The sequence below is a fragment of the Martes martes genome, assembly GCF_963455335.1.
Source record: "Martes martes genome assembly, chromosome: 5".
Classification (NCBI taxonomy): domain Eukaryota; kingdom Metazoa; phylum Chordata; class Mammalia; order Carnivora; family Mustelidae; genus Martes; species Martes martes.
This window is the reverse complement of record NC_137892.1, coordinates 125327326-125471504: the sequence shown is the minus strand read 5'-3', so window position 1 is coordinate 125471504 and position 144179 is coordinate 125327326. Positions and strand designations below refer to the sequence as shown.

Below are 144179 nucleotides of genomic sequence, written 5' to 3'. Positions count from 1 at the left end.
GTGGAGACACTGATTCGATCAGCGCATCGTCTGGGCTCCGTGTCCTGAACAATTTTTCTCCTTCTGGGCATTCAGGTGGTGAAGGGTCAGGTTGATGAGCCCACATGCTCTGATAAGCACGTTCCGACTGTCCCTGCAGGGATGATGCCAAAGGAGTGGCAGGCCCCATTCAGCCCTCAGCGGGCTTGGAGGAACAGGTTGCTCCAATCCCCAGTCAAGTTTATTAGGAGGTGCCCCACCCGCCCCACCCATGAATTCCAAACAAGGGCTCTGCTCTCACTGTCCTCCACAACTAGGTCATGGGCCCAGCTGGGGAACGGATTCTAGAACCCCAGGGTAGCAGAGCTGGTGACAGCTCAGGAACGCTCTGGTGAAACTCCTTACCTCTCAGCTGGGGTTCAGAACGGAGGCCCAGAGAGAAAAGGGGCTGGTCCAAGGTCACTGTGTGGGCTCAAGGTGGGAGTTTGGGCCATTTGGCCCACGATCTCCTTCTGTTTTTCACGGTGGCTCAAGCAATTCAGAAAACAAAGCATCTGCCAGAGAAGCCAGAGCTCTGGGGCAGCAGGGAACACGAAGAAGCCCCCGGAAGACCGGCATGTGGCAGCCCGGGAGGCCTGTCCCCTGACGGGACCTGGCAGGTTATCTGGTGCTGCAGCCAGGGGCTTGCCTAACCCAGAGCCACGCCTCCTTCAGATGCTCACCCAGACGAGAAGTGAGCTCTTCTCCTTCAGTCTGCCTGTGTCCCTGAAGCTGGATTTCCTGAACAGATATGTCCCCTGGAGAAGGGACCCATTAGTCTGCAGCAGGAGCTGTGAGAGTGAGTTGCAAGGAGAGACAACCCTAAGTTTTGGAGCTAAGGCTCCAAATGCTAAGGCATTTCCTCCTTGTGAGGCAATTTTATCAAAATGGCAAGCATGGTTCTCTGAGAACATATACTTCTGGAATTGAATAATCCGTCTATAGATTATGTCTGGGAATCTTACCTATACTGAGTCATTCGCTTTTTTTTTTTTTTTAAGATTTTATTTATTTATTTGACAGAGAGAGACACAGCAAGAGAGGAACACAAGCAGGGGAAGTAGGTGAGGGAGAAGCAGCCCTCCCACCAAGCAGGGAGCCCGACCCGGGGCTTGATCCCAGGACCTGGGATCATGACCTGAGCTGAAGGCAGACATTTAATGACCCAGGCACACCCTGAGTCATTCACTTTTGTTGAGATTTGAGTTCGGGGTCAGGGGACTTGGCTGTTTTGGATTTGGTTGCCAGGGGTGGGTCCCTTCCAGATATAGTCTTTGGAAAGACCCAGTTACCCACAAACAAACAACTCCCTAAACAAAGTAATACATGACCCCTGAAACAAATAATACATTATATGTTAATTTAAAAAATAAGCTAAAAAATTAAAATTAAAAAAAAGTAATACGTGGTTGTGGGTAGGAACCACACACAGAATTGCAAAGTAAATGTTGGTTCCTAAAGTCACCTTCAGGAGCAGCCGATGGAGGAAAGATTTTGTCTCAAAGGACAAAGATAGCAGAGGCAGCCCTATGAATCACTCTTGAAACTGTGTATTCCTTCATGCATCAAGGTGCAAAACCTTCAGACATTCATGATAAAATGTTTTAAAACAAATTCTTGAAGTTTGATGGGAAAAAGAGATGTGTGTTTTCTAGAGTATCGAGGAATGTTCTCAACAGCAAAAACCAGAAAACTTTACCCTCCTGCGGCGGCTAGCCTGGGCAAATGCTCATCCCCCCTATTGTCAACTCTCCCTATCAGGGGAGGCTCTGACCATAAAGGGGTCTGGTAAACAGAAAGCACTCAATGCATGTTTGTTTTACAAATAAGGATAAGAAAGATAATTTTTGTGGACATTGGAAGAAAAAAGACCATCCTGGTCAGAGCTTTGGAGAGTGGTAAGGGAAATGGAAAAGGCTGGATCTATGTCACTTTGAGAAAGGCTGAGAGAGGCTAACGGTGCGACTAACACACACTGCGTGCCTTCTGTACTTAATATGGGTGTATGGGTGATGCAGAAAAAAGGGACATGGGGTCCGCCCTCAGGAAGTCCCCAGCCCATGGACGGGAGCAGACTCGCGCCTGCGTTACCACAACTCACCATGGTAGGTGCTATGGCAGATGCAGGTGCAGGGTCCTGTGGGCACCGGAGCCGAAACGCCAGTGAGGCGTGGTGGTTAGGTGACTTCGGAGACTGTAGAGCAGGGGAGACCTGGGATCAAATCCGGCCTCCTCCACTTACCAGGTGGGTGACCTGGACAAGTTCCTCAACGTTCTGAGCTTCCGTTTTTATCACTTATAAATGTTGACAGCAGTGCAGTTGCTGCGTCCCACCACTGTTCCAGAATGGGACAATAGAATGCCTCCTCCGGCGCATGGCCTCACACATAGGAAGTGCTTCCATTAGGGAAGGCTGGTCTGGGGAATCAGGGGAGCTTCTACGCAAGACTTGGCCAAGAAGGCTGAGTAGAAAGTGGTGGTCATTTCAGGAGGAGAGACTTTGGACAGAAGCAAGAAGAGGTGAATTCATTGTGTGCTCAGGAAAAAAACAGGGGTTTGCAGAAGAGAGCCAAGACAGCAGCTGGAGATGACAAGAAGTATCAAAAAAGGCAGTGATTGGCAGTATTCAGTACTCTGAGCACGTGTATGCAAAGATGTATAGAAAAACAATTCATCACAGAATTGTTCGTAACAAAAATGAATGCGTGTGTGAATGGATGAATATACAAATACATACATATATAGAAACAATCTCAGCAACCCTAAAAAGAAGACTGGTTGAATACATTATGATAAATCCTTATAACGGAACACTGGACATTTTTTAATGCCTTGTGTCTATATGCACTTACAATGGAGAAGAGAAGAAATGGGGCAGGGGGTGCAGAAGCCATGAAGGAAAGTCCAGGGAAGGACAAGGGAACAGTAAGATCAATCCGGGGAAAGGGATACATTTAGGGAGGGGGAAGGAAGGAAGGAAGGGCGGGCAGGTGGCAAAGGGAGAGAGGGAGGCAGACATGTGGGGAAGCAGTGAGAGAAGGAGATGATGGTGGTCAGCAATCCTGAGTTCTGAGAAAATGTCAGTGGCTCAAATTATCAGCAAAGAGGGCAGGAGGTGGTTTCCTGATCAGGAGAGAGGGAGCAGGCCAGGGGTGAGCTCAGGTTGGGGGCTGGAGGTTAGGGAACCCGATTTCTGACTGCACCCAGGAGAGATGGGAGGCAACGGCCCCTCATTGCCCCCAGTGAAGGCGTCCCAGCTGCCAGACCCGAGCCTCCCATTCCTGGACTCCGAATCCCAGGTTTCCAGGCTTCCTTGTGCCAACACCCTGTGCTCTCTGCAGTCACAACTCTTTGTTTTCTGTTGTGTCCCTGGGGACCTGAAGGTGAGGAAGGGCAGAGGGTGGGTGGCCTGTGGCTACAGCTACTAACAATGCTGCTTCCGGGTATTTTGTCCCTGGTGGAATAGGAATTTTTTTTTTGCTAAGGGAGGGAGAAGGGCCATAGCTCTCTAGAGTGTACTAGTCGGGGCTGAAGGTTCTCAGAGCCAAAGTCTGTCCTCACACCCTGGGTCTACCGGGGTTTGTCGGAGCGTGGGTCTTAATTTTTCCATCTGAAACTCTAACCAGCATCTCATTAGTATTGATGACTTCATGATTGCTGAAATCAGCCACAGCAGGCGGTACATGGAATGTGGAAAGAGAGAAGAAAGAGGAAAAAGAGAAGGTAGGGGAGAAATGAGAACAGAGGGAAGATGATTCTTTAAATCTCAGAAGGTGAGGAAGGGTAGCTGATAAAGTGGGACCCGTACCTGCAGCCAGACGGGAAGGCCTAAGATGCTGGACGAAGACTTGGGGCTATTTGCTTTAGGCCACTGAGAAGCCCAAGGAGCTAGAGGTTTGCGTGCAGGGACACATCCAAGTCCTCTCATTCTTGGAGGCTGGCTCAAGAGAGGGAATGCCAGGTACATGGTTCAAACTCCACTCTAACCAAAAATCAGGAGGAGCACCCACCCCCACTTGGGGGGGTAGGGCAGGGTAGCCCCCCCACGCTGGGCTAAGCCAAGGTCTATGCCGGACAACATGTAGTCAAGAAGAGATCAACAGACAGTCATCCAGTTCCCAATGACCGACATGCTGGACCTTCTCTGCTGGCTGGAGATTCAGAAGGCCAACTGCGACAAGACGGCCAGACCCTAGAGGCGCAGTTACTAAAAATACCAGAGCTCAAAGGAGTCTTCAAGATCCTCCAAAAAGAATTTATGACTTCCTCCCCTCTGTCTCTATAGCTCCTTTCACAGACAGTATGCTTTGCTGTCATTTATGGTCACGCATCTATCAAAAACCTCTATTTTATCCGCTGTTGCATGGCCAAAGCATGATGTCTCGCTCAGTGTCCATTCAGTGAATGCCTGTGAGTGTTTGCCGAGCCTGCGTCTTTCCTCCCTCATTTTACCAATGAGAAAAAAGATGAATCCAAGCAATGGGAGAGACATTCCAAGCTTTTAGCTTGTTCAGGCTGTTGACATGCTGGGTGAAGGCTTAGCTCCAGCCTCTAGCAATCAGGCCAAAACGATCAGCAATCAGGCTTTCCATAGTGTGTGATAAAATGGAGAGGAATCAGTCCCAGCACACGGCGTGTCCTGTCTAGGCACAGCCTGGCAGGTACAGTTTGAAAACTGCCTTGTAAAGCAAAAGAGATTTACAAGAGTATCTGGCTAAGGAAACCAAGCCCCCAAAAGATGCTCTAACCCTAAAGGTAAAGTATGTGAGATCCATTTTTCATTAAGAAGGGGTTCCATCTCCTGCCCACTGAACCTTCTCAGATGTGTTGAGAAATCACCTTAAATGGATGAGTTGTGTATTGGGGACCATGAAGAGTCAATCTTTGGATTCATTCTTTGTATAACAGCTTTTGCCCATAGACAGAAAGAGAGAGGATGAGATGCTCTGACATAGGACTGAAGTATTTCCTCAGAACACTAGTCCCCATGTGTTCTTGGAAAGAAAAACTTGGCTTTGGGTGACCAAGAAGGATGGATAAATGCTGCATGGGTCTAAACCTGCCCTGGAGGAATGATCACATACATTAGTGCATTAAAGGCACTGAGAAACCCTGCAGTGAGGAATTAGGCAGAACTCTGTTCAACTCAGTATTGCACAAAATTATGTCACCAGGGAACACTTTCTCCAGGTCATCCTTAGGACAATAGCTCTCCAACTTTCTTTGTTCATAGTACACTTCCAAATTTGGATTTGTGGGGAGCCTGGGCGGCTCAGTTGTTTGGGCATCCCACTCTTAGTTTTAGCTCAGATCATGATCTCAGGGTCGTGAGACTGAGCCGGGTGTTGGGCTCCACACTGGGTGTGGAGTCAGCTTGGGATTTTCTCTCTCCCTCTTCCTCTGCCTCTGCCCCCTTCTGACCCCCTTCTTTAAAAAATATCTGTAATTTAGGGCATCATCCTTGAAATCACTAATATGGGCAGCGTGTATGGGCACATCTAATGTTTAATAACAAGGTCTCTCTATGGGACAGTCACATGGCCTATTTCACTCTGCCCCTCTGTCCTGAGCTGAAGGTTGAGTTGAACTTGGCTCTGCCCCGATCAAGCTTTCTTATAAATTCCCCAAATCAAGTTGCCACATCTTCCAGAAAAGTCTTCCTTGGAATGCCTTGGCATCACACCACACCTCGCCGCAGCCAGCTGACCCCACTCTGCAGATACCACATCATCCACTTAGCTCAGAGTCCTCCCCAGCAGGCATCATTGCAATGGTGTGATGTGCAGCTGAAGCAAAAATAAATTTTACACACATCCAAGTTTGGCAGCACATTTGTAAATGCTTTAAACCACACAAGGCGAGAGCACTGGCCCCGGAACTGGTATTCCAAGAAGAAGGAGTGTGGAGAAGAGGCACTCACATGAGGTTATCTCAGGCCAGCTCTTGCCCCTCGAGAAGCCTGCAGGGGTGCATGGTGGAGAGGGGCAGGGCTGCTGGACTCCCAGAAGGCAGTGTCCAAAGTCCCTGAAACACAGCGATGGGAAGTAGCATGTAAATCCCATTTTCCTGTTTCCAATGATTTAAACAACAAATTCATTGGAAGTGTTTCAGTATTCATTTATTTAATTACACACTTGTGATTTGTTATTTTTTAAAGCAACCTACCAGGAAAATATAGGAACCCTTAATTTATTCTTATTAGGAAAATCATGATGTATAAAAGGGCATCAGACAAAAGCAAAAACACCTGCATTCTCTTCCTGGTTCTGCTACTGGATGAGCAAGTAGCTGCCCCTCTCCGAGGTTCAATGTCCTTAGCAGCCAAAAGATGGGTTAGATTTGGAAACTTCTAGAACACTCTCCAGACTAACACTATTCTGATTTCTGATACATGCAAAAATTCCATTCTGATTTCTAAAAAGCACACAAATTGGTTTTAAAATTAACACATTAGTGAAATTGCTAACTTTAAATAATAAGTTTATTGCTAAATTGATAAAATTAGCTTAAAAAGAAACGAAGGGTCATGACCCAAATAACTATTAAATGATTATTTACCATTACCATTTATTTAAAACAACATGCCAGGCATTGTTCTAAGTTCTCTGCATGTTATTATCTGTTTAGTCTTACAGCATTCCTCCCCATGAGCTGATGTCATTATCATCTTGCTTAACAGATATTAAAATATTAATCTGTTACAGAGATTAGGTGGCTTGGCAGGACAACGCTGATAATAAGTAGAAGGGCTGGAGTTTGAATCCAGCAACCTGACTGTAATCAATCACGATGCTGTTGATTTCTCAAAGCATCAAGCTTAGAAGTATGGTAACAGAAGCGGGTGTGTGTATCTTTTTATCAAATGAAATGTGTGTGAAATGTAAAGGTAGGAAAGGACACACAGACTCCTGAAGGGAAAAGAATTCTAAAAGGGGCTGGGATGGTAACAAAATGAACACTCTGGCCGGAACACAGACTAGAACCTCTTTCGCGCACGCCCGGAGACCTGACATGTGGACCCAGGATTGCTAAATTGCCGCGGCAAGATTCCGAAGCCTGGTTCAGGAGGGAGCGAGGCGTGCAGGGCGAGCCCCAGAGGGAGGAAGCTGGCAAGGGTCCAAGGGAAGGTGGTGGGAGCCTGACAGTGGAAACTTCGAATGCTTGAATCTTCCAGCTACTTGGAAGCCGAGAGGTCATCCCATCAAACCTCCCACCCCAAACAGGCATTCCCGTTCCAACCCTCTGGTGAGTGTTTACCCAACCTTGCCCTAGTCTTCCCAGAGAAGCCCGCTCTGCTCACCGGAAAGCCTTTTCTATTGCTGGACACACGAAGATATCAGAAAGCTCTGCTCCTTTTAATGAGACAGAGATGTCTCATGGTGATTTCTACCCTAGGCCCTGGGGCTGTTTCTGGGACACCCAAAACTGACATGGAACCTCTCCTTTTCTATGATATGACTCAGAAATTAGGAGACTTGCTGAGTCTTTGACCACCAAGCTAAAGAGCCGGGTTCCTGCAGACATTCCTCACAGGGCCAGCCTCGCCCATCACTCCCTCACCACCATCCTGTGGGCCTTGTTGGACTGGCTACAGCTTCCTCACCTCTATGGTGACCTCTGTGGAACCCAGCCCAGGACCTGCCACATAGGAGTAGGCACAACGTGACGGGTTATTTGAGTTGAACTGAACAAGGAAGCCGTAAGAGGAAAATAGGGCAAAAAAAAAAAAAAAAGTGAGTCTGGGGCCTCGACAGCATCACATAGACAGCACCCGGGTCCGTCTCTAGATCTAGGGCCATTTTCCAGAGCCTCCCTGGAAGGAGCCATCTTCCCCTCACACTGTGGTTGGGGTAGAAAGGCACTGATCTCTGCCCAAGACTTGAAAGGGGCATTTTGGGGATCAGCATTAGGACCCCAGTGCCTCAGCCTAGGGCCCGGCCCGCAGTAGCGACTAGAGAAACACCAAATAAACCAACGAGCAACAGTAGCTTATTCTGCTCCTTCTGCCTGCCGAGTTCTTCTGTGCATGACACACATCATCTCGTTCACACCCTCTAGAGTGGTGTTGATATTATGAACATACCCATTTTACAGACAAGGGAACCACAAATCCGAGAGGTCGGGAAGCATGCCCAGAGTAACTCAACCAGTAAGTGGGAAAGCCACGTTCAAACCCAGATGTGCCTATCGCCAAAGTCTGCCCGTAACTGCACCATACCGCCTCCTACAGGCGAAAAGGAAAGAGAACAAGGAGGCAGGTTGAAAGACCACAGCCAGGAAAAAGAAAGAGCATGGGGAACAGCTCTGTCCACCTCTCTGTAGAAGAAGCGTCAGGACCCACGTGAGAGAAGGGCCCTTCCAGACCAGTCACATCCAGGTTTTCTAACCTGGATATCAGGGTTGAAAAATTCCAGATCCTGGGGCACCTGGGTGGCTCAGCGGGTTAAAGCCACTGCCTTCGGCTCAGGTCATGATCCCAGAGTCCTGGGATCAGGCCCCGCATTGGGCTCTCTGCTCATCGGGGAGCCTGCTTCCTCCTCTCTCTCTGCCTGCCTCTCTGCCTACTTGTGATTTCTGTCTGTCAAATAAATAAAAAAAAATAAAAAATCCAAAAAAAAAAAAAAGAAAGAAAAATTCCAGATCCTGCTGTCCCTGCTTGGCATACAGACAGAGTTTTGGGGTTGAGTTTTCAGAGCTCCTTGCATTCCCAGGCACGTGAAGTCGTGCATCTTTTTTTCTAACTACAGTTGGCAAGCACAGTTTGCCCCCAACCACGTTGAGAGACCGAGTCACAAACCGTGAGGCCAGGCCAGCCCCCAAAGAGCACCAGGATGTACCCTGGCCCCCTGGTATTTCCCTCTCTACCCCAGACATTCTCCCAGGCCCCGCCAGCTTGCACTGCATCCCTCAAACACAAACAATGTCTTGCTTTCGCCCCAATTCAGGCCACAAGGGTTTTACAAGGTGTGTGTCCTGTGCCCAGCTTTGTGCTTGACACCTGCCCTCAAAGAAACCACGGCTGAAACCCCCTCTCCCAGCTGTATGTACACTGATGAATGACGCTGGGTCATGCACAGACAAAGGCCACTTTGCTCAGAGCAAGGAGCTGAGAGACCTGTGTTCCCCAGCCTGTCCCCTTCCATCCGTCCAGACAGATCTTATATATGCAGCAGGCCAAACCTCGTCCCTTTCTTTATTCTTCTGCATGAAGCTTCCATGGCTCTCCACTGTGCTTAGAATATGGACACAAATCCCATGAAGCCCAGCAGGTCTCCTACCTGTACCCCGCCCCAGCTTCCCCCGCATCCCCGCTCCTACGTGGGTGAAATTTTCAGAACCTCAGGGTACATGCTGCTCTGTCTGCCCAGACAAGCTCTCTCCTGCTTCTTCTGAATCTCATGCCCTCAAGGCAGGCATCACTCAATGCCAGCTTATGTCCCTCATAGAAGGCCTCAAAAGCACCTCTGTTCTCTCACTGCACACCTTTAACTGTTTGTTTAAAGTCGATTCCCCTGATAGTGTCCAAGCTCCATGAAGCCACAGACCAGTCTACCGTGCTCACCAGAGCTCTAACAATCATGGAGGCAACATCTGGTTGTACGCAGGCCCTCTCGCCCAGCCGCAGGCTCTCGTTGGCGTCCGCCTCGGGCAACTCCCTCCGAGCACGAGGCCTCAGTTTCACCAGCTGAAAGGCAGACAGATGACTGAGGTACCCCCGGGCCTTTCACTGTGCTAATATCCGGGTTCCACTTGACAGCATTTACTTGTAGCCTCAGCCCGAAGCACCATCCTTCTAGAGCACCAGGGAGGAAGACTCTGGGAATGTAACTGCCTCCTGTGGTGTGGGCTGTGTTTACAAAACAAACCCAAGAAATCATCATAAATCATTCCAAGTGGAGCTGCCTGGGTTGAAGCAACAAGACAAAAATACTTCTGGGCACCGGTCCTCCGGGCCCCCACCCAGCTGAAGAGAAGCAGGGCCAGACGGGCTGTGCCCGCTGAAGAGTCAGTGGCTGGCTTTGGCTCTCCACACCGGGCCCCTCCGTGGGGACTTCTCTCCTGCCTTGCAGACTTTTAATCCCTGCCGCTACCTGCAGTGCCCTAGTGCCTTTCGAAGGGGCGATGACCCCGGAAGACCAGGGACTGGGTTCTAGGTCAGCCCCTCTTGAGATGTGTGTAACCCTCTGTAACTTCTTCTTTTCATTCTTATCTGTCAAAGAGGGGATAGGACATCTGCTCTAAGGACCTTAGAAAAACACGGAGGAGAAATATGTTTGAAATCTTCAGGGGCCACACGAAGGCAGGCTTACTTTTGGCCACTGTTTCTGGCTGCCTCTCTGACTAAAACGTGGCTACCGAGAAGCCCAGCATTTTCTCTCTCACTGGGGAATGGAAGTCCTGGTCCTCAGGTCAAAGAATCTCAGGCAACCTAGTAGCAGGTGGTTCGGTCTCCCTGGACTGGCACAGCTTGCCCTAAAGGTAAACCTAATTCAAGCCTTACACAGTGTCCCCAAGTTGGGGTCAGGGGCCTGAGCTCGACACCAGATCCGGTCCCAGGAGGTCTTGCTGGATGCAAGAACACTCGGGGCCCTGTGGCCCCAGGGGCTTCGAAACCCTGATGTAGCTGAGGGGTTCGAGCGTGTGCCTTTCCAGACAGGCCTTGGTTGAGTTTCTCTCTGCTGCTTCTGGTTACCCACACTTTAGTTCACTCTTCAAGGAAAGAGTTGGCTGACCGGTGTATTGAAGGTCATGAGGCATGTAACGCATTTAGTTTTGGGAACGTGTCACGTGGTAGGCATTTAAAAAAATATGTTATTGTTATTGTTGTTGTTGTCATTTATATTCCAGGGCACGCACAAACACACACACACACACACACATGCACACACTGGTCTTCTCTGAATTCCCTGAGTGCTTTTTCCACTTCCTGTCCTGTCTACCCTTGCCTTGTCCTTCCTGTTTTCCCCTAACAACACTGCTAGACAAAGATTTCTAAATTTACCTTATAATTTACCTAATTTTACTGAATATTGCTCAGTAAATACCCCTGGAAACAGAAGTTCTGGACAAACAAGTCTCTTGGTCAACAGGAGTACCAACTTCATGCACCATTATGGAGCTCCCTGGGCATCTGGGCAAGATGGCACAGGAAATCGAGTCTCGGACTGCTTGGAGTTGAGATTTCTAGACCTGGGTTGGCCATGGGTGAGAATTGCCAAAGGATTTAACATTCCTGACATCTTCGTCTTCCTACCGATAAAATGGTAGGATTTGTTTGTTGATAAACCTTATCTTCTAGTTAGATAAAACTCTGTTTCTGTAAGAAACCTTCTGCAGAAAGTCAATACATACAGTATGTAACAGAATAACAGCTCTGGATATAGGAGGGGGCCAGATAGCCCTTCTAGCCTTCCCACAGTCTTGCCCCTGCCCTCTCCTCCCCCACGGGGCACCCAGAAAGCTTCGTAGAGTCCGGTTCCCATAACTCTGTTCCTCTGTCTCCTCAGTGGTTGAATGGGGATATTACCCCCCCACCCACCCCCCAACAAACACACAGGGTTGGTTGTTGTAACTAAATGAGTTAACACAGATAAAGCCCTCAGCATAATTCCTGGACTAAAATACTCAGTAACCGCTACACATCACTATTACCACTACCTCCACTTGATGGCTAAGGGGCCTCCTATGCAGAAACATTAGGAATTTGTGATCACACAGACAACATCATAAAAATGTGCCCATGTATACAAATTATAAATCACCCCCCCATTATGCCCCTCCATTACGTCCCCTCCACTGTCTTGATGGACACAGGAGGGGATACGATATTATTTCACAAGATGGGTAAATTCTGTTTCTATGGAAAGCATGTTCTATAAAACAATACTTCAATATTTTTTTCACTCCTTGATTTTTCGGATGCACAGAGCTCCCATTCTGTATGCCAGAGTTGGTACTAGGAATAAAAATAGAAAGGACTTGGGGCGCCTGGGTGGCTCAGTGGGTTAAAGCCTCTGCCTTCGGCTCGGGTCATGATCCCAGGGTCCTGGGATCGAGCCCCGCATCATCGGGTTCTCTGCTCAGCAGGGAGCCTGCTTCCTCCTCTCTCTCTCTCTGCCTCTCTGCCTACTTGTGATCTCTGTCTGTCAAATAAATTAATAAAACCTTTTAAAAAAAATAGAAAGGACAAGTAAAGAAAAAGAGAACTCAAATTAACAACGCAGCCAGTCTGTGTTGAATGCCTAGTGGCCCATGCCGTCACTGGTCCGACAAATATTTATTGTGCGATTACTATGAGCCGGGCAGCATGCTGAGGACATGGCGACAATGAAGAAAAGCTGGGCCCCGGTCCTGTGGACCTGCATTCTAAGGGGATCAATAGGGATTTCGTGGAAAGGGGGATTCCCCTCGAGCTGAGGGTGCGGGAGGTGGAGTGGGGAGACGAAGGGCCACCAGAGTGCAGAGAGTGAGAGAAGACTGACTTCGGCAGGGTTCGATTCCTGAGCGGAACAAGGGTGTAATCCCAGGTGAGGTGAGGCTAAAGGGAACAACATGTACAGAATTATTTATCCAAGGGCTTTCCAAGAACACTACTGTTTGCTTCTATTAATTCGCTTCTAGGAGGACACACACTGCTTTTTTTGGGAACCAACTTCTTATGTTCTAAATAAGCCCTTTTATAAACAGTTGCTGAAGGGACATTTGACATAAGCAACATGATTTTAAATGATCCTAGCATTAATCTTCTCTTCCTGAGTAATAGGCCAGAGTCTTGTTTCACAGAACTTTTCATTCTGGGAAGTCAGCTTGAAAAAAATCTTAATTTCCTATAAGGGCCACTGAGCATGACTTTCAACGCAGTGCCCAGGAAAGAGCTGAAGATGTGGGGAAGACCCGGGTTTGGACCCTAATAGAACTTCCTCCCTCTCCACCCATTTCCTCTTTGGTAAAATATGGAGCCTGATACTCACCACAAAATGGGACTGTCAGGTGAGACAACAGATGGGAAACTGACCTGGAGACCTTAAAGCACACAGAAGCCATTTGTATTTATTTTAATAACTTTCTTTCTTTCTTTGTTTTCCTTGCTCCAGAGAGTAATGAAAGTGGATCATTTTTATGGCCCCTGTTTGTTTTGTTTAAGAAGGAAGGATCGATATGTAACAATGGCATTGCCATTCTCTGGGGCTCACGTGTCACCAAAGAATCTCCAATCCAATCTGTCACAGAAGCCTGTTCAAGCAAAAAGAGCCTCCTCGGGCTGATCTTAACAGCCTAAGGTCCAAGGTGAGAAGGCCTTACTTGCTTAAAGTAAGTCCCCACTTACTTAAAGTGGTCCCCACTTGCTTAAAGACAGCCACATTTCTTTTGAAAAAAAAAAGGGGGGGGGCGCTTGGGTGGCTCAGTCTGCCTTTGGTTCAGGTCATAATCCCAGGGTCCTGGGATTGAGCCCCACTTCGGGCTCCCTGCTTGGTGGGAAGCCTGCTTCTTCCTCTCCCACTCCCAGGCTGGTGTTCCCTCTCTTGCTGTGTCTTTTTCTGTCAAATAAATAAAATCTTAAAAAAAAAAAAAAAAAAAAGAGGATAGTCACGCTGAGCCAGAGTCCACTTTCCAGGACCCTACTGTCTGCCCCAAAAGTCCTGGAACTTCAAAGCCTAGAAAAGCCTCTGTCCTCCCTCTCATCGTCCCTTCCTCCATCCCACCGGAATCCATCCGAATCCATCCGAATCCACCACTTACCACCGGTGTGTCCTCAGATCAGTTAAGATCTCTGCACACATGGGTTTTTTAATCCATGAAAAGGACACGATGAAACGATCTGCCCCATAGGACTGTTTTCAGGATTTCAGGTGATTATCCTCCCTAAAGGCTTCACACAATTCAAGGCAATTCTCGACATTCAGAAAGGGTCCATTATGGTAGTTATTACTCATATTTCCTTTCTTCCCTCCTTCCTCTGTCTTTTCTCTCGCCCTTCACCCCTCCTTCCCCTTCTTGCTTCCTTCTTCTCTGTTCTGCTGTCTTCCCCTCATTCCCTGCCCTTGCCCTCATGTGCCCCCAGCTCCCCTCACCCCGATGCTGTCCCAGCCATGAGTCATGGGAGTTCGCTCCCGCACTGGCTCCCGAAAGCCTCTGGCCAGCAGGCTGGCAGACTGGCAGGCAGGGAGAGGCAGACCAGGCCCAGAGCAGAAGGCGCCGCTGCCAGGGCCAGGATGTGCCAGATGGAGCCAGGCTGGTTCTTGACTTCAGGCTACTTCTAGGACTTGAACATGCATTTATGGAGCCAGTGGTCATTATTTTGGGGAACCATAAGAGACCCAGTCTCTGAGGACGAGGAGAGGATAAATGTGGTATTACCCATCTTTGCTTAAAAGGGAGAAAGATTGATTCTGGTCATGTTAAGACTTTTTTTTAATATCTAGGAAACTCTCCACTGATTCCTCACTCCATCTCAAGTGTGAGGGCCAGGGGCTGAACCCTCGGGTTCTTCCTGTCTCCTCTCATCCCTTGTTTCTTTCCCAGTTTGAATTTGGGCTCCGACCCTGACCTGACACCCACTACCCTTTTCTCTCTCCTCTGCTGGACTGCCAGGTCCTGGAGGACAGTCCTCTGCCCCATCACACCCAACTGTCTTGGCCCTTTGCCCTGGGGGTTAGGACCATGCCATTTGGATTCAGACAGACCTGGGACTCAATACCATCTTTGCCATCTTCGTTCTTGTGCCTTGCACAGGTTGGTCAATTTCTCCACGCTCATTTGCCCCAGTGCTCATCCAACAAATACTCACTGAGCCCCTGTGTCCCAGGCACGGTTGCCAGGTGTTGGATGTAGAGCAGGGAAAGAGGCAGGCAGCCTTTGCCCTCCTGTGGCTTTGAGCGGGGGAGGAAGAGAACAAGTGAAATCACAAAGGAACAGTAACAAAATAATACACTGCAATGAGGACCATAAAGGAGACGCTGAGGAACGGAGTTAAACAATGCTGGAGGCGGGGACCAGAGACCATGTCTAGGGTACAATGGACACAATGGCCTGGAGCGGCGTTTCTCAACCTCAGCGCCTTGACTTTTGAGGTTCGATACCTGGGGTGGGGGGCCATCGTGCGCACTGCATAATGTTTAATAGCGCTCCCCTCCTCTACCAAATGGATGCTAGCAGCCACCCCCTCCTGCACTGTGGCAAGCACGAACCCCTCCAAGACATGGCAGGTGTGCTCCGGAGAGGCCAGCGGGGCCCAAGACACCACCCTCAGTTGCATGTGGGTCACACAGATTTGTGTTTGAGTCCCCCTGCAGCCACTGACTTGCCCTGGTGACTCCAAATCGGTCATCACACCCTGCGAACTTCTTTCCTCCTGTGTGAGATGGGGGGGTTCCTGGAAGGAATCCCATCCAGCAGCCTTGTCACGGGGATAAAGGAGATAACCACCGGGCCCTAGTAAGCCCTCAGCAAGGCAGTGAGAACTGCTGAGGCCATTGTCATTACACAGCTGTCCGCCCAACCGGCCTCTGGCCCCTTGGGGACAGAACTGGCTCAGGATCTTGTCTAGGTCCCCAGCCCATGGCCCAGAAGCCAGGACTCCCCACCAACCTCGTGCTCTCCTGTGGCATAAATGGGAGCAGTTCCCGCCCCCGCGCCCCAGACAGGACAGAGGAGACCCTCGGGGCAAGTCAATGACTGTGATTTTGATCCCAGGGAGGGCCAGTGCTCCCCGACTTGCTATCTGCTCAGACTGAGGTTCTTTTCGTGAGGGAGGAGGACGCGCCTCCCTGCCCGACTCAGCAAAGTCCGTGCTCTCTGGAAAGCTCGTTCCCTCACGGGGAGGGGCCGATGAAAGATAATATTGCCTTTGGTCTTCCTCTTCTCCCTTAAACAATTGAAGGGGCCTTTCCTTTTCCCGTTTGGCTGGTTTGAAGCCCCTAATTTGCTTTTGCGTGTCAGCTCGCACCTCCGCGCTGGCTTTACGGCTCAGCCGGCGGAACAAGGCGCACTTGTTTTCAGCTTTCCCTGTCAATCGGGGGGCGCGGGAGGGCATCTCGCAGTCTCCCCTGCTCTTCCAGAGCACTTCACGGGACGAGGTTTGCGTTCCCTCCCAGAACTGGATCTGAGGGAGTAAGAGCATCGGACTCCCTCCAGCTCCCTATTCGGTTTTCTCGGGGCATGTGTGATCTTGGACACTGGGTGCAAATTCCACTCCTGTCCCCAGGTCACCGCCCCAAAACCGTTTACAGATCTACGAGTCTGGGATTCGTTTATCTTTATGGAGCCCCGAGTCATTCCTCCCTGGGACAGATGAAAGCAAATCAAGAAGGGCGTCTGCCTAGCAGCTTCCTCTCCTTCGGGATTATGTCAAACACCGTCCAGAGACCTCGCTCATGTGGGGGGCGGGGGTGGTCTGGCAAACCCTGCTCAAGCCCCCCACTGCTTCTAGATCCTTCATTGAAGCCATTTTGGCAAGAGCAATAGGGTCTGATTTTTAAAACGGTATTTCCCCCAACACTCCAATGTTCAAGATTCTCTGCTGGGGCCGTGGAGGTTACAGGAACGAGGACGGTGCCCCCTTCCCTGGAACATTGGCACAAAGGTGCTCGGTGAATATTTGTTGAATGATGACATGGCCTTGATGCGGACATGAGAGGACAAACGTCTATGGGACACCGATCATGTAACCGGAACCTACTGACCGACGGGGTGCAAAAGTGAACACGACACAATTCCTCAGACCCACCCAGTCTTGGTGGAGACAGGACTGTCCGCAGGAAACATGGAATCATTCGGGCAGCGCGCAGAGAATGCTAGGGGCCCACAGAGGGGTGGGCTCAGCCCAGTCTGGCAGTCCGGAGGCCTTCTGAAAAGAGATGAGGCCCATGCTGAACCATGAGAAGCAAGACAAGGTTAGCAGAAAGGATATTCCAGACAAGGACCAGAGGCATGAAAGGCATGAGATCTGGGGGCGCTTCAGCCCCCAGGCATGACTAGAATGTGAAGGAAAAGGCAGGAAGTGGCAGAGGATGAGACAGTGGGCAGAGGGCCGGGAAAGGAAGGGCCTGTGTGGCAGACACGCAGAGCAACGGCCCAGACCCTGCTGCCAGCCGCCCAGGGCCCGCTTCAGCTGCCCGGCTGCCGGAGCCCCCGACCCCACCCAGCAACGGTGGGGGGATCCCCAAGACCTGGCCATTGGGCCCCACTGTGGGGGAGACGCTGAAGGGCGATGCTCACTCCCAGCTCCCTACCACACTCTCTGGGATTTTGACTTCTGCCTCTGCCCAGCCCTGAGGCTGCCCTTTTCCTTACCCAGGTATTGATCCCGTATAAACATCTCACACCCCAAACTCCGTCCCCATGTCTGCTTCAGGCGACCTCAGCTTGCTCCAAAAGAAGGGGTTTATCTGACTGCTCAATGCAGCCGACTTAGGGTTCTGGGCTCACCCTCTCTTTTCCCGGGACGGGCTCCACCAGACAGAGGACCACTGTCTAGTCTGAGCTCGAGGTCATGCAGGAAGCTCGGTGTGGCCAACTCTGGGCCTGCTGGGAAGACTTTGGTGGCCCCGTCCTGCAGGCATGGGAGAACAGCCACAAGCCCATAACTCCCCATGCAAGCAGCACGGCTTACCAGTTGTAATCAGTAATGCTAGTATTTTGATCTTTGTCTACCTGACACTCAGTTCTGAACGTGGGCTGGAAAGAAGGGTGTTATTTTCCAAGGCCTCTCAAATACCCCAACACTCACAAGCCAACCCTTGAAATCTTCTTAATGTATCAATTTCTCAGAACTCAAAGAATACCAGTGATTGCTGTGGGAGAAATAAAGGTCAGATAAACGTGTGTTGCTCTATCAGAAAGATACAATCTCACCATAGGAATTACGGCTGTATAATTCAGTGGGGGTTCTACCTGCGCTCAGCGGGGATGATGGACAGAAGCCTCAATTTAATTACGGCTTCAACATTCAATAATGTTGCCTTAGTGGTGAGCCACAGCATGTTTACCTAAGGGAGAAGCCGGTGACCTTAACCTCGGAGGATTTTGCACTAGGAATTCAGCAGAATATTTTGAGCCTGAAAACTACAGGACATTCCAATAAAAGATGAAAGCCTCTTTTCCTCTAATGTAAGAAAAAAAAATCAGATGAATATCTTTCTTGGATCACCTGCTGGAGGTTAAATCGGTAAGGTGTCCACTTAACAAGCATAAGGTTAGAAGTCCATAAATCTTCCTGACTCACTACGATCAGGGACTTGCTGAATGATCTGACTCCAGATATTTTAACTCTCTTGGCTCATTTCCATATCTATAAAATGGCTGTGATAGCTGACATGCTATCCTCATGAGGGGCTTATGATCGAGTATGGTGTTTAATTATAAATCATACTAAGGATATCATTTATTGGATGCTGTGGGCAAAACAATGCTAAGCACCTTTCATGGATTTTCACATGAAGTTGTTGCTATTGTTCCCACTTAACAGATGAGGAAACTGAGGTCCAGAGAGCTGAAGTAATTTTCCTGGGTACTCACAGCTCGTAAAAGCAGAGCTAGACCTTGAACCCAGATCGCAGAACCCAGATCTGATGCCAAAGCCCATGCTTTTACCACCCTGCTGTCTGCCTTCTGTGCTGAAAACAGCGTGAGGGAATAGAAAAATATTGAGTATCATATCTGTCCCTCGCCCTGCCTCAGGTGAATCATTAACCCTCTCTGGGAAGATAGAATAATGGCTCCCAAAGACGTCCACATCCTAATTCCTGGAATTTGTGAATACGCTCTGATACATGACAAGGAGAAATTCAGGTGGCAGATGGAATTCAAGCTGCTGATCAGCTGAGTGTAACATGGGGAGAGCATCCTGGATTATCCAGCGGGGCCAAAGGTAATCCCAAGGGTCCCTGAGAGCGGAAGGCACAGGCGCAGGAGGTCAGGTGCTGTGATGGGAGAAGGGTTCATCCCATGCTGCTGACTTTGAAGCTGGAAAGGGGCCACGAGCCAAGGAATGCAGGCAGCCCTTGGAAAGGAATGTAGCCCTGCTGGCATCTTGAGTTTAGTCCAGTGAGGCCCGTGTTGGACTTCTAACCTACAGAGCTGTAAGATAATAAATCTGTGTTGTTTCAAGCCAGTAAGTCTGTAGCAATGTGTTACTGCAGCAGCAGAAACCAATGCACCCAGCACCTGCTTGTAAATGGAAGGGTTGGGCTTGAAGCTGCTGGCTCAGGCTTTTCTACCTCTGACATCCTCTGAGTCTGGTTCTGTCCAGTTCTTTCTAAAGCATGGAAAGAAGCATGAGAATAGCCTCTGGAACTTAATAGGCAACCAGCCCGGGGCCAAAGTCTCAGCTCGTGCCCACCCTCCCCATTGTCCTCTGCCTCCCTCCCTCCCCACTCCCCTCACCAGCAGAGGCCCTCCTCCAGGCTCCTCAGGCTGACAGGCAGCTCAGTGGGTCTGGAGCCAACAGTAGAACAGAACAGCAACCCTTCCATCCGCAGATCCTTTAGTTCCTGCAAAGCTGCCTCCTTCGTGCTGCCTAATGGACATCGGCCCAAAGTGGCTATTTATTTTAGAATATAATGAGTGGGGGACACCTGGGTAGCTCAGTCCTTAAGTGTCTGCCTTTGGCTCTGGTCATGATCCCAGGGTCCTGGGAATGAGCCCAGCATTGTGCTCCCTGCTTGGTGGGGAGACTGCTTCTCCCTCTCCCTCTGCCCCTCCACAAGCACTCATGGGCTCGTGCTCTCTCGCTCTCTCTCTCTCTCAATAAATAAATAAAATCTTTTAAAAATTAGAATATAGGGAGTGGGAAGAAACATGAAGAGCTGAGTGTGAGCAGCCAGGATTTTCTCCGGCCTCCCTTTCCACCCCCTGCAGCTGCTCCACGTTCTGGACGCTTTCCAAGGCTTCTTGAAACCACACCCTGCCAAACAACATGTGAGCCTCTTGGTGGTCCCCTATCACATTTTCAGGAGCCATTAAAGACTTAAGTGGGAAGGAGTCAGCCAGGTGCTCGGGCTGCTGGTGATAGGTGAGAGGTCATTACCTAGGGGCAAGGTCTCAAGGTATTTTGGGGAAGGAGGAGTCTTAAGATGGACAGCTGGAGGAGGATTGGGAGGGGGGGCCGGGTAACCGAAGGCTCTGAGCGGAGAGGGAAGGTGACTTGAGGCCCGTGTCCCTCCAGTCTGGGCCTCCTACAGAGAGCCTGCCTGGGGGCGCCTGCAGGGTCTTGGATGTCTCTGCAGGAAGAGACCTGTGGCCTTTGTCACCAAATCTGACCATTCATAGGAGCACAGGATGACAGATTTGCAGGCTGGAGAGTCTGCCTTAGACCACCTTCTCTATTTTTGTCAGAAGCATAGGCCCTCCATGCCACTCCTTACAGTCATGGTTTCTTTAAATGGCTCCACTTTTCCTTCAAGAAATTTATTTTTAGGGGTGCCTGGGTGGCTCAGTGGGTTAAAGCCTCTGCCTTCAGCTCGGGTGGTGATCCCAGGGTCCTGCGATCGAGCCCTGAGTCGGGCTCTCTGCTCAGCAGGGAGCCTGCTTCCCCTTCTCGCTCTCTGCCTGTCTCTCTGCCTACTCGTGATCTCTGTCCGTCAAATATATAAATAAAATCTTTTAAAAAAAAAAGAAAGAAATTTATTTTTAAAGGACATTTTTAAAAATCACCATCTATGGTAGAAACTGCTAGTGCCCACCCCGGTCTCCCTCCCTTTCCAGACACCTGGGAAGAGGATAATGCTGACGTCTCCTGTCCCCTCCATGAACACTGCCTTTAGTCGAATGGAGGAGCCTCGTGATGGTCTCAGCCAAGGATTTTGGAGGTAGTGGTGTGTGTTTATTAAAGACACAAAACCATTCGATTTCTTTTGTAGAGTTTTGTATACTCTTTCAATGTATCCATAAATATACCGATTTTAGAAATATCTAGAACTATCTGGAAACATCTGTAGTATTACCTCTGGGGAGGCACCCAGGAGAGAGGGGGAAGAGGAGGCAGCAATTAAAAAAAAAACTTTAAATTTACCTTTATTAAGTTTTTACAGTGAAAACAAAATTGGGTAGGACTTATGTAAGTAAAAGTTAATTTTAAGATGCAGCGAAATTTAAAAAGGAAATACAACAGGGAAGTTCTATTGGAACTCCATCTCAAAGCATCTGAAATGCCAGGCTAAAGGTTTGTGATAGATGCTGCAGTCAGCAAGATGCTGCAGTCAGCGAGAAGCTGAAGAAGGCGTGTGCATCATTGTGACCAGCGGATCTGGGCCACAGGGATGCCTCCTCCTGGGGGGAATTGGCGTAAAGACTGCATGAGTGAGCCTACATAGAGTTTGCCCCCGAGAGCACCTGACCCAGTGAGGGCTTTCAGCTCACTGATCCCTGCCGCAAGGCAGTAAATCAAGCTTCGTGGGACAGGGAAGAAGGCAGAACTGCACACATAGGGCACGGTGGGCTGGCTGTGAAGTGGGAAGCACCCACCGTGCCCCCCGGCTCCAGACCCCATTAGCTGGTACTTAGGAGAAGGATCCCAGCCAAGTCCTCCCTGCCCGTCAGATCCAGAGCTCTGGGAAGGGAGTTTAGGAGCAGGGGAGACCTGGCCGTCCCAAGGACGATGCCAAGGAAGTAAGAGAAAGTGGCCTCTGAGTTAGGGAGGAAGCTGTCCATTCTGTCCTTCCTGAAAGCCACCCCTTGTCGAGCCCCGTGAGGGCAATCCCAGTAGCAACCAGCCATGACTCCTTTGGCGGATGTCCAGAGGAAAGGTAAGTAGAAGGCACGACTAAGTTCACGCCTTGGCGGCACGTGCCAGGTGCCGTGGGAGGGGCTGGGCTTTGGAACCACTGTTCCCGTTCTTTCTCCAACCCCCTGGAGATTCCTGCCACGGTCATTTAGCCGAGAAATATTTATCAAGCTTCCTCTATGTTGATGAGTTAAGTACTATTCTGAATTCTGTTTGACAGATGAGAAAAAAGTGACTTGGAAAGGTTAAGTAATTGGCCCAAGTTAGATACTGGAAACATTAGAACTTGAACTCAGGTCTGCCTGATGCCAAACCCTCCTTCTTTGCTTCTACTCTGAACTGAGTTTTAATCTGAAACTACCATATATTTCTAGATATCAGGTACTATGCTATCATCTTTATTGGGAATTAATGACGTAATGTTGGCCGGCCCATAGCAAATGGTCAGCAGATATTAGTGCATCATTTTCCCCAGTATCTTAGGATGGGGGAGAAGGGAAGTGCATTTTCTTATAACCAAACTCAGTCACCACCTCACTGTGTGCCACTGAGCAAGCCATTTAGCACCCGAGTCTCAGTTTTCCCTTCCAGAGAGAAACAACGCGGAACAAAATCAGTCTGCCAAACTCCAGGGACTTCCGTGATCATGGTTTTTGCCAGACATGAGCACCACCGTGACTAGTTTTGACTCAATGTTGCTTTTTATACATTTAAAAAGGAAATTCTCTATCACTCCGTAAATGCCAAAACAGAGCCTCTTGTGTTAAAATGCATGAGAAACGCGGAATTATTACAATTTTTATCATTCTCACATGCCAGACCCCTGAAAGCACGCCCAGCCTAGCTCCAGGAATCACTGGCTTCCAGCTCTGGCATCCCACCTGTGAAAGACCTTGATCCCTTGCAGCATTGCTAACGCCCAGGGAAGCCTCCCTAATCCCCTACCTTAGGCGAGTTCGCTCTGCACCACCCCAGCGAGGCGTTTATTGTGCTTTCCCTGCTAACACACAGTGGTCGAGTTCTGCAGTGCCAGACAGCCTGGGATCCAGGGGCAGTGCCCGCAAACCTTACTTAGTGTTAGCGCCCTTCGCCAAGATCAGTTTCTTCAGCTACAAAATGAGGGTAATCTTTTTTTCAGCGAATGGAATTTGAAAAAAAAAAATGATTAAAGTAATTTGGGTGAGAAAGGGAGAGGCGACTCCGGGGGTAGTCCGGAAGGGTGGAAATCAGGGGAAAGAATTTGTCAATCAGAGGAGATAGGAGCATGATTACATTATGCAATAATTCGCATTACTCAGTGTAAGACACGTTATTCAGTATAATTATGATGGTCGTAACTGATCCTTATTGAGTGGTTACTATTGCGTTAAGTGCTTTTGAAGCATGATTTCAATTAATCTTCACCAGCACTATTATTCCCACTCTACAGATGAAGAAATTTAGGTTCAGTGAGCCGAAGTGTCTGGTCCAAAGAACCAACGAGAACGTGACAGAGCAGGGACTGAGCTCAAGTCTATCTGACTCCAGGGCCCGTGCTCTCAACCCCAATGGCAGGGGGTTTCTGAACTGGGCATTGTGGGCACAACGTCTCCAGGCTTGGAGCTGACCACCCACTCCCTTCCACAGGTTCTCTTGCTCGTCCTACGGACAATCGAATGTGATTCTGGATAAGACATTGCAACCCGTACCTTATCTCTTGCAACGGTCAACTTCCTTTTGAGCCAACCCCTTCCTGTCTTTTCCTTTCCCATCCTTCCTGCATGTTTCACCAGGTTAAAATGCCTGAGCTCTGCCTTCATCATGGAAGCCAGCACCCCGCCCTCTGCCAAGGAGTGCCAGTGGCTCGGGGTGACCGATGGCGCAAAGCGCCAGTGAATGTGGTGACTTCTAAAGGGAGTTCCACTGTGGGGTCTCAAGAAGAGAGGGGAGGCACACAGCTTCTCCGAGGCAACTCAGCAGAGAAGAACCAGGAAGGGGCGATCGTCCCAGAGCATTTGGAATGAAGAGACCATTGGACTCAACGGGGACATAACACCAAGGTGGCAGGATTTTGCTGGTTAGTTTGAGAGGGGAGATATTAGAATATGTTCCAACCCAGATGAAAATAATCCAGGAGCTAGTGAACAGTGCACCTAGTAATGCAGAAGGGGAAGGCCATACGCAGACAAGCAGAAACTTTCGGTACAATCATGTATACATGCATGAAGGCGACATCTGGCTTCTGCGTGGGGACCCTTCCTCCCCATCACAGGAGGAGGTAGAGCAGGGGGGCTCCAGGCCCTGCATTAGGAGCCTGAGGGGGCTCTTGTTGGACTCAGGCCAGTAGTGGGAGTGGAGGTGCCGGGCTGCTGCCGGAGAAGTGTGCAGGGGTGCAGTCATGAGAGAACACAACCACAGGCACAGACAATGGGCTCTCCACTGCCGAGAGGGCAGGCCCGCTTTGTCTTTACTATACAAGTATTCCCTGCATAAATTGTCAAACTTGGGACACTTCCTGACAGAACAGCTTTGGACACAGATTCCAGAGGCCCTGGCTTGCTCCTGGTCACGCCACTAAGTAGCATCTCCAGCCTCAGTCTCCCCATTGGGACTAAGGAAATGAGCAGCCTGTCTTATGGCACTGGTGGGGGATCTGAGCAGAGACAGTGGACAAGACTGGTGTACATAGGCAAAGGACACATAAAGTGTACATGTCAACAAACCCACGAAGAATTAAGATTAAAAGCATCACCTCTCCCTAGCATGGAAACGATCTCTTTTCCCTTCTTTCCTTCCACACATCCTGGGTTCCATCAATGCTGATCCCCTATTCATGTCTGTTTTGTCTTCCTCGCCCCTCTGGATGCCATCTCCTCCCTCCCCGTCAATGCTAATTACAGATGGTTGGTTTCTAAATTGTCCTCTCAGATCCAACAGCCTGGCCGCTGATTTGGCATGACCCGGAGTAGCCACCAGCATAGACGCACCTGCCACTTCTTGGCTTGTCTATGCGGTCCGGGTCCTCATCACCTCCCTGTCTCTTCCCCAGAGATCTCTGGTCCTCCACAACAGGCAAAAGCGGAATGGGTCAACATCTCCATTGTTAGACCTCTCTTCTCACAACCTGCCAGAGGCAGCCACGTGAGGGTGACCACAGCTCTGAGGACCGCTGTCCTGCCCTCAGCCAGCCTAGCTGCCTGCTGCCATGGTCTCATGAAAGGGAAAGGATAGATGGGCCAGCAGCTGGAGGGGCAGGTCAAGGGGATAAGGGTTCTCATGGAAACATTCCTTGTCAAAAGCCAAGACAGGGGCACCTGTGTAGCTCAGTTGGTTAAGCAACTGCCTTCAGCTCAGGTCACGATCCCAGAGTCCCGGGATCAAGTCCCGCATGGGGCTCCCAGCTCCAAGGGGAGTCTGCTTCTCCCTCTGACCGTCCCAGAGTCCTGGGATCAAGTCCCACATGGGGCTCCCAGCTCCACGGGGAGTCTGCTTCTCTCTCTGACCTTCTCGCCTCTCATGCTCTCTCTCACTGTCTCTCTCTCAAATAAATTAATTAAAAAAAAAAAAAGCCAAGACATTGGCATGATGGAGACTCCCCCCCCCCCTTTTTTTAGCCTAGAATGAAGGGAAACGGACCATTCCCTAACTCCACAGATGGTTGTCCTGGGCAGGAACCATGGGCAACCTCAAGGGCATCAGGTTTTTAGCTTCATCCAAGGGACGCTGGGCCAGGGCGCACCTGTCCCAGGTGGTTAGTGATTATGAATAAATAAATACGTTAACCTGGAGGAGCTTAACTCTAGGCTTTGAGACTTAATTTCTTGTGCCTTCCGCTATGAATGATGCCCATCTCCCCATTGCTGGAAGCTATGACTGCCAATCTTCCGCAAAGCTAAATTCTAGGTATTTAAAATTAATTAATTGATTAGTTCATGAAGCATAAAGCTAAATTCTAGGCATTTTAAATTAATTAATTAATTAGCTCATGAAGCATAAATAAATGTGAGCCTCGTTTAGGAAAATTAATACACATGAAAGAACAGCACTGGGGCGAAAATTCACATCACAAATGGTTGACTCCTTAAAGGGACATCTCTATTCCTGTTGTGAATATAATTTGAATGACAAAAATTCAGTTTAGCCACAGCTTTTCTGGAATACACATAATAGAACATAAACCAAGGGCAGCTCGAAGGCTGAGTGTCATAAACCCTCTCTACAGGAAGATGGCAGGCACGGTAGCAATCCCCAGACCTTTACGTGCATCTAAATCTCCCGGAGATTTCATTAGTGTGCAGTTTTGGGGAGCTTCCTCTAGATCTACCTGATCTTCATTGGGGGGGGATGAGGTCCAAGAATGTGCATACTTAGCCAGATCCCCAGTGATGGGAAGCAGGCAATCCGAGCCACACAGTCAGAGGCCTGGGCTAGGTCTTAAGGGGGCCATCTTCCTACGCCTGAACCAAGTTTCCCCAGAGCTTATAAGTTTGGAGGTTCAGACCCTCGCACCCGCTCAGTCGGAGGCCATCAATTCTGATGCCCTTTATCACCCAAGAGTTGGACCCCAAGCTCCTGTGACTGAGAACCTCATACACGAGCACCCCAGATATCTAAGGTACAAGTTCCTACAGGCAAAAGCTCCGGGTTGAAATGCTCTGCAGTTATACAGAAGGGGGAGCAGAAGGGAGAAGGGGGAAAGGACTTGCCCAACAGCACGTGCAGCCCAGAAGGGCAGGTGGGCAGAGGCCCTGTCTTCTGATCCCTTAAGCTCCTGTGACTGAGAACCTCATACACGAGCACCCCAGATATCTAAGGTACAAGTTCCTACAGGCAAAAGCTCCGGGTTGAAATGCTCTGCAGTTATACAGAAGGGGGAGCAGAAGGGAGAAGGGGGAAAGGACTTGCCCAACAGCACGTGCAGCCCAGAAGGGCAGGTGGGCAGAGGCCCTGTCTTCTGATCCCTCCACCAGGGGCTGCTAAGTCTCTGTGTCTCCACTAAATGGCCTCCTTTGAGAGGGAGCACAAGAAACAACCAGGGGCGCTTGTTACCTCCTGACTTCAGGCTCTGCCTTTCTTCTCTGCACTAACCACAGTTGGTATCAATGCATCATTTCTCCATGTTCTCCACAACTAGGCACCGGACTCCGTGAGACAGGGGCCTATTTTACACACTGGACTTTCTAGCGCCTTGCATAGTGCTTAGCACAGACTACAAAATCAATAAATATTAACTGGATAGATAGACAGACAAAAGTTACAATTGTCTCTCCTACATAGTGGAAAATAGCAATATTGAAAAGGAGAGGGGTTTGCCCACAGCTCGGAACAAGTCTATGCCACGCGGCCAATGAAGGCAGAGGAGACGTTCCCTCCCTCAGGCTTCAGTATCCAGGAATGGACCACACAGGCTCTGGCGGGCCTTCCAAGTCATAACAGCCTATATATTTTAAAATTTTATTTGATAAGTCTAGGGTATGGATAGAAGAGAAAATGAGTGAATATCACCCTTCCCCTTCTCCAAAGGGGTCGGGGTCCGGAAGCCACCCAGCTTTATGGTTTCACATCGCCCTCTAGTGGCCAGGATATGTCCCTCGAAATGTGTGATGGTCCTCGAAAAACAGCTTAAATGAATTTATAGGTAGGCCTGGCCTGAGCATAATTATATATACATTAAATCCATTAGATCATCATGGTTCCATTCAACAACTAATCACCTTGCCTAATACGTGCCTGAGGCAGCGTCAGGTAAAAAGGGAGCACGTGGGATGTATCCCCTGAACGCTTCTGTCTTAGGGGGATGGGGGCATTCAGTAATCTCTGGGCCCTCTTCGGGAAGGCTTCTCTGAAGCTTAGATGGGAAAGGGGAGAAAGAATTAGCAAGGCAAAAGTGAGGAGTGGGTAGGAGGGGAGGAAAAGGCAGAGAATCCTAGGCAAGGAGTTCTGTGAGCTTGAGGTGGAGGTCAGATGGCCGGGGTGGAGAGGGCCACAGGATGAGGCTGAAGAAGTAGGCTGGCATTATTGCTCTCATGACTGGGACATTAATGTGGGAACTGAGGCCCAGAGATGTGACACGAGTTGCTTGTGATGACACGGCTTCCGAGTAGTGACGGAGACAACGAGGGTGGCCAGGGCAGATGCCACAGGGTACTAGGAGCTGTGGGGTCTGTGGTGACCTGAGAATGAGAGAGGGAGCCCACAGCTTCTCCAGCCCGACAGGCACTCAGGTGACAGCTGCTGGAAGGTACTTTTAAGGTCACCTAGGCCTCCTGTCCATCTGACAGGTGAGAAAACCCCCAGAGAATGGCGGCTCGTGTAGAGGGAACAGCAAAGCACTGGCTCCCACATCCTGTATACTGAGGCCTGGAGAACTCACTGTTGTGGAGTTGCTCCAGCCTGGAGGCCTAGCCTCGAACGAAGCTCCGGTTCTTTGGAAGGACTCCACGTCTCCTCAGCAAACTCCCCTCTCAGCTTCTGAGTACGTCAGTCCTAGGACCCACCTGCCACCACCTTAGGGGCTGGGGGCTTCAGAGTCCACATGGACAAGCTACCATTGCCCGCCCCTGCCCTCCAACTGCCCCGGCCCAGACCCACCAGCTGAGGCCACACTCAATGTCTGCCATGTCCCTTGGCAGGCTCTACCCTCTGTTCCTTTGGGGCCTGCCCGCAGACCCTTCTCCCTCAGACCACTCTCCTCCCCTCTCACCGCCTGGCTGACGGTTACGCATTGTCTGGGTCTTAGCCTGGATGCCATCTTCTCCAGGAGGCCCTCGGCCAGACTCCCCCATCAGAGCCCTGATCACACTGCACTCCCCGGCAGACCTGAGCACCCAGATGTCAGATATATCTCCTTTTCTTCCGTGTCCCCAGCAGCTAGCTCAATGCCTGGCACTTAAAAGGTGCCCAGAACCATTCCATAAATAAATAAATGAAGGCAGGTAGGTTACTCTAGCCCGAGTCACCTGCGGGTCACCGCCCAGTTGCTGCCTTTCTCATCCCCGTCAGTCCATCAGCCTCTGTGCTCTGATGTCTAAAGGCGCCTGCTTTCTGCTACCATCTGGTGTGAGAGAGAGAAAACCGCTCTGTCCCAACCCAGGTAACAACTCATCAACATTATTACCAGTGGCAGCCGCTGGTGTCCCCTGGCCTCCCCGGGGAAAGCAGAGCCAGAAGCAGTAAGGAGCTGTGTGCATGCCAGACTTCTCAGGCCTTCCATCTGCCACCAACACTTGTTATCCTGGGGAAGCACTTGCAAGCTGGATTTTCTTTCTTACCACTTCCCAGCATTCTGAGGTTTGCCTCTCTCTGGGTGAACCCGCGAACCAGAACAGACCGCAGGGCCAAACAACCTGTCCAAGGTGGCCCCGCAATGCAGCAGCTTCTCCCCCAGCTTGCATGCAAAAGGGATCCTGGTGGCTCTGTTCAGTCAAGGGCACCTGTCCATCGAAGGCCTCCTACGTGGCAGGCTGTGGCGCATGCTTCAGTGGAAAATAGTCAGGCTTTGTCCCTGCTCTCTGCAGAGCTACCCCTTAAGCAGGAAGGGCAGAATTAAGCAGCTTATTACATTATTCGAGGACAGAGGAGAGGCGGACCAGGGAGGAAATGGGCAAAGCGCCAGAAGAACACAACCTGAGTGGTCGCAGCTCCCCTGGGAGGTCAGGCGGCCGCCCCGAGACTGGGACCTTCCGACTGAGAGCTAAAGGATGAGTAGGTGTTCATTAGACAATAAAAGGGGAGTGCGTGCATGTGTGGTGTGTGCATGCACAACCACGTGGGTGCACACAAACACGTGCGAGCAATAGCCATCGGTGTAGTGCGTGTGCGTGTGCGCACATGTACGTGTGAACACATACACATACACATACACCACATATGCTGTGCACCCTTGGTTGTCCTTCCCATCGTACTAGGTTGTCTTGATGAAGCAGATTTCAGGGCTGCTCTGCATAGGAACAGTGGGTCTCGGAGCACGTTTGGCTGGCAGATCATGTCAGTAACAGTAACAACAGCTGGCCCATGTTAATGGCGTGGCGGCCTTTGTACCAGACACTTCCTGTGTGTTCTCTCATCTGCTCCAGCAACACCAGGAGGCAGGTGCGGCTGCTGTCCCATTTTGCAGAAGAGGAAACAGAGGCTCAGGAAGACAAAGGGTTTTTCCCAAGGTCACCCAGCAAGTTAGTTCTGAAGCTGTGATCTGAACACAGGTCTGTCTGACTTCAAAACATGCACTCCAATTCACTGAACTCTCTTTCCTGTCGCAAAGGCAAAGGCGACAGTGGAGGCCCATACGCAGGTCCCCCCGCCCTTCACTGCTGCAGCAATGACACCCTCCCAGCAGTGAATCGAAAAAGTCTTCCGTGAAGCCCTGCCTCAGTTCGATCGCAGAGTCACCCTGGGACCTTGGTCAAGTCCCTCCACCCTCCTAGCTCCCGAGGGCCTCCCGAGCTCTGCCATTCCGTGGTGATGGCTTGGCTCCACCACCCACACAAGGCAGGCAGGTTACATAAGCTCTCAAAAGCTGTTTCCTCAGGGTGCCTGGGTGGCTCAGTGGGTTAAAGCCTCTGCCTTTGGTTCAGGTCATGATTCCAGGGTCCTGGGATCGAGCCCCACATCGGGCTCTCTGTTCGGTGGGGAGCCTGCTTCCTCCTCTCTCTCTGCCTGCCTCTCCGCCTGCTTGTGATCTCTCTCTCTCCGTCAAATAAATAAATAAAATAAAATCTTAAAAAAAAAAAAAAAAGCTGTTTCCTCATCTCTTAAGTGGAGCTCGCAGTGGTGCTCTCCAGACAGCACTGTCCTCGGAATGAACGGCTCACGCATACGGAATTGTCAGCCCACTGACAGCCTCCTCGTGCCTGCTCAGCAAACAGCCGCTGTGCCTGACGCCAAGAATCCAACGGACCAGGGTTCAAATGTCCGCTTCTGCCTTCTCATGGCCATGTGACCTTGGCAAGAGCTGCTTTACTGTCCAACTTTCCTTGCTCGTAAAACAGGAATAAAAATAGTACCTACTTCATAGGTTTGTTTGAGGAGTAAATGAGATGATGCCCTGAGCACAAAGGGGTCGCCCTGCAATGCTAGCTCATCGTATTATTTGCCTATGTTGCGCAATATGAGAAATAAGGATTATTCGGGGTCTAATTACATTCCGGTTCAGTGTTTTAGAAGAAAATGCAAGGCAGCATCTGGTTTGACCAGGTTGACTAGCAGTTGGTTTGTAAAAAAAATTTTTTTCTAAAACCAGACCTGACTCATAGGTCAATGGAAAGTTCGTTTTCCTTTGGCCCTGAGGCCAAGAGGCTCAGTGAAGTGTATTCTGGTGCTAGTTCACAGTTTTGTTAGGTTCAAGGCCGTGAGCATGACTAAGTAATTCACTCTTGCCAGAAACTGTAATCATGGTCATATTATAAATATTGATCCTGCAAGACACCAAACCTGCCAAAGGTTCAGGGGCCGCAGGTATCACTCACCAGTTCATTGGGGTTCATTCATTCATCCAGCTCAGAGCTGTTGACCATGCACTCGCTGCCAGTCACCAGGGGCTCAGCACGCTGGTGGCTGAGGGGACAGGAACCCGTGGGAGGCTTGGCTGATTGGAGAGAAGTCCAAATCAGAGCCCTTGGGAAGGGTAGCTGTTCCTGGGTTGTGCGGAGTCTGGAGAGAAAAGCCTGCACGGGCCGGTGTGGCTTGTCTGAGCTGGAACAGGCCCTCGGGGGTCAACTCAGACCACACAGGCACTCGACAGGTGGGGAGGCAGAAGGAAGGGGGAACGAAGCCACGGGGATCACAAAGCTGCAATAGACCCCTGGTTTCCAGACTCCTAGCGCACCTCCTCCCCCCTCGAGCGGCTCCCTCATTCCCAAAGAAGTCGCAAGCTGTCAGGTCCTCCTCACACAGAATGGTGAGAGTTCTTGAGACAATTTAGCCCAAAAAGCACCCCAAACATTGACAGTAAGAAGGAAAAAGCAATCTCACTAACAACAGTATGTACCATTTCCTGGGGGACTATCCAGTGCTGGGCAGTTTGTGAAGAATTTGAGGTGCCTGTCCTTTACTACTCAAAACCACCTCATTGGGATGGTCCTTATTATGCCATTTTATGGAGGAGGACACTGAGGCTCAGAGAGGATTTTCCCTTGGTAACGCAGAGAGAAGTCACAAAACCATAATTGAGTTTAACTCTGTCTGACTCCAAACCCAGGCCCCAGGATGCCATGTCCCTCTGTAGGATACAGGGTGCAGGGAACAAGCCCTGTCCGATCCCCTTCTGAGCTCATCCAGGCTGTTGATGGTGTGGTGTCTGCTTCTGAGAGGGAGGAAGGAAGAGGAGTGGGTGAGCAGTAGGGAGGCTTGAAATCCAACCCGAGGACTGAGCACCCACTAAGATCCAGGACCATGGCAAGCTCAGGGTGATAGAGATGGAACGAGGGAGTGCTCACTGTCTGGTGAGGAGCTGGATGGACAGCCAAACAGACTGTTCCGGCGCCTGTCCCAGGCTCAGTGAGGCGCCAGACGCTATGAGGTAACTTGTGTCATGTGACATGGAGCAAACCATTTCCTGTCCCTCTACAAGGGGGACACCAGAGAGCAATTAGACCCAGAGCCTCTGGAGCCAGACTGCCCAGAGTTAAATCCTAGCTCTGCTCTGACTCCATGCATGATCCCATGCGGGATTAGCATTTATTGGGTGTCACTTGCCTATTCTGTAAAATCGAGATAATAATACCTATTTTATAGTGTCATTATGAGGACTAAATGGGTCACTACTTAGAAAGCACTCAGATACCTGACACAGGGTAAGAACTATATACATTTTGCTAGACTTTTTAAAAAATTATTCAAACTTGAGTTAATAGTACCTGATTGTTTAAATGAAGATACTTGCAATAAAATAATAGAATGCCTGACAAATGGTTTTAACAAGGCTTTATTAGTGACTTCTATAATGAAAACCTTTTGAAGGGCAAGATGTCTCCAGGAACTCAAGATCTTTTCATCCTTCCTCCCAATATCCTCTGCATATCACTGATGCTTCCCCTCATGTCCGAAGATGGCTGCAGCAGCTCCAAGCATCACATCCTCACAAGCTCACACCCAGAAACAAAAAGGAAGGAACATGGGGATCTCTCTTTTTTTTTTTTTTTTTTTTAATTTTTTTATTTTAATAAACATATAATGTATTTTTATCCCCAGGGGTACAGGTCTGTGAATCGTCTGGTTTACACATTTCACAGCACTCATCATAGCACATACCCTCCCCAATGTCCATTTCCCCACCACCCTCTCCCATCCCCCTTCCCCCCCGCAACCCTCAGTCTGTTTCTTGAGATTGAGTCTTTTATGGTTTGTCTCCCTCCCAATCCCATCTTTTCATTTTTTCTTTTCCTACCTCCCCCCAAACCCCCCCACCTTGCATCTCCACTTCCTCATATCAAAGAGATCATATGATAGTTGTCTTTCTCCGATTGACTTATTTCGCTAAGCATGATACCCTCTAGTTCCATCCACGTCGTCGCAAATGGCAAGATTTCATGTCTTTTGATGGCTGCATAGTATTCCATTGTGTATATATACCACATCTTCTTTATCCATTCATCTGTTGATGGACATCTAGGCGCTTTCCACAGTTTGGCTATTGTGGACATTGCTGCTATAAACATTCGGGTGCACGTGCCCCTTCGGAGCACCACGTTTGTATCTTTAGGATATATACCCAGGAGTGCAATTGCTGGGTCGTAGGGTAGCTCTATTTTCAGTTTTTTGAGGAACCTCCACACTGTTTTCCAGAGTGGTTGCACCAGCTTGCATTCCCACCAACAGTGTAGGAGGGTTCCCCTCTCTCCGCATCCTCGCCAGCATCTGTCATTTCTTGACTTGTTAATTTTAGCCATTCTGACTGGTGTCATGGGGATCTCTCTTGAACCTATTGCTTTCTTATGAAAAAAGGACATATTTCCTAGAAACCTCCCAAAAGACTTGCCTTAGCTGACACTAGCCAGAATAAGATTATGTGATTGTCCTTGTCATTGTAGAAGGCTGGAAAAGCACGGTTCTACTATTTTCAGTCACTACGTACAACTGGGCTCCATGGCAGAGAGGATGGGAGGCAGAAGAGAGCTGTTGGATGAGCAACCAACCTGCCTTGCAGAATATCTTGAGAAGGAAACTAGAGAAAAGGTACACAAATGGTACGAAACATACCTACGCACACTGAAGATATTGTTCTCATAAATAATAATAACAGCAGTGCTAACCCCTGTGGCTTGGAGGCAGAGTCTCCAGAAAAGCAGGATGCCAATAATTCTAGGTAGTCCTGTTCCTTCCCTATGGACGTGGTAGGCAAGGGAAAAATGAAAGGAAGCCAACTGCCTCATGACCCTGACCACTAACACTGACATTATATGACCTCACCATAACCCAGACCCGGGGAACAATCGGTCACCAACTTCCCCTCTCAGTTTGTAGGTTATAAATAAAGCCTGTAGGGGAAAAAAAAATAAAGTTAGTTTATGAAACAGTGGTAGAATCCCTCTGAGAGGAGAAAACTTTTGTTTAGAAAACACTTTGATGGGCCATTTTGTAATGAAAAGTCAGCCCTCCAGCCATGGTCTGGATCAGGGATCAGCTAACTTTTTCTATAAATCGCCAGAAAGTGAACAGTTTAGGCTTTGTAGGCAATATAACATTTTTGCAATGTTATACTCTGAGTAGTGTGAAGGCAGCCATGGGCAATATGTCAACAAATATGTGGGACTGTGTTCCAATAAAACTTTATTTATACAAACAGGTGGAGGGCCAGATTTGGCCCACAGGTCACAGTTTGCCAACCCCTGCTCTACATGGCAAGTTACATAAGACAACAACCTTGGCTAAATGTCTTAAGCTCCAGTGCAGACGAATCTACACAGGTAGAGAAGTGAAGCAGGCTGGGTGGGGTCTGGACCAATGTGGACAACAGCTGACTCATGCGAAGGGGGCAGTTGCGAAAACCAGTATTGTCAGATCTTCCCACTTTTCAAGTGAAGCAGAAATGCAGCTATTTTTATCTTCTCATTTTTAAGTGTCAGCTATCAATTCAAATTTTAAATCTGACGCAGACCAAACCCAGCCCATCTGGAGACCAGCACAGCTTGGGGGCAAGGAGTTTGTGACCTCTGGCCTAGAAGAGCAACGTGCTCTGACAACCAAGTACACATGACACCTGTGAGTGACACAATCCAGGAAACTTAGCACAAAGCCAGTGTGACCTATCACAAATGGAATGCACTGCAGCTACCATCCTGCCTGGGTGGCCGGGCGTATGTCAGAGGCCTCACACAGAAAAGACAGCAATCAGCTGGCCTGTGCTGTATTTCCCTTCCTACGTCGCTAATATTTTCCTTCCCATGCACAGAGAGGGCATCACCAGTGCTCTGTGACATCAGGTGTTCTGGAACATTCTTCATCCAGACCTCCATTAAGTTCCTCAGAGAAGCAATGAGGTCGTGTGTAGAAAGGTACTGTGCAAACCATAAAACTACTTATGTGTCACCTTGACCGGTTTCTGAGTTCCATAGCTCCAAATACTAACTCAAAAGTTCTCATAAGGAGTGTATTTTTTAGAGAGATGTCAAGGTAGCCCTGCCCCAGGACAGACGCAAAACAGAAGGACTCAACAAGATTCCTTGCTGGGACTAAGGCCCTTTTAATCTTTGTCTGACCCGCCTCTGAGGAAGCCCAGGCACCACCCAAAGGCCCCAGGCTGCAGACAATTCAGCGTGTGACACCCTGTCCTTGGCCGTGTCTGAGCTTCTGTCCTCACCTAGTCACTGACTTCTTTGTTCTTCCCACCAGTTCCTGTAAATCTGAGGCGCCCTGAGTTCCTCTCCTGCCCAGCTCACCTCTCCCATCATCCGGCCTTCTGCCCTTGGCCGCCTGGAACCTCAGATTTAAAAGATACACTGACCTGCCTTTGCTGGCAAACCTTATGTGGGGGCAGAGAGGGGAGGGCGAGACAGAAATGTAAGAAAAAAAAAATGCAAACGTCTTCGCCCAGACATCGTTCAGACCAATGACCACCGAACCCAATTCAGTTCAAATCGGGCACGTGCCGGGCCAGCAGGTGTCCAGGGCTTTCCTGTCCGATGCTTTCCCCACAGCCGTGACTCTTCAGAGACGCCTCCGGGACCCAGAGAGGAGAATTAATTCTAGGAGATGCCGCAGGTCAGGGGTGACTTCAACAAAGCAACTCCATCTGAAGTCTTTTGTATATTATAGTCCCTCATTCCACTATGATCCAAAAACTGATCCCGTTGCTTAAAAAAAAAAAAAAAAAAAAAAAAAAAGTTTGGAAACTTCTATGCAGGCCACGGTGCCTAAAACAGAAGGAAGAAGGCAAGTCCTTACGCCGAAGAAGCCAAGAGGCTAGCTTACGGTAAGCAACAGCTTCTGGCAAAGGGAAATTCAGGAAAACCTGGGCCAAATTTTTGTTCAGAGTAAAAATAGCTTTGTTGTGTCTCGTGTGGGAAAAAGGTTCACACAATTCAAACCATCTACTTGATGGTTTGATAATGAAGAGTAACAGTGAGGAAATTAGTATTACTTTGTGACCACTTAGCTGTGAGGATCTGTTTATATTTGCCTAGTGGCCGTGCGGGGGACCATTTCTCATGGTGCAGCGGCAAGTAGACTGTCAAGTGTTTCTTGAAGCCTCCACGAGGGCCAGCTCATCCCTGCAGAGTGGCTGACCATCCTGGGGCCATGCCAGGGACTGCATGGGGCAAAAACTCTTGGTGTGTCCTGGCTCCTGGGATCTTCACCTTGGTGCTCAAGGTCAGCTGTCTTCTGTGTAGTCTGCATATTTCTCCCAGGGAACCGGGACAAGCCTGGGGCCTCCGCTGGCGGGGCCGTGTGACGTGGAGCCCCGGGGTGAGGCCAGCATGAGTAAAGAGATGTGTTCTGTCTGCCGAGCCCAAGTCCACCAGCCTCCCTGCCTGGCTGCTGACTCAGTTGTCAGCTCAACTGAGCTGTCGATGGCTAATTTGGGAGGGAGTTTGCAGGTGCGAACACTGACCAGCTCTGAAAGAACAGAAAAAGGAATTAATCATATATTAGAATCCTGTATCCTCAGATTCTCAGGAGCTTAGAACCTCACGCCTTGGAGCAAACAGAGAGGCAGCAATATTGTGTAATGCTTAGTTAGGTTCATGGGTTCTGGGGGCAGACAGACCTGAACTCAGGATCCCCCCAAGACTTTGGCTAAAAAGAAATCTGCTGGAGGGCATGGGGCAGCTCATAGAGGGAAGACAAGAGAAGCTTCAGGACAAACTCAGAGTGAGCAGCAGAAGTTATCTGACAATCTGGTCAGAAAATGAGCTGCAATCAACACGTCCCAAGGATTTCTTCTGCTCCCAGATGATAAGCCCCGGATTCCAAGCCCTGGAAGAAATACCCATTGGACCTTCCTTTGCCTCACCAGTGTGACTTGAAGAAAAGCCCAGGTGCAGGAGGGACAGGGGAAGACATCTGATTTACCCCCAGCAAGACCATAAACACTGAACGTGACGGAACTCCGAAAGGGAAACCGGGGGCTCTTGGCATGTGGGAAAGCTGCCTGGGACCATAAACAACACCATCTACAACTGTGCACCTGCCACAGGCAGCTCAGAGGACTGGCAGAGACATCTACATCTTGCCTGGCTCGGAGCAAACCTTTTATTAACCCTTAGTGGCTTCCATTGTCACTTGTGCTCCTGTGTGGCACTAGAACCCCTCTACGGCATGCCTGACCCCTGAGGCCTCCTCCCCTTGGGAATCGTGGTTTGCGGTTCCTTGAACGTACGGGCCATTTGGTTGGGGAACTTAACAGAGATTTTACGGACCGTGATTCGTATAGCCCAGGCTGCTGAGCCCCCAGCAGTATCTGGGATGGGACAGACCATGACTCAGAAAGAGCATTTGACGCAGACTTCATTCTCCCCATCATTCGAGACTCTGGCTTCCAAAGACAGGGTGGCCTCACCTGAGACATATTCTGCCTTCAAAATCAATTATGCAGAAAAGGGAGGGTACATGGAAAGTCATTCTACAGTTGTCTGGCCTGTCAAAGCCACCCTGCCCCGAAGGACACAGGGACGGGTAGCAGATCTCAAGCTTGTCTGGGAGCTCACTTCATTCCACTCTGCTATTTGATGGGAGGACCGAGACTGTAACTCGGTAACACACATCGTCAGCTTGGACACCTCTGGCTTCCTCCCTCGAAGGCAGCCAGCTCATCATTTTCTCACTCCACAATCGTATACTGAGACCCCCTGGGAGTCATTTACTACATGAAGAGTAAAAAAAATCCCAGTTATTATTGATGGAGTGCCTCTGATGGGCACAATGCTTTATCCACATTGTCTCAGTTCATCACCGTGACGGCCCTGAGGAGCACAGCACTCTATTCTTTTTGTAATAACGATCTGTGCTGCTTGAGCAGCTGGACCGCTTTTCAGTGCATTGCAATAATTCTGCTTCCATCCTCCGTGCCCTTGATGTTCCTTTGCCCTCAGAAAAAGCTATTAAAGGAAACCGAATGGCTAGAGCTGGGCAGAGGGGGCAGGATGCTCCTATCTGAGGCAGTCCAGTCTCCAGCTCTCGGTTCCATCAACTCTGGCTCCAGAGGCAGCCATTTCCAATGACGACCGGAAGTCAGAGTCAATGACAGCTCCAGGGGAGGAAGGAAAGGGAAAACAGAGATGGGGAGGGGTCCGCACGGCTCCCCCGAATCCAGTGTTCTCCCTCGGACCTGAAGAGACCACGTGGCCCCTTCGATGTCCCCCGCAGGGGCAGGGATGCCCAGGCCAGGACAGTTTCTGGGGACTCCTCCCACCGATGACTGTCCCGGCTAGACCAGCTGTTTGGCTGTGTTTACGCTGTCACCCAGCCAAAGCAACTTGGTGACACGCCCAAACTCCAACTCAGCAAACACACCAGGTCTGTAGCCCGCGCCAAAACTTTAAATTGTAATTTGAACCAAACAGCCAGTCAGTTTAAAAGTGCTCCAAGCAGAGAACCAATGAAAACTTGAAAACAAAGAAAACTGAAAAGAAAAGGTAAATGCATGTATTTATTTGTTCATTCATTCATTATTTAAACTTTGCCTTTTTCCGGAGAGGATCCTTAAGATGTCAAGAGACAAATCATATGTATTTTTTTAAAACAGTATTACATGTGTTCTACAAATTCTAATGATATCACAAAAATTCAACTTAGGTTGACATCCAAAATGTAACGTGTTTTTGCACGTGTGGGCACACATGCCCACCTGTGCCTATCACTGCCCAGCAGAGTGTGAAATGCATGCATCTCTTTCTTTTTCGTTCCCAACCGTATTAAGATGTCACAACCCCATATTTACCACCTGAATCATGCATTCATTCTTTCAAAATCACTTGTTGAAATCCAACTACGTGCTACCTGCTGAACCCGGTGTTTCAGACACAGTGGCCAAAAGGCTACCTACAGTCTCTGCACACACAAGGCTTACATTTAAGACAGTTGGAGCCCAGCAGTGTGTGCTCCATGCAGAAACTGGGGCGTTCACATCCACGGACCCTCAGAGCTGGAAGGGCACTGAGAGGTCATCTCGACCAGAGTTTTCCACAGGGCAGCCTTCTATCTACCAACCTCATGCGTTTTGCCATGATGCCAATACTGCCTTGATCTATTTCTCTAAATGTTCTCGTCTACATCAACCCTTTTATTTTAAGGGGAAAACTCCACATCACTGCCATAAATGGAAAACCCAGATCCCTTGTCGTTAACAAAAAATAAGGAGATAAATAAAAGGTAACCATAAAAACAAATAAGAGGAAAACAGCACAGTACGATTAAATTCTCATCCAGATAGTTATGAGCAGTCCAAGGAAGACTCTGAGCCCGAAGTCTGCTCTCAGTTTGTAAAAAAAAAAAAACAAAATCAGGAGGTGTTGAAAGGTGTTAAAGACACATGAACACTCCTGAGACATTCTCCTTTCCCTAATCAGGAGGATGAAAGGAGAATTAGATTATGCACAGGTTTCTACTATGTGACTTAATGGTTTATAATGTTGTGATAATTAGTCACAGTGTTTAGGGAATCGTGATCTAATTCAGGTTTCTCATTTTCCAGAGGAAGGTGGGGCCCAGAGACAGGTGGCAACTTGACCAAGGGCAAACTGCAACTGAGTGGTAGAGTGGACACCCAACCCCAAGTCCCTGTCTTCTGCCCAGACCAGTATGCTCCACCACAAGGGGCTGCAGACCACCAAACCAACATTAAACAAATCCCTCTGTTTGCAATTCACGGTGACCGAAGACCTGGCTTGATCCACCTTATTTTGGGACCGGAAGAAACCAGAGTTCATCTCAAACTGGCCACCGTGGCAATCCCTCTCATTAGCAAAACTGGAAAGTTTTCTTTTTTTTCTTTTTTTCTGTTTTGTGACTCCTCTCATTTTCCATGGGTTCTGGAGGTCCTTGTAGTAGAAATAGCCACTAAGATCCCAAGTAAAACCTAGAAAGTGTGTAGAGGCTTCTGAACATCCCAGTGTTCAGAGAGTGTCCCTAGTTAACCTGCTTTGAAAAAGAATTGAATGGGGAGAGAATAGTCAGCCCCACTCCCTATGGACTCTTTGTCTTATACAACCCTCCATGGGCTCATCCTGTCCTCAGGCCCCTCACCACATGTCGATTATAACATTTTAAATCGGGCATAGGAGATAAAGGGAGAAAAATTCCTCTCTGCCCCACTGAGAAGGCCACCTACAATTTGCCTGCCCTCAGTCCACCTCCAAGAACAGCTTTCAGCAACAGTCCCCGGGAAATAATTGGATATCGAAGTACACAGAAGCCATCAGCCTCTCAAGGAGGGTGCATTCCAGCATCCTTGCTCATGCGGCTTCTCTGGGAAGGTGAAGCCAGGGCTTCAAAGTTCCTCTTGCAGGGCAGGAGGGATGGTAAGGGAGAAATGACGGTTCATGAAATCTGGCCACTTTTTCCTCTTTCCTTTGAAGCAGGTGTAGGAACATGTTAAGCCTCCGTGGGTGGACTGAAATCCATGTTTTATAGTGACAGCTCTTAAGCTCAGCTTTTTCCTGCCTTCCCTGAGGGCAGGATTCCTGCTTCAACCCCACCCCCACCCCCAGGACAGGCTGGAGCCATCTATAGTGTCGGAGCAGCATAACCCTGGGGCCTTGGGGCTGGTGCCGTGAGAGCACCCAAAAGCAAAGAGAAGTGAGCCTCGTTCCTAATGTGGATAGGGCTGGACTTCCTATGATGCAGCCGGCGCTTCCTGAAATAGAACAGGATTTGAGCAAACGGTTTTCACTAGGCGGGCAGGAAAAGCTGAGTGTGGTTCCATGTTTCATTAGTGGTGACTCAGACTCTCGCTCCTGGGCACGCACTCATCCTGCTTGGGTCTGACATTTTTCCAGTTATCATGCTCAGCCGTTGGATTCCCTCTTTGCCAATGCTCAATGTCCTGCCAGTGCATTTGATTTCCTGGGGAGGCCACGCCTCTGTCCTTATTCTTATGTCATTTACACTCAGCACTCAGTTCCAGTCTCTCTTTCGAAATTGATTAGGTCTTTGTCAGCCACCTGTGTTCATTTCCAGAACCCCTCCCATCTGGCTCTGCCTGCATCTGGGAGAGACAGTGACTTATGTTTATCTCAACCAGAAGCAGAACTTCTTCTGGAACCGTTTTTCAAATTTGGGGCATATGCCCAGTGACTACCGGAATTAATTGGAGAAAAGTGGATCAAGGGTGCCGATTCAGCAAAGATGACCTCAGGCATGCTGCACCATCTAGAATCCATACCAGACTCTCCATCCCCGTCTCTAATGTCACCTCATTCAGGCAACGTTTAATGAGTCCTGACTGCGAACCAGATGCTGTGCTGGGGCTCCAGGCTTAGGAGGGCCCAGTCCTCGGTGCCACAGTTGCACTCCAACATGGAAAGGACTTCAGAGAGTTCTTATCAAAGCAAGCCAGGGGTGACAGAGAGAGGCCACAGGATCTGGCAACCCCTGCTTCTCCAGTTCAGATCACAGTGCTCTTGTCCTCACTCTGCATTGGCATCCCTGTACCTCCTTCTGTGCCTCTGTCCTTCTCTTCCCTTGCCTGTCCTTCTCTTCACTTGGCCAGCTCCTTACCATCAATCAGCCTCAATTATACACCCTCCTCAAAGCCCTATCCCATTACATTTTACCCCGGGTGCATTTTTCACCATCTGACATGACCTTGTTTATTGATCTGTACACTGCATATTGTCTGTTTCCCCCCAAATAAAATGCATTCTCCACCAGAGCATGAACTATAGCTTCAATGTCTAGAACAGACTTGGCATGGGTTAGACATGGCAACAGTAAATGTTTGATCACTGAACGAGTGAGTATTCTATGAGGAGAAATCAGGAAAGGCTTCGGGAGGATGTGACTTTGGGAGGTTGCCAGGTGAACAGTTATGCAGGTGAACGGTTCCCAAAGAGCTGGGTTTTGAACCCAGGAATCTTCCAAGCCCATGCCTGACCTTCCATGAAAGGATAGGCAAGACAGGGTGTTCCAGAGTCTTTGGTCTTCCCATTTTCAAGCATATCATCCACTTTGCTCTCTGTGGAGAACGTTGGCTTTTGCCACCTGCCTTCTGAGGTCTTCCCTGAGGATGCCAGGCCTGGCCATGGCCTTGAGTGAGTCACCCTGCTCCAGTGTAATCCCACTGGGTCTCATGCCTCTGAAAACCTGATCTCTATCTTCTAACATGTCTCAAGGAAGCAGGAGTATATGCCAAGTTTGGAAAAGGTGCTGTAAGATTGGTGCTAAGGAGTTTCTATGAAAAACACATGCCTGACCTATCACTGCTGCTCAGCCCCGCCAGTGGCCTTACAGGACTGTGGGGGTAAAGTCCCAGGTCCTTGTCAGGGCCACGTCTGCTCATCTTCAAGTGTCAGCTCAGCGGCCACATCAACCTTCTGTTTTATGTCAGATCTCCCTCTGTTAGGTGCTCACAGGGACATGTGTCTCTCCTTCACAGCTCATCACAGCTCTCTTGAATGTGAGCTCCGCGAGGGCAAGGACCTGTCTATTTTTCTCCATATCGAAGTCTCATGTTCCGGCACGACCTGCGCGCCCTGACTGCTCAGCAAATATCGGCTGAACTAATGAACTCGGCATCAGGAGGCAGATACCGCATGGGTGCGAGTGGGTGAATTATTTCTCTCTCATTTTCTTACTTACGGAATGGATTATATCAGTTCTATGTCCTTTTCAAAGCGCTGGAATAAGACGAAGAGCTTTGTAAGTCACTGAGGGCCCTATAGACCATTTTTATTAAGGCTCTACTGACAAAGCACGTCCCCAGGATTTGGAGCTCTTCCAGAAATGTCAAGATCGAAAGTAAGAGCCCAGCCACTTGTGAATGGAGCCGTGACCTTGTCTCCGAGGTAGCCTCCTTGTTGAAACGGAGGTGGCCACGGAGACATGCTTGAAGCTAGCCAGGAATCAGGGCGTCTCTTCAAGACACCATGCCAGAACAGGACAGATCTCTGTGATTCGACTAAGGGCTTGGTTGTTAGAACAGACTAACTGTGAGCATGTGGGGCAAAAGGGAAAAAAGAGAATAAAGAATATGTGGTCCGTGTATCTCCCATGCAGGCAGAGGAAGGGAAGGTCCTGATAGGCAACCAGCTCCAAGGACACAAATATCTCAAGTGGGAAAATGAACTTGACCCACTTCCCTGGGAAACGAACCTGACCAGCTCCAACCATCTTCAATTCTTGCTAAAGTTTTTCAGCCTTAACTTCATCTTCTAGCTGAGCCAAACCCAGGCTGCTACTAACCTGGGGGAGAGGACCCCCAGTTTTAGATTCAGAAAACCTGGACTCGAGTCCCAGGAAACAAAAATGCTGCCAAATATTGAAGTCCTGCTGTATGTCAAGCCCTGAGCTAAACACGTGGCTGTTTCATTTACTCTTGCCAGAGACCCTCTTAAAGCAGTAGTTTTACAGATCATTTTAATCAGCCTCATTTTACAGAGGAGGAAAGCAAGACTGGCTCCCTGTCCGAGGTCACACAGCTTCATTTTAAGCTCTGCGAGGGTGTTTCCCAATCCACTTCGTGCGAACAAACATCTCACAACAGGGTGGGGTCTTGAGAATCAAGTGGGCTCACGCAGGGGTCGTGCAAGGTCCCGGGCCCCTTGGGCTTAGAGCAACAACAGCCCCCTCAAGCTGGTTGGGAATGCAGAAGTTGGGGTCCCCTTCCAGACCTATGGAGTCGGAATCTGCATCTTAAGATTCCCAGGCAATGTGTCCACACTTTAGAGTTTTGGGAAGCACTAATGTGTGAGGTCACTAGCCACCGCTCTGAAGTGTTGAGCTCCTAGTAGACTCGTTATTGCCCTCTCAGCGTGGTTAGTGAGAGGCTGTTCCTCCATGCTGAGATGACTTCTAGGCTAGTCCTTCTCGAACATAAGAACTGAACACAAATCAAATGGGGATGTGGATTCTGAGTCCAACCATCTGGGGTGGGCCCCAGAGTCTGTGTTTCTCGCATGCTCTCCGGTGAGGCAGCAGGGTTCAGCCACACTCCCAATAACAAGGAACCTGACAAATCAAATACCTGAATCAGCCAAGCAGAAAGCCACACGTTGCCGGGTCCTGTCCACCTCCCCAAACCCTTTTCCTTCTCCCCAGCTCATTTCCACAACACTAGCCTTTTCTTGTTTCTCACACACACCAAGCCTTTTCCTGCCTCAGGGTCTTGGCACCTGCTCTCCCCTTTACCTGGAATGCCCTTCCTCCAGCTCTTTCCCTGGCTGGCTGCTTCTCCTCATTCATACCTCACCTCAAATTTCACCTCCTCAGCAAGGCCATCCCTGACTGACCTGTCTAACCTGGTATACACACTCCACCCCAAAACTATCTATCATACTTTTTTTTTCCTAGCCCTTATCAACAGAAAATATTTTCTTTTTTTATTTGCTTTTTTTTTTCCTGACTCTCCTATCAAAAAGGAAATTTTATGAAAGCTGGGACATTGTTGACAACCCCCAGCCAATAATAGGTACTTGATACATGGCTCTGGAATGAGTAGACAAATGATCTAACATACCACATGGAACCCATAATTTGCCCCTGTGGCTGCAACAGGAAAAGGAGAGCTTGAGCCCTGTGTGAGGCCAGAAGAGGAACAATCACATCCTCCTGGATGAAGAGGTACATGGAGTAATCAGGGCAGCCTTCCTGAAGGAGGTGGTGTTTAAACTTCACCTCGAAGCATGGGAAGAATTTGGGTGATGAGAAGTGGAGCGGCCTCCCCAGGGGGAAAGAACAACTGGGCAGAGGCTGACTGAGTGGGAGGCCTTAGGGAACACAACACAGAGCTGCGGGTGGAGACTCAGTCCCTGCCCTGTCCCTGCCCAGCCCAGGGCTTCAGGCAGAGGCAGCCCTCACTGTAGGTGTGACAGAGTCTGGCAGGGCTCCCTCAGCTGAATAGCTGAGGTCACCGCCTTCTCCCAAGCCAGCCTAGCCACACCCTTGGCCAAGAGGACTCGGCCTAGCTCTCCAAAACAAGACAAAATTTTAGGAGAAGGCAGGTGGGCCTGAGGGTCAGGCTTTGCCCCCTCTAGTCCCCTCTCCTCCTTTCCGCACCCCGTGGGCACCCAGAGGCCTGCCTGGCTCCGAGAGTCAGAGTTAGAGAGTTGTGATTATTGCACAAACTTCCATGGTAATCTGTCTCAGGTCCAAGTTTCGGTTTATCCCTAACCTCGGTACAAGAAGGAGCCACAGTTCTATTGGTCAGCCTCATCCACGGTTCTAGCCCCAGAGCCAAGGGCAGGGAGCCTGGCCCATGAAAGCTCCTCAACAAGACTCGTTCTTCATTCACCAAGACTGATCAAGGTCCTACAAGAAGCCAAGTGTTGCAGGGTACATCGAGACCGCAGGAGTGACACGTGGCAGCGAAGGTCTCTATGCTCCTCCCAGAGGCAGGATTATATTTGAAAGTAACATATCCTAGAGACTGGATCCGGCCAGTCTCACTGTGTGATCTGAGCAAGCCCCTTAAATTTTGGGGCTGCCTACAAAGTAGAAAGGAATAGACTAGATCGCCTAGTTCAGAGTTCTAAACTAAATTTCGAGGGTTCTCAGGGTCTGCGGTGCCTCTTGGCTCAGTAAACCATGATGTGTTTCTCTTAGCCTAAGTTGTTTTTTTCTTCCTTTTTTATTGTCTTCTGTTTGGGGTTCCATTTAAAAGTTCATGTGTGAAAGAAAAAGATGGTTGGAAGACACCGCCCTTGGCCACGGTGTGGGCCAGAGTGGAAGGAGGCAGAAACTAGACATGCCTCTGAGTTGGGGACAGAAGAAGCAGGCCAGCTGTAGGCAGTGGAAGGCCCCTCTGGGACGGAGAAGCCACGTCTGAGGAAGGACAGTCTCGGGGCTCTAGCCAGAGAGAGGGGGCAGCCTAATGGAGATCCAGCAAAATGAGGCAGAGACAGGCACTCTCCAGGTCCCGGGCACACAGAACTGTCTGCCTGGGAGATGGCGGTGGCCACCAAATTTTCCGGCAGTTCTGAGAGACAAGACTTAGACCAGAACTGAAGTCCAAGGTGGAGATCCGGCTGGTTTCTGAAAAGGGAACCACGACCCACGCAAAAGCCAGAGTCAAACTGCAGCTGACGTTTCAAGCTCCATGTCCAGAAGTCTTCGAGTCTCCCACGGAGGCTTGTCCGCGGTCACGTGGGCAGCAAGGGTGGCCTCAGAAACACAGGCCCCTTTACCAGATTCTCTGTGCAATGCTCTTTGTACCTCCTAATCCGTATGCGGCAAACTGAACTAGATTCCAAATCCAGACAGGATTTTCTAAACCTACAAGAGACAATACATTGTTTCTGGAGTGCTTGGTGAAAGGGAGGAAACAATTTTTTTTTTCTTGTTTCTCACTCGTGATCTCTGGAATTAGCACCAGCCCACTTGGAGGGACCCGAATGGCTTTTTCTTTCGCTCACTCTGCACCCCCGGGGCAGCCTTAACGGCAATCTGAAAGTTCTGTTTACATAACACCAAAGCAACAAGTCAGTTCAGGCCAAAACTAACAAATAAAAGAATTACTATTATTAACAGTAGGTTTGTGAGAGCACTTTGCTCACTTTATACACTGACCTTTTTGCTCCTAATGATATCAGGGGAGGGGGGCACGTGGTTCTGCCCCCACCTCCGCTCCCTCTACCACATGACCCCGTGTTCTTCGGAGCACTTGACTTTCTCCTGGATGATGGTCTTGTTGTTCATCCATCTGTAATGTCTTCACTACTAGAGTATAAGCTCCCCAAGACAGGGAACATGTGTCTTATTTGGGGTTTTATCTCCAGAATCTAAAACCTGATAGGTGCTCAGGAAATAGCTATCAGATGACTGATGAAGCAGATCTGTACGTTCTGGGTAATGACAATGATGTCTTTTGAGTGGGAAAAAAAAAAGCTGCAAACATCTGAGAGCCCTATCACCAGGGTGATAATAGAAATTTATCTCGGAAATGGACATTCAGTGATTGCTTATATTTCTGTAGTTTGAATTGAGAAGCAGTGAGGTAACATCTCACCACGATCAAATATACAAAGATAGGGGCTCCTGGGTGGCTCAGTCGTTAAACATCTGCCTTTGGCTCAGGTCATGATCCCAAGGTCCTGGGGTCTAGCCCTGTACTGGGCTCCCTGCTCAGCAGGAAGCCTGCTTCTCTCTCTCCCACTCCCACTGCTTGTGTTCCCTCTCATTGTCTCTCTCTGTTAAATAAACAAATAAAATCTTTAAATATATATATATTTATATATATAATTTTGTATCTTTGTGTGTGTGTGTATGTGTGTGTGTATATATATGTATGTATGTGTATATATATACATATAAACAAAATAGCAAAGTCCTAAGGGTACATCCATTTGTTGTTTTCACAGATGTGGTTGAACTTGCCCTCCATGATAGTTCTGCCTCTTTCTTCAGGTAACAATTTGTTACCAAATTTTGTATCTTGGTAACAAATTGTTACCTGAAGAAAGAGGCAGAACTATCATGGAGGGCAAGTTCAACCACATCCGTGAAAACAACAAATGGATGTACCCTTAGGACTTTGCTATTTTGTTTTGGGAGAAATTATCCTACATGTGCAATCACAGACAGGTGAAATGACATATTTATAAAGTTATTTGTAGCAGCGTTGTTGAGAATAGCAAAATGTTGAATGTCATCAAAATTGCCGCCATTACAGGACCAGTTTCATAAACTATGACCCCCATCTCACGATGGAAAACGTTGCATCTGTAAAATTGAATGAGGTTGCGCTTCGGATACTCATATGGAAAGTTTTCCAAGATAAGCACCTGAGTGAAAAAAGCAAAATACAAAGGAGAGCATATAGTGTGTTATAATATTTTTTTTTAAATAGGGAGTAAGTATGTCATGGAATGGTTCACATATGCACAAAATATTCCTGGAAGAATACACAAGAAACAATAAAATGCATTGCCTGTGGGTAAGGGAAATGGAGACAGGGAGGGAGAGAAGTTTATATGCCTACCATTCCCTATTTAATTTTTGATTTGGGAACCATGACAATGCGTTATCTGTTCATATAGGTTGCCAAAAGATATTTTTTAAATAAAAATGAGCTCTTTCCACATGTGTGGACCTTACGGAAGATCATTTCAGGAGGAAGGAGCAGCCTAAGTGTTGTGTCTGAAAAAAGAATTGTGCCAGGAAAAGATGTTGGTCCTAGGTCAACCCTAACACTGACATTGACATCGACATTGATGCTGATGTGAACTTTAGGGAAGTCGCTCCTTCCCAGGACCTCAGTGCCCCCATTTGTAGGATATTGAGAGTGGACTAGGGGAATTTTTTCTTTTTAGATTTTTTTTAAAAGATTTTATTTATCCATTTGAGAGAGAAAGAGTGGTGAGAGAGAGCACAAATTGGGGTGGGGCCAGGGATTGGCAAAGGGAGAGGGAGCAGCAGACTCCCCACTGAGCAGGGAGCCCATGTCCCAGGACCCCGAGATCATGACCTGAACAGAAGGCAGATGCTTAACTGACTGAGCCTAGGTGCCACGCAGGTGCCCCTGCTAGGGGACTTTTTAAAGGTCTTTGACTGTTCTGATGTTCTGGCATCTAATCTATGACTATACTTAATTTGAATTAAACCACATGTTCTGTAAAATAGATCCTGTTAAGGCATTGTGAACTCTGCATTTTGTTTTACTCTGTTTCATTTGTTTCCTTTTTTTAAAATTGCCACTTACCTATTTAGTAAGGACTTCTTTTGAAAAACACTCACCTTGTCTCTGCTGAAGGTCACCTGGGCCATGAAGTTGACGATGGCCCAGGATTTGGTGGAGAAGACAAGCAGATCCTGAGTATATGACGACCCAAAAAGAGACACACAGCAACGAGCACCAAGAAACAAATTCCCTAGGATGGGAGCAGCATCTTAAGTGCATGCTAAACACCTGGCCTCCGTTTTCCCAGTGGATGTTCCAAGAAACCAGACTCAGCTCCCTTCTTCCCACTTCCGCATACCTGGGGGCTGACCTGTTCTGAGTCATCAGATCTGAGATGAGGTCAGACACATGGGTTTCATCTCTCCGAAGTGAACCTTTCCACTTCCAGTAACAACATCCTAGTTTTCTATTGGGGAGGTTTCCTGCCCACCCCCACTGTCCCCAGGCCATGTATTCCGTCCTTGGATCCGGGTGTCCCAGGCTGGCCAAACTCCAGAATCCTCCTTTCCTGCCACAGTGATCGTCAGACCCAGAGCTTTTGTGCAAAGCATTGGGAACAAGATGCTCTCTTTGCAATCAAACCTGGGGGAGGGGATGTGCAAAGTGGAGCTGCTGGTCGCCACGCTCACACTGCATGAAGTCAGGGAATGGAGGAAAGCAGAGACAAGAGATGGTGACATACTGTTAACCTGTTCCTGGAACTGACTTGGTTTTTAAGTCACGTAAACCTGTTCCGTCCGTCCTTCTCCCCTTTCTTCCCTCTTTCTTTCCTTCCTTCCTTTGTAATTACATAGGTTTCACCTTCAGTCTCTTGCAGTCAGAAGGACCCACAGACCAATGCCAGATCCAGCAGCCTGAGAGTGACATCATGAAGAACAATATTGAGAAGAACCTCTTGAGGCTCCCGACTCATGAGGAAGGAATGCCAGGAGACAGAAAAGAAGATGTGTAACATGGTGCATCCCTTCGACGAAGATGAAACCCCTGACTCAGTCCTCTGCCTCACTCTGGACTGGGCAATGTTTCATATTTTTCCAAGGCGCGGTCCTTCAGGTGAGGATACGGGAAAGCACTCGTCAGTATGCGCCCCGGAGCAATGTACGTCCACATTTGCTTAGGGGTTTAGCGGGTGTTCCTGCCTTCAAAGAACTGTGCTTGGTCCCATAAGTAAATCTGTTTCTAGGAGCTGTCCTCGCAGAATTTATACTGTAAAGGGAAAATCTGCCTCAGCCACCTGCTTTGTGCTCCACTCACATCCCTGACCTCAAAAAATTTGCCAACTATATCTGGTTAGAATGAGTGACAGTGCTCAAAACATAATGGATTATAGAAGTCACATTTTGTAAGTTTACAAAACAGAGGATAAGATGTGAGTCCTAGGGACCAAGGCAATAAAGATTCCTGGCTGATTATGTCTAACCTAGTATTCATGGTTCCTCCAACTTGGGCAAACTGATCTTATTAACTCAGATTCTTTCTGACAGAAATTTTATTAATTCTGAGCCCATCTGACATCCTCAGAAAATAGACACGACATAAAAATGGGGTGCCTTGCTGACATTAACGATTGACTAGAAATTCAAACCATTTTAAAATCAAAACGCAAACCAGTATATATTATTACATTTTTGCGCTCTCTTTCTCTCTCTCTCTCTCTCCCTAAAAGGAAAAAAAAACCTTAAAATTAAAAAAAAAAAAAAAACCCAGTCCCATCACTTCAAATGATTCTCTGGGTTCCCTGATCATCCACTCCTCCCCCAACTCCCAACGTCTGGTAGGCATCATATATCTGTTTTCCAAACTGTCACATCAATGGAATCATACAGTAGACAGCCTTTTGCACCTGACTTCCTTCAATTACCATAATTCGCTGGAGGTTCATCCAAGTTATTGCCTGTGTTGGCAAGCCATCCCTTTTTATTACTGAGCAGTATCCCATTGCCATGACACACCACACTCTATCTATTGAAGGACATTGGGGGCTCCTGTTTGGGGCAACAATGAATAAAGTCACCATAAACATTTGTGTACAGGTTTTTGTGTACCCAAATTTTCATTTCTCTCCTACAAATACTTAGGAGTGGAACTGTTGGGTCATTTGGTCAGTGTATATTTATTTATAAGAAATCAGCCAAGCTGGGTGATGAGCATTAGGGAGGGCACGTGCTGTGATGAGCGCTGGGTGTTATACACAACTAATGAATCGTTGAACACTACATCAAAAACTAATGATGCGGGGCACCTGGGTGGCTCAGATGGTTAAGTGTCTGCCTTCGGCTCAGGTCATGATCTCCAGGTCCTGGGATCGAACCGCACAACAGGCTCCCAGCTCAGTGGGGAGTCTGCTTCTCCCTCTGCCTGTCTTGTGCTCTCTCTCTCAAATGAGTAGATAAAATCTTAAAAAAAAAAAAAAAACTAATGATGTATTATATGTTGGCTAATTGAATTTAAATTAAAAAAAAAAAAGAAACTGGCAAAGCATTTTCCAAAGCAGCTGTTCCATTTTACCTTCCCAGCAGCAATGTGCCCACCTTCATTTTCCAGGGGGTGAATCTCATTTTATGTTTTGCTACATTGTCACGTTGCCTTCAAGGCTTGTCCCGTTGCCTTCAAGGCTTACAGAACTTCCTGTCTGTATTAGCAGCAAAGCAGCCTATAGATATCACCCAATTACTCAATCATATCTGTGGCATCCTAGTTCCAGAATGTTGTGTTTTGTTTTTTTTTTAAAGACACAAAAGCAGAACTTTGGTGTTGGAAGGATATCAAAGGTCACTGGTTTAACATTTTTGGGTAGGGCTGGGGGGAGTGGTTCCTGCTTTATTGAGGTATAATTGACCAATTAAAATTGTATATATTTAATGTGTACAAGGTGATGGTTTGACATATGTATGCATTGTGTAATGTTTACCACAATCAAGTTAATTAATATACCATCGCCTCCACATAATTAGCTTTTTTTTTTTCTGGTAACCGCAATTAAAATATAGCCTCTTAACAAATTTCAAGTATACAATACAGTACTGACAGTACAGTAACCAAGCTGTGCATTAGATCTCCTGAACTTACTCATCCTGAAAATCTGGAACTTTGTGCCCCTTTGGCCAACGTTGGCCCATTCCCCACACCTTTAGCGCTGCTAACCACCATTCTCTTTGCTTCTAAGAGTTCACGTTCTTCTAGATTCCACATGGAAGTGGCATCATGCAGTATTTGTTTTTTTGTGTGTGTTTGGCTTATTTTACTTGACATGATGTCCTCCAGGTTTGTCCACGTTGTCGCAAATGGCAGGTGTCTTTATGTTTGCTGCAGCATTATTCACATCGGCTAAGATATGGAAACAGTGGGACTGTGTGCCAACACAGGAGTGGATAAAGAAAATGTGACATATATATAATTGGATACACACATATACTCCACCTTAAAAAGAAGGAAATACTGTGAGTTGAGTAGGGTTATTTTGATCTGATTATAATTAACTGTCATTCAGTAAGACCCTGCCCCACAGACCCTATGTTCACTGCCCATGTGAAACTGGGCATGTTACTTTGCTGCTTTAAACCTCAGGTTCTTCAGCATTTTTGTGAGGATCAAGAGAAAAATATGTAGGAAAGAGATCTGGAATCAGAAAGTAATTAAGCATCCAATATTAGAAAAACCAGTCCTTGCTAGTGAGTTTTTTTTTTAGTCCTTTGCCCTCTCTATGGGCAAACCTACCAAGCCCAAATGTCCTTAAAACCTAAAGTACAGACCACATGATTTTTAAATATTAGAATTAAAAGAACGTTTGAGATGGTCCACTAAGTCATAGCTGTTAATGACAATCTTAGAGAGGAAGCAGAGGCTGTACAAGGCCAAAGTCACACCAAGTCATCATTGCAAAGCTAGCTAGAGAATCTAAACTTCTGTTCCTATGCTCACGGTTCTCATTATTCTGCACAACCTTCTTCTAAAGGCTGGTCTGACCAGCACTCACTCAGAGGCAGTTTTTAGGCCAGTCCCCACAATGATGAAATTACCACCCAACTTAAAATAACCCCCAGCCACTCCCCATCACAGCTCCCTGTCCAACTGCATGGCCTCATTCCCACCTTCACTTATTTGTTCTACTGTCTCTTTGCCCTGTCGGATTGGAAGTTAAGCTCTACCAGGTTAGGCACCTCTAGTAGCTGTATTGCCTGGTGCATAATAGGTCCTCAATAAACGTGTCTTGAGTGATGATTAGGAATATCGACTTCAATCAAATTATTCATTTGATTAAATGAGTTTGGCTCCATATTGCATATCTTCTTTGACAACATTTTGAAGCCATTTGTTTGGGTGCCCTGTGGGTGTCACCGGCCAAACCAAAGCATAGGAACTGCTCAGCCAGCCAGGTGCGAGGGACCCAAATCCCATTCCCATGCCGTAATCACCCAGTCCTGCTCCGTCTTGCTCCTTTGAGGGACAAGTTGTCTAAACAGCATCAAGTGTTAACTTGTTAAATCAGTTACACCCAAAAGGATTGAGATTATTTAACAATGCAATAAGATGAGGTCATATCAAGAACTCCGAGGAGAGGCAGAGTTTCCAAAGAGCCCCGTTCCATGCCAGGGAACTATTGTTTAGGAAATGATTTTTGGAAAACGAAGAATTAACTCAGTCAACTAATCTCTTTCATGGGAATTCATTGTTCTTAATTCTCTAACTTGAAATTCTTTATTTTAGATCCATTCCATAACCGTTTTATGAGTCTCTCTCTCTTTTTTTTTTTTTTTAAGTAGGCTCCAAGCTGGGTGTGGAGGGCTCAAACTCACAACCCTGAGATCAAGATCTGGGCCGAGATCAAGAGTCAGATACTTAACCAACTGAGCCACCTAGGTGCTCCAGTCTCAATTTTTAGGAAAAAATATAATAATATGTGAAGGAAACGCTTCTAAATTTAATTTAAACTTTAGCCATTGTAACCCATCAGTGTGGAGAAGAAACCCCAAATTGCCAACCAAATTTGTTTTGAACAAAGGTCGGTACCATTTGCCATCACTGAGTCTATGCTCCAGGAGGCCAAGGGCTTGATAGACCTTGTTCATGGGTCTATTTCCAGAGCCTGGGACAGTACTAGGCTCATGGGACAAATCTATAACTATTGGCTGAATGCATAAATAAAGTTGGGGTTATTTACTCACACTGAAACCCCCCCATGGCTTCTTCAGGGAGAGAGCAGACTGGGCCTCCAGCCCCCAGGCCTGTCCCAGAGGAGACCTGTGTGGCCTTTACATCAATGATCTCAGGCATATTCCATGGGTGCACCAGTGTTTAGCTAGGCTTTTGGCTCAGGCTAACTTATGGTCCTTTTCTGAGAGCCTCACTACATAAAGCCCTGAAATAACTAAGTGCCGGGAACCACCACAGAAACAAAGGGAGACCTTACAAGGAGGGAGCTAGAGTGACTCGGTGAGGATCATCAGATTAAGACTCATAAGAACACAGTTCTGGTCACTCCCACATCACTTAACTAGTGTGCGAAGCTCGCCATGTCACGACCTGACCGGAGACTTCGTTCAAAAACTGAGGGGGTTCTTTAAACCTTAGGTTTTCTCACCCAAAAATCTCCACTCTGAGGCCTAGAGTAAGTTTATATACCCTGCACCCAAAGCTGAGCCCATCTACATTTCTGCTACTCCTCCAGAGGCCCATAAAAAAAATCTGAGAATTCTGTTGCACCTGCCTTTGGAGAGAGAGTCATGCCTGCCCACTTGGGGACAGAGAAGATACCTGGGCTACTACACTTTCTGCAGCTCTTTGGGACAAGGCTGGTTTCTTTTGGCCTCACTAGGTAATAAAAACTTGTGCATGCATGCTAGGAGCTGCATGATGGAAGGTTCAAGATAACCAGCTGAACTTTACGAAAAACAGGCAGTGAAGCATCTTTACTCCTTTTCCATGGAAACAAAAATAATTTTCAAAAATACTACCTAGATAACAGTGCTATCTGATCTCAAAAAGCCTTTTGATATCTAGTCTTCAAAGGTGACCCCAAGGAACCACACCTCCCAGGTCTCATGCCCTCCCACATCAAATCGGGGCCGGGCCTATACAACCAACAGAAGGCAGCAGCAATGACACTGTATGACTTCTGAACCTAGATCATAAGATGTCTTGCAGCTCCCATTTTAGTCTCTTGGAATGTCAGTTCTTGGAATGCTCACTCTTGGATCCCAATCACATGCTGCAAAAAGCTCAAGCTAAGTGGAGAGACCATGTCTCAGCACTGCAATTGACCATGGCTCCAGCTGGGCTCCCAGCAAACAGCTAGTATCGACCACCAGCCAAGGGAGCCATCTTGGAGGTCTGGCCCTTTTTGGTCTTTGGATGACCTAGCCCCAGCCACCATCTGACTGCAACCACATGAGAGAGACCCAGGTGAGAACTGCCCAGATAAGTCCAGCTAACCCACCAGACCAAGCGAGATAGTAAGGTATTGTCTTAGGTCATGGTGTTTTGGAGTGGCTTGCTATCCAGCAATAAATGACTGGAACACTGCCTCAAATCCCTTCACAAGTTTCTGGGACCCTGAGCTGCCCTCACAAGTCACTCACCCTCACGAGCTAAGACTTTGCCTTTTCTTAGCAGAGGTTCACAAATAGCCGATTTTGTTGTAAATGTCTCAAATTAAATTTTGAAGTTAGGGTTTCTTTCCTATTAAATTTGGAAAGGTTTGCACTAGATATGGAACAATGAAGTTAAATTTTAAAAAATATAACATAAGGGACGCCTGGGTGGCTCAGTTGGTTAAGCCGCTGCCTTCGGCTCAGGTCATGATCCCAGCGTCCTGGGATCGAGTCCCACATCGGGCTCCTTGCTTGGCAGGGAGCCTGCTTCTCCCTCTGCCTCTGCCTGTGCTCACTCACTCTCCCTCTCTCTCTCTGACAAATAAATAAATAAAATCTTAAAAATATATATATTTATATATATATAACATAAGACCAGCTTTATAAACTTGGCTACAAATGCATGTCTGTGACTATGGCTCTGTAGCTCTTATAATTATGTTTTTCAAAATTATCATGATTTCAAATAATCTTGCCCATAATTCACCGGAATTTTCTGGAAGTTACAGTTTTGCATCCAATCTGCATCTTGCAAGATGCCTCTCACATCAAAGAATTGTACAGAAATCCTAGGTCAGGTCAAGTATTTCCTCTTATAGTTCAAAGAACATAAGCCCTGTAACTCCAATTTCCCAGGTTTGTCACTTTGCTTTCTTCTTTGGATTTGGGATGCTGATTTATCTGGTCTAGTTGGGCCCTAGTGGGCCCAAGGAGGAGGGAAGGAAAAAGAACCCCCAACTGCACATTCCAATAAACACAAAAAACATACATAAAACAGTGTGTTGGGTTACGGAAGACCTTGGGGGTCAAGGTTGTTTTGTGACTTATTTTCTTTACGTTTCCCTGGGTTCCTTTTGGAATTGTTGAATTCTCTTTGTGAGTCTTTTTCCCCAGATAAATATATAGGCTTAAACAGAGCCATAAGGTAATATCTCCTATATTCCAGGCACCACGCTAAGAGCTTTAGATACACTTATTACCCCACTTTACAGTTGGAAGAATCATGGCTGGGGACAGGGATATAATTTGCTAACGCTTCACGGATACTAGGTACCCTGATCTAGGATCTGAACCTAGGTCCACCTCTTTTTTTTTTTTTTAAGATTTTTATTTATTTATTTGACAGACAGAGATCACAAGTAGGCAGAGAGGCAGGCAGAGAGAAAGGGGGGAAGCATGCTCCCCACTGATCAGAGAGCCCGATGCGGGGCTCGATCCCAGAACCCTGGGATCATGACCCGAGCTGAAGGCAGAGGCTTTAACCCACTGAGCCACCCAGGTGCCCCCCTAGGTCCACCTCTTAAGCAGAACGAAACATATCTGAAATCCCATGCACCCAGACATCACCCCTGAGTTATGGAATCCCTGGGCAGGAGCCATAGCTTGGCCAACAGAACTGTGCAACCTTGGGAATCACCCCAAGGGAAGCACTTAAATCTGAGTTTGGGAGATTGCAAAGTGTTAATGTTTTCCAACTGCTTGCTTATATTAGAACCACCGTTGGCACAATTCTCTATTGCCCAGGGTGTCCTGGTGGTTTCTCTGACCGATAAGCATTTGTGCCATCTTTCAAGTGCACAGATGCTGGGGATTACCGATTCTGGGGGCTTTGGACAGGGGCACGATAGTCACAGAGACCCACAAGATTCAACCCTCTGGAACTCAGAAGCAGGTGGAATGGGCTACCACAGAAGAGCTAAGTAGCAAGCAGAATATTTAGAACTATCACTAGGAAGTGACCCATGACCACTGGGGAAAGAATAGGATAAAAAAACAGAAAAGAATGGGTTCTTGGAGTGGGTGTGTGGATACACATGTGTGCGTGTGTGTGTGTGTGTGTGTGTGTGTGTGTGTGTGTGTGTGTTGGATGGGATGGGGGCTGCTTTCTTCCCTGAGTCCTTGCAAGCTGTCTCCCCTTTAAGCCAGTTTGCTCTGCATTCTCTCATAGACAGACCGGCCAGGGGAATCAGACAGCCTGACAGCCTTGAAGTGAGAGTTGATGCAGGAACGGAGGGTGGGGTGGGTTGCTGTGTTTGTTCTTTTGTTTTTCTGACTTATTCCTGTGTCTAGCCACATCTGCAGTTCGTCTTTCCTTCCAGAACATCAGCCATTTAAAATGTACTCCCATGAAGATACTCAACAGTCCTTCTTTGGCAATGCAAGCGTGTGACTCTCGGAGCCTCAGTTTCCTTGTCTGTAAATGTTCATACACCCTCTCACAAGTGGGGTGGCCTTTGTCAACACAGGCACACACACACGTCATTCTACCAGTTCGATAATCCACAGTTCCCTCAAAAGCAAAGTTAACCCCGTCTTTATGGGATCATCTTGTATGTCCCAGTGCCTTGGTTGAATTCAGAAATTTCTCATGCAGCTTTCTACCTTGGTTTTTGCCTTGAGTCAGATAATAAGGTGATTGGGTCAGAAGGGTTTCCCCGGAGGCTCGGGTCCTTTCAGGAGTGGCGGCATTAAGCAGCCCCCAGATACGGCAGTTGGGTGGTTGAAATGCCTATTCAGGGAGGGGCGGCCAGTCATGGAAGCCAAGGTCATCGAAGCCTTGTAATTAGAATTAGTGTGACTAATTTCCATGGAATGAGAGGCTCCTACAAATTGCTTTTGCAGAAGTCATACCCACTGGTGTTCAACTGCCCTGAATCATCCTGTGCTCATGCTCAGAAACAGCTGGTAATTGGAAAAGTCTATACATATAGCAGATAATCACATGGGACTTGGTCTGAGGGCATAGGCCTCCTCTTGCACTGAGAAGTGGTATGCTGATGACGTCATGTTAGTTGCCAAATTTTTCCAGTATCTAAGGGGAGTGTCAGAGAGCAACCTTGAACTGACATTGGTGAGTACAGTGAGGCTTCTCCCTTTTCTGATCCTTACTAAAATGGAAGAGTTGAATTCAATGGTTTCCTAAGCCCACAGGCTTTAGCAGTTAACCCCTTGTATGACATAAAATTCTTTGAGGATTTGTTCATATAAGAGGTGATAGGAGGTGATTTAATCAAATATCTAGCTGGCTCACACAAAAGCCCTTTGAAGTTGATACTATAATAGTCCTATTTTACAGGTGCAGAAATTAAGGTCCAGAATGGTTAAGTGTCTTGCCTGATATCATGCTCAGAATGGGGATTTTAACCTGAACCTTATAATCCCAGGGTCTAAGCTTTCGGCCATTTATAGAATTAATGAAAATACTAATGAACCAGCCATGCATACAAAGTATTCCAGGTCCTTCTTTTCTGGGTTTCTCCATTTTTATCTATAAACGGTATATGTGTCAGCTCTCAGGAATCATCTGGCTGATGCATATATATCCCCTACCTTGGTCCTGGCATGTCAACCCTGGACAGGTCCTAGCAGATCACCTGGGCCGGGTGTTCCTAACTCATCTTCCTGGAGCATGCGCTAAAGGGTCCTGGCGCTCTCTGAAGATATGTACAAAATGTGAGTGTATGTGTACAGTTCTGAGGCAGATCTCATAGATTTCCTTAGATTTTTCCAAAGGGCCTATGAGCTTTTAGGACCAATCCATCCTTTGGCAGTTGGTAAAACTGAGACCTAGAGAGGAAAATGGACTTGCCTGAGGATCACAGCAAGGAGTAACAGAGCTGGGTTCAGACCCCGGGGCACCTAACCTGGAGCTCAAGGCCGTCAGCTGTATCACTTTGACCCCACTCTATTCCCTCTGAACTCCCAAACCCTGCCAGAGTCTAGCTGCCTTGGTGGGGATGCCATGTGACGCTCACAGGCTTTGGGGATCGTTTAGAAAGTCACTGCGCTTCATGTATGTCTTTGAGTTTAGCCTTGGGCCTCTGCATCTCACTTTTGCTCTGAAGTTCTTGTTGCTGATATTTACTCACTGATCCACCTGTCTGCTCTGGATGAAAACTTAGGTGATGGCACGTCCCTAAGACATGATCAGTGGGACTGTGCCTGGTTACATCCCTGCATAGACGCTGAAGGCGTCTGGGCTTTTGTGTCTCGGTGTTTTGCTTGAAGCAATCAATCCAAAATAACACAGGCAACAGTTAAACCACACAAAGTAACATGTATTAAAGACTGAACACTGGTGAAAGACTCAAATTGTCCTGACACAGTTCAGACCAACCGAATGTGAACTGAGGAAACAGGACTCACCAGAGAAAAGCCACAACGCAAAATTCGCTTGGGCAGAAGCTAAAATGTGGTACAATTAAATCTGATACAGATACATCACACTCAGTAAGTTAAGACGTTCTTAGAAAAATTCACATGCATTAGAATTAATCTCTATAAAATGATTTTGATCGGATAAAAAGGAAAATGGCAAGAAGTAGAAATGGTTTCACTGCACTATATTGAACATCGACTTGAAATTAGAATGGTTTAATGAGAGTTAATTAAGAATGCTCGTGACAAAAATTCAGCCCTGGGGCACCTGGGTGGCTCAGTGGGTTAAAGCCTCTGCCTTCGGCTCAGGTCATGATCTCAGGGTCCTGGGATCGAGCTCCATATAGGGCTCTCTGCTCAGTGGGGAGCCTGCTTCCCCCCGCCCCCCGCCTCAGCCCTGTTGGTCCTTTAAATGATGGTAGTTACGAGCATGGAGTCAAAGCAACCTCAGTGCCAAATCACAGAGGCCACAATGTCTGCCACGTTAGGGGCACCTGGGTGGTTCAGTCAGTTAAGCGTCCAAATCTTGATTTTGGCACAAGTCATAATATCAGGGTTGTGAGATGGAGCCCTGTGTCAGTCTCTGTCCTGGGGGTGGAGTGGGCTTAAGATTCTCTCTCTCTCTCTCTCTCTCTCCCTCTGCCAACCACCTCTTGCTCGCTCTCTCTCTCTAAAAAAGAAAAAATTAAAATTAAAGTGTCTACCACATTAAAGAAAAGGCTCAAATGAAAGCTCCAAGGTAAGGAGGACAAAACTTCCCATGGCTGAGTTTGGTAAGGAGGCAGTCACCTGCAGGCGAGGCTCTGATGAGGGGCAAACTGAGCTAATCACTGCCTTTGCAAAGCTCGCTTGAAGAGACAAGGATCTGGCATGGACTACATTCTTCTCACACATGCTTTAACCCTACAAGGTCAGGGACAAAGTGAAACACCAAAGAATATATGCTATGAGTGAGTGAGTGAAGGACGTTCCAAGCCTTCTGGAGGGTTCCTGGAGAATTTTCTTTACTTTCTGACCAAGAGGGGTCTCTTCCTTCTTTGCATTTTGGGAGGCCCCATCAGTTTACTTGTCCCGTGTCATCTCCAGTACTAGGCACTGTCTCATCCACCGGACCTCTGGCCCACTCACTCTCATGACCTCATCTTCTTTGGTGGAGCTGGGGTCAGTGGTGGGCTAGAGCTGGCTTGAACCTACTCCCTAGAGCCAGTTGTTAGATTTCAGGAATTTTGTGAGCTGTTTGTTAGACATAGCCACTATTAACAGTTAAATTACACAAAGAATATAAACTTACGGTTTCATATATCACATTAAGAAGAGGTCATAAATACTCAGTATTCCTCACTTCCTAGTAACCTTAGTAGTCTCTGCTCTTAGATGTGCTCTAGAATTTGTTCACACCCATCATCTCTGTGGTACAAATCCTATATGACCACGTGCACCTCTTCCCCAGCCTAGACTCAGTGACATCGCATTAGTAGCTTGAAATCAGCCAAGGTGGGAGTATTTATACCACAGAAATTTGCAAATGCTATAAATTGGGACTTAATTGATGGCTTCATCGATGGTCTAGATTTAAGAAAGTGATGCTAATAATGCAGATTATACTTAAAATGGTCGAGTCTGTAGCCATTCCATTTGATGAGCACACAAAAAATTGAGGCATTATTCTTTCAAATTCAAATACAAAGAAGTCACTCACACTATTGACAAGGGATTTCAGACCTCCTTTATCTTACTTCTAAAGGAAATACCAGCCAACATTCATATCACAACTATGCTTGTTATCTAATTGTTATCAAGATAGATAACTATCTTGTTATCTAATTGCTAATAACTATCTTGTTATCTAATTGCAACCACAGCTGACTCTAGGTACAAGAGTTCCGCATAAAGCAAGGAATGCGTTTGTTGTCTGAGAATCGATTGGCTATATGAAAATTTATAATGAAAGTATTCATTGTTATTTGTGAATCGTTGCTGTACATCCTTTAGAAAAGGAAAATTCACAATAAACTTGAGTATGCACATATACACACACAGTTTCTTTTTCAGAGAATCAGTTGTTGGACACTTGCCTCTGATTTCCCTCCAGCTCTTCCCACAAGACCACCAGCGTCTGCTGCGGCCACCAGGCCTTTAGGCCAAGTGAGGTCGTGGTGGGCCCAAGGAAGTACCTGGAAACTTCAGGCCAAAGAAAAGGAAGGCCAGTGTTTACCGTGAGGCCTGGCTTCAGAATGGCCTTTGTCTACCCAGGGACTTTATTTATTTTCCAACCAGCCTAATGCCTTTGACCCCAGCTTGAAGTCAAAGGACAGGAAGAAAAGTTCTTTTCTTTGGGATGGGGATTGGCCACATGGCTTGGCCTGGAGAGAACTTCGGGATGCTGTGAAGGTCTGGCCCAGGACCTCCCAGAGCCCTGGAATGACAGCTCATATTAGAACTGGAAAGAGAATGACCTTGCTTCTTCCTGGAGGCCCCACATCGTACAGAGGCTCTGCGGGAAGCCCATACTTACTCACTCATGTACATCTCTAATTCAAGTCTGCTGATGTCCTACCAAGGACATATTTCTTTATTTCATCATGTTATCTAGGTATAATCTATACCATAAATAATGTCTATGGTCCATTCATTTATTCATTCATTCATTTGTCTAATCAATCAATATTGAGCACCTTCGATGGATCAGGCACTGTTCTCATATCGTGGCTGCATCAGTGACCCAGAAGATCTCTGACCTCAGGTATATGAGGTCAAGGGGACAATATGGACATTAAACTGGTTTGCATCCCACTGGATGCAAACTGTAAGTTCCACAGTCTCCAAGTTGAATTCATGATCTTCACCCAAACCCATACTCTTCTGAAATGTCTATCAGTAGGACAACAGCCATCATAGCCACCACATACATGACATGGGCCCAGCACTAGTCTAAGCACTTCACATTCATTAACTGATTGAACCCTCACAAGAACCCCATGGGATAAGTACTATTAATACCCTCACTTTACCAATGAAGAGAGTGAGGCACCAAGACCTAAAAATTTGTCTGAAGCCACACATTTGATAAGCTATAGAGTTGTGCATTGGTACCACCATTCATCCTGGGAAGAATGTGTAGGTGAACAAGATCAATCTAGCTGAAATCCCAGGAAATTTAGCAAAAGTCTCACTTCGGTTTTGGCAATAACAATATGGGCAAGGTTTAGACTCCTTTCCTGACTTTGCCACTTTCTACCTATAGGACTTTGAGTAAAAGTTCATCTCTTACTTAACCTCTCTGAACTTGTTTTCTTTTATGTACTATATGAACAGCTATCACATGCAATTACTTCTTGAGTGGGGAGAGACTATTAGGAGGAGTCCATGATATAACGGGAGCACACATTTAGTGCAGTGTCTGGAGTGAGTGTTCAAATCTCAGCTGTGAAGACAAGAATGTTGGAGAAGTTCATAAGAGGACCCTGGTCACCCAGGAGCACCTAGGCTCCAATGGGTCATGGACTGTGATTACTTTGCTTACTGGAGTATAAAGCCTAGTACATGAGAGGTGTTGAACATTGGTTGGTTGTGTGGTTGGGTGATTGGTTAGTGGTTAGCTGGTTGGACGGAGGGAGAGAGAGTAAAGCATGGTTTGCTGCCCCCTCTGTCCCACAGGAGCTACCCCATGACCCTCCCTCCTAAAGCTTTTCACATGTGTATCCAATCTCCTCCAAGCAGACTAATAATGGATATTCCAAATCCTGGACTGGGTTTTTTGTCATTCGTCTCACCACATCCCCAAATTCTGATTTCCCAAGGAAGGAGCCTGGGGGTTCTGAAACAATATTCTTCCCACTTAGGCCAGAAAATACCTTTAAGATGTCACCTCTCACCTGGCACTCTTTATTCCATAGGCCTTCAGCACTGAAGCACCTGTGGCCACAGGTGATGGCACAATGTTTATATAAACCAATGGTCCTGCCCCCGGGTTTCCTCACTGCTCCTCCTTAAGACAAAGGGGAACCAGCGCATGCTCACAAGAGAAATACTTCTCTGGGAGATCCTAAGTTCTAAACAAGAAAATGTGAAGCCAAAATTACATAGTTATTAAAAGCACTGATGTTCAGGTCAGAAAATGTCTGCAAGTATCTTAATGATTTTGAGCCTTGATTCCTTCACCTGAGAAGTGGAGACAACAACACCTTCTCTGTGAAGCCATTTGGGGGAAGAGGTCCTATACTGTAGGTGAATCACTTAGCACAAGGCCCACCACAGGACAGGTGCTCAGTAACAGAGCAAGACTATCCCCGGTCATGACTGCTACCTCCTTCAAAATTAGGAAGACACCAGCACATATTTTGCAACTCATCCTAAACAAATGAAAATTATGCTTACTATTCTCAATAAACACCAACTAAGCATTTGCTCTGAATGTAAGCAGCCCTATCACCCAAGTCCTGAGTCACTCATGAGCAATAAGCATAGATTATTGTTTTAATAATCTCTCCCTCTCGTAAGTGATAAGAAGTGTCACAATCTGAATCCAAATTCTCATTCATTCATTTTTCTATGAACCCATTCACCAAGCCTTTACTGAGATGCTACAATGTGTCAACACTGGGCACAACTCTGAAACCACAGAGCTGAATGACCCAGACCAGGTTCCTGCTCTCATGGAGCTTCCAACGAAGTGTGGTTATTTTTTTAAAGCCACACAGACATAAAATGATAAACTGCAGTAAGTTCTCTGAAGGAAAAGCACAGGGATCCTTGAATGCTTGCAAAAGAGAGAACTTAATCTAAGAATACTAGAAGAAAGAAAGAGACACAGGCTTTCCCTAACTGGAAAGAAGAGTAAGGAATGCCACATGACTTGAATGAGTGTCAGGATTTCAGTCTATATAATCCCTTAGGACTTTAAAACAATCCAAAGTGCAAATCCTCCAGGTCATCTGTCTGTTTGGCTCTCTTTCCCTCCACCCACCAGCGTCCCCAAGCTACGTGTTCTAGGACAGACAAAAGTCCATTTTGTTTGTTTCATGAATAAGTGGCTGTTCGGTCCCCAGGATTACCATGCAGCTGTTACTTAGCCTGTCCCACGGCAGGTCCCCAGGGAGGAAAGCAGATGTAGCAGGTGTCACTGCCGTCTGGTATGATTGGCAGAGAAGTCAGGGGCATTCCTGTGAGCATCTCTACAAAGCAAATGTCCAATCTATCTCCAGATGAACAAACAGCAAAAGTCCTCAATTTACAAGAAAGTTCAAAAACAAAGATTTCACCTTCGCACACAATAGTTTGCCCAGGCAGGAACGGTAAAGTAGTTGAGAGTCACCCGCATCATGTTTACTAAAATGATACTCAATCTGAAAGGTTAGAATCGAAGGCAGAAGAGATCACCTATTTTAAAAAATTCTTTCCATAGATAAATAATTTATAATTAGTGAAATTTCATAATTCCAAATAAAATAGAAGTTTAAGAGCATAGATAAACGTTTCTAAATACTTTCAGTCCGTGAAAAACTGTTTCTAGCACTGTCTATCCATAAGAATTAAAGCATCTCCACTCGAGCATGGCTTTCCCCAGTGTGTTTGTTTCACGAGATGGGTCTGAAGGTTGATGGTATTCCCAAGAGCTCCTTCATGATATCAAAAGTAGGCGATTCTCAATGGAACTGGAGGGTATTATGCTAAGCGAAATAAGTCAGAGAAAGAGAAATGCCATATGGTTTCACTCAATCTGTGGAATTTAGGAAACAAAACAGATGAACATAGGGGAAAGGGAGGAAAAATAAAATAAGATAAAAACAGAGAGGGAGACAGACCATAAGAGTCTCTTAACTAAAAGAAACAAATTGAGGGTTGCTGGAGGGGAGGTGGGTGGGGAAATGGGGCAACTTGGTGATGGGCATTAAGGAGGGCACGTGATGTCATGAGCACTGGGTGTTGTATGCAACTGACGAATCACTGAATTCTACCCCTGAAACTAGTAATACACTATATGTTAACTAAATTGAATTTAAATAAAATTAAAAAAAAAAACACATGTCTATATCTCATTTCTGCCGTTGAAGCTGCTGGTACTATGATGAGTGAGGCCCTCGAGGCTCCACCTGGCAGCCTCCCTTGCTCGGGTGTCCACACGCTTCCACTGCTGGCTCTGAGCTCTCCTGCAAATTCCTTTCACTTACCCCACGCCTCACCTGCGATCTCCAAAATCTAATTTGTAATTCGTTTTGACCGATCACCACTAAGCCATTGTAAACTTTGTGTTCCTCTTTTCATTTTCCTTTTGGGAAAGGCTGTTTATCCTCTCTTCTAAGCTGCTACTTGACAGGTCAATGATAACCTCCATATTTTTCTTAAGACCTCCTAGAAAATCAGTTCTCTCTAGTCCTGTTCTGGAGCAATTAATTTTCTGACCCACCAGACTCACTGTGTTGATTTCAGCCCCATATTCCAGGCTGATGAAACAACTCTTCATCTTGGTCCTATGGGTGATCTCATTAGTGATGGTGTGTGTCCCAGACACGTGTCACCTGATATGGACCCATAGTACAGTATAATCAGTTAACGCTCTTCTTTCAGTATCAGGGAGACACGAGTTCAAATCCCACCGCCCCCACTTACTAGCTATAGACTAAGCCACTTTCATTCTTTCAATCTCAATGGAGATGAAGAGCAATTGTATCTTCCTCCAAATGTTGTTGGATTACATGAGAAAATAGGTCCTCCTGCATAATATTTATTCAAAAATATCAATGCCTCTTTTTATTTTGATATGTGCTCATTCCCTGGTCTCAATAAAGTTGTCCATCAAATGATACATAAGGAAGAACAAAGGCCAGCGCTCTCCTGTGCTCCTTGCAACGTCCCCCCAGGCCAGCACTTCTCAAACTGCAAGTTAGTGAGTCTGTGAGAAACCAATTTAGCAGGTCATAAGCTGAATATTTTTCAATTAGAAAAGAAGAGTTTTAAAATGGTTAGAGTAGGTCAGTGCACCTCACGTTATAAGAACTAAACGATATTCTGTCAAAACGTGTATTATACGTATGTTTGTGCATATGCATACTGAGATACAAAGTAAAATGCATTTCTCACTGTGTGTCACAGCGTGGAGGAGAAAAAAAATGTCTGAAAGCCACTGCTGGAGGCCGATACAGAACTATTACATACATTCTTTGGTAATGTTGTACTATTTAAGAAGACATTACTGCCCCCTACTGGAACTCTTGATTTCTCACAAAAAGAAGACTTGCTTCTCTTTGCCCTTTGTGACCTGGTCACCCTCCCTGTACCCTCTCCCAAGGCTCACCCAGAGGGAACTCTTCCCGGGAGCTAGCCCGATGCCCTGAGCACTGAGTCAAAGGCACCTGCAGAAGTGGGAGCTGGAGTTCTCACCTCTAAAATAATTTGGAAAGCGCTGTGTCCTTCCCTCCCACCCACCTTCCACAAGCCAAGCAGCCGGAAGACTGAGTCTCCCCTGCCCATGTTCTCCCTGCCCCACCCCTACCCCAGACCCTTCTGGGCAGCACGGAGCCTCCCCAGCCCCCAAGCGGCCAGCTGTCTCTGCTTCCTCTGGGGAGACTTCAAGGCGTACATCAAGAAACACATGATTGGATTACAAAGCGGCGAGTAAGAAAGTTTAAATCTTGGCTTTAAAATAAAACTGATGGATGGAGTCAGGCATTTTTTTATAACGTAAACCATGTGTATTAACCCCCTTAAAAACAGCCTTGTTTGTTTTGCATCTTGAATCAAACTTGTTTCTTCCTTAGGTAAAGGCCTGCCCCAAAGAGAGATGTGCTTCAGCCATTTCCTTGTCTACGAGATGGAAGAAAGTCAACAAACCTGTCCTGTCGTCCTGTGCTATGCCAGGTGCCGGCCACTGTGTGTTCGGGACTTTTCTGTGTCGTCTCATCTCTATTCTGGCGATGCTGGGCTCAGAGAACTTAACCTGCTGAAGGTCCCACTGCGAGTAAGAGCCAGATTCTTCTGACTCAATCTGCCTTCCTCCCTCGTCGCCTTCGGGCCCTGCTGCCTGTGTGATTGAAGGCCGGACCCACTCCCTGGGATTTCTCCTTCCTCTCCTCCCCTTGTCCGCACATCCCAATGGGAGCAGTTATCAAAAAGGAGGTCACAAGGGCCAACCAAGTCATGAAGAACGAGGAAAGACTGAGAAACTAACACAACTAACACAGACCAGAGGTGACTAGGGGTACATGACAGTGAGATGCAGCGTGGTACCCTGGGATTCTGGATCACAAGAAAGGACTTTTGTGGGGAAACCGATGAAATCCACGTAAAGACTAGAGTGTGGTGTTGTCATAGCCAGGTGTTAGTGGGCTTACCAGCTGCCTTCCCTGTTAGGGTCCGTTATCAAAGGAACGAGACTGAGACAGAGTGAAAGTTATGTAAAGCTTTATTTTATGCCAAGCATTAGAAGTCAGACTGACCGGCCAGGGTCTTCTCTGAAGAGAGCGACCACCCCCAGCTTACAGACTCAAGAATTGACTGACTGACCGGTCAGGGCTGTCTCGGAAGAAAGCAACCCCTCCCAATCTTATAGGCTACCTTTTATTGGGTAAAACTGCAACCTGTATTTTGGTATCTTGACCCACCAGGTTTGTGTGTCTCTTGCTAATTGGCTAGTTTCATCCGGTCTGGTGACATGTTATTCAAGATTACTGTTATTCAAGATACTAGGAACTGTTACAAAGAGTATTTTCTGGGAAGGCTTTAGTCAGCTAACATATTCGGTGTGAATAATAAGATCGTCATCCTTCCCAAGATGGAGTCATTTTGGTTTGGGCAAGACCTTCTCACTGTTACAATCAGTACTTCGTACTGATTAGATGTCTCTATCTGGCCTGACTCGTCCTTGTATTCTGGGCTCTGTTATCAGGAACTAGCTGACTACATTTTACTGGTTTCTCGGACTTGTTTCTAAGCAAGTTTCTCGCAGGGGGAGGGTCAATTTAAGTTTACTGCACAAACAACAAAATGGCTATTTAACCGAGATGGAGTCGCTCTGGCTAAATAGGTCCTTACATTCCCACGGCCCTGTCAGCCATTCCATACAGCTTCCAGAATCATCTTTCTAATGCACAAATCTGACCATGTCTTGCTCTCCTGCTTATAACTTTTCCATGGTTCCCACTCACTCTTGGCTCCCCCTCTAGAAGCTTCTCCCACTTCCCCTTCCCTACCACCCTAACTCTGCTCCAGCTTTACTAAACTCAATGCTGTTTTCAGAAAATAGCAAGTCCCCTCCACCTTCTGGAATTTTGCTTGACGCATGCCTGTCAACTCATACCCCACAACCTGCAATTGGAATTAAGTAGATCTCTGTCTATCTCTCTCTCTGACTCAGTTCAGTTGTTACTTCCTCCAGGAAGTCCTCCCTGATGCCATGGGTCCCATGCTGGGTGAGGTGCCCTCACCTGAGTTCCCATAACACCCTGTAATTTGCTCCCACCACAGAACTTCCCATCCTGGATCACATTCATATTTTTCCCTTCCATCTCTCAACACTGAACCCCCACTTCCCTGAAGTGGGAAGTAGGTGTCAGGCATGGCACTGAATAGCACTGACTGTCATTGTGAGGATTTTAGTCCTTTGCGCTGCTGCCTGCATTTCTTTGATTGCTCCAAGACAACCGTGTTAGTCGTTTGCAATGTTCCCTGCCACTTGTTCATCTTTTTATTGTCAAATAATAATGCCAGATCAAGCTCAGGCCAGGCACTTGCCGTGGGCAACAGGACCTAGCTTGAATGTCGTGCATTGTTTTGTTTTCACTGTATTTGTTTTCATTTATGAAATTCTATTTCTGGAAAGCACAACTTGTGTTTTCCTTCTACACAGATCAGTCATCCTTTATAAAATTAATTTATATGAGTAAAGAAAACAAATCAATTTAGAAGAAGTTTGAGAAATGATTACTCAGATGGCACATATAGTGAAAACTGCCCAACTGCCTACACAAATGCACACACACACATGCATACACACACGCACACAGATGCATGCACACACACACGTACGCACACGCATCCCTGCAGGAAGGTTGCCCTGAGCAAGAAAAGCACTGTTTGTGCCGTGAAGTCCTTGGGTCTTGAGATCTAGGGTACTGCTGTCTTTGCCACTAACATCCTCTGTAACAGGGAAAAAAATTACTTTTTTTATTTCTCAGTTTACTCACCTACAAAAGAAGAGAATAAAATAGGGTCATAAAAAATATACATGATTTCATCTCCCAGATACAAATCTCATTTCCTGCTCTCATATGATATGGAAACAACATTGCTGAGAAGGAACCCAGAGGTGATTACCCTTTTTATATCACATATCAGAGATCTGACAGGTATAGAGTCTCAGGGACTTACCCAAGGTCACAGCACAATTTAGTATCAAATTCAAGACCAAAATACAGGTTTCACCTAACCTGGTGACCTGTTTCTCCCCCTAATTCTGATACTTTCTACCTCTATACACTCTCTCCCCAGGTAAACTTCTCCCCAAGTAAACTAATACTTACAAAACACAAGCAAACACCCACATACACACATACACATGCACATGTACACAGAGAAACAATTTGAAGACATCTTAAAATAACCAAGAAGCAAATAAGAAAAGGATCAAAGCATATCGGATTTCAGAGTGGTAACACTGTTGGGTAGGAAAAAAATGCACCTGAAAGCTGAGAAAATACATTATGGGTTTTCCACAATGGTGCAATTACCTTCTTAATCTTTATTCAGCTTAGGTACAGGCAGCCAGGAGCCGGGTAGCTCTTACAACTTTTAGGGGAGGATTAGGATAAAGAGCGTAACCAATTCATTCCCCTTCTCTACTATATATGTATAAGAAAACCTGCTTAAATACGGACCAGATCCAATCACCACTCCACGCTCTGTGGATAGGGGGCAGGGGGAGCATCAACATGATTTCATATTTTTTAAATGGGATTCTTAAACACTTTTAAAGACTATGTTAACAGAGCGATTTCATATAGGATGTAGTTATGGCAATGATACCGTGCAATGTTTTTCTCATTTAAAAATTAATCCTACCTTCGTCTTTGGAATTATGTTGAACATTTTTTTAAATATTTTATTTATTTGACAGAGAGAGATCACAAGTAGGCAGAGAGGCAGGCAGAGGACAGAGAGAGAGGGGAAAGCAGGCTCCCCGCTGAGCAGAGAGCAGGACGTGGGGCTCGATCCCAGGATCCCTGGATCATGACCTGAGCCGAAGGCAGAGGCTTTAACCCACTGAGCCACCCAGGGACCCCTACGTTGAACATTTTTATAACTGATCTAGGAGAGGCAAATGTACCAGGTTTATAGATGAGCCAAAGTGTGTAGAACCAGAAAATTTTAGCCAAAATTCCCAATGAAATATAAAATGGGTGGATTAATGCCCTTCCCATAAAAATAAATAAATAAATAGAGGATATATATATATATATATATATATCTCACATATACAGATTTGCAGCAATTGAGAAAGATCTAGAGAAACAGAAGCTCACGTGGAAGGAAGTTTCAACTGATCGTAAGCTGAACGTGAGCCAGAGGAAAGGTGCGACTGCTGGAGAGAAGAAATATCTTATTGCAACCTTAGACTACAACACTAAATTATATTAAGTACAGTAACCTCACTCTGTAGTCTCCCCACAAGCCCATTCTGAAGACTGGTGGGTTGTGGGAAGCACACTTGCAGAGGAACTGAGACTGGCATCTGGCCAGAGGAGAGTAATAGGTCAGGGGAGAAGGGAGAGGGACTGTAACCTGAGGCAAATGGGGAACGGTTCATGGCATGGGTTGCAGGGCCAAACAAGCTCTCTTCAAAATAAGATGTGTAACTGTTTTGGAACGCATATGCCCCTGTCTGTCTCCCAGGAATGTTGTGGGAAGGGCGCTGCGTGGGAGGTTAGACCCATCCACAACATCCCTCCCCACTCAGGGATTTTATGGTTTGTGGTGGGAACAAAATCACATCTATTTTACACGGTAGTGGATTAGGTCACTTCATTTCCTTCCTGGAGAAGACTATTCTAGAACAGAGAGCGTTTCACAACCAACCGAGATCCAAAGGAAAATAAGATGTACTGATGCGTAGATGACCTTAATGACTAGAAGATGCCATATGGACTCAACTCCTCAACCCAATTCCAACCCACCGCACTACCAACCGTCTGGTGGGCCCAAGAAGCTAGAAATTAAGGGAAGCAAGTCCGACAATAAAATCTAAGCTGCTGGGCGTCGGTGGCCAGCCCTATGGCTAGATCGTCTTGGATGTTCCCACATTTCAGAACAAGGATGAACCCCCTGCATCAGGATCACCTGAGTTGCTCATTTTAAAACGCGTGTACCTGGGGCATCTCCCAGACCTACCGAACCAGAATTCCTGGAGTAAGAACCAAAAAGTTTATTTCCAGCAAGTTCTGCGGACAATTCTTTTGCACATTATCTGAGAGCCGTGGCTCCAAAGCAGTGTTTCCAATGCTTTCATGTGCATTAGAATCATCTAGAAAGCAAGGCAAAAGCGAGGGCTCCAGAGATTCTGATTCAGAGGTCCTAGGTAGGCCCAGAATCTGTATTTCAAACAATCACACAGGTGAGGCTGTAGTCGCTGGTCTAGTCAGCGGACAGTAGTTGGAGCTCACTGCCTTAGGGAATTCCTGATTTCCGTTCTCAAAACACTCGGATAGGGAGGTAGGCAAGCTTCTGAAAAGGCCCCCAGTGATTCCCTGCCTCCTGGTGTTTACACCCTTGGTAAATACCTCTCCCTCCTCCTGTGGGCTCGACCTAGTGACTCTCTTATAATGAACAGAATAGGCAAAACTAATGGGATGTCACTTCTGAGATGAGGTTCTGCCAAGACTCTGTTCTCTCACTCGGCTCTCTCTCACTCACTTGCTCTCTGACAAAGCTGGTGGCCATGTTGTGAGCTGCCCTGTGGAGAAGCCCACATGATGGGGATCAGGGGGCAGCCTCTGGCCAACAGCAAGCAAGGAACTGACTCCTGCCAACAACCGTGGGTGTGAGTTTAGAAGCAGAGACTTCCGCTAGCTAAGCTTGACTGTAGCCTTGTGAGCCGCCCTGAGCCAGAAGACCAGCAAAGCCATGCTTGGGTTCCTGCCTTCCAACAGAAACTGTGAGATGAAGGGTGTTTCAAGCCACCACACGTGTTATGCAGTGACAGAAAAGGAGCAGCCCTGAAATCCATATGGTACTTCAGGCCTCCCCCTCATCTCTCCCCGTTAGAAAGGACACAAATATGCATAAATGTAGATGACCAATACTTAATAATATACACTATTTACATGTAATGTGGTAATTTTCTTAGTTTTCAATGTTTCAGCCTTGGCCCTTGGGGAGCCTCCTGGAGTTTCCAGAAGGTTATGGAGGAGCAGAGCCTCAGGCAGGATGGAGAGGTGAATCTGTATGAGATGCCCCAGGACCTTTGCGCCGTCCTGGCCATACTAAGGCCGTCTTTTGAGCTGAGAGCATGGTGAGTTCCCAGCCACCAGCCCCAGGAGCAGGAGGAGGAGCACCTCCTGTGGCTGAAGAAAGAGAAGCAAGAAACAACCAGTTTCTCTGGGGCAAGGGGAGGGGGCTTTCCCTGAGAGAAGTCAGTGAGGGGAACAAAGTCTGGCTTCCAGGCTCTCCAGGGCAGTGCCTGATTTCCCCACTGTGGGCAGGAGAGAGGCTCCCCGTAGGGGGCAAGCTTTCTCCATTTCTCTAGGAGAACTGCGTGTTTGACAAAGTACGTTTCAGCGGCTGTACCTGGGGACTAGGGTCCACTGGAAACACTGTAGACACAAAGCTAGGACTTCCAATCCCCGCTCTGTCATCTACTCCTTTTGTGACTCTCCTGGAAGGAGCCCCTGTCCCTCTGAGCTCTGCTCGTCCCCTGGAAGGATGCTCCAGGTCACGGTGGAGGACCCCAGGCAGGGAGGCAGCTCTGGCCATGGCCCCCCGGTCAGATCTGGGCCAGCGGTCCTCAGAGGGCCAGCCCCCCGCCGCTCAACCACCGTGCCCTCTCTGAGGATCGCCCGGAGGGGCTGCTGTGCCACAGGGGGCTCCGACAGATGTGGTCCAGCCTGCTCCTAATGCCGTCCTGCAGCTCCTCGTCACCCAGCAGCACCGCTGCTGCCAGGGCCAGCTGGAAGTACTCGGTGGCATCGTGGGCATCCTAACCCCATGGCAAGGGGGCAGAGAAGAGACAGCGGTCAGCAAATGTTTCCGGGAGAGGACAAGAGGCAGTGCTGGGGACTCGAACTCGAGCTTTGGTATGCCCCACACACTTTCCAGCCCCCTCCTCCTGGTTCCTGGGGGAACTCCCGCCTCACTCTACTGTGGACTGGACAGGTGACAGTGCTCCCTGCAGTGGCCCTCTGCCATGGCCACAGGGGTGGCACCTCACCCAGGCTCAGCCAATCGTGATGCGGCATCGTCCTGGGCCCGGGACCTCAGGGATCCCTAAATGACCCAAGCCGACTTAGCCCAGTCACTCCCTGGGACCTCTCAGTGTAACCTCACAGAGCTAATGGTCCCTCCCCCTTTTAGCCACGGGCTAATAGCTGGACCCAAAGGATCCCCAGGAAACAGAGAAGTAGAAACATACAGAGTGAAGAGAAACAGGAAAAGGTGAGGAAATCCAGGATGACGTTTGAGTAGCAGCATCCAGAAGTCCCTAAAACTCCTGAATTTATACTCAAACTTGCCAGTCACTTGAGCCAATAAATTGCCTTTTTTGTTTAAGCTCATTTGAGTTGCGTTCTTCCGCCTGGCAATCCCTAGATCCCCTGGTTGGGCAAACCTGATCAGACACACTTTGTCCCTGAACCATTTCTCGGGAGCTATGGGACAGAAGCAAGATGGCTGCGGAGTCCTTCACTACCCCGTGGTCCCTCCCCACATGGTAGGAATGAGGAACAGATGCTTCTTTGGGTGAGAACCAAAAAGGGATGTCTGGTTCCCATTAACCCTCACAAGTCAACAATTAATTCAGGCCAGAAACAACGTCTGGCAAATAAGAAAAGGACAGCAGAGTTGCTCTGAGGTTCCCCTGGGGGCCAAACACAGGCGTGACTCAGAAGGATATTAAGAGATTAAGGGCCATACTGGTGCAGACAGGGTCCTCTGGTAAGGGGAAGCCAATGCCAGAGACAAAGTTTGAGGGCCAGAATGGTAACAGAGACTTCCAGACCACCAACACAGTTCTACTGGAAAAATAAGTTCTAAATTCAACTCCCGCTGAACAAACAGGAGGGTCAGGGCTGAGGCCTCGTTAGGACAGAGACACGCCTGCATTCGTAGACCCCGCCTCATGATCTCAAACGTGGTAGCGTGTACCCAAATTTCTCCTAGAGTTTCATTTAACTTTATAAGAAGTATACCATGACTGACCAGTTACCCTTTATATTTTGAAGACGCATCGTTAAGTATTAATTTTCATTTTAATGTTGGAGCTTATAGTTCCTTTGTTTCTGTAGGCCCCTCAGGAACTCCCAGGCACGGGGCAAGGTCCCCATGGTCCCTGACAGATAAAGTGGCTCGGGAAGTCATAGCAGGGCAAGGAGAAAGAGGAGCTAAGATCTCTCTCCACTGCGGACAGGAGCATCTTTGAGGTCTCCCATGGGGCTAAGTGAAAAGAGCCATCGTGTCTCCAGAGGAGTCACTCCCCACCCTATGAGATGTGACTTCCCATCTTGGGCCACTCGACTGTACCCTGAAGGCGTCCAGGGAAGAATAGGGTGGGAATGCAGCTCTCTCAGGACCTTACCTTCAGCTGGTAGAAGGTGAGTCGCCCCAGGCGATAATACACCTTCACGTAGTACAGGGCCTCCTTGGGGCTCTGCAGCCGGGGGGGACAAAGGGACAGAGTCTTCAGGTAGCAGTCCTCAGCCATCTCGTACATGCGCAGGGAATAGTAGACTGTAGCCAGTCGGTGAAAGGCCACCAGCTCCTGCTTCTGATCTCCTAGGAATCGGAAGACCAAGGGAGAGATCTCGCAGCCGACACTTGCCGACATCCAATCACTCACCCAGGCGCTGCTATTTTTTGAAGGTCTTCTAGGGATCGGGGGCTTTGCTTGGGATGCACGGAACAAAGCAGAAGAGGTCCCTGCCCTCGTGGGAGGTTCATCGTCTCCTGGGACACAGACGTTCCTCAAATAATCTCACACTTCCTCACACACAAAGGCAAAATTACATTTGTGGTGAGGGATGCGAAAGAAAACACCAGGCTCTGGGAGTGACTGCTCAGAGCACGTGTGCTCTTCAAGATTCGAGGACAATGCCGTGAAAAAAAATGTTCTCTTTATTACAGAAATCTCTGTAACTCAAGATTCTGGGAAATAATTATCCCCAAGTCCCTGTAATGAGACCTCGTGACAAGACCAGCTTGATGGGGTAGCTAAGGATTCCTTATAATGAATGACTCTGTAGTACAAACGTCTTCACCACATGAAAGGCTCCCCCTTCAGAGAGCTTCCTGGGGCTGCCCCCCAGAAGCAATCACCCTCTGGCTCCTTCACCAGCCCAAGGTCTCAGATGACTACAGAGAACCGACCCCCCTCTCCCTGCCACTTTTCACTCGTGTTTAGAACCTTGGTTTCTAATGGGTCTGTGATTTGTTACTTTGGTTTCTGGTGGCTCTGTTGTTTTAATAACCAACTCCTTTAATACACAGTGGCCTTTCAGAGGGAACAAAGGCTTCCCATTGTGTTTCTGGAATATTTGCAAGGTGGCTGTTTGATGCAATTTGAAAAACATCACTTTTAAGCTTCAAAGAGACAAAAAACAAAAATAAAAGAAAAAATTCAAGGGAGAGAAAATTTTCTGATATGGAAAAATCCAGTCACAGGGAAGTGCATAAAAGGGTGGATATATCCTTCTTTCAGCTTGTGTCCAGGGAGGGATAAAGAGTGTTCAGAGCGGGAGCTGCCTGGGGCTCCCACCGCCTTTCCTGAGATAGCAGACTGTCACTCAGATAAGATTTTCTGCAGTAAAGAAAAAGGTAGGAAAAACAGAGAGCTCTGAAGTGCAATTAGACACAATAAAGTCCAGTGCCATCCACATCTCAAGCCCTTGAGAATGCCCAGAAGTCCCTTCTAGAATCCTCTCAGAAGACTCCATTTGCCCCTACATCGAATCAAGCCTTCTTTAATCAAACCTGCTTTTCCTCAAGACCAACATTCAAGAGGACGGGGTTTTTTTAATTTTTTTTTTAATTCTGCCTTTTTCCTATTCTAATGGCACACATTGTTTCCTACCAGCTCCTGTGGTCATTGCAAACTTTTTCAGCTACACAGTGAGTTAGGGTCACGGGAGTTTGATCTTCATTTACTTTTCAATTCCACGTGGAAAATGTGCTTTCGACTAACCGTCAACCCATTAAAAATTTAGGGCAGAGGCCTCCAGTAACAGGGGCACTGCCTGTGCACAGGATAAAATACCATTTACCCTGAACTGGGAACAAACCCAACAGTGGAACCATCCCCATTTGCAAATGACACACTTGCTTACAACAGCGATCGCAGTCGGACCTGGGATTCGAACCCACACGGTCTGACTCCAGAGCCTTTGTTGTTACTGCTTCGTCATCCCCCCGTTGGATAAGCCGTTAGCCCTCTCATTCAATATGGCGGACCATCAGGACCCCCTACCTATGACGGTGCTGAGTCTGGCCGCCAGGGTGGCAAACTCCAAAGCCTTCTCGTAGCCTTCTAGGCTGATCTGCAGCTCTGTCAGCTTGTTGAAAACCCGGAGCTCTGTTCTCATGGCCTTCATCCTCCTCGCTAAAGGAATGGCCCCAGCCTGAGAACAGAAGTGCGTGGAAGCTTAGTCCAGCTAAGAATCCTCGGTATAGACCATACTCTAGGAGGCTTACACTCTGCTGGTAAGGGTTGGGGGGACGGCTGTGTTTCCATGCACGGCTTTTCACAGCTTACTCTCCTTACTCTTGGTTGCTCTGCCCAGATTTTAGAAGTAGGAGAATTGAAGGTCATGAGACCTCCTAAGACCAGAAAAACGCAGATGGGGAAAAGGAAGATGACATTTCTTAAGGCCACGTGGGAATGTAGTCACCTCCCAACCACGTGATCCATTAGCACCCACAGCGCCATCTGTGGGGTATGCCCAGGGTGTCAGAGAGTGCCCAACAAATGGTCATTTCTATTATTTTTATTATGATAGAATTGTAGGCAGGTCACTTCATCTCTCTAGACTTAATTTTCTCATCTGTAAAGTGCATGTGAAAATGACTAGGTCAATAGTCAGGGACATGCTTCTTGTTCTCCCCACCCCTAGCTCAGTGCCTGGCATGTACTGGGTGCTTGATAAATGTTTGATGACTGAATAAAGATCTGAACAAGCAAATGAATGCATAAATGAAATTTTAGGGTCAAATAAGATCATGAGGTTTCCAGCCTTCAGTCAGTGATGAACAATTATGATTTGGACATATCTGCTTAACATATGCACAATTATTTAATTACTATTATTTTTAAGTCAACTCTCTTTTACTACTTTACCTTATCCTTGACCATAATATCTGTGAAGTCATGGGTTTGATGTGCTGGTGTTACACACTTTTAATTTTTAAAACATATGTGAATGCACACTTGATAAAAACATAATAAAACAAAAGTATTCATCTGGGGAACCGTCATCTCCCACCATGCCACCAGTGGTACACAGGAACGTTCTGGTAAACACAGAACTATGCCAGAAATGGTGAAATACGGCATACCCAAGAGGTGTAATTATTTTGGTGTGTTTTCCCAGAAAGGACAATTTATCAAATCTAGGACTGACAGAATTTATCGACCCCTTCTTTGAGAGCCTATTGATTGGAAAAAGGAAGAGCACGTGGGCACTGGATGAGGAAGGAAAGAAAAAGGAATCCCAGCAAGAGAGGAGACAGGGACCCCAGACCACGTGGCCCTGCCCACATTTGTTCCAGGGCCCAGCTGGGTGCATGGCGCAGCCCAGGACTTACTCGGTAATACTCCACCGCACGGTGTCTGTGGCGTGTCCCATTGAAGAACACATCACCTGCTTCTTCATAGAGTCTGAGAGCCAGAGAGGGCTCCTCAGACTTCAAGGCCTTCTGGATGGCTGCCTGGATGGGACAGAGACAGATGTCAAAGGCAGAGAGGCCTTCCAAATATGCACAGGAGTGGCCAGAGTGACATCCTAACCACCTGGTTTAACACTCTGCTCACATCCTCCAAATGCTGAATTGTCCTCCACACTCACAGGACCAGTGGGAAGCCTTTGCAACCCCCTAGTCCAGCATTTCCCCATCATGGTATGATGGTATTAGGAGACCTAAAGACAGTTTTGAGCAGTACATAGACAAACATCTTGTGTTTTAATAGCTCAGTATTTATTTTGATGTGTTTTAGAGAAAAAGCTGAATAATACATCCACACCTGTGATTTCAGATAGTGTTACTTAGTGTAAAAAACTTTACACTCAACTTTGAAGCTGAGTCAAAGAAAATAGTAACAATACAGAAAATACATGAACATGGCCAAGTCATGAACTTCACCTATAAATGACTGCAGTGTGGAAAACAGTGATCTCATCTGACACCTGCACTTCGCAGATGGAGAAACTGAGGCTCAGAAAGGTGAAGGAAACTGTGTTTACATAATAGTTAGTAGTAAAGACATCCTAGTGCCTTCCAGCCCCAGACCATTCTCCTGGCACCCAGGAGCTCTTTCTCTCTCTCTCAGGCACTTCCATATTGCACCTAAACAGAATTCGGAGATGAAGTTCAAGTTGGGGATGGACCCCAGAACATCTGCAGCACCGCTACGGGACCTCAGAGAGCCTGAAGTCAAGAATGGCCCTACTGAACAGCAGGGAACAGTCTGGGGTTGTGAAGGCCTGGGACCAGGCCCGGGCAGGGAGTCAATGGGGCAAGACCCCCCTGTAAATGTTACTGCATGGCTACACAGTGGAACAGGCGAGGAGATGGGATCCTGCCATCTGGAGGTGCTGCCGCCGAGCAACACACGACCCCATGGCTCCCGCTGGGCCTCGCCTCCTGGAGAGGGAAAGGCCAGACCTAATTATCTGCTCTCCGAAAGCCCTTCCAGCTCTAACATCCCACGGCAGAAAAATGTAGAGACTGAGAGCGAAGGCATTATGTCACAATGTCCGTGTGCAGTTCTCACGACTTACCAGCCGTATCACCTTGAGTAGGTTACTCAGGCTCACTGAGCCACATCCATAAAATGGGAGGTTGAGTAGAAACTCCTGCAACATTTGGAATGAGGGTTCAACTACAGCAGGTATATGACATGCTTGCAAAGTCCCCTGTGCACAGTGAGCTCACACTCAATGTCACACAGCCATAGTTAAGCCTTTGTGGACGTGGGTTTGTGTGAGCTTAATAATAAGTGCAATAATAAGGGAGTAAATAAGAAATGGGAAGGAAGAAAAGATAACTGGCGTATTTTCAATGGAACAAATAATATATAACATCATAATGTCAGCATCGTGTAGATAACAGAAATGATGATTAAAAAGAAAAAATCCAAGGAATTTTTAACAATAATAGATTTTTAATAATAATTTTAAAATACCATTTATTAAGAATTTACTAAGTCCCAAGCATTTAGTAAATGCTTGCTTTGCATAGGCATTTATGCAAGTGACGCACCTGAACCTTACCCTAAGAGACTGGGTTTGCCCACGAAGACACTGAGACCCCATGACATAGCAGAAGTAGCTGATGTAGCAAGCCCAAGGTCACACAGTCCAGAATCTATGGCCCCGTGATTGGATTCCAGGCCTGTCTCTCTCCAAAGCCCAGAATTTTAATCACTACACTCTACTGTATCTCAGGTATTAAAGGAACACAAGAAAAAAGACTGGAAGAGGATGATAATGTTAATGTCTTACACACTTCAACCCTGCCTTGCATTGCAGCAAAACCCCAAAGTCAAGTTGTGTGTTGAGCTCAGCAAAAATAGATCTACTTGGCATGACAGATGACTGAGTCTCCTACCACATTCTTCGAGAGCTCATACAGGTAGCTGGGACTCAGGGACTGCCGGTCACCAGACCACCCTGGTCTCTATCTTCTGCCCAGAGAACATCCCAGGGTCGACCCTCCAAGGGCTTAGCATGGATATCACCACTCTCTAGCCACATCTGGTCACTTTGGAGGATAGATCTGTCTCCTCCAATGGCCAAGGTGGGCAGGTGAGCTCTGCGGGAGGCCTACCTGCAGGTACAACTCCACCAGCTCGTCCTCCTGCATGAGGTAGTGGAGTCGCCCAGCTCCAAGCCAGGCCTCAGCAGCCTTGTCTTTCTCCCCAAGGTCAATGAAGATACGCAAGCTCTCCTTGATGCAGGTGAGAGACTTCCTGAGAGACCTGGGGGGACAGACACAGACCCATTAGCTGTGAGTCAAGGGACCCCTCCAAGGGGCCTTGGAGTCATTCAGCACCAGAGGAAACTGAGGCTCTGGGAGGGAGCGACATTGACCCTGGTCATGCAGAGAGGTCGGGACCTGATTTGAATCCTGGCTCTGCCTCAAACATCTGTGCAACCTTGAGAACATACTAAAAAAACAAAAAACAAAAAAAAAAAAAAAAAAAAAACAGAAAACCTTTCTTGCCTTAGTTTCCCTATATGTAGAATGAGGGTATCATCGTACCTGACTCAGGATTGGTGGAAAAATTAAATGGGATGGAGAACTGGAGTGCCAAGAACAGTGCCCCCCACAGAGTAAGTAACAGTAATGAATGCTCATGTTAGTTGTCACTTTCATTAGTAAGGCCCATGGTCCATTCATCTTTCGACTGCACTATGGGAAAAACTATGATTTTCCCATAAGCACCTATAACATATGGGGGATGCCAAATGCATATTTATTGAACAAACGCATGAACAAATGACCATGGTGGTAACTTTAAATCCTCAAAAAGATGCTGATGTTTTGTTTAAGAAGGAAAAATCAAAGAAGGGCAAAAGTTTTAAAAGGTTGATGCTTAATGGAGGACTCTAATTATCTGGAAAATTGTCTTATGCAGAAAACTCTTCCCCCATGACAGGCATTAATGACAAAATGAGGCACAGGTAATGTAGCGTGGCACAGACTCAGAACTCTAGAAAAAGAAGGAATATCGAACATCATCTCGTAGTTCTCTGTTCCAGCAGCAATTAGAATCATCCAGAAGCTCTTTAAACATACAAACACAGGCAAAGTGACCCCAGTGCACTGACACAGCATGGTAGCCTAGGAGACTCTGGGAGCATTTTGTCAAAGCTCAGTAACAACTTGACTGCAAGATCCAACCCAACCCCTTCTGTTATAGATGAAACAGGCCCAAGGGTGGGAAGTAATTTGCACAAGGTTGCACAACACTTCGGGGGAATATCCAGGGGTAGAACTCCCTTCTTGTGAGTCCCAGCCCAGACCTCATCCCACAGTGCCTACCCTCCTCTGAGACTCATGGTGCTCCAGCAGCAGCATTATCTGAGAGTTTATTAAAAACACAGATCCCTGGGGTGCCTGGGTGGCTCAGCGGGTTAAAGCCTCTGCCGTAGGCTCAGGTCATGATCCCAGGGTCCTGGGATCAAGCCCCGCATCTGGCTCTCTGCTCGGCAAGGAACCTGCTTCCGTCTCTCTCTCTCTGCCTACTTGTGATATCTGTTTGTCAAATAAATAAATAAAATATTAAAAAAAAAAAAACACAGACCCCCTAGAGCTATCTCAGACTCACTAAGTCCAAATAATTATAAACGCAAGCCCTGAATCTGATTTCTAATGCACAGAGGTTATTGTCTGTTATCATTAAAGTCTGAGAATCACTACTCCAAACCATACAGATCCTTCTAGAAACACCGGTCCTCATCAACCGAGTGTATGAACAGTTAGGAGGTCCTCATCGAACCTCATGATGAACAGCTCAGCCCCAGCCCCCTCGTGCACACTGATGGAAACAAGCATCGCCTTCAACGGATACGGTCCTGATTTATCTTGGTGAAGAGGCAGCTAATGGCCTTCTAGAGAAAGTGCCAGGTGTTTGACCCTTGGGAGTCTTGAGAAGAAAGAAATCAGGTTTTCCCCACTGCCCAGCTCCCAGTATGACATCCAGGATGGGCAAAGGCCACCCTCTCTCAAGTGTTAGAACGTCAGACTTGCTGCTGAGACCACGCCAGGAGTGAAAGCTGCAGGCGATGCTGGGCTGTTCGCCGGCCTCCCCGGTTGAGCTAGGACAAACGTGGGCCTCTTTTATCACTGAAGCCCTGTTCTTCTCTTGCTTGCTTCGTACTGCCCCCTCCCAGACCTCAAGCACAGTTTCCAAGCACTGCTCTTCCCACTCCCACTGGAACAGTTGATGAAGACAGAGCACATATATCTCATCCTCCTATTTCCTGCTCTGCTTTTCTTTATTACCATTTGCTGTCCTGGGAGACCCTTAGGCTATGGTTGTTTTCTCCAGACCCCCAGGGAGCAAGATTTGGGTTATAGCAAAGAAGCCAATTACAGAGGAAGAGAGGAACTTTGCTTCTTAGACCTTTTCTCTCCGAGCTCACTATGACTGTGGATGAGAGATCAGTGTTTCCAAGAAACCCCCCATAAAGGCGGGCAGGACTTACAGAAGCCTAGCTACTCACACAGCACCATCAAGACTCCTTGTGCATGCAAAGTTTTCTAGAGATCGCTGCCTCCCACCAGCGTGTACACTTGATCCATGATGTCCAATAAAAACACGCATTAAGTTCTGGACGTGGGAGGTGGTTTCCAGTCTCCTCGGTCTTGTCATGCCAGCCATCGCCAGCCTTTGTCACCCCATTCGTTTGCATATGCCAATAGCTGTGGCGTGTCACCCACCGGGTTGGCCTAGAATGGCTCAACAACTCAGTTCCTTCAGCCCTGCCTGCCGCAGGCTTTAGGTGTGGTTTAGTTCCCAAATCAAAAGAAGTAAGGAGCCTGCTGGGGTGGGGGAAGGGGCGAGGGGGACAGCCTTCATCCCAAAGGTGCACTCCTGGGCCACCGATGCCCAGGCCCTGTCAAGGTATCTCTCCTCTTCTCCAATCCTGAGTCCTCTGTTTCCCATTTCTCCTGCCCCTAAGTTTTGGTCTAGTATTACAGCTAGGTCCTATTCCTTCCTTCCCACCTGGCCCTCAGCCATGAACTTGTGGCCAAGTGACTCTGATACACCTGCATTCCCAGACTTCCTCTTTCCCTCTCCTACCGGGGCTTTCCAGATCCCTGCCCCACCCGAATGAGCGCCCGTCTGACCTTTAGGCCCAGCCCTCACTCATCGGTCCTGCCCCATTGCCATAATAAGAATGGCTACTTGCCAAGGGCTGACCCTGTGCCAGGGGTTGGCATATGAATTTTCAGTATACATTCTCACATGTGAACCTCAGAAACACTAAACCACGAGGGACTTTAGCCCATTATACAAATAAGGAAACCCAGTGGGGACCTTTTTATCTTGTCCAAGGTTGCACTGTTCATTTCTAAAGCTTTACGTTGAGCCCTCTGCGGTTTTGTCTTGTAATACGTGACAGTAATTGTTCCCTGATACTGAGCACTCAGCATGCATTATCGCATGTAATCATCACAGCAACACTAGGCGAGCGGTAACATTATTACATCCATTCTTCTCATGGGAAAAATAAGGCTCAGAAGGGGTAAGTGACAAGGACTGGGTAATAAATGTTGTTTAAACCAGTGTGTGACCCTGAGAATCTAACTCCAGAACCCCACACACTCCTTCAAGCAGGGCTCCATCATGGGCTCCGAAACCAGCCTACGGTAAGGTTTCTACTTCTTTTTTTTTTTTAAAGATTTTTTTTTTATTTATTTGACACAGAGAGAGAGAGAGATCACAAGTAGGCAGAGAGGCAGGCAGAGAGAGAGGGGGAAGCAGGCTCGCTACTGAGCAGAGACCTGGATGCTGGGCTCGATCCCAGGACCCCGAGATCATGACCTGAGCCAAAGGCAGAGGCTTAACCCACTGAGCCACCCAGGCACCCCAGGTTTCTTCTTCTTTTACCAGTCCAACAACCTGGAAGTTCTGAAGAACATAAGCTACCTCAAACCCCAAACAAATTTTCCCCATCTACAGAAGTGGGGTGGTGAAGTGCGTCCTAGCCTCGTGAGCAAACGAGGACACAGTGAAAGCAGTTCTTTTTTAGCCTGGGATTACAGAAATGTCCGCGATCAGTCATGTTCGTTACACTGAAAACCAAATGGTGAGGCATTTCCTTTTTTTGTTCCAAGGGAATAAGGAGCGTAAGAATGAGAAGAAAAGCCAGGAGTTGTGACTTCCGGACTATGGTTATATTCATGTGCAAAGAATTATTACTTTGTGAGGTGTTACTGCATGCCAGGCATGTCTTCTTTCTAAAGATAACATGCACGTCCTCCGTGGCACCTACCGCCATTTATAGGATACCTTTGGTGAATATGGACATAAATATTGTCAATTTCTTGAACTAGTCTGTAAGCGTTGTGAGCTCAGGGACCATATATCTCTGTCAGTTGTCCGGGCTATAGTAAATGCTTGGTAAATTCTTATTGCATGGATTCAATAGAGCCTCAGAATTCCCATGGATCCCACCTGGTTCAGCTCTAGAACAAGGTACAGTCTGTATTATGTCACCCGAACACAAAAAAACAAGTTCCCCAAGGACTGTGTTTTGAGAGATCGAAAACACCAGCTCCTACAGTTGTCACCCTGGAGGCAGAGAGAGCCAGACTCTAGAGGTACTGGACAAAGGGACAGCAAAGTGTTCCAAGGCAAAACCCCAAAGGCTGAGCCACGTCATCTTCTTTCATTCTGTTCCTACAGTTCCCTGTGCCCCACGCAGTTATCCTGAGAGTACACGTTGCTTGGCAAACGCCGCGTGCTCACTGAACGCCATCAGTCACCATTACGACCGCCATTTTCACTATGGCTGCTCGCTGTGCCAGTCTGGAGGCCCACTGCTCCCCACCCCAGCCCCCAGCCCACCCCCACACTCCCTCCTAGGGCACGGGCTGGAGGCCTCTCTCTCCTCCACTACCCCCAACCACTTGAACACCCTCCTTCCTGAAACCTACAGAATGCCTTCAAATGTGCCGCCACCTTTCCTCAGCTATTGCTGGTCCCTCCACCCAAAATGCTTGTTCTCTGACCCTCCTCCACTTTCCAAAATCTTACTCATCCCTCATGGCCCTCCTCAAATGTCGCCACCTTCATGAAGCCTTCTGTGACAGATCCCCAACCCTCAGCTGAAAGTGTCCTCTTCTTTCCCTCCACATCCGCCCCCACAGATGCCTGCCACCTCGCCCAGGAGCGTTTGCTGCTTTTGAGATTCGTGAGGATGGAAATCTCACTGGGAGAGTTTAGTTGAAGAAATCTGTCTGTATATCCAGAACCACTTCATACATACCTCCTAGAAATCAGGGCCAGAAAAACATTTGCTCCAACAAATACATTTGTTTCTGTTGGGGTTTTGTTTGTTTGTTTGTTTTTGTTTTTTTAATCAGATGGTGAGAACCTCTTGTGGCTTTCCCCTTTCTACCTCAGCTACCAGGAAGCTTACAGTGAAATTAAAATAACCCCTCCAGGTGTGTGCAAATACTGTTTACCTGTGTCTGCCGGGCATCCTGTAGGAGGAGATGATTTATACATTCTAAGTAAGTGTGGCCTCATAGCACGTTCTCCCTGATGGACCAAGCGTCCCGTAAAGGGATAATGACCTTGTGTTTGCAGGGTTTCCTCTGACACTCGAGGTACTTCTCCGTCTACTTCTTCGGGTCACTCACACTGGGGGTAAAGCAGGAGCAGGGGAGGTTTACGTCCTCCCATTTATACAAGCAGAACCTCAGAGATTAGACTTATAGAAGATTAGGGTTAAAGATCCCCATTTGAATCAACTTCCAGAACAATGGAATGAGGATGGCCAAAAACCCATTCCCCCATAAAAGGACATTCAAAAGGTGTCCTAGAATGAAAGCAGTGTCACCCTGGGGTCACACATCCTGTCAGTTCCCATGCTATAAGGATCTGCAACTCCCTTCCCAGAACAGAAGGCAGAGACACTCGGAGATTTGGAGGACACCTGATTCTTGCAAGAGAGGGAAAGGGTCAGGGAGACAGAGTGAGGGGAACAGAGAGAGAGAGAAAGAGAGAATTTGTTTTCTGATTATTAGCAGTCTGGTTGTCCAGGGGCCCAAGGTTGCCACATTGCCTAGAAAGGCAGCACTTGTCATTCAATTAGCTGCTTCTCAACCACCTCTCTGGTAGCAACGATCCTGGCTCTGTTTTAGATGTCCTTCATAATTATGAATACAATGCCACGATGCTAATCTGTTGCCAAATGAAGTCGGACATCTCGTAAACCATGCAGAGTGTAATGGAATCAATTAACGGTCTGTTGGGAAGCAGAACTGAACGAGGGGTAAGCAGATCCCAGCCGGAGAGGAGACGAGAGAAGAGAAGAAAGGCAGCAGGACACGGCGGGATACTTCACACAGGAATAATTTAAAGATCAAGAGGTTAAAAGAAGCTGCCCAGTGGAAAGATACGTTTTGGTATATTTTTGCACAAAGGAGCCTTTTGAAGAGAGGGCTGAAAAGTCCATCACAAAGGATCGTTCACGGGGCTGTTAGGCAATCCTGCCCAACCCAAGCTAAAAGTCAACGCTTCTTTGGGAGTTGAATCTGTGACTTACCACAGAGCTGCCATTCTCACCTAAGTCGCTTCACTAAACGGTGGAAATAAACTCAGTTCTGTCATTTCTGGCTTCACTTTAGAGGGAAGGTTCCAAATCAAACTTCGTTACAATGAAGTTGTCCCCACCTGCCCATGCATCGATTTACTTTGGGCTGTTGCTCTAATACCCACCATCCTCAGATAACCCAGGCTTCCTGAGGGGGCCGGCCCGAGTTAGGGACCCTCAGCCAGAGTCACATGATCCTGGTTACGGACACACCCAAGCAGCTGTAACACAGCCAACGTCACCGAGCCTCCTCTACAGATCGGGCCCTGTCCCAGTGTTCCATGGGCGTTGACTCATTTATTCCCCACAAGAATACTAGAGTGTAGGCGCCACCATTATTGTCTTTGATGAGGAAGCTGAGGTAGGGCGAAACTAAGTAGCTTGCTCAGAGGCATACAGCTAGTAAGTGAGAGAGGACACTGTGTCGTGGCCGCAGGGCCCACGCTCTTTGCCATGATGCCATAAACACACCATGAGCCTGAGAACTTTACTTCTGGAGGAAGAGAATGCTGTTTCTCTTGAAGGAAGATGAGCTGTGTCTAGGCCCGTCCCCAAACCCTGACTTACCTGGCCGTGTTCAGGTTCCGATAGAGCTGCCCGAGGGACTCCAGCAGCCTTCCCTCCATCTCTCGGTCCCTGAGTTGCTGAGCCAGGGTCAGCCAGTGCTCGTGGTAGGTGATGCAGGCCTTGGGGTTTGGGCATACAGAGCTGTAGAAATGGCAGAGGGATTTGGTGACCTGAAGCTGACCTGAACATAAAGCGGGGACATGAATGAGATCGCTTGAGATAGGATGAGGGCAAAACGTGCTCTCACACTTTTCTCTAAAGCTCCCAGTAGCACAGGACATACTCACTCTTTAGGTGTCGATGCCTTAAGCCAAACAGCAATGCCATTTCATAACAAAGGCGGCCACTGGCCAGCTGGCGTCCATGCACCAGGACTTGGGCCAACCAGAGAAGGACCTGTACTAATTCCATGTCCGTCTCCATGCTGGTCTGGAGTTCAGAATAGAGTCGGATGGCCTGCAGGAAATAGTCCTTGGCTGGCTGCTGAGCCCAGGACTTAAGGGTCAGGTGGCCAAGATTGGCCAAAGTCACCGCCTGGTTACGCACATTCCCCATTTCCTGAGCTCTGTTCAAGGCCCGGAGATAGCTCTTGGCTGCCCTGTTCACCCGGCCTTCACCTTGAAGGGCAAGTCCCAGGAGGTTATGGACCACCCCCTTTTGGGTGATACTCTCTGTCTCCTTCTGGGAGTATAGGAGTGGCTCGAGGATGTCCAAAGCCTTTTTTGCCTGGCTGGCTAAGAGATATGCCCACGCCAGGCAGAGGGAAGACTCGAAGGCTTCCTGCTCACTCAGCAGCTGTCCTAGCACCAAGGCCTGGCTCAGGTAGTGGATGGCCCCATCGGGAGACCTATGTTGGAGGTACACTTTGGACAGGATGAGACACAGGGCCCTCTGGGTGCTCCAACTGGCCTGCCCCTCACAGGCAGCCAGTGCCTGCCTGAGTGCTGGGCAGGCCAGGGCAGAAATTTCACCCCAGCTTGAAGAGGGAACTCCAAGGAGCTTGGTGGTGTTCTGGAGAACCAGGTAGACCTGCCAAATTGGAAGGGACATCCCTTGGCCGCTCTGGGTGCCGTGTTCCTGGACAGAAGCCACTGTGAGGTGCGGGAGATATTTCTTATCGTACAGAAAACTCAAGACGGTTGCTGTAGCCTCCAAGTCAGGAGGGTGTCCGGAGAGGAGCTGCAGGCGCTCGGCGAAGGGCAGGACTTCCTCGTGGCGGCCCAGGCTCAGGAGCAATCGGATGGCCAGGAAGCAGGCCCTGGCCTCCAAGGGACAGCTGCCTGTCACAATGCCCTGGCGTAGTACATAGGCCACCACATCGAGCTCGTTCTTGGTACTAGACTCCCGGTCAGGCAGGCAGGCCAACAGGGCCCCTGCTTTTTCCAGCAGAGCCGAGCCTCTATGCCTCAGCCTCTGCCTCAGATAGATGGCAGCCAGATTGGTGTACAGGGCAGCCACCAGGGATAGGTCTTCAAACGTCCCATCAAGGATGTACATAGCCTCCTCAAAGTACACCCGGGCCTGAGAGAGTTTGACCTTCCTGACACTCAGCCGGCCGAGGAGGAAGCAGAGCCGGGCGTGGGCCCAGGTCCTGTGGCCCCGCTTGGCCCACTTCCTTGAGGCCTCCAGGTAGGCCACAAGTTCGTCCTCCTCAGAGAAGCTGTAGAAGGAAGACGTGAGGAAAGAGAAGGAGAAATCATAGAGGCTCTTGAAGTGGTCAGCATAACCCTCATGATCCAGAAAAGCCAACATGGGGGCGAAGTTCTCTGCCTCCTCCTCTTCCTGACCAGTGTCTAGGTCCACGAGCAGTTCCGGGTCATCGAGGTCATCGGGCTCAGGCAAGTGATAGCTGTCTGAGGCAGCTGAGAGGAGCTCCTCCTCCAGGCTGGAGTCCTCGGAGCTGCTGGACTGTCTGGAGCCCACAGCCTGATGCTCCTCCCAGGCTCTGCCAGGCCTGGCCTCCTTGAAGCCTTCCGGCTGGGACGCTGTAAGGGACAGGCAGAGTTGAGCAACGTGAGCATGTGCAACTGTGGCGGCCAGCTCCTGGCAAGAGGACAGGATGCTGTTCTGAAGGATGGGAGGTCAGGTTCAGCATGATCTCTACTCACCACTTAGATCGTTTGGAAGATTCTGGATGGATTCAAACCCACCTGGACAGAGATGCAGGACAGAGCTGGTGTTAGGTCAGAATGGGCCACCATGCCCACGCCTGCAAATGCACCCCAGACCCATGGTTCCTGGGGACAGTTTGTGTATAAATTTCTCTGAGAAACTGGGCAGAATTCTCTCCATCATCAGCTTAACAGCTCTAGGTACCTGCAGAGCTTCTTGGTTAAGCCGCTCATTTTACAGTTGGGAACTGAGGGAGAAATAAGACTCAGAGCCAGAAAAGAAAAACAGAGAAGCTAGAAACACGAACTCTTTTCCAGGAGGTGGGGGTATGAGGATGACGGACTCCGAAGGCCCAAATCTCCCAGCTACTGACAGCAGAGCCATGAACAAAACCTGTGGCATCGCCTCCCCTTTCCATGTGTACATCCCTCCTTCCTCCCACCTCCATTCACGCCTCACCCATCCTTTCAGCTGCCAGTGACTCCACTGTACAATATGACGCAGGACTAGGTGAGCAAAAGTGACTAATGAAGAAAAGAGAGTGAAGGGGCATCTAAGGGTCCTAGTTTTGTTCCCTGAAGTGACTTTGTGGGATGAGGTGGAAGAAGGGACAGTCTGGAGCAGAGTTTCAGACAGTCTGCGTCTGAGGGACTCACAGAAGCTCTAGGCCGAGAAGGAAGTCGATCTGTAGCCAGAGGGAAAAGGCTGAGACTTGCAAGCACAGATTTAGGACCGCAAGCACGTCACGAGGAATGGGTCCGAGTCGTAGGAGAAGCATTTGGGTAAGAAGGCAAAGCAGCTGGGGGAGGGGAGTTTGTGAAGGAGTCAGAGAATCATCAGCATTTCCCAGCAGGTGGGAGGCAGCAAAGGCACACTCTGAGAGGAAAGAAAAGACACAGAGATCAAGGTGGCTCGGGGACAGCCACCCAACGTTACAAAAGCAGAAGAAGGCTAGGTGAGAACCAAGAAGAAACCTTGGGTTTGGCAGCAAAGAACCGAACCCTCTCGAGTGTAACTGTGGAGGTGAAGCCTAACCGTGGAGGGGAGGGCCAGATTCACGCCCCCCACTCTTCCCTCCCCCGCCCCCACCCCAGCACCCAGGACAGGGGCTACTGGAAATGAGATTCTACCTCTACCCGGCCAAGAAGCAACAGCCGCCTAAGCCCTCACTCTGGGCTCTCTGGTGGGCTTTGCGGACAGCGGGCCCCGCACCAGGTCAAGCCTCGGCCTACTGCTCTAAGAGTCGTTGTAGCTACTTGAGATCTGTAACCTGCAAAGGTAGAAGGGCTCGCCGCCAAACATGGCAGAGCTAGGGAGCTGGCTCTGTGCCCTGGCCCTCGTTGACATTGAGAACACGTGCCAATCTCACTCCAGGCCAGGACCACCGAGGACGCAATGGGCAAGAGTTACAAAAGACGCTCCCTCTGGGAGGAAGAATTACAAAGGGCACGCCTTCCCCGGGGCGGAGCGAAGCTGGAGTTTACCAATAGGACGCCCCTCTGCTGGTTGCCATGGTGCCGGGAGACGCCTGCGTCATCGTAAGGCTCCGCCCTGCATCCATCAGAACGGCGCTCCCTCCCGGTCTTTACGTAGGAGGCAATGGGCTGCCTGGAACCTGCCCCTAGATCTCCTCCTACCATTGGATCAGCAGTTGGTGGACTCAGATCCAAGCCTGTGGCCTGCCCGTGCCCGAGGCACACCCAAATTCCTCCTGGATTTTCAGACCTCAGCTCCTCCTCCCAGGCGGTGCCCGTAGCTTCAGCTTCCTGGTTCAGCCTGGTGGCTGGTGTGGTCTATTTGTGGCAAAAAAGTTCGCGGCTAGGTGCTCCTCGCAAATGCCCCGTGTGCATGGTGACCCTGACGCCCACCTCTGCCCCAGGGAGCGGGCCTGACGCTGCTTCTGCAGATTCTCTCTTCTGTGCCCATGAACTGTGCCCCATCTAATCTGCCCCCACGGCGGGGGGACACAGTACCGCCATCGCTGAAGAGATGGGGGAAACACGAATCCTTCCTCCAGCCACCGTCACAAGGTGAATGCACTTCCTGACACAGTGCAGTGGGCCCTCCCAAAGTAAGGGAAGGGAGTGGCATTCGTTTGCTCAATCAATCATTCAGACCCTGATGAGAAATGGCCGCACTGAGGTCCCAGCCCCCACAAAGTGAACACACCCTGACAGTCCAGCGTCAGTCTGTGTTGGGCGCAGCGTGGCAGACTAGGGATTGTCCTGACTAGAAAATGAGCAAGGCACTAATTCACCAGGGCCTCAGTTTCCCAATCTTTAAAATGGGAGAAATCACCTCTTAGAAGCTGTAACATTCTATGGTCCTGCCTTTGTCATCGGGGACCTAGGCTTCCCTCAGCCCTAGGAGAGGTGACCTCAGTCACAACTCAGGAGGTTTTCTTCTCCAAGGTTAGAACAGAAGGCTCGATAGGGCTGGCCTCTCCTGCTAGCGCTGGGCTGAGCTTTCAGAGGGGTCCAAGGAGCAAACACTCACTAAGCCGGTAGACGGATGCTATGTCAGTGTGAGCAAGCGTGTGGAGGAAGCTGGCACACTCAGCTTTCCTGTCACTTCCCAGGACCCACAGAGAGCATCTTTCCTCGTCACTGAAAAAGGCAGAGCTCTTGTTCCTGTGTTGAGACAAAAGACATGGGTACAGATCAGTGCAAGGCTCCAGACACACCCATTCTCTCTCCAACCCAGGACACAGTGAAGGACAGAGAAGCCATGGACCCGCTTGCCAAAGTGACAGCCAGACTCCTCATCTCTCTGTTGTATAATGTATTTATCCCTGCTGCCCGGGAAGAAGAGCTCTGAGCACCCCATCAGGAAGAAACAAGGTACGTGGCTGCCAAATAGATCAAAGAGGGGATGAAAACACCCCTCCTGTTAAAACTCTATCTCTCGAGAAAAACAAAGTCCCTTCTCTTGACCCATACCCTTCTTTGAAACCACATGGTGCCCATTTCTAATAGAGAAATATGAATTCGCTACCCCAAGGTAAGGGTTGAAAAAAGGCCATTAAAAGATGTTTCTTTGTCGGGTTATTTCAAGAAAACACTAGGACAGGTGACAGAGTCTAGAGAAGCAATGGAGAGAGTTTGACTCTGGTCCGAAGAACCTTTCACAACTGTTGACCTCTGATTCTATGGCACAAAACAAGAGCATTATGTGACATTCAGAGGGGAAATGGGAAGTGGGTAGAAGGAAGGTCAAGGGGTAGGAGAAATGACTACAAATAATAGAGATCCTTATACTCACTGTACTGAATAAACTCATTGTTAAAACTAATTTGCTTACTTGCCATTTGTCATTGAATCAAAGAATGTGAAAACTAGAAGTGCCTCAGAAAACGTTCAATCCAGAATGTCCACCTGAACAAGTTCTAAGATCTCTTTCAGGCCTAAATAAAGTTGGAGGGGTGGAGGGTTAACCTCAGAAACCATTTTTTTTTAACAAAAATAACTTGAAAGCCCAAGAGGTAATAACAGCTAGTCCTTAGAAGAGTGGGGGGAGCCTATTACGAATCAGACACCTTTATCTCATTTAATCTACACAATTGCCTGATGAGGCTGGTACTATTCTTACTCCTTTTTACAGAGGACAAAACTGAGGCACAGAAAAATAAAGTTGGTAGCTAGGAAGTGGTAAAAAAAAAAAAAACAAATAACCAAAAAAAAAAAAAACCAAAAACAACAAACAAACAAACTTCTCTAGTTCAAGCAGAATTAAGGGAGTGGCAGGGATGGGAGTGCCATGTTTTGCCACCTGCATTTGTCCTCAGATCTCCAGACTCTCCCAGCACCGTGAGAGCAGCCATCCTCAGAAGAACATCTGGTTGAAATCTACAACTAAGCTCATCTGAGATCGAAAGAAATCATTAGAGGATTTCAAATCATCATTATATGATTATATAAAATCATTATATGATTTCGAATTTTTGTAGAACGCTTAAAATTTGCAAAGCATTCCTGAATTTGCTATTTCATTTAGTAATGTGCTGAGAATGACACAGCAAGCAAGCAGTCAAGCTGAGACAGAAACTGTGATCTTCAGCCTCTGCGGCCCATTGCCTCACAGCTGATCTGCTCATGTCCTGAGTCCCAGGTATTTAGAAAGAGTCCAAGAAGGCTGACAAATTACATTAGGGTGTTCCAAATATGGAAATGAGGTTAGAAGAGTAAGACTTCTAGAAATATACAGGTTTTCCACAGGGGGCTATTCTCACCCACAAACATAGACAAATAGTAGATAAAATATGACAAGGATAAATATTTTCATATATTCTTTAACTTGAAAGAAAGAAAGGGAAATGCCTGAGAGCCAGAAACAAAAGATGAAACCAAAGTCAAGTTGGTAAACACCAGCAGATGGCCCAGAGGCTCCTGGGAGTTCTCAGCTGGGACCCTGGCCCTGTAATGCTACCCAGGGACAGGACATGGGACTTTGGGTCCAGGCGAAGCAGGGAAGCTGAACTGAGCTCCTTACACTGCTATGAGCTCGCTATTGCCTGACCGCGGCAAGAACTGCAGCTTCTGTGAAGAGGAGATGGGAAAATTCACTGGCCAACGACACACTTACCATTTGTCTGAGACCCCAGGAAAAAAATCAAACACCTGGACTTACACCATTAGAAGGTGTGGGCTCTGGGGTGCCTGGGTGGCTCAGTGGGTTAAAGCCTCTGCCTTCGGCTCAGGTCATGATCTCAGGGTCCTGGGATCAAGCCCCGCATTGGGCTCTCTGCTCAGTGGGGAGCCTGCTTCCTCTCTCTCTGCCTGCCTCTCTGCCTTCTTGTGATCTCTGTCTGTCAAATAAATAAATAAAATCTTTAAAAAAAAAAAAGAAGAAGAAGAAGAAGAAGGTGTGGGCTCTGAATTATACTGGACAGTGTAAGTACAATCAAAGAACTTGACAATAAAAAACCAGCCCTGGACCACTGAGTTCCTAAATTTCCAGGGAAAGCAAATACCAAAACTGCTCTACCGGGATATTTTCTTCAGTCCGGTCTTCCTTCAAAGACCATCTTTTAAAACGTTGAAAATTCAGGGTGCCTAGGTGGCTCAGTCGGTTAAGCATCCGACTTGCGATTTTGGGTGAGGTCATGATCTCATGGATCATGGAAAGGAGCCCCGCATCCGGCTCACACCCGATGGGGAATCTGCTTGAGTTTCTCTCCCCCGTTCCTCCCCCCATATGCATGCACACTTGAATGTGAGCTCTCTCTCTCTCTCTCAATAGATAAATAAATCTTTTTAAAAAATTAAAATAAAAGTAAAATGTTGAAAATTCGTTCACACAACCAAAACTACAAACACAAGAAAAGGAACTACTGACAGTAAAGGCCAGCGGGTGCACAAATAGGTAAATCAACACTACAAAAACTAGAAATAACAATTTAAAGATTAATTTATAATATGCATGGTTAAAATGATGAAATGAAAGACTGGCTAGAAGCTACAGGGAAAATACAGAACCTGGTGAGCAGAAATAAATATATGTGGAAAATAGCAAAATACAGATTCTAGAAATGAAGATAAAGGCATGGACACTTAGAACTACATGAGTGAGGTCAGCAGCACGTTTAGTCCCGGCAGAGGAGAGAATTATTGAAACTCAAGACTGTTTGGAGGAAATCACCCAGAATGCACCTAGAGGGACAAAAAGATGAAAAATAAAAAAGAACTGATAAAGCAAGACTGAGGCTAGAATGGAAAGTCCAACATATCTCCGTTAGGAATTCCAGAAGAGAGACTAAAAAGAATGAGAGAGAGGCAATTATTCAAAGGGAGAATGACTGAGAATTTTCCAGAATTGAAGAAAGACATGAGTCTTCAGACTGAAGAAGTACACCACATCCTAAGCAAAATAAATAAAAATAATATCATTTCAACATGACTTCATTCGTTTAGATCTATCCTTTCTTTTCGTGTTTTCTATTTCTCCTGATCCTTCTTTCAGAATTCAGTGATCTATGACTTGACAGTTCAATTTACAGGATGAAAGAGTTAAACAGAAGGGATAAGGGCATAAATCAATGAAATAAAAACAAAGCAGAAGAAAATAATAAAGATAAATAAGAAATTAGCGAGATAGAAAACAAAGAAACAATAAAGACGGTCAACGCAAGAAAAATTTTTTTTCTCTAAGGATTAATGAAAAGGACAAAACCCTGGCAAAACAGATTTGAAATTTTATACTAATAGTTATTTTCCCCTCCACTTCAAAGGTCATTCTACACTTAGCTGAATGATCATTCACAAGTATATTTTAAGTATATTTAAGACAAACAAGCATGAAAGACAGAGTAGCGGCAACTCACAGATTTCCACTGAAATAGCTACTAAACGATACACGGGAGACACCTTACAATAAATATGTAACGGAATTTATCACATGTAGATGTATCATAGTACAAAACATCAGTAAGAAAAACCTAAAAGAGAGAGAGAGAGAGAAAAGCTGCCTACCTGCCAAGAAATGGCTATGAGACTAACAGCAAACTTCTCATCAGCAAAAATAGATGCCACAAGAAATGGAATTATCAAGAAGACAGAGATAAACAACAGGAAGAATAAAAGAGAGGATATAAGAAACATAGAATTTTTCAAACTTTTAATACTATAGGGGCGCCTGGGTGGCTCAGTGGGTTAAAGCCGCTGCCTTCAGCTCGGGTCATGATCCCAGCGTCCTGGGATCGAGCCCCGCATCGGGCTCTCTGCTCAGCGGGGAGCCTGCTTCCTCCTCTCTCTCTCTCTGCCTGCCTCTCTGCCTGCTTGTGATCTGTCTGTCAGATAAATAAATAAAATCTTTAAAAAAAAAAAACTTTTAATACTATAAATTACAGGTGTATCTCCTGTGTTCTTTTTTCTGGCATTGAGTGCATTAATTTTTCAAATCTTTTTAATTTTTTAATTTACAAGTTTAAGGGCATACATTTCCTTTAAATAACACTTTATTAAAAGGAACTATATTTCTACTACAATGTGAATAAGTCTTAAATTTACCGTAGCTGAAAAAAAGGGGCCAGTTACAGGAAAAAAAAAAACATGTATATATATTTTTAAATACACAATACTCCTGTGTGTGTGTGTGTGTGTGTGTGTGTGTGTTGTTTTGGTTTTTTGTTTTTGTTTTTGTTTTTTTACAAATCTCCATTTCTAAAATGTCTCAGAATGATGACTGGGAAGTTACATATCAGCTTCACCTAGTCTTCTGTGGAGTAAGAATTAGGGTCAGAGGATGAAAGTAGGAAGGAGTAACAGGGGGTCTTCAGTTATATCTAAAGACATTTTCCCCTCAACACACACACACACACACACACACACACACACACACACACACACACATGCGCACACACATCAAATACTTTTTAAAAGCCTAAAACCAAAGGAAAGGAAAGGTGTGGCATTCTGTCACCATCAGTAACTTCTTAAGTCTCTGAAGGCACTCTGGCCAAAACAAATACCCTGTCTAGTCAGACAGAATGCCTGCCCCCCTTTTAGCAACTGGTTTTCCAGCTGCTGTTCCTGTGAAACCAGGTAGCTGGTGTTGAAATACGGGCTGTAAATAAAAGGAAACCCACAACTTGGCTGCCACGATAAAACAGGATCCCTTTCCCACGTGTCAGAGACACAGACTAAATCTGACTCACAAAACAGCTTCTGAGAAATTTTACTCTCAAAAGACTGCCTATTTGGTTAAATAAATACAGACGGATGGATGGATGGATGGATAGATGAGTGAGTGAATGAATGAATGAATGAATGGGTATACTTTAAGGAATAATATACTAACTAGCACAGCCTGTGGGAAGAGGATGGAGACCAGCAAATGCTGGACCTTCTTCAGAAACCTTGTATCAAGTGAACACAGACTAAGAGTGACACCCAGTGGCCGGACCACCTGCATAGCACACAGGATGATTCCCAGGACTCCACACCCTGGCCTCTGCCTGCAACCAGGTTGTTCGTAGGCTTTTTTCTTACTGTTGTGTTTTGGGGAGGTGTGTGATCTAAAGAGTACTGGGGGGGGGGGGTGGCGATGAGCCAGCTTCCCTCTCGCCTCCTTCTTCCACCTCTCCCCATCTCCCGGCTCACCCTCCCCTTCCCTAGGCAATGTGTGGTCTCTGGTGACCGGGTGCCACATGTGACCAGGTAGAGAAACCAACAGAAGACACTGTAGAAATAAGGAGAAGTTCTCATACCACAGTTACAGTACAGGGCACAAGGTTCCTCTTGGCAAGAGTGGATCCCCTACAACTAAGCCTCTTAAAATATGATAATCAAATTAATTTAGTGGTATAAATTATTGCAAGTTGGGACAAGGTAGGAGGTACAGAAGTCCGAATATAGTTTATGAAATCTGACACTTCTTAAAACTGCCTCTCAAAGAAGACCCCCCCCCCCCAAGGCAGGAACGGCCATAGGAAGAGTTAGAGCATATTGGTCACACACACACACACTGTGCCAGACACCATTCTAAGTGCTTCACATGAGTTAGCTCATGTCAACTCCTGACAATCCTATGGGCAAATACTAATATCATAAGCATTTTACAGATGAGAACCCTGAGGCATAAAGAGACCAATTAACATGTCCGAAGTCACCAAGCTGGTAAGCTAATGGAGACACACAATGTGCTTACGTGGCCATGAATGTCTTTCAGGCAGTCTGGCTCTGGAAGTCTGATTATTAAGCTACTCTGCCCCCTGATGACCAGGTTCCCTCCAATCGCCACTGACCTCTCAATGACCAGTAACCTTCCAGGGGCCAGTCCCCAAGGCCTTTCAGCAGGCAGCCCTGTTCTACCTCTTGCAGTCTGCGACAGTGTTAACTGCCCTCCCAACCCCCTTCCTTCCACTCATGCGGTTCCTTTGTTCTTTTGTCTCCTTTGCTACATTCTTTCTTCCTCTGCTCTGTAAATTGTTCTTCCTCACCAAATCTCTGTGTTTATTCTTTCTCTCTCTTACCAGGACCTCAGCTGCAGAACTGGCCGAAAAAGAAACCTAGATTTCACGTCAGGATTCTGGAGTTCCAGACCCAAGGCCTTGGGTTCAGCCCTTTCGATCCTGGGGTCCTCCCTTGCCCCTGCGGTAAATGAAGGGGTGCTTTGAGGAGTGGTTCCCACTTTGGCTGCCCATTAGCCCCACCTGGGGAGCTCCCATAACCCTGGCTGCCAGGCGCCACCCACAGCAATGATATAGAACTTCCGGGGACGGAACACTGGCATCCGTATTTGTGAAGCTCCTGGAATCTCTAAATTCCTATCGATTGGTCCTTCGCCGTGCCCTCTCCTTCCCACTCCACCGCCCCTTCCCAAGTGCCGCCTTCATCTTCTCCTTGGTCTCCTACCTCCAAGTTCTCCCCTGCTCTTGCATGCCCCACTTAAAGCCAAGGTTCCACTCAGTGGCTCCCCATTCTCTGCCAGGCCCTGAACAGGAATTCTCTGTCTGCCACGTCTCTGGGCCCCACCGACCTTTGTCACACCAATGCCCTCCTGGTAACCTGCCTCTCAACCAACACCAGTCATTTGTCACACAGCCCCTCGCTTTCCTACCTGTGATCACTTTTCCCCATTTCCATCTGTTGAAATGCATCCTACAAAGTTGAACTCAAATATCATCTAGTTCATGAAAGTTCTCCTGACACCCTTTTCCTGCTTATAAACTCCCATTCACTCCATAATCCTCTAGGGGCTCAGCGAGCACTCTTCCTTGCTTAAGGTCACTTGAGTTCCCACATTTCTGTGTAGGGGAAATGACCTGTCTCTTCCGTCTACAAAGAACAAGGCTTAGAGGGAGCTTCTGCCCTTGGTCCACTCTCTTCGGTGGCTCTTTTGTACAAGGGAAGACATTCTAATCTGGGTGTCCAAGGCCTTAGACAATCCTGGGGCTACATTTCCCCCGCATCTCCATGCTAGCTGCCAAGTCTGTGCTCCCTCTGGTACTTTCTGGACACAGGCTTCCTCTTATTTCCTGTGCCCATGCGGGAAGCCCACTCCAGAGAGACCGTCAATATTCCCGAGCTCTGCTCCTCCGTGAGGGGTGGGCGGCCCAAGCTGGCCATCTGCTCCTCACTGGTCACTTGGATGGGTCTGCTCCTCAGAACCAGCCCTTCCAGACCCGAGGCAGAAAAGAGGAAAGGATGCCCTTTATCATCCTGGCCCACACTGTCGCCATACATTAAGCTTTCCTCAGACCTCCATGGGAGGGTGTCTCCTCTCACTAAGCTGTAATCTATAGGTCCCTGTGTGTGCCCTTCCCCTAACAGAGCCCCTTGATTGGATGGGGTGAGAAGCAGAATACAAGTACTGATACGCCTGCAGGGATAACAGTAGGCCCTATGGCTCGGAGTTGTGCCTCTCTCCTTGCATACAAGTAGGCCTCAGTGACCATCTACTGGACAGAACTGAACTGACTCATTCCCAGATCATTCATCCTCTCTTTCCCAGCACCCCTTGCGGCAGCCTTGGTGGTCAGGACGTGCTCCTTTGACTCCATCTTGCCAGGAAACCCTGAAGCTCGTCTGCAGCCCCGCTCAGCACGGTGCGGGGCCCCTGGGGAAGGCACCCCACCCCAGGACATCCCAGAGGGCTCCTCTGCCATACTCACATCGGGGAATACGACTCAGGATCTATGTTCCTGGTGGGAACAAAGCCCACTTCTCCTGAGCGTGTTGACTTCCCAATGAACCACTGAAGCCCAGGTATGACAAAGCCAATGATCTCGATGCTTTCTCCCCGGTGAAAATTCAGCTCGTCCTTTTCTTCCCTCTCATATTCCTTCCAGGCCTTACATTTTCCTCTGCCTGTGGAGAAATAATCGTCAACCAAATAAGACAGTAACTGCTCCTGGTGTAATAGGAAATGAAGGGTTCCCAGAATTTAGAATTTTGAGGACCAGTATCATCACCACCCCACAAAAAAGAAATTGGCAGGAATGACATAGGGTAACTGGCTTTTAATTTTGCCAAACTGGGACATTCAAAGAAAGGAACTACCATCCACTTTCACCAACACTTTACAAAAGAAAAGATGTTTTAACAAATGGAGGAAAGTTCACCTCAGAATACCTAAAACTGAATAAAGTTCACTCCTGGAGAACTGGAAAGCTTACTATATTGCCTTACTGTGTCTGATTTGCCATTATCATGTAAATACTTCATCATGATTAGCACAAATCCACAGACCAGAGGGAGAAACATTGTGAGATCTCTCCATTTCCTTCCAGACCTTTGGCTACTATGACCCTCAGTCTCCCCAACTGTAAAATGGGAACAGTAAGAATACTCGTCTCATAGATATTAGGAAAAGTCAAAGAGATTAAGTGCACCATGCCTGGTACTTAACCAACCGTCAGTAAATGTTAGCCTCCTATCACTGGTAAACGGAAAACTTCTCATGCCTCAGAGGGATTTGGAAGACTCGCCTTCTGACTATGGTCATGACTCAACTTGGTGAGCTCTCCAGCTAAGATCTAGTAATGACATATTTACAAGCTCTGTGCTGTCCAGCTGACAAAGTACTTGTAAGCCCATTTTCTCAAATCTTTCCAAGGTCCTAAAGAGTAAGTAAAGTAGCTATCACACTCTCCTTCTTACAGGTTAAAAGGTGGAAGTACAGAGAAGATCTGTGATTTGTCCAAGGAGCTGGGTTAACCAACTGCTGGTTAACCCTTCTTTCCACTAATGTTGCTTTCCTGGAGATAATGGCTCTTATGTGTCTTGGTGTCCATGTTTCCCTTAGCTTCTCAGCTGTAGCTACTGGCTTTGTTTCCCCCTCCCCTGATATTTTTGATCAAGTTTCTATGGATCGTGTCCTCAAGGGCAGAAATTTCCACACTTTGTGGGCAAATAGGATCTACAGTGTGTTGAACACTTGCAGGGTGAGAAAACTGTACTGAGTGATTTTCAGATGTCCCTCAATCGATTTTCCATGGCATTCAAAGTCAGTTTTATGATAAAATTTTTAAGTATTTCTCATGAGAAACTTGTAGCATAGTGAGAGCTCATGAACTAGCCGAGGTCACACTGGTTTTCAGCTGTGGAGCCAGAATTCGAACCGAGAACAAATTTCACAGCCTTGTATTCATAATTGCATGGAATGCTTATCCTACTGCAGATAGCCAAAAATCTTGTTTATGGTGAGTCAACTGATTAGCCCTTTCTGGGTTCCATAATTCCCTCCTTTTTTTTTTTTTAATATTTATTTATTTATTTTAGAGAGACAGACAGAGAGTGCATGAGCAGGGGGAGGAACTGAGGGAGAGGGAGAGAGGGAATCTGAATCAGGCTCCTGGCGGAACATGGAGCCCAACATAGACATCCATCTCAGGACCCTGAGATCATGACCTGAGCCGAAATCCAAGAGTCAGACTCTCAACAGACTGAGACACCCAAGTGCCCCTCCCTCTATTTCTTTTTTTAAAAAGTGTTATTTGGGCTCACAGCTAACAAAATTGCACTTGAGCTAGGCTGGTTGGTGGTGGGAGGGGCTCTAAGGATGAAGATGAAAGGAATATATATGTTCCAGATACTAGAGGACATTGAAGTTCATCTCTAGTAGATACATATGTCCTTACAGAAACACATGTATATGTACGTATGTGTCTCTGTACACACAAACATATACATTCCCATAGAGATTACCCAAAATACATGCATGTTGAAGGGAAATTGAAAACATTTTGACCTGAGATTGAAAACAGGCAGCCTGCAGCCACGTTTGGCTCACACTGGGCTTTTTATTCACCTGACCTATCATTAAATCCCCACGGTCCCCACCATTCACTAACATCTCCTACCCAGGCTCTAACGCATGTGTGCGTTCTGTCTGCCACTGTGAACCTTTGTACCGACAGCCCTAGATTGAGACCTCTCATGTCACAGGCAAGGAAACCTGTGTTATAGGCAGCAACTGGCTTCTCCACATCCAGCCAGCAGCACAAGCTAGGCAGGAATTCACACCAAATGACTCCAAACTTGCAGATAAAATTAGAAGGCAGGGCGGTATTATCTTCCTGACGATACCGTTTTCAACTCAGCCATACCGATCTGATAGGAGCCTGTCCAATCCCTCTTCCTGGAAAGGCCACAGCTTCCCGGATAATTTTTTAGGAACCATCTGCCAATGGAAACACGAGGTTTGCAAAGATGGATTTCAAACAATGACACCAGCGAGCAGAATAGTTCATTAGAATAACAACACTGGCCATGATCATAAGTATCATGGTTAGTACTCCTATTAAAACGATGACAAACATTTATTGAGAACTTCCTTTGTATCGGGTGCTGTGAAAAGGAGAGTCCAGCAGGCCTACGATGTTTTCTGGCTCTAAATTAGTTTGCCAGTTAAATGACTAACAGAGATCTCTTTCCATTCTCACTGTCAGATTCTCTGCCAAGGCCAAGCACAGGGTCCACAGCCTGGGATCATGTGTATGGCCCCTCTGGATGTTTGAGGTTATAAAGCCTTCAGGTCCAGATTCTCAAACTTAAGTATGGAATACATCCCCTTAGATTCAAGGGGAGCTTATAGAAAAGGCAAATTCCTGAATCTGATCCCAAAAGAGCCTGAGAATGGCCAGGCAGGCTGAACTTATAGTCAATCCCCAAGTGATTCTGATACAAATGGTCCCCAGTCCCCATACTGAGAAACACTGCCATTTGAAGACCAGGCAGTAGGTACAACGTCCATCTGAAATTTTGAGTGGTCTCATATTTCACCAAATTGTACAAATTTTGACTGTTAAAAAAATAAAGGAATGACAAAAGGGGGAAAAAAAAACCCACCCAGATTTTGTTCCCTCTGTAGGACCGTAGATGACTGTGTCTACAAACCTATCTCCCCTGCACTGTGCAGACCTCAGTCTGCTCTGGGACCCACTCCCAAGATGTAGTTGGTTACTCACTGGTGGAAAGGGAGGGGCAGAGGTTCCAGAGCTGACAGGGGCACCAGACCCCGCTGACCGGTCACCAAGGACATGCCCTCCCACTCAGATTCGCTGTCAGTGATCTTCACGGAGATTAACTCCTTCTTGCACAACGTCAAATACTCTCCTTCCTTCTCAGCTGGCGGAGCCACGGAGCACATGGCTCTGCAGAAGAAGTGGCCTGTACATAATGAGAAAAGCCCCTCCAAGGAGTAGCACTAGGTGAAAAGGGTTTATCACACAATGTAATATTTCTAAACAGAAGCCCCACTACTTTTCTTCCTAGGAGTAAAGGACAGAGCCAAGGGAGAAGCACCACAGGAAATCTTTGTGATCCCAGAAAAACTGGACCGGGGGAGCGGGGGGACAAAAAAGCCACTGGGAGGGAATTCTCTTAAATTAGACACCATAAGCTCAGAGTACTTTGTGAGAGTAAGGTTGAATTGGAACTTTACCTTGAGCCAAAAAAAAAGGGGCGGGTGTGGGGAATAAAAGAAAGAAACAAAAATTAACAGAAACTTAGTTACAACTGTAACCTTCTGCTTAATCTTAGGGCCAAAAAAAAAAAGAATAAATTTGGTTGATGTTTCTCTAACTAGATTTTATAGTAGCACAGTATGACATTCTTTCCTTCAATTGTGATTTGTTCAGCGTGATCACAAACAGAATCTAGAATGCAAATCTAGATTGCACTGCAAATCTAGAATCTAGAATGCAAAACATTCTAAGCCAATCTGACTTTCATTGTGCCTGCGATGTCATGGGTCCTTAGCAGGTTGGTTGTAGCCCCAGTCGGATCCTTCCTTGTAAACAGATTGGCCTATGCTCCAAGAAGTTCCCTAACACCGTTTTCCTCCATCTCAAGAAATCTTGCAAGATTTGCAATTTTATTTCACAATCACATTGTATTATAAAAAGGGATTCTTACTCCTGGATGCACATTAGAATTATCTGGGCAACTTTTAGAAAATACCAGAGCCTAGGCCCCCATCTCTGGAGATCTAATTGGCCCGGGTGGAAACTTGGCATGGGGCATCTTCTCCAAACTCCACAAGGGGGTTTCACACCAGACAATCGGTGAGCCTCACCCACACCTGTTCATGTGATATCAGTGTCGAACAGACAGAGATGTTTGGTGTAATATTGTAACAGGTGGGTCCATTTATGAATATTCTCACCTTGGAAACATTTTTTGCCTCCTTTTGTATCCTAATTACTTCAGGGGCTCTGATAATAAATACCCAGATAAAACCCCACCCCACCCATCCACCATGCTCACCTTCCTGTATCAGGAGGCCCAGGTATATTGTTTCCAGGTGTTTCTCATCCACTGACACTTGGATCTCTGTATCTTCCACCAATCTGCAGCTGAGCCAGTACTTATGGTCAAAGAGGAGATGTTCCAGACATGCAGACACATAGCCTAAGAGGTCAAGTCAACATGATTCCTGAACAGCATGATTTCTGCCACGAGCTGAGCACAGAAAAGGGTGAGGAAGCTCCTTTCTGAAGGTCCCTCCCAGACCTTCGTCCCCAACCTGATCCCATTTAACTGAAATTAGAAGAGCATAGAGAGGTAGCTAGAAAATTTCTAGAGTGAATTGATTCTTCTCAGCATCTGTTGAGAAACACAAGTCATTTTTAAATGACATTTACTCCTTTCAACACATTACGGGTCTCCATAATGGATAATAAGATGACCAAACCTAATTACCTTCTTCTAATACATCCATAGAGGAATTTTGAGATTCTAATCTGAGCTCTGGAGGGTCCTGGTCCCCACCCCCTTAAAGTTTTCCTGACTGAGGTTCAAATTCCTGTACCTCTCCTCCTACACTGTTGGTGGGAATGCAAGCTGGTGCAGCCACTCTGGAAAACAGCATGGAGGTTCCTCAAAAAGTTTAAAATAGAGCTATCTTATGACCCAGCAATTGCATTACTGGGTATTTATCCTGAAGAGACAAATGTAGTGATCTGAAGGGACACGTGCACCCCAATGTTTATAGCAGCAATGTCCACAATAGCCAAACTATGGAAAGAGCCCAAATGTCCATCAACAGATGAATGGATAAAGAAGATGTGGTATATATATATATATATATATACACATATACACACAATGGACTACTGTGCAGCCATCAAAAAATGAAATCTTGCCATTTGCAACCACGTGGATAGAACTAGAGTGTATTATTCTAAGTTAAATAAGTCAGTCAGAGAAAGACAATTATCATATGATCTCACTGATATGAGGAATTTGAAAAACAAGACAGAGGATCATAGGGGAAGGGAGGGAAAAATGAAACAAGATGAAACCAGAGAGGGAGACAAATCATAAGAGATTCTTAATCTCAGGAAACAAATTGAGGGTTGTTGGAGGGGAGGGAGGTGGGAGAGATGGGGTGCCTGGGTGATGGACATTGGGGAGGGTATGTGCTATGGTGAGTGCTGTAAATTGTTTAAGACTGATGAGTCACAGACCTGTACCCCTGAAACAAATAATACATTATATGTTGATTTAAAAAAAAATTCCTGTACCCCTAAAGATGCAGTGGCTGGAGGGTTGTCCATGACCCACAAAGGAGTCAGGATTGGCTTTACCATCCCTTCTCTGATTCTTTCCATCATTCATGCCCAGCATGTGCTCCCTTGTTAAAACCAAACTAGATATTAAGCAAATTGCAATTATGGATAGTATTTCAAGCATTCCTATGAATGTGAGTTATTTGTGTTAACATTTTGCTTCTTTTGAGACATCCTCTTTCTTAAGATGCAAAAACCTGTTTCTTTCCATTCTGACTGTTGTGATTAGGCCTTTTGTGTTTTCTATCATGGCGCTTCCTGTACTTTAAGGTGCTCCCAAATCACCTGGGGATCTTATTAAAATACAGATGCTGGTTCAGTAGGTCTGGGGTGGGGCCTAGGATTCTACTTTTCTAACAAACTCCACACAATGCTGAAGGTGCTGGTCCATGGAGCACACTTTGAATTAAAGGCTAAATGATGTAAATGATCACGGAAGAAGACACACAGTGTGGTGAGCAGGAAATCAACATGACTACGAGAGAAGTTCTACCTTCTAGCCAAGAGCCATCTTGACCCTCCACCCCTATGCAGTCATTTTCTAGAAAATCCTGCAATCTGTGTCCCCTTTAGCAGATAACTCGCCCATCTCTTTCTTTGACTCTTGTCCAAAAACATAGGCTAAAGTATCCACAACTTTACTATTTTGAGCAGCTACTTTGATCTGACTCAAGACTGGTTCCTTTTTTTTTTTTTTAACCACCAATCTGCCTTTCACTTCATCCTTCAAATTTAGTGATCACCAAGAACAGTTTACCAATGGATTGACTATTGAAGAAAGTAGTCTCTCCCTGAAAACAAAGTAATTTGAGAATAATTTGAGAGGATCTAGCCTTTGAGTATCTAGCATTACTCTCAAATGCTAACAAATCTAGCATTTGAGAGTAATAGTTAATATTTGCTTTAGATTTAGTTCCAGGCAGTTTGTGATATTTCAAAATTTAACCATCCGTGTCAGGGCTCTACCTCTTTTAATGATCAGATCCAGACCACTTCCCTAATGTCAAGACCTCCTGATGGGTGGAACCAAGATGTAGGTTCTCTTCCACCCGCCTGCTCCATGTCATACCTAAGTTCAAGTAGGTGGAAAACTTCCAGATTTCCTCCATGGTCTTGAAGGTGATGAGGAATTGAGCCTTCTGGGACTGGATGCCCACCAGCCTGGCTGAGAGGTCCTGGGTAAAGAGAAGAGTGAGTCAGCCTGGGATGCCCGTATCCTGTTAACAAACTCAGACAAGTGCAAAATGTTTCATATAAATTTCTTGATTGTAGTGCTGGGTTTTGGTTTGTTTTTTTTTTTTTTACACCACACACACACACACACACACACACATGCACACACACACACACACAAAAAATAGAAAAAGAAAAAAAGGAAATAACCTAAAAGTCCATCAATAGGAGACTGGATAAAATGAATTCTGATTCATCCATGCAATAGAATATTATGATACTATGCAGCCATAAAAGAGAGTGAGGAAATTCTTTCTGCTCTGAGGCAGCCTCCAAAAATACCCCGCTACACAGAACAATAGCAGCAAAAGAAGGAACCAGGATGCAGAACTACGTGCAATGAATGCTAAAAAAAAAAAATTACGTTAAAAAAAAAAAAAAGAGGATGGGGGAAGGTGAAGAATAAATAAGAGAAGGCACATTGGAAGCAAGTTTGACTGTGAATCTATGTCTAATGATTATTTTTATAAAGTTGACAAATGGAAAAAGCAAATTACACAAAAAAAACAAAAATCATCCACAGTCGTTCCTCCAGGAGCTCATCCGGGTTAACACTTCAGTGTATTAACTTTGAATCCTTTTTCCTATGCATGAGGTTCAATGTAACTACTTTTATATAAATAGAATCACATTCCATAAATTGTTTTGTAGTTTTGTAATCTTTTGAAATGAACCATCTCCCACATCATTAATCAATTTACATTATTTGTAACAGTTACTCATGCCATTATTACATTAACAAAATTCTTAGCATTTCCTTATGGTTAGATGATTGAGTTGTTTTCATTTTTTTACCATCCTGAACAGTACTGTGATAAACATCCTATGGCTAAATCTTTGTACACATCTTTGAGGTTTGACACAAGTAATTCTGAGACGTGCAGTTGGGAATGTAGATATTCACATTTTCCATCCTAAAATGGCCTCTAGAAAGGCTAGGCTGTGCCAATATGCATGTTCCCCCACTCCCTTTTTTTTAATACCTGAGAAAATAGGCCTGACCTACTGTACAGACTTGGTTTTCCCCTAAAATCTTTCTCTGTTGCTTGTCCGAGCTTCTAGAGTTGACTATCATGAGTGATGGTCAGAACATCCTTCCTCCCCCAGGCCAGGTCCTGCCATCAAAGATTAACCCCTGGAACACTGTTGGGTGGGGGGAACCCTGTGGAAAGAAGAGGATAGAAAGAGAGGAAGGAAGAGAACCGATACCAGGCCCCAGGAGTCCCCAGATCCTGTTGATAAGGGAAGGGATTCTGGATAAAAACTGATTTCCGGGAGATTCATCCATTGTTATGCACTTCACTCCTCTACGAACAATGCCTCATTTAACTCACAATAACCCTACGCAAAGAGTACAATTACACTACTTAATCCATTCAAGATGCACTTTTAACACACTTAATCATTTCTGAAATTAAAGATAAAGAAGTGTGACGTCATACTTAATTGGCAGCATTTATTTCCCCTTCTTCGAGGTATAGAAAATATTGCTGCATTTTATAATCAAGAAGCATCTCAGATTTAATAGAAAATGGCGTTATCCGTGTGTTATAGTCAAGGAAGCCCAGGCACAGACAGGTTAAGCAGTTGCCCCAGGTCACCTGTGCTCAGGCTGTGGCCCCAGACGGGAGCCTAGATCTGGCTGACTCCAGGTCTCTGCTCCCTTGCACAAGCTGGCCCAGCTCAACCTTCAGCCCAGCAGATCACCTGACTCAATCAAACCCAGCTCTTGCCCACACCAGAAGTGACTCAAATTTTTAAAAGAACTATGGTGCCAGTTAGCAGCTCATGCCTCCAACTTTCTGAATTCTGGAAATTTAAAAAAAAAAAAAAACCTACTATTTATAATTTCTCTGCTATTTAGGGAGAACATGCCACCACCCATGCAAAGTGCCAAGCTCTCTACAGATACTGACTCACCGGCTCCTCCCAACAAACCAGTCTTTTTTTTTTTTTTTTTAACATGACAGATTAATAGAACATGTTTCCCTTTTTAATTTGTATCAAATTAATTCAGAGACTATAAAAATAACTAGAACATATTAGTTTATCACATGAAGTAATATTCTTTTTCTCCCAACTCTAGTAGCAACAACTTTTAACCATTTCTGACTTTGGTTTTCTTTGTAAGTCCCTCCTAGGGGACACTTGGGTGGCTCAGTCAGTTAAGTGTCTGCTTTCAGCTTAGGTCTTGATCCCAGGGTCCTGGGATCCCGCCCCGTGTTGGGCTCCCTGCTCAGCAGAAAGTCTGATTCTCTCTCTCCCTCTTTCTGCTGCTCCTCCTGCTTGTGCTCTCCCTGTCAAATAAATGGATAAGTTCTTAAAAAAAAAAAAAAGTTCCTCCTAAACTCTAAATAATTCAGTCATGCCCTTCTTCCTTGGTTTAACAACTGAAGGTACTAGCTACCCACTATGAAAGAGGAAGAACTGGGGAGTTCCTGGGTGGCTCAGTGGGTTAAAGCCTCTGCCTTCAGCTCAGGTCATGATCCCAGGGTCCTGGGATCAAGCCCCACATCGGGCTCTGTGCTTGGCGGGGAGCCTGCTTCCTCCTCTCTCTCTGCCTCTCTGCCTACTTGTGATCTCTGCCTGTCAAATAAATAAATAAAATCTAAAAAAAAAAAAAAAAAAAAAAAAAGAAAGAGGAAGAACTGGCTTATTTAATTTATTGCCTTTTTCTCCTCTCATTCTAAAATATATAGTTATTAATTTTTGATTGGCAATTTTGGTACCTCAGGAAAAAAAGTATACTTAGTGGTTACCCATGGTGAGGAAAGGGGATGGAAGGTGTTACTATTTAGTAGATATAGAGTTTCAGTTTGGGATGTTGAAAAAGTTCTGGAATGAATAATGGTGACGGATACTTAACAATGTGAGTGCATTGATGCCTTTGAAATGTACACAGAAAATAATTAACAATGAAAATTTACATTACGTCTATTTTATCACAATAAAAAAAACAACAAAATTCAAATTTATCACATTTTTTAAGAGGTATACTTCATGAGGTAAATATCATAACAATTCTCGTCCTAGACTGGTGAGTCACTTGTAGAAGGTCAAAGAGCCATGAGTGGCAGATTTTAAACCATTTTTTCTCTGACTCTGCAACCCCAGAGATTGCCCACTTCTGAGTCGTGCCTGTTTTTACCAAGCATCAAATGTGTAGATTTCATTCATTCCTTCCTTCCTTTAGCTGTTTTCTTGAGAGCCTACTCTGTTTCCAGCACTGTCCTAGGTGCTGGCGAGGCTTGCCGCAGCCGGACACAAGGCAGGCTCAGCACTGCATGGGGCCACCCCAGCTCACCTGAAACAGGGCACGCACCTCCTGGTCCTCATTCTCCAGCGCCCAGAGCCGCCTCCTGGCCGCTTCCTGCAGGAGGCCATTTACACACCTCTGGGAGCGGCTCTTCACACTGAAGGAGAGCGTCAGATCTTAAAGAGAACAGAGACAGGAATGCCAATCAGGGCAGGCTGGAAATGCAACAAAAGAGAAAAAAGAATTAGGTGAACCCCAATATTTCCCACACCTAAATCTTAAACTGGTGCCCTCATTAATTAGAGATTATAAGTAATCTTCACGATCTCCTGAGCACCTCCTTTAAAATGACCTCCAAGGGGAAAAAAAGAAAGAAAGAAGAGGCTGAAGCCTGGGAATGTTCTGGAATCCCAGGAGTTGCTGTTGTTATTTCTGCTTTGAACAAGGTATATTTCTAGGCTGCCTGGCACCGAGGTGGCAGTGCCAACAAAAAGAGCTAGACATATGCACCTTCCTGTGGATGATTTGTGAAAGTTTTGAACAAATACTAATTTATCTATATATGTGGAAATCATTTATATGTCAAATCTATGATATGTAATAGATAGTCTATACTTTACGCATTATGTATACACCATACATTTTCTCTAAACTGTTTCTAATGATGAGTCCATTAATGTTTTCCAGGATAGTTGCTTAATGTATTAAAGTCTATGTGTAATTTCTTTGAAATGCACATTTATTCAACCAATACTATGAGCAAAAGCTGTCTCAGGTCCTGGGATACAGCAGGAAACAAAACTGACATGGTCCCGGTTCTCATGGAGCTCGTATTCTTTGCGAGTAACTGATTCTATGAACACAATACATTCAGATAGAGAAAAGTGCTAGGAAAGCAATGTAATCAGGTTAACAGCGTGATGCAGTGGTTGCAAGGAGCAGGGGTGCGCCTTGGATGGTGTTGTTGGAAAAGGCCACCCTGAGGAGGTTCATCTTATAACTGCACTTTGCCACGTCTTCTTTAGACAATAAGTAGCAATCTTGTTAATTATCAAACACAATGAACCGAAAAGTCACTGGACTGGATAATCATGGAGGTCTCTCATCAAGCCTTAACTTGCCAGGGACTTTGCAAATCCCTGAGCCCATTAAAGACAGCCCTTTTCATGCTGGCCTGGGTAACACAAAGCGGCCCGGACTCCTATGTTTAAAAGGCCCATTTTTAACCTAGAAGTTCTGAAAATGCTGTGGCTGCCGTCCAGCTCCAATAGGACACCCGCAACTGACCGGGCATGGGTGCAAACTGCGGGCGGAAGTTTTCCACTCTGTTCCTCCCTGGCCTGTGTTCTAACCTCAACCATGCCCTCATGCCCTCCATCTTCAGCCGTCCCACGCAGCCCTCAGTCTGGTAGCCTCACGGATCAGCACACTGACCTCTAAGAGGAGGCGAAGCCAGGGAGGCGGAGTCACACAGACCTGGGCTCAAGGCTTGGCTCTGCCCTCGCTCACTGTGCCATGCTGAACAGTTAATTATCTCTCTACACTTGACTTTTCCCATTAGCAAAATGACTTGCCGAGTATCTATTTCACAGGGCTCTTAAAAGGCTTACAAAGGAGATTATGCATATAAAGCTTTTTGTTCAATGCCTCCTACATAATAAATATTCAATTAACACATTAAGCGTTAGCTGTTGACTCTCACCCCAGCACTGCAGGGATTACTGTTCCTCTGCCCTCCTCTTGTCACACCTATAATCAACCCTGACTCTGACTGATTCTGTGACTTTTTTTTTTCACCAAATGCATCTCTCCTGTCCTTCCAAAGTCTGATCCAAACTCCCTTCTAGAATCTTTCACAATAGTCCCCCGTGAATGACAGCCTTCAGTGTGGATCTCCTTGCCCCGAATATGAATCCATGGATATGTCACTCAAAAGACCTGAATTTAAATAAGCAAACTGCTTTTGAGATCTCGAGGTGTAAGAGCTGCCACTCAGAACCTCCCGCCTGGGCCCACTGTGGGATCCAATGGTGCCCTCAGCATCACCAGACAGGGGAATAAATCAAGTTCACTCCAGTGTTAGTATGAAATACACTTTGCCATTTTTTTTTAAAGTCCTTCTGAATACCGGTGGTTTAATCATGCTAATGTATCTGATTGATTTTGTCCGTGACTCTTCCGCATGAAGGAGAGATTGGAGGCTGGGGTAGAATGTCCCCTTCTCACTCAGTGACTTTCCTGGAAACAGCATCACGGTGGAAAATGCTAAAAGACAGACAAGTTCAGCCCCTCATTTGTTCATTGGGCTTCACGCACTGATAAGGCAAAATGCTGACCGCACTGCTTTCTGGAAACAACAGGTGGCGGGTCACCTTTTGTCAAGGACAGCCCAAGCTAACAGGCAAAGAAGCAGATTGATACAAGAACAAGAAAGGGCAAGGATTTCTCATGGCCAGCCCAGCAGTTTGACTGAATTTGCAACTGGGGAAGGAAAGAACCTGGTATGACATGTACACACTATCTATTTACCTGGTCTCTGTCCTTTGAACCATTCTTAATGTAAATCTTTTTCACAAATCAGTCGTTTGTCTGCCCAAGAGAAGTACGTGTTTGGAGGGACAATGAAGCATGGCGGCTATGAACAAAGACGGGGGCTTAACCCCTGTCTCATCACAGACTAGCCGTGTGTGCTGCAGTGGGGAGGTTGCCTTCCTCTCTGAGACTCTGGCACCTTTGACATGGGGTATTTGGGGGCACCTCTTAGACGTGTGCACGTGAGAATGAGAGGCAGTCATTTAGCACCTACTTGGCACACGACTTGCCCTCCAAAATGGCCCCTGTTACTGTAGGACAGATGCTGGATCTTCCGCGGGTTGATCCCGACAGCTTTCAGCACAAAGTTCAACCCAGGCTTAGCGCCCTCTGCTGCCACCTTCCCGCCGGTTCTGCTGAGGTCTCTAACCCAGAGCCTTGTGAAAGGCATGTCTTGAGAATAAGATTTCCTTCACGTTAATTTCAAAATCTTGTTCTGCTTCTGAAAGATTCATAGAGGGGCTCTTCTGCTCATCGCCTCTCACCCCGCATAATCAACCCTTTATTCACTTACGCATTTATTTAACAAGGGCTTATCGAGAACCTGCTATGTATAAGGTACTGTATATAGACTACAAATATGACCTGCAAATATTTACTCAACCCTTTGTGTATTTATTTACCAAACGTTTTCTGAAAAACCAGCCATGTATAAATAACTCTTTAGGATGCCATGTAGAATAAATATAGAAGTATCCCCCAAATTAACACTGCCCTCTGGCACCTTAAAATTTAATTGCTGATATACTGTTTTTGTAGAGCAAATATGTATGGAGCTCCTAATATGGGCCAGATTGTGAAGGTCTTTGAGTGTTCACCTGAAAAGCTTTCATCTTGCAGGCAATGGAGAGCACTGGAAGGTTGGAAAGCAAGTGGATACCGTGGCCAAGATGGTGCCTACAAAGATGCATTTGATGCAGGTGCTTAGAAAGGATAAAAGGAAGGGAGCCTGCAAATGAAAGAGATAAGGAGGGTACTGTGGTATTCTACATGGAAAATACTAAAAAAAAAAAAAAAAATAGGGCTTCTCTTTGGGGGCTTCGATACCTAGATTCATGTTCTGTGGCAGGCAACATCTTTCCTTGTCTTCAGATGAGGCTATAAACTCACTTGATACGGTTGGATCTTTGGAAGGGGTTTCTTTACCTGGAGGAAAGCAAATGAAAAAGCATTCATGTGAGTGTAAGCAAGTTATAAGCATGGACTGCGAATCATTGTCAAGTGACAATTTTTTCTCCAGGGCAGGTGGCCTGGAAGAATTCTCCTTGCTAGCACCCTTGCCTAATAATTATTCAGTACTCAACGGTCATACCTCTCATCTCAATTCTTCAGTAGCCTGAGTATCCCTGTTTTATTTAAGGTAAATAAATAAAACAGATTCCTACCCATGGGTCAGACTGAGTCTCACAGCTGAGGACACTGAAAATGCTCAGTATATGTTGAAACTGCAAGGTCATTATAGATCTGACTGCAGCAAGGTTTAATTAAGGTCCGTGGCTGGATAACGGAAGTGCTGGAGCAGAGTCAGGGAAGGTGGCATCATGAGAGAGATGGCGGGACATGCTTGTAATGGACTTGAAATGTATTGATGGCCCCCAGACTGTTTGCCCACTAGAGTCCTGTATGGGGCCTCTCCTCAGATCTCCAAAATGTTCCTGTCTTTGCCGCTGTCGATTTGGAGCAGAAAGGGGAAGAAAGAAGATCCTGGTGAGACCTAGGCTTAGGGAGGAGGCACTTCTGACAGCAGAGAGTTGAAAAGAGAAGAGAGTACAGCTGTAAAGCATGAGGCAGTGGATATAAACGAATAAAGGGAAATTTCATAAGCACCACTGTGAAATGGGGGCCTCCCTCGTGGTATCCCCAAGATACAAGAGAACTCAGGTCTGTAACACATTATTTTTATTTACTCTTTTCCTTTGACCATGAGACTGTTCAAGGACTATACCAGGGTGGGGAGTCAGAATATTATAAGCACTGCCTGGGCTGGAAAGAGGGATTAGGAATCTTGGCTCTACCACTGTTTGCAAGCCCCTCACTTCTCCCAGTTTCTTTGATTGTAAAATTGTGCTGGATCGGAGTCCAGCAGACCTACCCATTTTGCATTGTGGACCTGTTCTTCTACTGATGCAGCCCAAGACCGATAAAGGACCAGCCATCACACTCCATCCACTTACTGCTGATGAATGCTGACCCCAGATCCTCACACAGCTGCCAGGAGTCTGGGCCTCCGCTCCCTGCTCCAGGCCTACGCAGCGAGATTTTTGACACCAAGTGTCACCCATTTTGACACCCAAGTGGAGGACCTTCCATTTCTTCATAGCGGGAGCAGTTAGCACTTTTGGGGTTGATGTATAGGGAGAATGAAATGGACTTGGGTTTGAATAGGCAGAAGGAAGGACCCGTCAGCTCACAGCTTCTCGTCTTGTTAGGGGTTCAGTGTTGAAAGCTTAGCGGGAAAGCTGAGAGTAATGAGCAATCATTGAACTAGATCGTTTTGTACTTCTGCCCCCAGGAACCAAAGGTAACTGTAGCAAAAAGGCACTGGCTTGGGAATCATGAGATAAGAGGTTGAGCACAAATCAGATTCTCCCATACATTAGTTAATGACCTTGAGCAAGACATTTCATCCATCCGTTTTCTGAGGTTTCTCTTTTCCCACTCGCAAATGACAGATTGATCTGAGTTAGTGGTTCTCAACTCTGACTGCCTGTTTGAATCACTCAGATTGCTTTTTAAAAATAGCAGCGCCTAAGCCACATCTCCAGGAAGGCTGATTTAAGTGGTCCATAGTACAGCCCAGCCATAGAAATTCTTTTAAGTTCCCCAAACGATTCTAATTTGAGCCAGTGTTTGGAATGATACATCTAGACTGGTGCTTCTCAAACTTTCATGTGTGTATGAAAGGCCTGAGAGTATTGGTAAAATTTAGATTCTGCCTCAATAGGTTGAAAGCCTAAGGTTCTGCGTATCTAATGTGCTCCTGGAGTTGGGGTGGGGTGTGTTGTCTACTGCTGGCCCCAGGATCACACTTGGAGTGGCCGCCTCCTTCTCTACTCTGTGACAATTTGAAAAGTGATAGACAAAGGGCCAGAGGCCATCACAAACAACATTTTTTCTTTTTCTTTTCTTTTCGTTCTTTTTTGTTATTCTTTCTTTCTTTTCCCCACCCAGTGAATTTTCAAAGTTTGAATTTGAATTGCTTGATATCACTCAGAAATTGGGATATTTTACATAACCCAGATGCTTGGCTTGGCTTTGAAAACAGGAAGATCTGTAGTTTGGGACCCTCGATCTCATGTGGCCCCAGTCGGCTGGAGCCAAGCATTTGCTGTCCCTCTGCGGTCATTCGTTCTTCTCTGACCACCACAGTCTGCACACCGTCAAATTTACTCATTCCCATCTGGCCCCCGCGAGCTTTGAGAGAGCATCCCTATCACAAGACTGCATGGAAAGAAACAACGGCTTAAGGATGGTGAATGCCCACCCTGTAAGCCCTCCTTGAAGAAGGACATTCATGGCCACCCTGCTTTGAGGGAGAGGGCAGGGCAGAAAGCTCTGAAAAAATGTGTGAGGTTTAGAGCAGAAAATGGCAGGTTTCACAGGCCATAATTTATAGACTCCAGGAGAATTACCTAGGTGCTGGTTTTTAAAGAGTTGTCTGTCCAAGCCAACTGGTAGAAAAATAGAGGAGAGGATGCCTGGATGGCTCAGTCAGTGAAGCATCTGCTTTGGGCTAAAGTCATGATCCCAAGGTCCTGGGATGGAGCCCCACATCGGGCTCCCTGCTCAGCGGGGAGCCTGCTTCTTCCTCTGCCTCTGCCCATCTCCCTGCTCATGCGCATGCTCGCTCTCTCTCTCTGACAAATAAATAAATACAATCTTAAAAAGAAAAAAAGAAAAAGAAAAAGAAAGAAGAATGTCTGCATGACTCGAAGTAACCTGCTATTTCCTAAACCGGATGGGAAAGCATTACCAACCCCCCCCACACACACACATACAAATAATAAATAAAATGAAGAACTTTTGTTAATCAAAAGAGGCAAATAACAGAGTGAAAGGTAAGTGAGGGAGTCGAAGAAAATATAAAGAATGTATAGAATGTAAAGAACTCAAATCCAGAATATATGAAGAATTCTAAGCAGCTTTCAGAAACAGATAGGCAACCTGCTAGAAAAATGGACTAAAGGAGGGGTGCCTGGGTGGCTCAGTGGGTTAAGCTCTGCCTTCAGCTCAGGTCATGATCTCAGGGTCCTGGGATCGAGCCCTCAGTGGGGAGCCTGCTTCCCCCACCTCCACCTGCCTCTCTGCCTACTTGTGATCTCTCTCTCTGTCAAATAAATAATTAAAATCTTTTTTTAAAATGGACTAAAGGCACAAATAAACACTTACCAAAGACAATATCCAAATGGCCAATAAATTTATGAAAATTTTCTCAAACTCATGAGGGACATGAAAATTAAAACTCCAGTGGAACACCTCCACACAGACCAGCTAAAATAAAAAAGACAGATAAAACTCCCATCCCATATACAGCAAGTGTGAGACTAAGCCTTGAAGATTTTTTGCTTGGGAGAAACGGACTTGTCAGTTCAAGTTGGGTATATGCATGGGGTAAGATCCAGAAATTCCATTCCTAGGTGCATACTCAAAAGAACACGTATATGTGCTCACCAAAACCTATCTACTAAAATATTCACAGCAGCAATATGGATAATACGCAGAACCTGGCAACAGCCCAAATGTCCCTCTACACGAGAATGGGTAAGTAAGCGCTGGTCTCTACCATTAAGTACAATAAATGAACGGCAACCCGGGGAAACAGCAGAGAGGGACATATTCACCTTGTGAAAATTCACTGAGCAGTACACATGTGATTTTGAGGATAGTTCTATATAAATGGTAAATTTTAATAGAAGAAACATTTAGAAATATTCCTTGAGCCCTTCTCTACCTACTTCACCTCCGAATATCTAGGGGTAGCTCTGGAGATGGGCATTTTCAACAAGCATCTTGAGGATTTCTCTTGTCCTCTAAAGTGTGAGAATCTCCGGAGTCGAGAGAGCCTGTGTACCAGCTGCCTGGGGACCCATGAGCCAGAGGGTGGCCGCTTGAGAGACAAGAAGGAATCTGGAATATTTGGGTGACCCACATAATAGGAAGAAGAGTTAATGGCTGCACAGGGATTCAGAGTTTACAGAGCTCTTTGGCACATGGACTGTATTTCAACATGAAAGAATATGAAGACTTAGTTGGGCCTTAAAAAGGGACTAGAGACAAATCAAGGCAAAAAGCTATCACATAGAATACAGTATGTTTAAAAAGATGTATGATTTTTTTAATGACTGAAAGGAAAGAGACCAAAAGGTCCATAGAGGCTAGTGCTGGGTCATTTTTCATTATCTTTTTGTCTACTTTTGTCTACTTTCCAAATATTCTGTAATAGACGCTCATTTGTTTTCTAACACTGAAGGCAGGTAGAGAAGTGACTAAGAGCTGAGACGGCAATGACACAGTCCCCAGACTCACCCTTGAGCTTCCTCATTAGCCAGATGAGCCCCGCAAACCCAGTCCATGGGGTTCAGGCGGGGCTGACTCCATTCTCAGCTCCAAAAGTAGGCACCAGACTCAAGTATAAGCCGATCACGTTATGTTATCCCATGGCCATATAACCAAGGTGGAGCCGATGAGAACTAGTCCTCAGACCCACATCAGCACTCTGCAAGAAGAGATTTCTTTCTGTTGCACCTGGAGTTGTGGCTATGACAGCCTGGAACGGTGGGGCCTACCCCACGGTGAAGGTGTGCCTGAGATTAAGGCCAAACCCAGTTAAAGTTTAGGAATTTAGGAAAGCTAACTTTCTGATAATATAATTTGGCTATCTTGATCCGACCATACCTAAAGCCAACAACCCCTGGACTTCTCATTTATGAATCAACAAATTACTTTTGGTATAAGCTAGCTTCATTTTTGTTCTTATTATTATTATGGGTGAGAAAAAGTTACTAATTAAAAAAAAATTGACATTTAGTTAAAAACTGCGAAACTCCTTTCCAAAACAGGTATACCGTTTTGCATTCCCATCAGCAATGTAAGAGAGTTCTGGTTTCTGGTTACTCCGTATCCCCCACCAACCTCTGAAAGTATCAGGCTTTTTAATTTTAGCCATTCTATGGGTGTGTAGCTTTATCTCACTGTTTCAGTTGACATTTCCTTAATAACTAATGATATTGAGCATTTCTTTCATGTGCTTATTTACCATACATACATTTTTCTGAATGAAAGTGTCTTTACAAACATTTTGCTCCATTTCATTAGGTTATTTACCTTCTCATTACTGAGTTACAAGGGTGGTTTTTTTAGATTTTATTTATTTATTTGTCAGAGAGAGAGAGAGAGAGCAGAAGGCTGAGCAGGCAGAGGGAGAAGCAGGCTCCCCACTTAGTGAGGAGCCCTATGTGGAACTCAATCCAAGGACCCTGGGTTCATGACCTGAGCCGAAGGCAGATGCTTAACCGACTGAGCCACCCAGGTGTCCCAGGGTGGTTTTTTGTTTGGCTGTTTTTTAATGTTCTGGATACAAGTCTCAGATGCGTGGTTTTCATGTATTATACCTGAGTCTGTGGCTTCCTTTTCACTTTCTTGGTAGATTTATATGGGGGGGGGGGCAAATTACTGGCACAGAGATCAGCAAGATAAGGGGGAATGAACTTTGCATACCCAGAGACAGCAGAAGCCAGCCTGTACGTACCAGAGAGGTCAGGGATCATAGGGCTAAAATTGATAAATAAGGCAGAGTCAGGATAGGGACGGCATTTCAAAGCAAGCAGAGGAATTTAGAATAGATACAGCCAGCAACAGGGAGGCATGAAACATTCTCAAGCATGGGAATACCGTAATAACAATGGAAATTCTACCTGGGGTGTCATGAGAAGGGCAGGAGAGAAGGAAAGATGAGAGGGAGGAAGGCCAGCTAAAAGCCGTATGGCAATCCAGGAGTATATGTGTGAGACTGTGCACTGTGATTTTGGCAAATGAGAGGTGAGGGGATATCGTGAATGATGTGGTATTTTAAAGATAGAAAAGAGAAAGCATCTTGACATATCGAGGATGAGGGATAAAAATAAGGAAGAGGCAATACTTATAGAAAATGAAGAGATAAAAGGGATTTAAGAGATCATTTCGTTCCACTCCTCATTTTACTGCAAAGAAACAAAGGAGTAGTGATTCTACCAAGGTCACGTAGCAAGTTCCTGAGAGAGTCAAAGACCCTCCAGATCCCCGGGGGGCAGACCATGCTGCCATCACGACGTTAACCCGACCTCCGATTTCTGAAGTCTGAAGTCACTAATCTGGAAACATCTCACTCTCAGCGACTTGCTGGATGTGAGTCGCCACCTTCCACCCCAACTTTAAGAAGAAAACTTGAGGAAGGGTTTCCCTGCATGCATATTTTTTTTCCTTCTTTGTCCTGATGGTCATACCATCAGCAGGTTTTAAGATGTAAACCTACACTGTCCTTGTTAGGACAGATGCTAATCACAGCCACGGCTCCATCTCCCTACACGGATGTCTCTCCGATCATCACGTGGAGGGAGGGAAAAAAAGCAAGGTGCGTAACCGTGTCATTTTGTTTCAGTATCAAAATCTTCAGAAAAAATTCTTTGCAATGATTAGGGGCACATGGACATGTACTAAAAGCACAAAATCACTGAATTCATGAAAGTGATGAATGCTAGGAAGGAAGGGAGGGAGGGAACTGAGATTGGGGAGAACTACCAGGAGACCCTCCTTGCCCCTGCAATGATTTTTTTTTTAAAGATTTATTCATTTATTTGACAGAGAGAGAGAGAGCACAAGTAGGCAGAGAGGCAGGCAGAGAGACAGGGGGAAGCAGGCTCCGTGCCAAGCAGAGAGCCCGATGCGGGGCTCGATCCCAGGACCCTGAGACCATGACCTGAGCCGAAGGCAGAGGCTTAACCCACTGAGCCACCCAGGCAACACTGATTTTTTTTTTTTTAAGTAAGAGAATGAAATAAAAATATTCTGAAGTGGATATAGTATAATGTAAAAATGTGCTAGAGCTAGATGGTGAGTTTATTGTTCTGAAATTCTCTATTATCAGTAAGTTCAAAATGCCTCACAAGCTTTCTAAAGTTCATATATGAGGCATCATTCACTATTACCAGCATTCTCCCTCGATTTCCTATTATTATACTCATGATTCACATTTACCAAAAGTGTTGAAAGTTAAAAACACCAGCAATCAATATAGGCAAATGTTCTCTCTCACACCCCCTATTTAGGAATGTAAGTCTGCCAAATTTCTTCGGGAAAGTGTTGACGACTACGGGGCAGTGCTAGAAGCTTTTAGGTCAATGAACTTTGACATGACTTACTCTGTGATCCTCTGTGAGCAACTATAATTTATTAAATAGCAGCCAGACTCTCCAAGGTTCCAGAAAGACAGACATGATGGCAATTGACCAGAACCAGCACTTCTCACCATGTGCACTGGGGAGATTTATGTGAGCCAATGAGAAGCATTATGGGGAACAGATGCCGCAGGCAGAGCCCACGTGTCAGAATGCAGGTCACCTGGGGTGGCCAGAGCCAACATTCATCATCGTGTGACACCGCAGCAAACCAGCTAGGCATCTGTCCAGGACTCAGTGTTACTAAGGACCTCCTCCTTTCCTGCCTCCCTTCCCCTGAGGACTGTTGACTCCCCCTTAAACAGTTATAATGGCAGAAGCAGCCAGAAACAGGAGCACAGTGGAGCCAGGAATTAGGGAGAAGTGTTGTGGGAATAGTCTTTACTAGGGAACAATAAAACAGCCCACAAGTACTGAGGGGTGATCAGAAGCCAGACCCTTCACCAAATCCATGAGATGAATTATCTGATATAATCCTCACCCAAAACTCCGTGTGACAGATAGTACCATTCAATCCAGTTTACAGATAGGAAAACTGAGGTTCAAAGAATATAAGAGATTTGCCCGAAGTCACAGAACTATGGAGTCACTCCAGGATATGTCTCATACTTTGTTCCATTTCTCTAGGATAAATAGGGGAGCCTAACAGGGGGTGTTTATATCAACGGTCCTCAGACCTACAACACCCCTATTATCCTCCTTAGGGAAAGGCCCCGACAAGTGCAGAAAACAGTTTGGGGACATGGCATGAGAAGCTTCGATAAAGGAAATGGCAAGTTGACTCAGAGAAATGGCGGATTCAGGATGCCAACCTTATTGATGCCCCAAACCAGGTGAAACAATGAATTCACTGGATGATAATGTCCTAAGAACTCTGAGGATGCTTTCTTTGGGGTTGGTTGGTTGGTTGGCTGGTTGGTTTTGAGCCACAGAACTCTGGTACATGAAATCTTGGGCTGAGGACAGGATGTCAGACAGAAGCAGATCTGCACCTGGGGCTCAGACAGCAGGAGCAGAGCTCCCAAGGGCACCTCTGCAGGCCATGCCTACAATCCCTCCTCTTATAGATGAGCAAACAAAGGCCTAAAGAGAGAGCTTGATGTGCTAGGGTCATAGAAGTATAATTAATACGGTTGACATTTCCTGTGCTTAATTCACTGTGAGTCAGGTCATTTTAAGTATTTCACACATGGACTTAATCCCTACCACAACTCTATGAAGAATGCATAATTATATCACAAATCTACAGACGGGGGAACTAAAACAAAGAGGGTAAGTAAATTGCTCAAGTCAAGTCTAAGAACCAAGATCAAGCCAGACACTTTGGCCTCAAAGACCAGGTGATTCACCATGATGATGCCTGCCCAAGTGTGGGTAGACTGAGTCAGATCTAGAACTCAGGTCCCTGGCTGTCAGACCAGGGATCCCTCATGTTCCCCCACACTCCATTCAGCGTCTGCTCCTGTGGGGTACAATGGCAACAGGATTTAGGGAAAGGATCTGAAAAGTTTCTAAATCTTAGAAATCTGGAGAAGCAAAATGGTTTCATAGCTAGAGGTTGTGCCTTTTGTGCCAAGGGCATCATTTGCGAATCTGTTTGCCTGGGCTAGGGGTTCTCCTGGGTTCCCTGACCAAGGAACCACACGGTACTCCAGGAAGACATGGAATCCTAACAAGGGTTAGGAATGATTCCTTGGTGTGACACTCTCCTATCTCCCAAGAAGTCCTCTCTGACTGCCACCTTCCCGCAAACCTGCCACGCATCCTGATAAATTCCCTACTCAAGATGGCAGGGCCCCACCTTGGTCCTGCTGCAAAAAGAAGCAAGGAGCTTCCATTAGGGTGACTGAACACCCCGGTTGCCGGGGACTCTTCTGGTTTTAGCAGTAACTACACCCTGAGAAAGTCTTCGGGTCCAGGCAAACCGGAATGGCGGATCACCTGATGTCAAGTCCCAGATGACTTGACAATTTCTTAAGGCAACAGGTCTCCATGACTTCAAGTTGACGTACAAAAAAAAAAAAAAAAAAAAAAAATCACACTGTAATAGGTAGGAGGCAGGAAATTGCCCGTTTCTCTCTAGTGACAGCAACCCTGATGAAAATAGGTTTGAGTGACAGAGGCCAAATTTATGACCACCCATGGGCCCCAGAGGCACTCCCTGCCTGAGGTTCCTTCCTGACCCAGGGAATCCTGGGAAGAAAAGACGGAAGGGTTAGTCACACCCTGCGAGCGGCAGCCAAGAGCAGCACCGGCTCCTCACAGAGTGAGCTCAAAGTCTCTCTTCAGGAAAAGTAGAAGTTTCCCAGGGTCTACTCCCTTTTTACAAAGCCAGAATGACAAATACTGAACGAAGGAAGGAGGAGAGGGGGGTCAGAAAGCAGAGCCATCTCCCTGTCTTTGGAAAAGTCGCTTTCCTTACCCAGCAGATCCCTGAGTCTTCAGTGGACCAACCACCTCAAGCGAAGCCACAGGCCAAACCCAACCCACCCCACACGCCCCAGGAAACTCACCTGGGCCCCAGGACAGACTCGGCTCCCCGGGAATGCAGAAACAGCCACCCATGTGTATATCATTCTCCCCAGGCCAAGGCCCCTGGGAACACCAGCCAGAAGAGCACTGGGAGGGGACAGCCCCCCGACAGTGTCCCTCCTCCCGCCTCCTCCTTGGCACACTAGGGACCAAAATCCAGCTCAATGCACAATGGAGCCTTTGAGATCCGGCTGCTGCAGGAGGCCCAGGGAGGAGGGGAGGGGCAGCCCAGCCCTCAGGACCCAGAGTCCTCACACTCTCAGGCCTCTGACTGAGGAGCAGCGCTCCTCCCTGCCTCTCTGCAGATCGCTTCAGGCCTATCAGGCTCTGGCACATTCCTCACATTCTAGGACTGAGATACACAGTTAGGTTCCTGCGGGGGAGGCCAGGGTGGGGGAGGAGGGCAGAGACCATCCCAGACATCCAGGCTGCTGTTCTCGTTCTGCCCGGACTGACTGGGCCCACACTGACTTGCCTGCCAATGAGAAAGCCATCCCCACCCAGCGTCTCTCTGGGCACACCTCCCTGGGCTCTCTGGGTAAAGGTGGGGCTGTGAACCCCAGCAGCACCGGGGGAGCGATTCCTCGCCGGTGAGTGTGCGGGGCCCCAGCCCCGGCTCTCAAAGCTTTGGCCAGAAGGGATCTGGGAAATGGCCCGATGGAGCCCAGCACCTTTATAGATGAGACGCTGGAGGACCACGTCTGGTAAGGCTCTGAGTATGCACAAAAACCTGGCCACCCCAGACCAGCCTCTTTCCCATTTCGGCCAAGGAGCTGAGCCGGAGAGTACAGCAGACACAGTACAGAAAACCTCCCGTGACATCTTTCAAAGGAGGCAGAGAAAATATGGCTGAATGTCCACAAGACTGGGCAGAGACATGACTGATTTGGTGACCAAGCTCATGGGTCACTAATTACTTATTTTCTTAATGCCCAGAGCAAAGTTCGGTGGTGAGTGAACCAAAGAGGGAGGAGGGGCGGCCAAAAGGATGCAGGGTCTTAAGGGCTGGCATGCAGGCTCCGTGCAGGCTGGACTAGAGGTCAGTGTCACACACATTTTAAGGACGGGGGTGGCCTGGCCATGTTTATATTCTGGGAGGAGCACTGGGGTGATGGTGTGAAAGATGGCCCAGGGGTCAGTCTCCCTGGAGCAGTCACGAGTGTCCACTGCACACAGCAGCTCAGCCTCAGGTGACAGAGTCCGTCTTCAGTTTCAGTGCTGACTCATCTTGACTCCCAGGCACTGAATGCTTGCCACGGGCCAGGCACTCACTATACACGACTGCATTTAAATCCCGTAACAGCCCCATAATGAAGGCCCTACCAGCTCTATCCTAAGTGAGGAAACTCGCAAAGAGAGGCGTATAACTTGTCCAGAGCCCCACTATCTAGGATGTCACATGTGGGACTGGAGCCCTGTTTAATTGATTCCGCCGCTCGGGAGCTTTACTCTTCCGACATACGAGCTCTCTCTGTGACCATGATGAAAACAAGTAGATGATCTGAAGTGAACCCTCAGAGCTTTCCGACCGCGATGGAAGACCCAGGAGAGGTGGGCTGGGGCGGGGCAGGGGGCCAGGGGCAGGATGGACAGGGTCTATCCGATCACATGGGGATCATGTGGAGTATGTTTGCTCTGCGCACATCTGCCTAAAGCATCTACTTCCCATAACGTCTCATGCCTTTTCCCTCACAAAGCAGTGTTTTAGGATATTTTCTCAGACTTAAGATAAAAGAGCAAGATTTTCTTGAGAAAGTAGTCACTCATAATTTTGGGAGGTACATGAGAATCGGACAATGAAGAGAAAGCAAGGTTTATTGTGCACATGATGACCAACACTCAGACTTATCATTTCCCCTTGAGTAGCCTGCACACCATTCTTACACAGGTGCAGTAACAGAGAGCCAAAACTGCACATGACCAAGACCAACGAAAAGAAGCCCGTCTGTCCCAGATGATACCCTGAGGCAGTTGGCTGAGACACACATTTTGGCAAGTCCATTGTGGATAAAGTCATTGCTTCTCTTGAGACACAAGAAACTAGTGCTATCTTACATATGGGTAACTCAGATGGATTACCTTGCACACAGGGCTTTCCAAGCAGAAAGAGCAGCAGGTGCCAAGGCCCTGAGGCTGGACCATGGGTGGCAAGTGGAAGGAAAAGCATGTGTGGTTGGAGGCTATGAGGCAGGGCAGGGTATAGAGATGTGGTTGGGGAAAGCAACTGTAGGCCAGATTGCATAAGACCTTGAAGGCCATCTAAGGACTTCAGCTTCTCCTGTGAGTGGGATGGGAGACAATGGAGGTTACTAAGTAAAGTTGTACCATGATGGACTTATGGCTTTAAAGGGTCACCCTGGCTGCTACTTGGAAAATAGGCTGGCGGTGCCTGGGTGGCCAGGTCAGTTGAGTCGTCGACTCTTGATTTCACCTCAGGTCATGATCTTGGGGTCCTGGGATCGAGCCCCACATTGATTGGGCTCCATGCTCAGCAAGAAGTCTGCTGGATATTCTCTCTCTCCTTCTCCCTTGCCCCTCCCTCTCTCTCAAATAAATAAATAAATCTTTTCAAAAAAGAAGAAGAAGAAAACAAACAAACAAACAAGAAAAGCTACAGCTGAGATTCCAGGTATGCAGCAATTGTAACATCCAGAAGAGAGATAATGATGGCCTGTACCAGAGTGACAGCAGTGGACATCGTAAAAGGGGCTTAGATATTAGACATATTTCTGAGTGAAGAGTGTATTAACTGAGGCTCTCCAGAGAAGCAGAATCAATAGGGTATAAATAAATCTGTGGTACAAGAAGGTCACTGCCCCACCTAAGAAGCCCCTGCTAGGCTTCAGGCAATGAGGACTATGGTGCCATGCTCCTCTGGTAAGTAGCCAGACATTCTGGTTTGTCATGGAAACCTGACATCAAGATTTGCATGTGAAGCTCCCCAACTTTTTAATGGTCACAGACTAGTCTCTCTTCAGCAGCACATACACTAAAATTGGAACGATACAGAGACCAACATGGCTTCTACGCAAGGAAGACATGCACATGCGTGAAGCATCCGCCATTTTGAGCATTGTATGGAACTGTGGAATCAGTATGTTGTTCACTGGAAACGAATATTTCACTGTATGTTAATTATACTTCAGTAAGAACAATAAGAACTAAAAAATGAATGCTCACAGACTAATTCAGAAAATCTTCCACAGCACTGTGTAGGTCAATATTTCAGAGCAGACAAACATGCCCATAGTCCAGATCCAGCCCAAGAGCAGCCAGCTGGCCCCTTCGGGTGTAAAATTGAGTTTTCTTTCCCGGGAAATTCACAATCTAGTTGGGATAATAAAATATGCACTGGAGAACTATAACTCAAGGGGAAAGCTGGAAGACAATGTCATGGGTGGAATTCTGTCCCCTCCAAAAATGATATGTGGAGGACTTAGCCCCCAGTACCTCAGAATGTGACTTTATTTGAAAATAGGATTGTTGAGGATATAATTATTTAAGTTGGGGTCATACTGGAGCGGGGAGGGCCCCTAATCCAAAATGACTGGTGTCCTTATAAAAAGAACGCCCTCTGAGGACACAGACACAGAAGCAGAAGCCCCAGAAACAATGAGGGGAGTAGAGTTACACATCCACAAGCCAAGGAGTGCCGGGATTGCCAGCAAACCACCAGAAGTCAGAAAGAGGCAAGGGAGGCTTCTCCCTGAAGCTTTCAAAGGGAGCAGAGTCTGCAGACACCTTGATTTGGGACCCAGGCCTCAAAACTGAGACAATACATTTCTGTTGTTTGAAGCCCCCCAGTTCTGGCAGTTTCTTAGGACAGCCCCCAGGAAACTCCACCCTGCTGTGTTGTTACCACTCAGAGGTCAGTTTGGGCATTAAATTTGTGGCCAGAAGACTGAAGTTCAAATCCTGGCTCTGCCATTTCCAAGTTGTATGCTGTTTGGTATGGAGTCTCCTTTGCAAATAAGGATGGCGATAGTCACGACGAGATCACAAAAAAAGTTCTGCCTCACAAAACAATTGCAAGGATTTAAAAGGTGTTTATAGGTGTTGGTTTTCCACTTGTGCAAATCTTGCGTGTGTGTGTGTGTGTGTGTGTGTGCGTGATCACTGTTATATCAGTCTTTGGCATGTTGTCCATGCGTCTGGACTCTGAGGAAGAAGGGACATCATTGGTGAGTAGAACGTACCTATCAGCCACGACAGAGACAAAATCTCAGTTCCTATCAGAAAGCCTACAAGGAAATGCATCCAAGTAAAACTAGGTCTTCCTGTCCTCAGATAATCAGGAAGATTCCTTTCACTACCTCAGGCAAAGGCATTCAGCATAGCCACCCTAGCTGCATTTCTCTCCTTACTTCTTGACTGGCCATTGTTTTTGACAGACGCGAGTTTTGCAAGCAGTTTAGTTAGAAAAGAAAAATGAATCCTCATGCCCAACTGTTTTCATCACTATGGTATTTGGTTTTTGTGATTTAGTAAATCAGTTTCAAGCAAAAGGAAATATGTCTCTTTTGCAGGTGTTTTCATTGATAAATTTCACTGGGTGATCTTGGGAAAGTGAACCATTTGCCATTCTGGGCTTTCCTTAGGTAAATTCATTTTGTGTCCCCAGCCATTCAGGTCTTGTTCCCATGATGACTTTGTTCAAGTTCCTCTGGCAGCGGGGTCCCCAGATCTCCATCCTACTGTGCAGCAAAACTCTGTGTTCTGTACAGCTCTGAGGCACTGTCCCCTCCTTTGTTTCATATATTGTTCTTTTGCTAATGGATCCCAAGCTTACATTAGCCTACAGGAGTCAGGAGATAGAGATCACATTCTATCCACTTGGAGAGATTTATCAAGATTCAGTTTCCTAGATCTTATCCAGCCCCAGTGAAACAGAAACACTGATTAGACCCATTCCATGTAATTCTAATGTGCATCCAGATTTCAGCAAATAATACCCCAGGGGTTTCTTTTACAGGGATGAAGGACAGGCCCAGGAGTAGATTTCAGGAGTCTTAATGTCCATCTATCTCTCCTTTTCTTAATCTTCTGATCTAAGCCAAAGTTTTTTTTTTCTTTAAACATTTTATTTATGTATTTATCAGAGAGAGAGAGAAAGGATGCACAAGCAGGGGGAGTGACAGGCAGAGGGAGAAGCAGGCTCCCCGTTGAGCAAGGAGCCCAATGTGGGACTTGATCTTAGGACCCTAGAATCATGACCTGAGCCGAAGGCAGATACTTAGTCAACTGAGCCACCCAGGAACCCCCGATCTATGCCAAAGTTAGTTAAAAAGCCTTAACCATAAGGGGGGACCACATGCAGGGACTCTGGCTCTCTCAAAGAAAAAAATGTGAGGGGGCAACTGGGGGGCCCAGTCACTTGGGGCCATGGACTCTTGGTTTCAGCTCAGGTCATGATCTCAGGGTCATGGGATTGAGCCCCAAGTTGTACTCCATGCTCAACACAGAGTCTGCTTGAGATTCTCTCTCTCCCTCCCCCTCTTTCCCTCCCCACTGTGTTCTCTCTCTCCCTCAGATGAATTAGTAGATCTTTAAAAAACAGATAAAAGAAAAAAAGAAAAGAAAAGAATGTGAGGTGAGAGAGTCCCTCTCGTCCTCAAGGTTCAGCATCCACAAATAACCAAAAAAAATGACGTAATCATTCAAGAGTTCCTTGTTGATGAAATCCTCCATCTTACTATATCCTCACATTTGTATCAGTAACATAAGAGCTGGACCCGCCATTTTGTAAGCAATGAAAGAGTTACGTGAGAGCAGCCATGTGATTTCTCCAAGGTCTTACTGCTAGTAATTGACAGAAATAGCTTTCTCAAACATTTCAGCCAGCACCAGCATACACAGTAGGCTTCACCACTTAAGACAGCCAGGAGGAAATAAGCAGACACATATACACAGCATCCTAGCCCCCAACCCCTCCGTCCAGCCATGTCTGTCTAGCAATAAAGATCAGAATTGATTTAACCTCCACAGAACCACATATGTACAGAGGTCAAGCAAACGAGTAAAACAAGTTTATCACACATGCTCTTAATTTAAAAAGGTTTCAACAATATGTGAACATGCAGGGAAAGTAGGAAAGGAAAACCATTTAAATACAATGGGCCAGTGCTTCTCAAACTTTAATATGGATATTAATTATCCAGCATGACAGGCAGAATAATGCCCCCCAAAGATGGCTGTACCCCCAGAGCCTGTGAATATGTTACCTTACCCGGCTCAAGGGACTTTGATGATAGGATTAAGTGAAGGAACTTGAGAAAGGAACATTGTTTGGATCATCTAGATGTGACTGCAAGGACGGTGGGAAGGTCAGAGTCAGAAGAAGACGCGACAAGAAAACTAGAAGCCGGAGGTCAGAATCAGAGAAAGCGATCTGAAGATGTTGCTACAATGTTGGTTTTAGATGGAATGTGGGGTCACAAGGCAAGGAGTGTGGGAAGTCTCTAAAAGCTGGAAAAGGTGCAGAATGAATTCTCCTGTAGAACTTCCAAGAGAAACACAGCCCTGCCAACACCTTGATTTTAGCCCAATGAGACCCCTTCAGACTTCTGACATTTGGAACTATGAGATTAATTAAGCTCCTTGGATCGGTGTAAACTTTTGGATTGGTAGCTTTAAAAAAAACTCAGTTGTACAAATACAAGTTGTGAGAGATATGGCCAGGCATCTACTTGAAAAAAGAACTAATAGTTCTAAGTCCGGGTGTTCATTTATCATCTCCCCCTCACATTTCTGCTGCCCTGTTTCCACCATGCGACACAGTGCCTGACATAGAACAGGCCCTCTTATGTGAAGGAAGGAAGGAATAAACGAATGAACAAACTAAAAAAAATTAAGAAAGCTCTTAGTTCCCTTTTCTTAATTTTCTGAGACTGGCCTCTATGTTCCAAGCAGATGAAATCAATCTGAATACTGATCTTTCCCATCCCTGTTCAAGATTCTCCCCCAATCCTGAAAAGCCTTGTGGTCCTTTTGCAAGAAGCAGACTCTGAGGGGAAGATTGGCAGGTAGGAACCTTCTGGAGTTGTGCTTGCAGGATCCCTAGAGGTGGCGGTGTGGAAAACAGAGGACAAGTAGCCTGCAACACAGACTCAAGAAAGTCCCCAGCTGGTTCCCACAGGGAGCTCAGGGGGTTGGTGGGTCCTGCAGAGTCATCCTGGGCCAAGGGCTCCTGATTAACAACCAGTCACTGAACCGACTACACCCTCGTAATGGCCAGTCATTGAGGGCAGCTGCCCCCCGTGGGGAGCATGGACTGGAGATGGTGCTCTTCCGTTCCAGGTGAGCCCCAGAGAGGGATGGGCTGAGAGCTGTCGACCTTGAAAGCTTCCAGCAACGGGGGAAGGAGTGGGCCAGTCGTGATAGGTGGGGCTCCAGACTCCATATCCTTCACCACGCATGCCTTCTGTTTCCTCAGGCGCTGGGGGAAAGAGACTATTAAATCAAGCAAAGCCCGGAATAGAGCTCTGTGTCACACCAATATGAACTAAAGAGGAATAGAGATGCAGAGAGAAGAACACTGCTGTGGAAGAGTCCAGAAGGAGGGGAACTGGCACAGCCTTGAGGGTGGGCACAGAGCCTGTCTTGGAGATAAGGTTCCTCTGAGGTGGGACGTGTGGTGAGGCGTCGAGAGTACGGAGGAGTGAGGTGCGCGTTCGGAGCAACGCATGGGCGAAGGCCACAATGTAACCAGGGAGAAGGAGAACAAGGGGGTCCCTGGGGGGAAGCATGATAAGAAGCTGATCAAAAAAGAATGGGTGGGTCGCTGGGACCCAGTCATGGGGTTTTATGTCTCTCTTCCAGGAGCCTCAAAATGGAGCAGGGACAGCACACAACAGTTCAGAGCTGACAAAGCAAGGGCGTCAGGGGGCACTAGGGTGCGAGAATCCGGAGGGCTGGTGAGATGGTGACTGAAACGGGCCACCTTGGAGTCAGGCTCGATGAGGAGGCCCAGGGGGACGGACAGAGATAGGAGATCAGACAGACCACGTCACAAAGTCCTAAGGAGACCGCCCAGCAGCTTGGATGATTTTGGGGAGCAGGTGAACCAAAAGGTGGGGGCTGCCAAGGGCAAGACAGAGATCATGTCTGTAGCGGTGGAGGAGGAAGAGGAGCCCGTGCAGGATGTGGCAAGGAGTGTTGTCCTGCAGGAAGGCCAGGTACTCTGTTTAAAACGGTGTCATCATAGCCACGGTCATGTATGTGTGCAAAAGTTCAGACTGCATATTGAATAAAAAGGCGAGTCCACTTTCAAACCACTTGGCTCCTAGCCAAAGCCCGGTCCCCTCCCTGAAGGCAACCACAGGCAATTTGCAGTATCCTTCCTAAGTCTGGTTCTGCATTCTAGACCACACGTGTCTGATCCTATCTCTGCAGGGTAAATTATATATACTTGGATTCCATACACATGGTTTATATATATATAATACATTTATTCCCCTAGAGGATCATCTTATATATATTATCATATATCTTAATGGGCTCCTGCTTCACTTCTGGCCTGGACTTAGCCCACATTGTAAGAATGACAATTCTGACCTGGCCTGTTTCGCTTGACTCGTGGCTGGAGCCACAAATTAGAAAGATGGGAACTCCTGTGGGAAAGAGAGGCTTCAGGAGGGCAGCCCCAGCAACAGGCATGGGCAAAGCTGTCCCAGAAAGAGCTCCTCTTTCCCCTGCACAAAGTCAGAACAAGTGAGCCCCGAAGGGTTAGCCATGTGGATGGCTAACATTTTCCTATTTCTGGGTAAGAGTTGTTAGCCTCGCTTCCTGGAATCTAAACAAAGTTCAAAACAAAATTCTAAACAAAGGGATCCTCTGCTTCCCCAGATCTCGAGTCCATTCCCTGAGAGGAGGGAGCCAAGATACTCCTCCTCTGATGATCTTCCCAGCAGAGCCCCATGCCTTCCTCCTGCACCTTCCTGGTCCAATTGTTGTGAACATCCTCATGGGGGTAGATTTTTATTCCTATTAACCCCTTTCTTCACATCCTCATAATGATGCAAGGAAAAGATTGTTTTCTTAATAGAAATTATTCCAGGCTTTCAGATGGCCCACAGTTCAATGGTCTCCCCTAAAAGCCTAATCTATCAGCATCCAGCTGAGCAAGGTGAAAAAGAGTCTAGACCAAGATGAGGGGCTCCACATCCAAGCCTGATGCTGTGCCTGCCTCAGTAGGAGACTGAGGAGAGGCTGCATGGTGGATTGAGGGTGGGCTTCATCAGCTGTCAAATGAGAAAGGAACTCCTGACATAAGGGTTTTCCATAGCGGCTGTGAAGAGAAAAGTAGAAAGATCCCTGAAAGCATTTTGTTAATTTGAAGCACTGGGAAGCATGGCGTGTGTTTCTTTAAACTGAGTCCACACAACTGGGGGAAATATTTGGTCAAAGAGAGGGAAAATCATCTCATCCTGGAATAAAGGGAAAGAATTCAAGACCAGGTCGCCTTCCTCTATGAAGTTAGGCTGCTTTGAAAGCCCTTTCATTCAGATCCTCATAAGCCTGTGAAAGGAAGAGGCAGGGTGAAATGCTTATTGCATTTGCAAGAGAAGGGATGGAGACTGAGAAGAAGGCCTGCTCTCCTCAGCCATGTCCCTATATGAGTGCTTCTGGGCAAGGAGATCGAAAAAGGGGACAAAGACCAGCTTCATTTAGCATCCTTGTAATTGGCCCAGAGGAAGGACCACGCCCTATAATCCCCATGGCAACAGAGCTCCCTGCACATTCCCAGGCAGGGAAAGGCTGATAGGAACAAACTGTGGGAAGGTCCAGCAGGCCTGCATGAAAAGAGAGATGATGGGCTTGTCACATGAGTAGGTATACATGAATAATGATAACGCAAGTTAACATACACGGACAACTTCATATGGATGCACCACACGAGTATTTTGAAAGATCTACTCATTTAACACACACAACCACCCGGAGAGGCAGGTCCTATCATTATCTTCATCTAAAGATGAAGAACTTGGAGGTCTAGGAAGCCAAGTAGATTTCCAAAGGTTGCATAGCTGGCACATGGTAGAGTCGGGATTCAGAACTCAGTGGACTGAATCCAGAGCTGGGCTCTTGACTGGGACACCACTGAGTTTTCCTAATCTTTCATCTGGCAAAGAATAATGCAATCTACATTTGTAGAGTCCCGGAGTAGGAAGAGTGGAAAAAATCCTGGAGATGACCTGAGGATTTCATTCAAAAGAGTTTGATTAAACACAAGCTATGGGCAGGCACTAGGTTGGGATCTAGGTTGGGGTGGGGAGAGTAGCCCAGTGGTAAAGTCAACAGACAGGGTAACTTCTTTCATGGACCTAACATTTCATTGGAAGAGAAAGATAACAAACAAGCAGCAAATTAATTAGCAACAGAAGTGGAAGGGGGACAGGTAAAGCGACAGAAAATGCCAGGATATAACATCACAGGCTTGGGAAACCCCTGATTTCTCCATCCACTTGTCCAGCCACCACCTTTTACATTTGAAGAAAACTCAAGCACAAAACTTATACTCTGGAAGCTACAAAACATCATTGAAAGAAATTAAAGATCTCAATGAAGGAAAAACATCTATGTTCATGAATCTGGAAGACTTAATTTTGTTAAGATGGCAGGACTCCCCAAATTAGTCTATAGATTCAACATAATCTCTATCAAAATCCCAGCAGCTTCTTCTCTGGAAATTGACAAGCTGACACTAAAATTCATATAGAGACTTAGGAACCCAGAATGGCCAAAACAGTCTTGAAAACAAAAGGCAAAGTTCTCAATTTTATACTTCTTGATCTCAAAAGTTACTGTAAAGCAATGGTAATCAAGACTGTGAAGTACTAATAAAAGGATAGATCATTGTAATAGAATTGAGCCCACATCAATTGATTTTCCACAAGGGTACCAAATCAATGGAGGAAAAAAGTAGTCTTTCAACAAATGGTGCTGGGAGAATTGCATGACCACATGCAAAAGAAAGAAGCTGGATCCCTACCTCACACTGTATATACAAATTAACTCACAGTAATGGAAATAGAGCATTGCCTTTAACTAATGAGATTGGTTCATTTTGATAATGAGGCAGCTTTTGGCCTTCTGAAGAAAGTGTCGAATTTTGGCCCTCAAAAGGACTGGGAAAAAAGAACCCACACTTTCCTTGTGACCCTGTGTTAAACATGATAATATATAACAATCCTACAACCAGCTCTGACCACTTTCTCTCAAATAGCAGAATGCCATCCTTGTTGCTGAGACTGTGCTATGAGTTCCAGGGTAAGTTAAGGTGGTCACCAACCCCCCTAACCGAGCTAAAGTAATCCAAGCCTTCCTTTCCTGAGGGACCCCTGAACCACATTATATCCTCAAACCTCAGTAGAGTTAAGAGGTTGGTCAGGCCTGGCTTCCTATTCTTCCTGTTTCCACTAAGTATAAGACAACATGCTCTATGTAACCCCGGTTTTTTTATACCAATTGTACCAATACCAACTGTTATCCATATCATCGACTGAATTATGACCATATCTCCAAATTCATGGATAGGACTAGAACAACCCTATTCACAGTTAGAAAGACCCTATTGATCTTAAGGAGCACGGCCTTCAGAAGATACTAGAAACATACAATCAGCTGGTAGCAGATGTTATATCAATATGGGCAACTTACAGAGAAGCAGGCCCACTCCAATCTTCTGTCATTTTCTGAAACCTAAAGAGAACATCTCACATCATCACTGAAAATGCTAGCATTTCTTGCACCTGAATTAAGGCTCAAGGAGGGTGGGGAGACGAGGGGGGGTCACTGCAAGGCCTCAGACCTGCGACTTCTTGCCCTTCACAATGGGAGGTGGTAGAAGATCATCAACCCTCACTCTTCATGGCTGAATCCTGACTCATCATCTCATTGATTCATAATATAATTATGCTCTCAAGTAAGTAGCACTGTCACTAGCTCATCAGTGTGGACCTGGACTGAACATTTGCTGAGTAGGTTGAAGTCAGAATGAAAATGTCCCTCCCACTAGCACTTTCTCTTAGAAAACAGAGCAAAGCCCTTTCCCTAACCCTGTCCTTTTGAGACTACACGGCCCCCACTTTCATAAGAAATAGAGAAAAGGTTACCATATATGTAAAGGCTAGAAAGGGTCCATTAGATGTAATTTCTTTATACTTCGGCAATTTCAGCAAAAAATCGAGGGACGGGTGACACAACGTTGACGAACCATGAAGCAAGCCTGACTCAAGTCAGAAGGAAGCTTGTACAGCTGTTACAACAAGTTCATTGTGCAGCATTAAGGAAAGAAAGAATTGCTATGGGATGGGAAGTGGGGTTGAAGGAATGTCAGGGGCTGGAAGAAAATTATCATAAACAATAGAGATCTTTATGCACGCCCTGCTAGGCACAAGCCAAGCTTGGCTAAAACTAACTTTGCTAGCCAAGCTGGGCTCAAATTAGCTTTCCTGCTGGTAGAGTTAGCATAGAAATAAAGAATTTTCGAACTAGAAGTTCTTTTAGAAAAGACCCAGTCTAGAACGTATCTATCTAGCTTTTAAAGCCCCATCTATCTGAAAAGACTTCTCTTTTAGCTCAGATTCATTTTTTTAGAAGAGATATAACTTGGAGCTCAATAATTAACAACAAAAATCACTTACTGCATGCTTATTTTGAACCAGGCACAGAGTGCTTTGTGTATATCTCATTTGTCCCCACAACAGTCCAGAGAGTCAGCACTGTAATTGTTCCCTTTTTACAGATGAAGAAACTGAGGTACACAAGGATGAAGTACTTGCCAGGGTCACACAGCTTGGGTGCTATAGAGTAGGACACAAGAAGAGCTTCCCTGTTGGAAGCAGGGTAGAGGGCAGGGTTCAGAGTGAGGAAACTGTCACTATCCCCGCAGCTCATCCTGCTCGCCCCACAGCTCACGCGACCCTGTTTGAAGACCTCTGATAAGAAAACTGGGAGATGGAGGTAGAAAATGGCAGCGACAGCTGGGTCTCAACGTTCTGGGCTGTAGGTCGGTCCAGGGCACAGCTGGGTCTGCCTGTGTCTCATGGTAGTCATGGCAAGGAGGGGTCAGCTCACAGGGGGAAGGCCCTCTCCTACTCTGTGACACTCCCCAGTATGGGGGTGAGCGTGCTGAAAGTCTTCCTGAAGTCACATCACGGAGAGCAGGAAAGACCCCAGTGTGTCACTTACCCTGTCTCCACAGGAGAGCCAAGCTCTTTCCCTGGGGAGATGGTAATCAGACTCTGTCCTTATTCCTCATGAGAATCCACTTCTGACAGGCTATGAGGAGATGAATAAGGGGAACCCAGATCACTACCCAGTGGGGACCACAGCACTGGTTTGGACCATTACTCTGCCCAGGGACCAGAAAAGTATATGGGACTTTAAGCTCACTTCCTTACTTGTATCAAGTGATGACCCAGATACTGAGCTTCCATCCCTTTGCTTATGGCAGGAGATGGCTTAAATAAATAACCTAGATTGTTCTACTGGGGGAAAAAAAATAAAAGAAGAAGGAAAGAAAACCAGAAGATAAACTGAGTTACTAAAGGTCAAGGAAGGATAAAAATGTGACAAAGATAAATATTTTAATACATACTTTTAAGGAAAGTAAGTACTTTTTTTGTTAATACATACTTACTTTTAAGGAAAGAAAGGGAAATCCTTAGGATCCAGAAACAAGCATAGAAATTGAAGACCTATGAATAAATGGGAGCAGATGCCATGGGAACCCTGGGGGTTCTCGGTCAGATGAGTCGGAGCTGGGGCTGGAATTCTAATTCCCCTTCCTCCTTCCTAGAGATGACTTTGGGCTTAGGTCAAGCAGGGGAGCTGGAAGGTTGCTCCCTGCATACAGCTTAAAGTCTGGAAGTGTTGCTATTCCATCAAAAAGGGGTTTGAAAACTTCCTTCCACCTTCCAAGGACACCCCAGAGGAGCTATGAGTCTGCCTGAGGACTTGTGTGGAAAAATCAAAACCCAGTCCTGCTCCTTGAGGAAGGTATGAGATCTGAATTTATCCTAAAGGCTCTAGGTATGCCAGTCAAGGGGCAAAAACTAGCCCCTAGATGTTAATTCTCTAGAGAGACAACAGACACAATCACAAAAACTACTCTTCCACAGTGTAGGGTTCATGAGAAACCCAATTTTTTTAATGTTTAAGAGTAGCTCAGAGTCTGGTTGACCCTTGAATAACACGGGTTTGAACTGCATGGGTACACTTAAGTGTATTTTTGATAGCGTACTGTAAATGTATTTTCTCTGCCTTATGATTTTCTCTTTTTTTAAGATTGTTTATTTATTTATTTATTCATGAGAGACAGAGACAGAGAGGCAGAGGGAGAAGCAGACTCCTCACTGAGCAAGGAGTCTAATGTGGGACTCAATCCCAGGATGCCGGGATCATGACCTAAGCCAGAGGCAGATGCTTAATCATCGGAGCCCCCCAGGCACCCCTCTCTTTTTTTTTCTTTTTAAAGATTTTATTTATTTATTTGGCAGAGATCACAAGTAGTCAGAGAGGCAGGTGGGAGGTGGGGGGGAAGCAGGCTCTCTGCCAAGCAGAGAGCCCGATGCGGGGCTCAATCCCAGGACCCTGAGATCATGACCTGAGCCGAAGGCAGAGGCTTTAACCCACTGAGCCACCCAGGCGCCCCCTTTTCTCTCTTTTTTTTTTTTTAACTCAGAACATTTAATAGGTTGATTTCCACAAGCTGTACATGAAATTTCTAACCACCACAGTTCAGTGAAGTACAAAATGGTACATTTTAGGCTGCAGGAAGGGAAGGCAAGCAACTGTGGTGGCTGGTCCAAGGGTAGGAGTGGAGGAAGGTTTTTTTTTTAAACCGAACCCCTCATTTCAGTGTGCAAAGAACTTACTCTGATCTCTATTAAATTGTATTGAAAGTGGACTAAATAAATAAGCAAATACTACTTTATGTTGGGGTGGAAATGGGAAGAAAGAACGAGTCCTTCAAAGCAGGAGGGAGACAGTTGGGGGAAGGTTCTGTGGTTCACGTTGCTTCGTTTTTGCTTTCAGTCATCTCAGGAAGGGCCAGTTTTTCTTCTCTTTCTGCACCTTTGGATATGCTTGGAAGGTTCACCAGCTGGCCACATGATCATCTCCACTTTCCTCAAAGTTTTTCTGCCACTCCCTTTCTCATTTGGCTTTTTCTCCAGTTTCTATCTCTTCTTCCCTTCGTTGCTTCCTTCCATGCATCTCTTTGACTTCTCTTTCCTTTTAATTTCCAGGTCAGCAAAGAGTTTTATGGTCTACTCTTTTTTTTTTTTTTAAGATTTTATTCATTTTTTTGAGACAGAGAGAGAGAGCGTGCACGCGTGCGTGCATGCGTGGAGGAGAGGGGCAGAGGGAGAGGGAGAAGCAGACTCCCCACTGAGCAGGGAGCCTGTTAGAGGTTCGATCCCAGGTCCTTGGAATTATGACCTGAGCCAAAAGGCAGGCGCCCCTGGTCTGTTCTTATATACTGCTTGTTTGAACAGCTCAGAATCATCCTCCTCCACATTTGTGGGTTTTCCTTTGCCCTTCATTGCTTCTTTCACTCTCAGTGTGTGATCTGTGTATTCTTTTCCTGCTTGATGAGATCCACAGCCCTTTTCTTTGGCTTCTGACCCGGGAGCAACTTGTAAGCTTTGTCCACAGCCTCAAAAGACTTTTGTGCTGTCAACATCATTTTGATTCCGGTCAAGATACACTAATATGGAACACTGTCGAAACTTTTATTCCTTCATCTGTCACTTCAGGATCCAACTGAAGAACCTCAAATGGGTTCAAAGTGAAGTTAGAGGAGCCAGAACAAGTCAGTCGTCCAAGCTGATTTTTGGATGTTAGAACTAAATCTCTCTTCTCTATTCGTTTCACTTCATTGTAGAAGGTCAAAAATGCTTCCTCAGGGCTCCCTCTCCCAGCAGGAGCCCCGCTCTTTCCTGGGGTCACCCTTTCTCCTTCCTGATGATTGTCTTAACTGTGTTTTCTTTTCTCAAGCTTACTTTATTGTAAGAATACAGTATATAATACAAAGAACATACAAAATACGGGTTAATCAACTGTTTATGTTATCAGTAAGGGTCCTGGTCAATAGTAGGCATTAATAGTTAAGTTTGGGGGATTCAAAAGTTACACATGGATTTTCAACTGTGCAATGGGTCAGCATTCTTAACCCCTGCATTGTCCAAGGGCCAACTGTAGATCACAGAGAGATACAAATCACACAAGGAAATTAACTACTGAGACAGAAAACCAGCAGATGCAGCCAGCCCATATATCAGCATTGCAAGAATGGGAAATAATAGGGTTGGAAATGAAAGAATAAGCAGGTCAAAGTAATTTAAAAGATTTTTAAACTGGGGCACCCAGATGGCTCAGTTGGCTAAATGTCTGACTCTTGATCTTGGCTCAGATCTCAATCTCAGGGTTGTGAGTTCAAGCCCTATGTTGGACTCCACACTGGGCATGGCCTACTTATATAACTTAAAAAAAATTATATATATATTTAAACCTAGGAACCATAATGAAAGAATAGACTATTATGGGAATAGGAAGAGACATATTTGATAAATAGCAAAATTCAACTCCTGGAAACAAAAAACAAAGGCCCTTCAATTAAGGACTCACTGGATAAGTCAAACAAAAGATTCAGCATAGCAGAGGAAAAAATTTATGAACCGGAGCACAGATCTGCAGAAACCACTCGGAACGTAGCATGGGGAAACAAGTAAATGGAAGAACTAACCAAGAAAGATGGAAGAAAGAATGAGATGTCTAGCATAATCGACTAAAACTTCCACAGGAGGGACTCACAAGTCGGTATTCATAAGGAAAATGATGAAGAATACTCCAGAATTGAAGACATGAATCTTCAGATTGAAAATGCACACCAAGTTCTAAAGAGGGCAAGCAAAAATAATGGGTCTTGTTAAATATGATTTCTATTTCTTTAAAGGCTTTATGTGTTCAGGTCTTTCCTCCCAATCCTTCTTTCTGGGTTTAATTTCTACTTCATCTAAATGTTCAATTTTATCAAATGAAAGAACTAAAGATAAGTATAAGAATATAGATTAATAAGATAAAAAACAAATACTATATAAAGGAGGAAAGAATAGCAATTAATGATAAAATCAATGAGATATTTCTGTGTTTTTAGAGTTCACTTCCTAGGTGCTCTTGTTGTAGAACTAGTTACTGCTTGCTTCTGTGACAAACAGACTACTTTCCCATGTGCAGATCAGAAATCTGCTTCTGGGTCATTTCACTCTCAGTGTACTGTCTATGCTTTCAGTAAAGTTGCCCAGGGAGATAGACCAGCACAGGGAGGGAGCCTGTGGGAAGTGGAAAGAGACCCGCAAACGCCAGAAACCTGATACCAAATCAAAGGAACACAGACTAACAGTGACACCCAGTGGCCAGACCACCTGCATAGCCCGCAGGATGATTCCCAGGACCTCCACACCCTGCTGCGGCTTTGTGGCCATGTGGTTTGTGGGCTTTTTCTCTTATTACTGTGTTTTGAGGAGGTCTGTGATCTAGAGCGTGTTTGGGTGGGGGGATGAGCCAGTTTCCCTCTCCCCTCCTTCTTCCACCTTTCCCCATCTCATGGCTCACCCTCCCTTTCCCTAGGCAATGTGCAGTCTCTGGGGATGGGATGCCGCAGGTGACCAGGTGGAGAAGCCAACAAAAGACACTGTAGAAATAAGGAGAAGTTCTCATGCCACCACTGCAGTACAGGGGGCAATGTTCCTCATGGCGAGAGTGGATCCTCTACAACTAAGCCGGCTAAAATATAATAAATTAATTGGGTGGTACTAACTTACTGAAATTCAGGGAGGGGATATAAGATACTGGAGTGCCAGTATATACAATCCATTTCATCACAAAATGGCCCTGATGAAATTAGACCTGGCTAGATCCAACTCATTTCTGCAAACGGAGCTGCAGGTATGTTTCTAAACTCTCGAGCAACAGCCAGCTTAGAGATTATGCTAAGGAAATGCTGGCCAAGATGCAAAAGCCCATAAGAAAATTATAAAATCTGACACCTGTCCCACCATCCAATTACAATGGTCTCTCAAGTTACCACCAATAATAACCACAAAATAAGAACTAGCACGTATTGATCATACACATACACACTGGGCCAGGAACCACACTAAGGGTCTCACGCATTAGCTCATTTAGATTCATGACAATCCTATTGGGCAAGTATTAATATTATACACATTTTACAGATGAGAAAACTGAGGAGTAGGCAGAGAAATCAATGTGTCCTAAGTCATACAGCTGGCGAACTGATGGAAACACATGACGTTCTCACATGGCCCCCAAATACCTTTGAGGCAGTCTGAACCTTGGAGGATGTAGATGATCCCAGGTGAAAACGTGACAGAGGGTAGCAAAAGTAATGGGAAAGAAACGGATGAAGACTTGGCAGTCAAATATACAATGTATGCTTAGCAGATAATACAGAGTCCATATGAACTATGGCCAAAAAAATTATAAGGAAGGGAGTATCATGAGTCATGATGGTAGGGGGTGGAACACGGCAGGCAGATTGGGCTGCATTTCGTATGTCAGCCTGAAGAGATTTAAATTAACCTTGTAGGCAGCGGTGAGTGATGGAAGATTTATAAACAAGTAAATGTCATAGCCAAAATTAATACAATGATGTATTTGGTTGTGGTGTCTAGACCGTATGCAGATGAAGTATGAGTTTGAGTATGGGTCATATTCTTCCACACGTTTTGTCTGTCTCCATAAAGGTACCAAGTGCAGGAGGAAAAAAAAAAAAACTATGGTGATAGGATATAGTGTTCTCTAAACATTGATTATGTCAAGATGATTGTTTTTCGGATGACCTTTCCTTTCACTGATTTTTTTTGTGTTCTTTCAATTGTGTGTGATTTTTGTTGTTGTTGTTCTTTTCATTACTGAGGGTGTTAAGACCACCAACTGCGAATGTAGAATTTCTATTCCTCCCTTGAATTCTCTCAATTGCTTCTTTGGACTTTAAGGATCTATTACTGAGCCCACACAGTAATGATGGCATATCTTTTCATTACCACGGCCACTCCAGCCTTGTTGCTGCTTACGGTTTACATATCTTTTCCAATCCATTTGTTTTTAATCTGTTTTTATGTTTAAAGTGTATATCTCATGAAGAGTATTCATTAGGTCTCAACTTTTTCTTTAGTTCTGACAATCACTCCCTATGAATCAGAGTGTTGTTTTACAGGGTTCTGGCCCCCATGGTTTGTGATGAGAAATCAGACGTCTTTGGAATTATTTTGTAAGGAAAAACTATTCATGACACTTGTTAAACATGATAAGAAATGGTCTATTCAAGAAGAGACTATTACAATGGGGTTTTGCAGTAGGGAAGAGAGATCAGCCCCAACTCCAAACACAACAAAGGAAAGTGAAAACTTATAGCCAAGTAGTAGGATAGGGGGAAGTAAGT

General features: G+C 46.6%; 1 protein-coding gene and 1 pseudogene across 2 annotated transcripts; both read right to left on the bottom strand.

The window, feature by feature from the left end:
* Window positions 1-73010: 73010 nt before the first annotated feature.
* Window positions 73011-124741, bottom strand: SH3TC2 (SH3 domain and tetratricopeptide repeats 2; the record flags this gene model as incomplete). The annotated part of the gene is made up of 17 exons (XM_080804717.1): window positions 73011-73916; window positions 75510-75706; window positions 77394-77544; window positions 78728-78850; window positions 80969-81119; window positions 88042-88222; window positions 88329-90026; window positions 90150-90191; window positions 92650-92783; window positions 100763-100958; window positions 103199-103272; window positions 104060-104261; window positions 105360-105503; window positions 107733-107838; window positions 111201-111328; window positions 114792-114890; window positions 124690-124741. 17 exons carry the CDS (start codon window positions 124739-124741, stop codon window positions 73725-73727), a joined length of 3870 nt encoding a protein of 1289 aa, XP_080660843.1. The 3' UTR covers window positions 73011-73724.
* Window positions 124742-140145: 15404 nt separating this feature from the next.
* On the bottom strand, window positions 140146-142197 carry LOC308343352 (dnaJ homolog subfamily C member 8-like; annotated as a pseudogene). The gene is made up of 2 exons: window positions 142110-142197; window positions 140146-140652 (listed from the first exon to the last, which is right to left on the bottom strand). The product of its transcript is annotated as a dnaJ homolog subfamily C member 8-like (transcript).
* Between the last annotated feature and the right edge of the window lie 1982 nt (window positions 142198-144179).